Here is a 122,597-nt window from a genome sequence, read left to right on the forward strand (position 1 = left end):
GTAGTCATCATTGTCCTTTGGAACACCTGTTTTGTGTGTGCACATGTGTACAGGTACAAGTGAACACACACATGCACATGAAGGTCAGAGAGCAACCTTAAAGTATCATTTGTCGGGCATCATCCACTTTTTTGTTTGTTTTGTTTTCGAGGCAGGATCTCTCCCTAACCTAGAACCCACCAAGTAGGCTAGGTGTCTTAGCCAGGTTACTGTACTCTGATGAAACGCTGCGACCAAAGCAGCTGGAGGAGGAGAGAGCTCACACTTCTACATCACTGCCCACCACTGGAGGAAATCAGGACAGGAACCCAAATGGGGTGGGGACCTGGAGGCAGGAACTGATGCAGAGGAGGAGGCCTGGCTTGCTCCCCCTGGCTTGTTCAACCTGCTTTTCTATAGAACCCAGGACCACCAGCCCAGGGGTGGCCCCTTCCATAATGGGCTGGACCCTCCCCTGTCAACCACTAAGTAAGAAAATGACCTATAGTCTATCCTACAGTTCAGTCTTAAGGAGTTTTGTTTATTTTCTCTCAATGGAGATTCCCTCCTCTCTGATGACTCTAACTTGTGTCAAGAAAATTAGCCAGCATACTATGCTTATGGCCCGGGAGTGTCAAGAAGTCACCTAAATCAGTCCACCTGGTGCTGGGATTATAGTTGTGACAACACTATGGCCCAGATTTTTGTTGTTGTTTGTTTTGTTTCTTTTTGTTTGTTTGTTTGTTTGGTTGGTTGGTTGGTTGGTTGGCTTTTCGAGACAAGGTCTCTCTGTGCAACTGTCCTGGAATTAGCTCTTGTAGACCAGGCTGCTTCAGACTCACAGAGATCCGCCTGCCTCTGCTTCCCCAGGGCTGGGACTAAAGGCATGCACCACTACCGCCTGGTTGGTTTTGATGTTTTGAGACAGGGTTTCTCAGGGTAGCCCTGGCTACAGAGAACTTGGAAGAAGTTGCTCTGTAGACCATGCTGGCCGCAAACTCACAAAGATTTGCCCGCCTCTATCTCCTGAGTGCTAGGATTAAAGGTGTGTGCTACTACTGCCCAGGTTTTTCTTTTTAAAATAATTTATTTGTGTCAGATGGTGGTGGCACACGCCTTTAATCCCAGAACTCAGGAGGCAGAGGCAGGCGGATCTCTGTGAGTTTGAGGCCAGCCTGGTCTACAAGAGCTAGTTCTAGGACAGTCAGAACTGTTACACAGAGAAACCCTATCTCGGAAAAAAACAACAACAAATAATAACAATAATAATTTATTTGTATTTTATGTGCATTGGTAGTTTGCCTACATGTATGTCTATGCGAGGGTGTTGGATCCACTGGAAATGGAGTTACAGACAATTGTGTGTCACCAAGTGGGTGCTGGGAATTGAACCCAGGTCCTTTGGAAAAGCAGCCAGTGCTCTTAACTCATCGCTCCAGCCCTCTCCAGCTCTCCCCCCCCTTTTTTTTTAACAACTCCCTTGAGTACTGATCCCAAGAATCAAAGCTCATAGAGGCAGACTGCTGCACAGCAGCATCCGGCTGTATCAAACTAGCAAGACCAGAATCCAACCTAGCCAGAATCCTTGGTCAGATTTTCTCCATCTGCTGCTGGCTGGTTGGGCCAGGTAGTCAAGCTTCTTGTCTGGGTCTCCATTGGAAGTGCTTGCATAGGAAGTGGAGGAGGAGTTTCATGGGACAAGAGAAAGTCCTCTAAGAGCCATCTACCCCCCCCCCCCAAAAGGGGAAAGATGAACCGCACGGAGGTGGGGGAGAAAGGTGCTGAGCTATGCTCTGGAGTTGTAGGGAAGGGGTAACCTAGCAACCACTGGACTCTGCACAGTCACAATGCAACAGCTTTGTTCACAGTTCTGACAAACTTTACCCTTGATTAGTCTTGTCCGTCCTGGTCAGGCACCAGGGGCTGCTTGCTCATATGCTGTAGTGAACATCTTCCTGGTAAGTCCTCTGGAGGGCAGGAAATGAAATAGGCTCTCGCTCTAGGTGAGGACAAAGGAACGAGGCATAAGAGGGCACCCTGTGGTTAGCTTGGTGGTTATCTTCAGATCTCTTGTACCTGACTGTCAAGGAGCCCAGGGTCAGAGGCAGGGGAGAGCAGGGATGGGCTAGAGTGACCTCATCTGTTGCTCCTGTTAGGTCCCTACTGACCCCTCTAGTGTGGGTGGTGAGCTCACTGAAGCAGTTTAATGGGTCACGTCTAACATGCATAAAGCTAAAACACACATACGCACACACAAACCAAATAGACAAAAATCACAAGAAGCAAGTATCCACGTGCATCACATGTATAGCTACTGTTTTAGAGTTTCTCATGTCCATTGCACATGCACACACACACACACACACACACACACACACACACACATACATGTGAATTGAGACCCAAGGAAAACTGGATTTCATGGTGTTGTGAGGTCAAAAGCATTCGAAAGTTTCTATTCTAAACACACACACACACACACACACACACACATGTGAATTGAGACCCAAGGAAAACTGGATTTCATGGTGTTGTGAGGTCAAAAGCGTTCGAAAGTTTCTATTCTAAAGAGTACCTTTTCCTGTAGGCGGGTGGGTGAGGGACTTCCAAATGCCCTGTCTTCAAGTATGAAGCATCTAAGAACCCAGTCCCTGCCATTGCTGATACCTGCCTGAAGCTTCCTGAAGAGGGAGCCCCCGCTCACTGCTTTTAGACAAATGATCAGGAGCCTGTGAATCAGATGCTGGTCCTTGGCTGCGCAGCCTCAAATGAGGCAAGCCTCATTTACTGAATGGAGGTGGCACTGAGGCTTCTCAGAGGGCCTTGCAGTTCTGTGACCCTGAGAGCCATTCTCAGAACGCACTCAGTCCCGTCCCTCGCACTTGCATCGACTTAATCATAATTCTTAGTTTTTGACATCTGTCACCTTTCACCCATTTTTTTTTTTTAAATTGGTTTGCTTAATAGTGCGCTGAACTTTAGTCCGGTACAAGAACCATGGCATCACCATTATCACATCTCCTGTGTCCTCTTCTCCTCCTTGTCCTACTCAAAAATACCACTAGGGGAATTTCCTTAGTTGTTTTATTGTCTGCCCTCATGTTTGTGGTGATTCTGTTTGCCTGAGAAATTGCATGTATGTGTGTGCGCGCATACACATGCGTGTGCAGAGGCAGTTAACGCCTCTACTTGTAGGAGCTGGTTTTTCTCTTTGCATCATGTGGATTGTAGGGATTAAACTCAGGCGTGGTGACAGGTGCCTAAAACTGTTGAGCCATCTTGCTGGCCCTGTGAAATTTTGCTTTTAAAAAGTATTCCCAAGCTAGGCATGGTGGAGTCAGAGGCAGATGGAACCCCGAGTGTGAGGCCAAGGCTGGCCTGGTCTACATATCAAGTTCTAGGCTAACTAGGGCTATTTTAGTGAGCCCCTGTAGCAGTGGTTCTCAACCTTCCTAATGCTGCCAATGACCCTAACTATAAAATTTTGTTGCTAGTTCATAGCTAATTTTGCTACTGTTACAATCGTAATGTAAATATCTGATATGCAACCCCTGGGAACAACAGTCATTAGACCCCCAAAGGGGTCTTGACCCACAGGTTGAGAATCATTATGCTATATGGCTTTTCTAAATCATGCAAAGCACCGTGTGTAAGATTTATCCATGCTGTGGCCGTCACTATGGTTCGCTGCTTCTCACAACACTCTAAATGCTCCATGGTCTGAATGTAGCCCAGGCTTACTCATGCTTCCAGATATATGTGATGGCAGTGTTTTTGTTTCTTGTCTTTTTGTTTGTTTGTTTTTCCTGTTTGAACAGCACTCTTGCAGGCAAACCGTGTTGCACAGCTGTCGGGGTTTTTCTTACCGCTGGGAGGGTAACCGCTGTGTGATAGTAGTGTTTTACCATAGAGTGTTGTCCCCTTCTTCCCCTCAGACTGCCTGTTCCAGTTTGAACACCCACCACCAGTCCATCAGAGCTGCGCCATCCCTAAGAACACTGGCTTTAGGAGTCTAGTCTTTACATCTCTTGTTGCAAACCCTGTGATGACTACAGAGGTGAAAACCCAGTTGGCTGAGCAACCACTAGTGAGGTGAGGGCCTAAATGCACACAGGCCAGATAGGAGTGTGTGTGTGGGGGGTACACACAAAGGGAAGTTGAGGCAGGATAGAAGACAAAGGTAGCCTTGGAGGAACTTGGCAAACAGGGGTCCAAGTTCTAAGAAAGTTCCTCCGTCACCTTGGAATGCCATGCGCCAGGGCCTGGGTGCTGAGTTGGCGTGGGCCTCTGAACTACACGCTAGGAGACAGGCTGGAGTAGAGGAGTTTCCAGTGGCTTCCCCTTATTTGGGGGTAGAGGAGGCTACTAACTGCCACTTCAGAGAAGTTTTATTTCTTTAAGACTGCCTAGAGCTGAAAGGAAAATGGAACAGGAAACTCAGGGAACGGCCCAGCGACATCCTCCCAGGAATCAGGGAAGGCACCCCTGGCTTAGAATATTTCCAGCCCACCTCCACTTGACCAAGGGACCTCCCTCCAGCCAGGGCCAGCAGGAGAGGGAAGTACAGAAAGCCACCAGGCAGGTGGTACAGCAGGTCCTCCTGGGATACCTTTGGCTCTAGACTGACCTCCTCCTCATCCTCCTTCAGGGACAGAGGCTAAGCGTCCTCTGATCCTGAGGCTGGGGTGGGGTGCTGGGAACCTGAGACAGCTGGTCTCCAGCCTAGCCCAACAAGACAAGAGCTGGACGCTTCTCTGCCTCCCTGCTTCCCCTACCCTCCCTCGGTATCTTTGGTGTCAGCTCAGCGTCTTCTGGGAGGGACCTCATGGGGAAAGGACTCACTGGGGCTAGCCTGACCTTGGCTCTAGTCCTGACCCCTAGGTGCTGAGTCTAAGATAATAATGGCCCGGGGGAGGGTGACAGCCTGAAGCTGCTCCTTGGGATTGCCAAAATTCTGGTTTGGGGAGAGGCCTCTAATGAGGCCAGCCTCTGTTCCCAGAGAATATATAGAGAAGGGACTTTTTGGCGCATCCTGGGGTGTGGTGACTAGGTGGGTCTGAGGTTTCTCTTTCTGGTTTTAGATCTGGTCTCAGGAAGAAAGCAGGGATCCTGGGAGATTCCATCTGCTCTCTGACAGATGGGCCCCAGCTCCCTACCAAGGCATCTTAGGAAGACAGAGGCTCACTGGGACCGGATGGCATCACTGGGAAAGGATTCTGGGGGAACAGAGCTTTGGGGGTTATAGGGTGGGGGTGCCACGAAGGCAGATTTCAGCCTCTGGGACTTGGGTTTCATGACAGGCACTTGAGTACTGAGGCCCGGTGAGCCAGAGAAAACACCATTCGCCTCTCTTTAACCATCCTCCTTCAGTCCAAAGGCAGAGCCCGAGCCCAAGAAGAAACCAGAGTACTTTCCGAAGAGCCACGGGGATGTGGGATTCCAGAAAGAGCCCATGGTCCCAGGCATTGTGGATTTCGAGTTGATCCAAGAGGAGCTGAAGACCTCTAAGCCCCAAACACCAAGTGCCTATCGCTTCGGACGCCTCAGCCACCACTCCTTCTTCTCCCGGCACCACCCCCAGCCACAGCGTGTGACACACATACAAGGTAAGGCTAAGTGGGCAGAATCTTGCTACAGGGCTCGGCAGAAGTGGGAATCACTAATTGGCCACGAGATCTGGTATAGAGGCGCGCATTCTCACCCATTTCCAGGGGACACCTAGAAAGCATGGGGCCTGACGGGCATCCCACAGCTGCCCAGTGGCCAAGCCAGGACTGACCTGGGGGATTGGAGGAAAAGTGCAGGCTGCAAGGGCATATCAGAGGTCCCCCCCACTACAGAATTCCCCACCCTCTGAATCAGAGAAAGGGATGAAGGTCTCACCCCCAGAACGATGCTCTGACTTCCGACACTTGCTGCCTCATCCTTTAGGTCATCCACCCACTCACCCATCCGCAGCATTATGCAGAGTGTACACTACAGAATGACTCTTGTCTGGACTGCAAGGACATGACAATAGGCAGAACAGACGAGTGTCGCTGCTGTCCTGGAGCTTACATCCAGCTGGGAAGGATGGGACATAGACTAGCTGTCACTGTCAGGTTCCAGAGCGGGAGATGGCCACTTTCAAAAGGCTGTCAGAAGAGTCCTAGTCAGTGCCAAGACATTGAGAAAGATTAAAGGAAGCAAGGGTGGGAGCCCCAATCAATCAAGCACTAGAATGTCCTGCCGAGGGACACAATGGCCCTGGCTCTGATGGAGATACAGCAGGAGAGCCCCTTGGGTATCTGGAGTAGAGTCAGAAGTAGAAGGGAAGAGATGGTTTCAGAGAGACATTGGAGCTGGATCAAGTGGACCCTGCAAGCCAATGCTGCTGTCTTACGTCACCTCAGCTTGGCATGTGTGTACTTGTATAATGCTGGCATTTGGAATGCAGAGGCAGAAGGATCGCCGCCACAAGTTTAAGGCCACCCTGGTCTACATAACAGGTCCTGCCTAGCCTGAGCCACCTAGGGAGATTCTGTCTAAATCTTGTTGTAATAACAATCATTTCACTGAATCAAGTAGGGGCCATTGGGAGGGTAGCAGTACAGAAGCGACTGTGAGAGAGGTATTTACACAAGGTCCTGCGGGCCTGGATGAAAGCCGAACCATCAGGCTGTGGAAGATTCCACAGCTCTAGTTTAGAGGTACCCCTAGGATTCTGACCACTGAAGATGAAGCATAGGGCAAATAGGCAGCGACATCATTCCTTAATCAGAGTACACAAATACCAAGAAGCCATCAAGGGTCAGTGGAGTAGGGGATAGAGGTGAGGAGGAGCCACAGATGGAGGAAAACAGCCCCAACAGGCTGGGGAGATACACTGGAAGAGTCGTTTGCATTGTGAAGACACAGAGTTTTGGATTAAGAGGCTGAAAAGACTAGGAGACATTAGAGAAGAAGAGGAGAAGCTGAAGAGCCTGGAGAAGCCAGGAGAGTGAGGATCCTGGGACCAAAGCAGTCAAGGCCTAGCCAAGCTTGGTGGCCTAGGCTTGTAATCCGAGAGCTGGGGAGGTGGAGACAGGAGGCTCCCCAGTGCTCTTGGGCCAGCCATCCTAGCTAAATGGGTGAACCGTGGGTCAATGAGAGACTCTATCTCAAATAAAACAAGGTAGATGGCACCTGGGAAACAAGAGCCAAGGTGGTTGTCTGCACACACATGAACATGCACAGGTATGCCTGTGTACACACACAGACACATGTACATGCATGCACGCACGCACGTGCGCTGTTTGACTTTGTGTGTGTAGTGTGTGCGTGAATGTGTATGCACCTATGCCTAGGTATGCGTGTGGAGGTCAGAGGACAGTCTCAGGGGTCAATCCTTGCCTTCCATCTTGTTTAATACAGAGTGTCTTTGTTTTTCCACTATGTATGCCAGGCTAGCTGGCCAGCAAGCTTCCTGGATATTTTCCCTCTGCCCTCCCCCACCTTCCCAGATTACAGATGCTCACACTATGCATCTGGTTTTTATGTGGGTCCTGGGCATTCAGACTCAGATCCTCCCATTTGCATGGCAAGTGATTTTATTCACTAAGCCATCTTCCCAGTCCCTTTAAAACCAAAACAAAACAAAAACAAAAACAAAAACAAAAAAAAACCACGAGTCTAGGTATTGAACTCAAATCCTCTTGGTTTCAAGGCAAGCACTTGCCAACTGAACTGTCTCCCTGGCCCCCACAGTCTTCATTTTTAAGCCACCTACAATTCATTGACCTAACACAGGAAGCCAAAAGGACCTCAGGAGGTCCCATGAAGGCCTGACTGTCTTGCTTCTGCCCAGCTCACTGATGACTCTGAGCAGATCCTTCATGTTCTTGTACCCATGAGTATGGTGATTGCTGGTCTAGGGTTTTGCCGTTACAGGCAGAGGGGGACTTGAAGCGCTCTCTGGCCCTCATCACCTCTTTCCAGCCCCCTGGAGCTCCTGGGAGTCCACCAGTCCCCCTAACCCACAGGTCTCATCTCCTCTGCAGATCTCACTGGGAAGCCTGTGTGCGTGGTCAGGGACGAGTTCTCTTTGGCACCCTTGACTCAGTCGGCGCTCTTATCCAGTTGTCTGATGGGGATGCCCACCATCTCAGTCCCCATTGGGGACCCACAGTCCAACCGGAACCCCCAGCTTCCTCCTTCTGGTGAGTTCTTTGGCCACACCCTTCTATCTGAAGGTTCATACTTCTCCCAAAGTGTGTGGCTGGGCAGGGGCCTGAGACGGAGAATGGGCCTTCCTTTCTGTGTTGTTCCCCAGGCCCTAACCCCCCAAAAAGTGTACCTGCTTGGATTTGAGGGGTTTTGTTTTGTCTTGGTTTTGGTTTTTCAAGACAAGGTTTCTTTGTGTAGCTTTGGAGCCTGTCCTGGAACTCACCCTGTAGACCAGGCTAGCCTCGAACTCAGAGAGATCTGCCTGCCTCTGCCTCCGAGTACTGGGATTAAAGGCGTATGCCACCACTGCCCAGTTGAATTTGAGATATTTGAGTAGTAACAAAGAGCCAGGGTCAAACTGATTTTGGACACAGTCACAAGACTTGGAGCTAGAGATGAGAGTAACACTTGTAATATTTAGTGACTTGTGTGCTCAGGAGGCAGTTTTTCAGGGCCTCCGGCTGCTTTGTTGGAGGGACTTTGGAGGTCAAGCCCTACTTTTCTGCTGCTAAGGTATGGGAGGGTTAGGAGGGCAGGATTGTGGTAGAAATCCTGTCGAACAGGGTGACAGCTAGCGCAGGGCAGAGAAGTTGGAGGGCTGGCTGTGGGATACTATACCTGTCTAGAGAGCAGTTCAACGTCTTAACAACAGGAATGACATCTTTTCCGAATCTCAGTGTTGGCTCCAGGCATCTAAAAGGGAAGAGAAGCCAGATCAAACTGCTTGTGTTTAGACACAGTAGCCTAATGCCCTCCAGCATCCCCCAGAGGGGACTCAGAAAGACTGTCAACATTAGTGACCCTTATTCCACTGCTGTTTCTAAGGCTTCCCCCTCCGGGGCAGAAAGGCTTGTAAAGTGGAGGGGGCACTTCTGCCTAGAGTCTTTCCCCTCCGTCCCAGTCCTGATGACACGGGGAGGGCAAACAGGGTCCCCCAAGATCTTGCCCTGTCCTCTCAGACCTCTGGAAGAAAAATCTAAAGGACCTAGCGTCCCGAGTGGCTGTCTTTACTAAGGAAACCGAGTCAAGGATCATCGAGGCTGGTGCTGAACAAAAGAGCGAGCCTGGAAAGAAAGCCTTGGTGAGTCCCTCCAAAGCTCTGCCACTGGCATGAGAGGGGGTGCTCCTAAGGGGGGATGGTGACAGCTGGGGTCACAGAAGCACAAAATCCCACCTAGCAGAAGAAATCCAAGAAGGGTCCCCAGAAGCACCCTCTAGGGTCATCCATAGTCGCCTATGGGGAAGACTTCTGAGCAGAGACCCTTGGCCCACCTTTAGGGAACAGAGCCGGAGCACAGGGTAGAAGTGGGTAGTGATGGACAGCTGAGAGGAGAACTTTGGGTGTGGGAGGAAGAATTTCTTCCGAACTTCCCCACACAGGTTAGCATCCAAGCTCCTCCGGTGTGGAGAACAGTTGGAGGTTTTCAGACAGAATGGGGATGACTTCACAGGTGCCCTTCAGGGACAAAGTGGTAAAGGCAGGCGGTCTTGGGACAGACCTTTGTAATTGGGTGTGATTTGGGGTAGTCCACGTGTAGAGGGGGAGCATGGCTGCTTGTCCCTGCTTGCAACTGACACACTGAGGTGCTCAGGATAATGCAGCCAAGTGTGCAGGTCTGGTTTTCTTTAAAACGTGGAGAAAACAGCTGTGGAGATCACTTCTCTGATCTCAGCATTAGGGAGACAGAGGCATGACTGCACATTTATGGCGTGGCCTGTTCTGCACAGCAAGTTCCAGGCCTGTCGGGGCTGCTCACTAAGGGCTTGTCTCAAACCAAATAAAAGCAAAGAAAAACAATGGGGGAGGGGGTGTTTACATGCTTTAGCTGGAATTACACTGGCAGGAGGCTCTAAGCCTGCCCTGTATCCAGAATTTCCCAGGGCAGAGAAAGGATGTCAAGGGCTAGGAAGGCAGCTCATTCAGAAAGAACTTGCCAAAAAAAGAAAGAAAGAAAAGCACTTACCTTATGAGCATGGTGGAGCATGCAATCTATTCCTCCCAATCCCTCCGGAGGCAGAGGTTCTGGGATGGGGAGCTTTGTGAGTTTGAGACCAACCTGGTCTACACAGCGAGTTTTAACACAACCAGGTCTATGTAGAGAGACAATCGTTCAAAAACAAAAAGCACTTGCCTTCTAAGCCTGAAGACCTGAGTTCAATCCTCAAAACCCATGTTTAAAAAGCCTGAAGGTGGGGGCAGGGGGTTGGCTGGAGGAATGGCTCTCCAGCCAGTTAAGAGTGCTGTTTGCGGGCAGGCAGTGGTGGCGCACACCTTTAATCCCAGCACTTGGGAGGCAGAGGCAGGCAGGTCTCTGTGAGTTCGAGGCCAGCCTGGTCTACATGAGCGAGAGACTCCAAAGCTACAGAGAAACCCTGTCTCAAAAAAAAAAAAGAAAGAAAGAAAGAAAGAGAAAAAAAAAGAAAAAAAGAGTGCTATTTGCTATTATTGAGGATCAAGATTCAATCCCTAGAATCTATGGGGTAGCTCACAACCATTTGTAATTCCAGTTCCAAGGGATCAACAGAGGTCACTACACACATGCGGTGCATTCCAGACATGCAAACAAACACCCACACACATAAAATTAATCTTTTTTTTTTTAAAAAAAAAAAAACCTGGCATAGCAATGCATGCTTGTCATCTTTACTCTAGAGAGGCAGAGATAAGCGATTTCCAGGCCAGTGAAGGACCTTGTGTCAGGGCGGGGGAGGGGAGGGACGAGGAATGGCATTTGAGGTTGGCCTCTGACCTCTCTGCACACGCATACACACTTGAGCGAACATGTGTACCTGTATATACACGAAAATGTAAACACGCAGGTAGACAGACATGCACACAGGTAGACACACATGCACACAGGTAGACACACATGCACACAGGTAGACACACATGCACACAGGTAGACACACATGCACACGCATACACCGCAGGGAGGGAGGGGGCAGAGAATAAAGGGCATTAAGCTGTGAGTGTGAGGAACAGACCTCAGATATAGGAGCAGCTGAGCTAGGAATCAGGGTTGACACAGGGGTCTTGGTTTGGGATACTATTCCCACACCTCCGATGTTTGAAAGAGGACTGGCCTCTGGGGGAGAACAAAGACTCCTGGGGCTATCGTCATTCAACCCTGGGATGCTGGGTTAGGATGCAGAAGGAGCCAGGGAGGACCTGGGACAGGTTGGAGATGGCTTGATAGTATCCTAGGCCTGGCTTCTTCTTCATCCCCCCCCCGCCCCCGCCTTCTCCCACTTTCATGGGCTCCTAGAGTCTCTTGTCACTTTCTTTCTAGCCAAAGGAAGAGCCTCCTGTGAGGGAGCAGGGGGCAAAGTACTCAGCCAAGACTGGTAGGCTTATCCCGGCTTACAGCCAAGTTCTCAGCAGCCGCAACCGCCAGGGCCAGCGGGGCCAGCCTTCTGCCAGAGACAGAGGAGTCCAAACCTCCGTTCTGGAGGACCAGGAGCTGCTGGTAAGCCCCACTCTGGAGGCAGGGACTGCAGTGGTCTCAGCCTCCAGGATCCCAGGTCTTCCAACCAGCACCCTCCTGGCCTGCCTTAGGGTGGCTTCTCCAGAGAGAGTGCCCCCTAAGACTGTAAGACCAGAAAGACCATACCCCAGGAGTCAGCGTTCTGGGCTCTGAGCTCCTCTGCTTCTAGACAGCCTGTTGTCATCCTGACCCTCTCTGTGTAAGTCCTCTCTCGTGGGTCACTGGTCAAACTGGGCGCATGGCTATGTTAGCACTGCATTATCACGGAAGTGGCTCTCCAGGGCCAGCATCCACTGCTCTTGAGGAAGCGGCACAAGGACTGAGAACCTAGGAGGGAAGGGCCTGCCCAGAGCATTCTCAATCCACAGCCTGCAAGGCTAGCCTGGACTCGGCTTCCTGTGGTCTCTTCCTCATGGAGGCTGGAAAGGAGCCCCCCACTGTGTGGCAGTGGACAAGGGCATCGGTGATCCCTGGGAGCATACATGTATGTCCCCCAGAGCCAAAAGTGTCACCACCTCTCACTGAATGGTAGTGCTTTTAGGCTCAGCAACATGGATAAACCAGACAGATCTCAGGATCGCCATTCAACCCACAAAGAGGTTTAGGCTCTTTTGGGTGGTGATCTGTGGCCAGGTCTCCCGGTGGATGGCCAGCATAGCCAGGCTAGAATTGGTACTTTCTCCACCATAGGGCAGCCACACCGCACCTGGAGTTAGGTTCTCAGGTCCCATGGGGAGGGGGCCCAGGGCAGGTAAGGAGGATGGGAAGAATGGGGAAGGGCCAAAGGGCAGTTCAGGGTGGGTGCTGGGAGAATGGGTGGGGGAGGATAGGGTGGGCATCTAGCAGGTACAGGCCTGAGGGAGAAGCCCAACCCAGTTCCTACTCCACCAAGGATAAGGTGGGCCTGCCAGGGTCTGATAGATCCCTCCAGGTCCTTGGGAAGGCTCTCTGGAAAGGGCTAAGGGAACCCTACTTTCCTAGGACACCTCCCACGGCGGGTCCCCCACCTCCAGTCCTCTATAGATACAGCTGCCACCTGCAACTTGTCCTAGGAGGTCCCCAGAGCACATCCCGGACACAGCTGGACCATATACTGCCGCTACTTGCCTGGAGGAGACAGGGGAAGCCACTGGCTGAGGAGGCAGCTAGGAGTCGAGAGTCCCAGCTGCTTCACTGGATGGAGCCCCTCACTAGGCACCTGGCAGAAACAGCCCTCTCTGGCCAGCAGGCCGCCTACAGCGAGTCCCCCACCTCCCGGAAAACATATCCAGATTCTTGGCGTTCCCGGGTGGGGAGGCCCTTGGGGTGCCCCAAACCACCACCCAAAAGATCCAAGCATGCAAGACTCGGTGCGTCTCTGAGGAGGTGACTGGCCAGCACTGATTTTGCTGTCCCAGTGAGGGCCCATAGGTTCCAACCAGCCCAGTGGAGACAATGGGGCTGAGAGGTCTAACCTATCCCGTATCTGAGGCTTGATTCTGTTCTCAAGTCCCCGGTGACGCCTTCCTTTCTCAAGGCTTCACATTCTTGACCTGCCCAGCAGAGAGCTTAGGGACAATTCTGAGAAAAAGTCCCCTTCATCAAAGTGCTAGGTCTCATGGAGGAACCTTTAGGAGGAAGCACTTTAGCCAAGCATGTGGCCTGGGGACCCCATGTCATAGGGAGGAGGCTGCTGTTCCCTGAACCCATATTTGCCTGCACTTCTGGCTGGAGTGTGGCAGGGGCTCCCACTGACCACGGTCTGTCCTCTCTCACATAGATCTTGGAGCTTCTTTGTCAGATTCTCCAGACGGATTCTCTAAGTGCCATCCAGTTCTGGCTGCTCTACGCACCACCAAAGGGTGAGGACGCCATAGTGCGGCCCCCTCTCTATGTGGAGGGGGGCTGCCCAGACCTTGCCCTTGTTCCTGATCCTGCAGGACAGATGTCCCCTCTTTAGTACTGACCTCAGGCATAGGGGTCTGGGAGGGGAAAACAGCTAAAGATTGTTCCCAGCAGACCCAGCCCCTCATGGTCACTGTAGGAAACATACGCACACATGTGCAAATACCAGAACACACAGGCTTGTGCAGAGAGTCCACAGATACACATCTGCTTTGGAACAGTGAGGAGAAGGGGTGGGGTGAATCCCCAGGGAACGAGTTTATAAGCTCACTGGAGGAAGGGATGGGAAAAAGGAGGAGGTGGAGGGGCCGGGGAGGGGGATGTAAATCCCAGATTTCCAAATGTAATCCAGGAGTAGGGAGGAAAGGAGGTGGGAGGGGTGGAAGGGGCCAAGCCCAAAGTGCATATGGCTCTCACGGTAAGAGAGGGCGATGTAGGGCTGAGAGCTCAGCACACAGCTACAAGCACTGTGGGGTCCTTCCTTGGGGGTGGGGGGCCTATGAGGAGATGCAGGATGATTAGAGGAAGATGTCCTTCACCAGGGCTGGGACAAAGCTGGTTGAGATAGGAAAGGGGCTGAGGACACTGCCCTGTGCTGTTTATAGAAAAAGACTTGGTGCTGGGACTTCTGCAGACAGGGGTGGCTCAGCTCATCTCCCAGCCCCTCCCAGCCCTCCCAGCGGAGAAGCTCTTGAACCAACTCCAAGAGCTTCAAGAACCTCCTCAAGAGATACAACAAACAACCTACAGGTGGGCTCCGGGCTCCTCATCTGCCCTTCTGTTTTCAGAACCACACCCTGGCGGTCAGCATCCGCCTACCCTGGCTTTGTGACCCCACCTGTAATCCCAGCACCATAGCAAGGGGAAAGGAAGGCAGGATCCTTGAAGGAGGCTGGGATAGATATGTCAGTGTGCTTCGGATGCAGTAGAGAGATCCTGCCTCAAGGAGTAGAGAGGAGAGCATCCATGTGGTTACAGGACGTCTGGTCCGCACACGCTAGCACAGCAAGTGCCTTATGCGCTTAGTCATCTTCCCAGCCGGACACTGAGGACTGCAAAGTTGGGAGGCTGGAAAAAGATCATCTCAGGAGGTGGGAGGTGCCCAGGGCGTGGTGGTCAAGAATGAACAGACTGCAGGGACTAAATTTTGGGGTGCTGAGGCATGGTAAGAAAGTGACTTAGATTTGGAGGAGGCATATTTTGGTGGGTGGTTGTTTGATGGGTCAGGCTGGCCTCGAACCTGCTTTGTACCTGAAGATGACCTTGAACTCAACCCTCCTGCCTCTGCCTCCTGAGTGCTGGGATTACAGGTGTGTACCACCACATCCTGTTTAAACAGCGCTAGGCATGGAACCCAGAGCTTCCCACACGTTAAGCAAGCATTCTACCACCTGAGCTACAACCCCAGCCCTGGGGCAAAGGTTCTTGCTCAGGTCCTAGAGTTGGTTTTCTTTTTCTGCTTGAGAGAAGAAAGGATGCTCAGGGGCTGGGGGTCATCGGTAGACAGTTGTACAATCCCTGGGTTCAATTCCTACTACTGCAACACAGTAAACATGCCGGCGGAAGAAGAGGACGGCAGGGAAGGCCAACTCAGAGGAGAGACCCCAAATCGGCCTCTTCACCTCTCTCTCAAGCCTCCTACCAGAGGTGTGGGGGGAATGACGTGGCTGTGTGAAGGGTAACGATAGCTAACAGATCACACGAGGTAGAAGAACATTAATCACTTGTCCAGAACTAGCTTTACAGGCAAGAGGCTGGGGGATAGACCATAGCCCTGGCTATCCCAGACAAGAGGACCTTGGTTGCCCACGGCTACAGCAGACACACAATCACAGCTATCTGCTTCCTGCTTTGGAGGTACAAGAGGCTATGTGGGTCCAGCTGTGGGCAGTCCCGCACCAGCTCTTCAGGAGGGGTGTCTTGCCTCTTCTGCGAGCTGGTGGCTAACCACACCTCTGCCACCTCTTAACTCCTAACCAACCTACCGTCTGTAGACTCGGTGTCCTGAGCCTGTCATTTGTATTTGGTTATAGTCCATCCCTGAAGAAGACAAAGACACCACCTCTATCCAAGTCAGAGAAACCGGGTAAGAGCCCTCAAAGGGAGCTGTTGATTCTAGAGGCATACTGAGGTCAGCTCTGGCTGGATTCCTGCCCAAGGAAGTGGGGTTATTTCTTCAATGCAGCAAACATTTATTGCACGCTTACTGTGTGTCAGGTTCTGGCGAGTCAAGAGGAAAGAATTGGGACAAGTTCCTATGTGACTGGGGCTTACATCTTAGAGAGGAAGTATACAAAGGGCAGAACCCCCAGGAGGACAGCAGGTTAACTGGGGTGGGGGGGACTCCCTATCCTAAGCCACAGAAGTGTCCAGGGAGGGCCTTGGAGTAGAGCTCCCCCTGTCTGGAATACTGATGGATGAATAAGCTGGTCAGGGTATCCGGGCCTTCTGGGTGGGGGACAGCAGTATGAGGTAAGACAAGACCGGGCCAGTCTTCTGAAGAGTGTAGGACACTCTGGAGGGAGTAGGATGTAGTATGTCCCTGTGGTCACTGTGCAAGGCATGGATAGGGGTGGTGGTGGCAAGAAGGGACAAGGGAGCCCAGAGAGGAGGCCCTTGGAGAAGACATAGTATCTTAGACCAGACAGTGTGGGGGGAGCTGGAGGGGAGAGAATGCCTTTCCACAGTGGACATGATTCTCCTTTGTCAGTGTGTAGCATCCCAAGGGCCCAGAAGAGTGTCTGGCATGCAATAGGTGCTTAACTTGTGTTTGGTATCCAAATTTTAAAAAAGGACTGGAAAATGGTAGGGCTCACAGAAGTGAGCTAGCTTGTCCCAGGTCCCCCACTGAACTGAAGGCAAAGCTGGCTTTGACATTGGCCTACCTCCCTGTCAGCTCTCTCATCTCTTACCACCGCCTCTCCCCTCCTCCAGAGTTCATAGGCAAAGCCCAAGTCCTCCGCGTGCATCCCAGCGAGGACTCAGAGGAGAAAACGACCAAGTCAAAGGCCGAGAGCTGAGGAGCACAGCCCAGAGCACGGAGACTTCTGTCTAGCTCAAAGGCAGCTTCTAAGCTTGGGGATGGGGGCTCCCGTCACGCTATGTCAACACCAGCCCCCGGTCTCCAATCACACTCTACTAAATAAAATGCTGCCTTCCCTGGACGACGGCAGTTCTACCCTGCCACAAGAGTGTCTGTGTTTAGACGGCTTACTCTAGAAGAGTAGAGCTCCCTGCCACGGAGAAAGCCCGGGGTACCACTCACAGTTAGCGACGATCTTCCCATCAGTTAATGCAATCAAGTTAATCTCCCACAGGCAAGCTCAGAGGCCTGTCCTGTAGGTGATTCTAGATCAGAGATTCTCAACCTGTGGTTCACAACCCCTCTGGGGGGGGCACCTATCGGATATGTACATTATGATTCATGACAGTAGCAAAATTACAGTTATGAAATAGCAGCAAAAATAAAAATAATTATATGGTTGGGGGGGTTTACCACAACGTGAGGAAGGGTATTAAGGGGTCACTCACAGGCAGCAGGAAGGTTGAGAACCGCTGATCTGGAGCCTGTCAGACTGACGACTAACGTAAGCCTTCAGTCACCATGCCTGGCTCCAGCTGTCAGTATTAAAGGGCCCCACTTTTAAAGCCCTTGGTCATCCTGTTGGTTTATTTGTTTTCCCCCAGTGGCAGTATAAGAGGCAGCTGTGCCCATGGCTGCCTCTCTGGCTTTATCTGCGACGCGCATCCTGACCAGCAAGTAGAGCCCAGAGGCAGCTGTTTTTAAACGGTGGAGAGGCTTGAACGCTGTCCTGATTGGTTAATGCCATTCTGCTGGTCTGAGCATGTGCAAGCAAGGGTGCAGGCAAGGGTGCTCAGCCCCACGTGGCTAAGCCAGGTATGGACTAGTATACCTCCAAACTGCAGGACCACCTGTGCCTCCAGGTGGCTTCCTACATTTATCGTCATTCTGCCACCAGTTGCTTTCACATTTACCCCCATCCACATTTGGAAAACGTGCTCAAATATAACAGGCAGGTTAGTCTCCCAGGAGGTGTGGTGGTTTGAATAAGAATGGCCACCATAGGCTCATATATTTAGTTGCCCAGGGAGCAGCACTATTTGAAGGGATTAGTAGGTGTGGCCTTGTTGGAGGAAGTGTGGCACTGGGGGTGGGCTTTGAAGTTTCAAAAGCCGTGCCAGGTCCAGTCTCTCTCTCTCCCTCTCCCTCTCCTTCCCCCTCCCTCTCCCTCTCCCTCTCCCTCTTCCTCTCCGTCTCTCTCTCTCTCTTCCTCCCCCCACCCCCCGCCTGTGGATCCAGACGTCGAACTCTCAGCTACCTCTCCAGCACTATGTCTGTCTGCTGTGACAATGGACTAAACCTCTGAAACTGTAACCAGCCCAGTTAAATGCTTTCTTTTATAAGAGTTGCTGTGGTCATGGTGTCTCTTCACCGCAACAGAACACTGACAAAGACAGAAGGGCAGTGGTTCCTCCATTGTGGGACCATCATCCATCTTTGAGGCTGTTCCATCTTGCAGAAGTGAAACTCTGCACCTAAAGACTTTGTCTTGTCTGGTTGAACTAGTACTGCCAATATATCATGGATTAGGTAATTCATAGACTACTGAAGTCCATTTCAAGCTCTGGAGATTGAAAAGCCCAAGGTCAAGGCTTGGGTAGGTTTGGGGCCTGGTGAGGACCTGTCACTCCCAGACAGTACCTTCTGTATGCCATGTATGGCAGAATGGAAAGACAGACTCCCATGGGCCCTTTTATAAGGATCCCTATTCACTTCCTATTCATGGAGACAGAACCCTCACGAGCCAATGCTTTCCAAAGGCCTACATTTCAAATTGAGACAGGGGCTCACCAACATTTTCAAACAGAGGCAGGGGCTCACCATTTATCCCAGACAGGCTTTGAACTCCAAATCCTCTTGCTTCAGTCTCTCAAGTGCTGGGGCTACAAACTGTGAGTCACCATACCTGGTCAAGTACCAATTTCTTAATGCTACCAGCCACCTTGGGGATAGTACCTAATATTATCACCTTTCAACATATGAATTTGGGGGGGCAGTGGGGGGAGACAAACATTCAAACCATAGCGCTCACAAAACAGTAAGCCCCCACGCCCCTCTTCTTGACTATTGGAAACCACCCTGTAGTTTTGTGTCTGAGACTGGAATAGTTCCCAGGCCTCTGCTAGTACAATCCTCTTTGTCTTTCTGTGTCAGGTTTATTTTGCTTGGCATGACATCTTCAAGAGTCAAACAAGTTGTGACATGTGTCACAGTCACCTGCCACCTGTTTTTACTGGGGTAGCAGTCAAGCTCTGCCGCCCGGGACCACACAGCGTCTTCAAGGTCTGAGCCCCATGGAGGATCTGTTCATAGTGCAGGGACATAAATACCATCACCCGTCTTCACTAACAGGTGAACTAACCAAGTATCCACACAGTAAAAGAATCCCAGACGACACTTGCTTCAATAATAAATAACCCCAGTTGGCGTGAAAACCCTGACACTATGGTGGGCCTGTCTTTAATTTCTCAAGGTGTATTCCGGGGGGTGGGGAGAGCTGCCACTGTAGAGTCTCATGGTTTCAGTCCATGGTCAATGGCTACCCTGCTCTTGCTCATTGCAAGGCGGATGCTCATTGCAGCCAAGCAGCAGAGAGAACAGAATGGAGGCTGGGACAAGATGGAGCCTTCAAGGACATGCCCCCTCCATTAGGCGCCTCCCTCCAGCTAGTCCTCAACCCCAAAAGTTCCCATTGCCTCCCAACAACTGGAGTCCATCAATGGGTTAATCTTGAGGTAGGAGCCTCTTGCAATTCAATCACTTGGAGTTGAATGGGTTTAGCAATTTGCAGGTTCGGGGAAGGGCGACTACCTGGCATGTCCGCTCTCCTCTTCCAAGGTTTGCAGAAAGCCCAGCTCTGTCCAACTAGAGCCTAGTCCTTTGGCACAGGACTGATTAATGGGGGAAGATAAGGACTGGGCCAAGCACAAGCTACCTTGGGAAGATTTTGTGCTGAGCGTTGCAGGATGTGGTCTGTCATTGTCATCACCACTCCAGGGAGACAAGTGCTGGACACATCCCACTTTATGTCCCTGATTCTCTCACATTCGTTCCCAGACGGGAAGTGTTAAAATACCAAGTGTTGCTGGGTTGTTGTGGTGCACGCCTTTAATCCCAGCAGAGGTGAGTAGATCTCTGTGTTCAAGGCCAGCCTAACCTAACGGGGCAAATTCCAGGATGGCCATGGCTACCCGCAGAAATCCTGTCTTAAAAAACAAACAAAAACCAAAGACAAGTGCTAACAAGTGTTAACTTTTACGCTTACCCTCGTCACCATAAGAGCACAGCTCAGAAGCATCAAGAATGTTCTATCTGTTGTGGAATCTTCCTCATCCTCTCCCAGAGCAGCAAAACTGAACCTCTACAGCCATTAAACACGAACTCTCCTCCCTCCTCCAAGCCACTCCCAGCCCTGGAGTTTTCTTTCCGAAGTTTGTTTTCTTTCCGACTGATTGGCTGCATCTTTGGAGCACCGTTTCCTGACCGGCTTATTCCACCTAACAACGCTTTCAAGGTTCATCTATGCAGCATTTATGTCAGGATTTCCTACCTTTTGAAGGCTAAATAATATTCCACCACGTGGACAGATCACATATTTTGTTTGGGTCGGTGTTGGGGTGTGTGTGCGTGCGTGCGTTACACTTGCTAGGAAACTGCTCTACTGTTGTGGAATATTATTTTAACTAGGCAAAGATGTGTTACATTTGTTATGCTGCAGAGTATTTAACTGTGTAAAGGTGTGTTACATTTTTAATGCTGCACTTGTTTAATGATATAAAGATGTGTTGCATCTGGATCACACTGCCTGCCTGAGGCACCTGATTATTCTAATTAAAAGCTCAACGGCCATAGTTAGGCAGAAGAAGGATAGGCAAGGCTGGCTGGCAGAGAGAATAAATAGGAGGAGAAATTTGGGCTCGGGAGAAGAAGAAAATGAGGGAAAAGAAAGAGACATGCCTAGGGCTAGAAGTCAGGCAGCTGCCAGACAGACAGATAGGAGAAGCAGTGAAAGTAAGTTATACAGAAGGAAAGAAAAGCAAACCCAAGGCAAAAGGTAGATAAAGAGAAACAGGCTATTTTAAGTTAAAAGAGCTTTCCAGAAATGAGGCTAAGCTAGACTGATTATTCAAAACTAATAAGTCTCTGTGCCATGACTTGGGAGCTGGTTGGTGGCTCCAAAGAAAAAGCCTGGAACACTCTCCCACTAAGTTACATTCCCTGTCCTGCCCCTGGACCATATTGTTGATGTATTTATTCTTCTGATATGTTAGGCGGGTCCCACTTTTGCCTGCTGCATATACTAATTCTCTGGGGAGAAGCATCACAAGGATAGCAATAGAACTCAGAATTAACTTAAAGGTAAAATTAGAATATTTATCAGAGTCCTGCCCTCAGTTCCTGATGAACCCTTCATTCCTAAATATGAACCATGCCCACCTCCCCACCGTGAATTTTGCTACAACTGCTGATCTCCTGTTCTATTCCTATTATTTCTTTAAATGTTCCCATGCGCCCATTTTATTCCTAGATGTAATTCATTTCCAAGCAATAGTCTCTCCACAGCATGGTTTTGCTATATTGTTTATAAAAGTTTCTCCTGTACATGAAAATAAATTCCGGGGCTGCCAAGATAGCTCCGTGGGTAAGGGGACTTGATGCTAACTAATGACCTGAGTCATCAGATTTCCCAGGGCCTGTGTGGTAGAAGGAGAAACAGACTCCTTGCAAGTTCTCTGACTCCCACAACTGTGTCATAGCACGTGTCCCCAAATCTCTCTCTCTCTCTCTTCCCTCTCTCTCCTCTCTCTCTCCCTCTCTCTCTCTCTCTCTCTCTCTCTCACACACACACACACACACTGAATAAAATTAATAGAAGCTTTAAAAAATAAAATGAATTGGGTAGGGAGGGGGAGAGGATCTAGAGGGACTTAGGGGAGGGGAAGAATGAAATAGAAAAAAAGTAATGTAAATGAAAAGGCCCCACTTACTCTAAATAAAACAAATCGTTCCTCTGCATCACCCAGTTCATCTATTCGGCTACCAGAGCATTCTGGCATTCTGATCACACCTTGGAGCGTGCTGATGGGGAGAGATGGTGAAATAGTGCTACAGTGAAAACAGTTCTGTGGACACACACAGGGATGTTCCAGGACCAGGTTCTCCCACCCAGTCTGCTTGCTCAACAATCAGGCCCCTCCCCCGTTCCACTTCAATAGATGAGAAAGGGACAGAGAAACATTTTCATCAGTGACAGGGAAGTCTGCCGCCGCACAGTCTGGCTCCAAACGCAGCCCATACATGGAGCATGGCCTTGAACTCTTGATCTTTCTGTTTCCACTTCCGGCCTGCTGGGACTACAGGTATGCCTCACCAAGCCTGGTTTCATCTTCAATTCTTAAATATTTAATCTACGCAGAACTTTTAGGAGGCAGAGACTCCTGTTAAAATTAGATAAGGCGCTTAAAGAAACAATGTGTGGGCTTGGGAGACTGCTGAATGACCTGGGTTTGGATACTCAGAACCCACAGAAAAGTGAGGCACATCTGTGTACATCTGTATCCCCGGCACTTCTATGTCGAGATGGGCGAGAGAGACAGGACATTATTTGGAAACCCACAGGTCAGTTCTCCTGGTACACAACGCGATAGATAGCAAGGGACCCTGTCTCAAACAAGGCGAAAGGCTAGGACTGACACCTGAGGTTGTCTTATGACCCCCACACACGTGCATAATAATAGCAGTGATCTTCCCATGAGGACTCAAAGACATAATCTACAGAAAGTATTACACAGGATGCCGCTTTTAACAGGCATTAGTGGCCCATGCTTTTAATCAGCACATTGATCAATTACTTGTTTTGAACATATACCACCAGACCTGAGTCTGCTCTGAACGCTACAGGAGCACCCAGTTCTTGTTCTTGGCAAAAGCTCTCAGGCAGTACACCCTTGTTTTCATGGTTTGCCTGGAGTTCAAGAGCCCTACTCAGCCCTCCCACAGGCCCTGGCTGCCCGCTCTGGAGTACTCAGCCCTCTGACACCCCAAGCTCAATGATCCTGCGCCAGCAGCCTCCAGGCTGGGAGAAGTTCCCAGGTTCTTTCCATGTCTCTTGGCTGCACCATTGCCCAGTGAGTCTTTAGCTCAGTTGCCTCTTTTGTGGTAGCAAAGCCCTCTGGAAGGGGACGCTATGCCCATAGTCACACATTGAGTAGGAAGCTCAATGACACCCCTGTTAGGCCTTTATGCATGGGCCCACTTTTCAGCTATGCTGTTTTCAAGGCGGTCAAGATAAATAAGTGTGTTCCCCCCCTCATCTCCCCACCTCCCCACCCACTCCATCACTTTCTGATGTACGGTCTCATGCATCCCTGGCTGGTCTCGAACTATATAGCCCCACACTTTAAGATTTGAATCTTCCTGATTCCACTTGCCCAAGTGGTGGGATTACAGGCACACACTACCACATCTTGATGACGTAATGATGGAGAGGGAACACAGGACTTCCTGCAGGCAAGATGGATTAGTTGGCTTCTCTGTTGCTCTTATAAAACACTCACCAAAAGCAAACTTGGGGCTGAAAGGGTTTATTTGGCTTACATGCCCTGATCACGGTCATCTGAGGAAGTCAGAGGCAGGAACCATGAAGGAAAGTAATTTTTCTGGACTATTCAGCTGGCTTTCTTACACCATCCAGAACCACCTGGCCAGGAGTGGAACTGTCCACATTTGGCTGGGCCCTCTCTTATCATTAATCAAGAAATTGACCACACAGACATGCCCACAGGCCAATCTGTTGGAGACCGTTCCTCAACCCAGATTCCTTTTGCCCAGAGATGTCTAGGTTTGTGTCAAGTTGATAGAAACTTGCCAAAGCGCTAGGGAAGAGCATCCAAGCCATACCCCAGCCCATTCCCTGTTCATATGTGTAGACGGGCTGAGAGACCCCAGGAATGCTAGACCTGAGAACTCCTTAGCGAGGCCTCAAGTCCAGCCTGGACTCTGTGACCCCCAAGGATATGTGGCAGCCCCAGGTTCCTTGGGCTGATTTCTGGGCCCCTCTTCCTTGCTTGGGGCACTGAAACCTAAATGCCGATTGAGCCAAGGTTTCTCATGTTGTACAACATTTAGACAGACCCACTGGCCACTGCCCAGAGCAATTCAGGGTGAAAGTGCAGAGACGGCCTGGTAATGTTGGCTGTGAACACAAGCTGGGACACAGCAGGGTGTGCCCTACATGTTCTGACCTGTTCAACAAGCCACACCACCACCACCGTCAGTGCTGGGGCCTCTAGGGCCATCTCCCTAGGCCCGTCCCCAAGGTGTGCACTTCCAGGCCCACCTGGCTGTCTACAGAGAGGTAGCTCCCAGAAGCAGGCATCCTGTCAAGCAGCAGAGATGGAGCTTGGCTGTGAAGCCTGCACTGTCTGCCCAGGCATGGAAAACCTTCCGATTTGGAAGAAAAAAGGCAGGTGCTCTAGGTTGGGGGCGGCGGGTGTCTGTATAGTCTTGGCCAGGGTCCCACAAATGTCAGGGAAGAGCCAGTGTAGTGATACATTATTCATGTCTGACATAGACACAAAGCAAGACATGGATTGATTCTTCCATCTTCCCCTTTCCCTATTTTAATTAATTAAGTAAGTAAGTACACAGTGTTCTGCCTGCATGCCAGATCTCATTATAGATGGTTGTGAGCCACCATGTGGTTGCTGGGAATTGAACTCAGGACCTCTAGAATTGGAGTCAGTGCTCTTAATCTCTTGCACCATCTCTCCAGTCCCCGTCCCCCTCTCTTGGCAGTGTTGGGGTTTAAACCCAGGGTCTCAGGCATGCCAGGCAAGCATTCAACAGGAAGGAGGTGAGGCATAGACTGGTTCTTTCTCCCCTCCCTGCCCCCGCCTCTGCAGTGTTGGGGACTTAGGGACTCTTGCATGCCAGTCAAGCACTCTGGCAACTGAACTGTATCCAACCCAGTGGACCGGTACTTTAAAATCACACAGTGAGTTTCACATCAGCCCTTCTTGCCCAATAAGATGCCCCACAACCTTTCCTCCTGCTTGGCACCCAGCTTCTGCTTGGCTCCTTCCAGGGAAGAACTGTTTCATCGCCACCTTCCAAGGAAACCACCCTTTGCAAGGTTGCAAAGCTCTGATCATTCAAATGCTTTTCTTGCCGTGGGCCCCAAAGATAACTCCCAGCCATCTCCATCCTTTGTGTGGAGGCTTGCCCGAGGCCAGTCAGCTCCTTGATGGTCCTTCCCTTGTTTGTTCCCACCTGCAATCATCTTACCACTGCTGGGCCCAGCCCTCAGAGCACTGGCTTCATTGTCCCCATCCTCTAGAACAGAAAAGAAACACGCACGCGCGCACACGTATACACACAGAGCGCCACTTCTGAAGTCCAAAACAAAACACTGAGGTCAGTGTTAATAAATAGGTTATATTTCAAAAAATCAGACTCTCCATGCTGGGGACTGACTCAGAGTAGCTCCAGCCGCCTGCAAAGGGGACAGCAGTAATGGGGATAGCACACAGAGTCCCTAGCACCCCTGCTCCCCATTGCTTGCAGGCCAGGGGCCTAAGGCTTGCCTTCCTCCATCTGAGGAAGGTGGACGGATAAGCACCTCTGCCACTGACCCTGAAAGTGAGGATCTAGGCCATTTCCTGAGAACCAGAGGGCCGTGGAGGATGAGTTTGACTCCCTGCATCCTCTCTACCCTAATCCAGGAGCAGCAGCGGGCATCCTGCCCAGGCCATCCACAGGGGCCAGGTAAGTGGACTCTAGTCCTTGGCCTTGTAACCCCCACCTGCCTGACCTTCTGAGAATCACACACTCTGTCCCAGCCAGAACCAGAAGGGAAGACCCCCGCCCCCCAACTCCAGCAGGCTTTCAGCAGAGTGACGACTGAGGGGTACAGTCTGGGAAGTGACATCTCTCTAGTACCTAGTGGTCACCTTTCTGCTGGACCTCCTTCAGGCCTTAATGATGACTGAAGCTGTTCTTCCTGGTCAAACCAGGAGTCAAGCCCCAGCTTAGAAACTCCTGGATGTTGAAGTTATATATCCAGGCCTCCTTCTCTGGTGGCTTGGATGCAAAATTGGAAGGTCAGAGCCGGGCGGTGGTAGTGCACACCTTTAATCCCAGTACTCCGGAGGCAGAGGCAGGCGAATCTCTGTGAGTTCGAGGCCAGCCTGGTCTACAGGGCGAGTTCCAGGACAGCCAGGGCTACACAGAGAAACCCTGTCTCAAAAAATAATAATAATAAAAATAAAAAAACAAAAAAACAAAGCAGAACAAAATGTTGGGAGGTCAGTCTACAGCCTGGGGTCACCAGCGGTGACATCTACAAGGACAAAGTGAGCCACAAAAGTGACTCCACAGCCACAAAGGTGAACTGATGTCTGTCTGGGAGTTATTAGCGGCTCTCAGCTGAGAAGAGCCAGGCCTGAGAAGAACTCCTCTCCCCTGGCCGACCCTGTCTCAGGGAAACATCACTACTGCTTCCATGCCAGCCTTTCCCTAGTCTGCCTTTGAGTAGCCCCACCTCCTCCAGTCCCCTTCGGCCTTGGCCTTTGGGGAGAGTGGGACTGTGCGGGTCTCCTTGGTAGTCAGAAGTCATGGGCAAGCAAGCATCTCTGTCAGGCCTGCTTCCCCCTCCCATCCCTGCCCCCTCCCAGTGGCTGTGGGAAGGGGCTTTACTGAGCCTGGAGAAACAGATCTTAGGAGCCATTTGAAAGCGGAGCCCAAGTCCTGTTGGCTGAGGTATTTCTGGTTAGGGCAATCCCTGATCTCTCTCTTCCCCTAACCCTGTCAGGGGGTCAAGAGCGTCACAGCCCCAAACAGAACAAGACAACAAATAATTTAAAAAGGAGACCTGTGCTACTTCCTGTCCCCTGTGCTTGAGTCCTCTGAGTCAAGGTCACTGGACCACACGCAGAGTGTAAATGTGGCCAGAGGGACGGGTTCAAGTCACTGGGGAGGTAGCAGGAAGGCTGGTGCCTCCATGTCCTGGTTCCTCCCTGGATTGTCCTTGATCCTCAGAGGCTGTCACGGTGGTTTGGGTCCAGCCCGAAGGCGGTGGGGTGGCAGAAGAATTGCCCTCAAATGTTGCAGGACTTAGCATCTGGGGGGTGAAGGGGGGCTGAGTCCCTGAGGAGATCCTGTTCACCAGCCCTGGTAGCTGTGTGGGATGGCCTTGCTGATGGTCTTCCACTCTGGTTGGCCCCTTTGAAGACTCCACATCCTCCTGGGTGGCCTTGGGCTCTGGCAAGAGACTCCCAGGAGTGGAGAAGGCGGGTAGTGAGGTCACGTTGGCACTGGGGCCTGAGGTGCAAGACTCACAGCACAGCCGGTGGTAGCCAGGGATGGAGCAATAGCGGTCCAGTACTTTCATCCGGCAGAAGATGGACCTGTCTCCCACACAGGGCTCCACTGCACATACACCAAGGCAGAGAGATGCCCATCAGGAGGGGACACTATGACTTGCTTTACCAGCAATCCCTCCTCCTCCTTCTGCCCTGGCTGGAATCTCTACATAACTCATTCCAAAGGGGTCATAGTTCCACCCAAGAGGACAGAACGCTTCCAAAGGGAAGAGAAGCTAAAGTGTCCTCGACTCCAGCATCAGCAGCACTGGGGCCTTGACCTCTGGAGTAGGGCAGCACTGTTTTAACAAATCCTCCAGCCACTTGTTGGGGTACGGGTGGAGCATTAATCCCTTACCACTGAATCCCAACCAAGAACACTGAGGCTGAAGTGTTCTAAACTGCTGCTGTGATTGGTTCAGGCACAGCTCTTTAGAGAAAATGTGATGGAGGGCAAGTGCTCGGGTGTGTACTAATTGGTGCTCAGGACTGCTGGGATCAGGAGCCGGCTCTGAAGCAGAGACAGTGGAAGCCGGTGGCCTCTAGATGGCGCCAAAGCTCCAGAGCCAGAATCAGACCCCCAGCTTCTGCTTTGAGGGATTTGCCCAGCTTTTTGGGAGGTGGGGGAGAGCAGAGAAGTCAAAGGGTTGCACAAGGTCACACCCTTTAACTAGATTTGGGTTCTGCTCTTCCTACAACTCATCTTGCCAGACTCCAGGTGAAGGCCCTAGAGAGAGGACTCTGGTAACTTAGGAAGGGAGTGTAGCATCTCAGGGGCACGCCAAGTCTTTATTCACAGAGACATATCGGAAGGACCACAGGATGAGTTCATTGCTACCCCTGTGATGAGTTCACTGGAGTAGCAGAGGATGCTCACCCCATGTTTCATTCTCTCAGCTGCTCTGGAAAGGAAGTTCGTATCGAGGACAGCAGACCCCAGAAGTGTGGACGCAGACAGGATTCAGAATTCAGAACCCTGGGGCGTGCTTTACAGATATAAAACAGGACACCCTCACAACAGTGGGACAGTACTTTGTCACCAAGCATGGCAATGTCTCTGCAGCAGAAGCCTATGTGATTTCTTTTTAGCCCGGATCAGGTTTGGCCACCACAGGGATAACAGCAAACTTACAATTCAAGGTGAATGGGAATCACGGAAGAGGACAGAGAACAGAGCAGAACCTTCACGCTCTCTGAGGCCACCCAGACAAGCAAGGCATTAGGTTCCACTGTCACTAAACCCTGGGGTGCCTGAAAGGCTGGGGGAGGGGAGGGCCAGAGACGATGCTTACTTGTTGAAATCAGGTTCGTGGGAGTCAGGGGCTTGGATTGGGGTTCCTGGTGTCCCACTTTGGTCACAGGGTCCTGGATCTCGGCCTTCACTGTAGAGTTCTGGAGACCTCCTGTGAACAGAAATGGAGATGTACTACACACAACAGGTATGCATCCCTTGTCCAGAATGCTTGGGACCAGAAGCAGTCCAATTTTAACAATTTCTCCTGCAATATGGAATATTTGCCGAGTTAATAAGAACTCTTGGAGATGAGACCCAAATCTAAACATGAGTGCATCTGTTTCTTCTTTACTTCATTTCTTTATATTTTGTTGTGTGCATACAAGGGTGGGTATGTATCCCATAGCATGTGCAGAGGTCAGAGGACAATTTGGAGAAGTCAGTTCTCTGCTTGGGTCATCAGGTTTGGTAGCAAGTGCCTTTCTACACTGAGCCATCTTGCCTGCCCCATTTGCTTTTTACACATAAAGTGTGCAGGTAATTTTGTACGATGTTTTAAATGCTTCGGGGAATGGGGTGAGGTTTGTGTATCAAAGTGGAAGGGCCTGGGAAGGTCTATTTTTCCTCCTCAAACATGCTGGCTAACTGGGTATTATAGTTTGATCACAACGTATCCTATGTAGACAGGAAGGCAATCTTCCATCTTTGGCAGCATCCCAGGGCTCCAAAAGTCCTGGATCAAGAAGCGCTTTGGATTGGGATGCTTAACCTGTCTTTGGACTTTCAAAGGGCCAGGATACTTGCTGTTGCAGGGTCATGGCCAGAGGATCGGGCTGGGCCTCCCCATCCCATCTGCTCACCTCCACAGGCAGGCAGGCTGCAGACCTGCACAGTGTCCGGCTTGGCCCCCTCGCACTGCCCGAGGGCACTGGAGCTGTTCCGGCACACCACCTGCCGTTGCTGGATGCCTTCTCCGCAGGTGGCAGAGCACTATATAGGAGCAGGAAGGCCAAGAACCAGACAATGCCAGGTGCAGGGTAGATAGGAGAGAGAGAAGAGGGGTCAGTAAACTCAGCGACAGAAAGGACCAAGAAGGCTGCTATGCCTTCCTTCATTTTGAGCAGACGGGCATGCAAGATCTGTAGCCTCACCAGGACCCTGCCATTGTCGGGTTCTCTGGAGCCAGTATGAAGAATGCTACCCAAGCTTGGGACTCCTTAGATCTTTCCACAATTTGAACTGTGAATGCATCTCAGGAGAGGGCTTCTGGGACCCCATTCTATCAACTGTGATCTGTTTTCACAGTCTCTACTCAATGCCCCATTCTCAACTATCTTACGTTTCATCCTGGCAGGCTCCTCTGTTGACTTACCACACGACAGAACCTGGGCTTGTAGGAGCCTGGGTTGTGGCACCTGCTGCTACACTGGCTCTGTAAACCAGGAGAGCTGGTGGGGGGCAGACCTTCAATAATGTTGGGGCTTCTTTCACCCAACATTGATTCGCAAGGGGGTGTCCATGGGGTCTTCTTCCCAGGGGAAGCATTGTTCGAGGACAGAAGGCAAACTGACCTCTGTGTGCAAGGCTATCAATGGCACCCACACACCTTCCTTGCACCTGACACACTCCTGACTGATAAATGGACTTGGGGGTACTGTGGGGGCAGGGAAGGGTCCCCGGGAAAGCCCTATCACCCAACGTGATTGGGTCACTTCTAGGCACTGCATAGCCTCTCCTAGCGGGACGGGGAAGAACTTGTTCTGGGGCATGTAACTGTTGATCAAGACACAAGTGTCACAGAACCAAAAGGAACCAGGGAACACATGGCTCCTCCTCCCTTGTGCCTGTCACACCCCCTGTGACCCTTGCAAGTCCAGCTGTGTTGTATGTAGCATCTGCCACTGGTTTGTCTGTCTGTCTTGCTCCCTCACTGGTCTGAAAGCTCCATGAGGGTAGGAGGCCAGCCTGTCCAGTGACACTGGGCTTCCAGCCTTCCTTGAATAACATCTGGCATACAGCTGTTGCTCCATACATATTTCTCGAACATAAGAATGTGCCTTAATTTGGTCATCTATGACATGGGGGCATGAAGCTTAGAGGAGATGAAAATGGAGGCAGGAGCCTCCACGAAGAACCATCACACATGGCGTGCCTGAAGGTTGCTCTCCTTCCTTCTGAGAAATGTCAGATCAACTGTGAGCCCAGAAACCCCTGCCCACAGGTACACGGGGACTCAGATTCCTCCCCTACCCACACCCATTTCTGTGCCACATGCTTTCACCCACTCTGCAAGGATCACTCACCTGGGACCAGGCTCCTGTCCGCCACTGGGCTGGGCAGGGCACTCGGAGGCACGGCCTCTTGACCTCTGGCCGGTTACCTAGGCAAGCCTTGGCTGGCATGGCCTTGCGGGTGCCGTTGGAGAGGGGCAGTAGGCATTGCACCCCCCGGGTCTGCAGCCCCAGCTTCCCACAGCTCCGGCTGCAGGCACCCCATTCTTCTACCACCCACCTGGAGACAGACAGGACAAAGGTGGAGGGAGGTGGGACCATAAGGACACTTCCCCTTGGGGCTGCATCCCACCAGAGAAGGCCTGTGCTTAATCTTAACCAGGGATTTACCACACTGGGGGCTGGTCTCTCAGTGACCAAAGAGGGAAAAGGCAATAGACAGTATTCTTGCCCGAAGATAAGAGCCCCATGTTTCACCAACAGAAAGCCCAGGTATTATCAGTGAACAAACGCTAGTTGGGGCAAGGTGCTGCCATCCTCTTCCTGGCATTGGAGATTGGCAATGAAGAAACCCAACAGGGATGGTGGGCCATGGAGGGTGGTCACAGTGCCTGCTGTGGGCTGTTGTGTGTCCCCTACGAACCTGGCTGCAGGCGTTCTATTTGAGGAAGTGCTAGCGTAGCAACTGCGGGTACCTTCCATGTGGGCCAGGGTGGAGAGAGGCAGAGGCCAGACTTTGCTCCCCTGGAACACTCACGTGGGCTGGGGACATGGGTGCTGGTTACAACGCCGTCGAATAGGCTTGGGCCTTTTTTTGTGGTCACACAGGTGCCGCTGCACCATGTGGTGGTCCCGGCGGCGCCGACAGCCATATTTAGTGAACTGAATTCCTGTAAAGATCGGGCTGCTGTGGGCCAGCTCGAGGCCTTCTGCTCCAGGCCTCCTGCCCTGTTCTTGTCCTCAGATAATCTATTGATTGCCTTCTTGCCCCGGTACTAAGTCCGACGCAAGTAACTTTCTATAGGGCTCTTCTCTCTGTCAGCACTGGCCGAGAGAGCAGTGGCTTGGAACAGCTGAACAGACAACCTACCCTGCAGCCTGCTCCCACAAGCCCCAGCTCCACCCAATGCTCTGCTCAGAACGGCCTCTAGGCATGGGAGATCATCAGTGAGAAACCGAGTCAAGAGAAGTTGACCCATCAAATGGAGGCACAGCTTCCTGACCGCTCCCTAGAATCTCTGGTCTATTCTCCCCCACTCCCGCTGCTCCCCACAACAGCTGATACCTCCTCCACAGGTCTTGCTGCAAGGAGACCAGCTCTTGAGAGCCCACTCATAGGTGTCTGTCTCTTCCAGGAGCACGTTATTGCTCCCGATGAGGGGCAACAGGTCCTCGTGGATGACGTACTTGTAGGCCAGGCTACCTCGGGGTTTACCCTCCACTGGGGGGAGCACCTGAGGGGAGACAAGAAGGAGGCAGCAAGGCCAGAGACAGAAGCAGGGCCGATAGAGTCCAAGGGGGTCAGAAATCTGTTGGGGACTGGGCAGAGGGCCTGGGACATGCCACGGTGACACTGTAGCCCACAAACACTCCATGAGGGAGTCTGATCATAGATTGGCACGGGAGAACACACCCACCACCTGAAACAGAAGCAGTCACTGCCCACAGCCACTGAGTTCCATAGTGCTCTTGGGTTTGTAATTGAGACATAACCACACCATTAATCCACCCTATTAAAGTGTGCAACCCAGTGATTGTCAGTACCTGGCTGGGGCAGGCGGGACAGTCACAAACTCCCACTGCCCATAGCGCCTGCTATGTCCCAAACCCAAGAGCAGCCAGTACCAGGCCATGAGCTGTTTTCTCTTCCATAGACCTACATCCTAACGGGGTAAGACCCATGACCCAAGTCTTTGGCATCTAAACTGTCTGACTTAACGAGGCTGCCAGTGAGCAACCTTTTAAACCTTCCCTCTTTCCTCTTCCTCTTCTCCACAGTTCCCCCACCCCACTTCTTCTTAGGCCTCACATTGCCCACATTGGCCTTGAACTCATGTAGAATGGGATGACTTTCAACTTCTGATCACAGGGGTAAACCTCTAGGCCCGGTGCATAGGATGAAGCCTGGGGCTTCATGAACTCTAGGCAAGCATTCTACCAGCTGAGCCACCTCTCCCCCATCTTCCTCTCTCCCTTTTCACTTCCTTTTTTTTAAGACAAATACTCATGTTATCCACCTCCCAAGAGCTGGGATTATAGGCATGTGCTACCATGTCTGGTTATTTTTACTTCTTACATTTTCTTTTGAATTACATTTATTATTTGAGGACAGGACTGGGGAAGGGGTGGATGCCGTGAGTATGGAGGCCAGAGGACATATGAACTCGGAACACTGAGCTCAGGTCATGAGGCTTGGCATTGGCACCAAGTGCCCTGAAGCAGGAACCATCTTGATGGCTCCCCTTCTTACTTCTGGACAGTGTCCTTTAATGCATAAATGTCTCCAGGTTGGTGACGTCTAACGTGTTACATCTATTCCTTTTGTTGCTTGTCTCGTTACTGAAGAACAAAAGCTCGTGAAAACTTACCCATTTCCTTCTAAAGAGTTACAGGCTACCATTCGTACATTTAGGTCTTTCGTCTGTTTTGCATTACTCGTACATGGCATTAAGTAGAGGTCTGGCTTCAGCCTTTGACACATGAAAATGGTGATGTCTCAGCATCCTTTGTTGAGACTATTCACGCTCCCTTGACCGGCCTCGGTACCCTGAACAGACATCAGCTGGCTCCAGGCACACAGGTGGCCACACACAAGGTGAATGGGCAGGGTGTGTTAGATAGAATTCTTACACCAACAGCCTCAGAATTTGCCCTCCAGAGCACAACGTGACCACTGAGGGCAACACCAGGAACAAAGCCCATCCAAGGCCCGTGTTGTCAGCTCAGGCCGACGACATGGGGGCAAAGCTCTTGTTGACCAATCTGCTGAATTAAAAATTCCTGCCTAGGAACAGGAAAGGGACTCTAGGTACCAACGGACTGCAGTTAGGATAACGGCCCTGTTCATTTCTCAGAGGCTGTCGTTGCCATGGTCTCTTCAGGCCCCAAACCACCTTAAGCCTCACACATATTGCCATGCCACAACGCACGGGGACGCTGAGGGGTGCTGTGAGGACAGAGGCACTAGCCCTAACTTCACAGGGCTGCCCTTCCGGACCCCGTTTCTCATGCCATGGAATCGGGAGCATGTAACTGCTGCATTTGGCCTCCCACATACCTGGGAAAGCGGGCACAAAGGACAGAAAAGGCCATTGCAGGCAAGGAGGCTCACCAGGACGGCGATGGCTTCTGGCAGGGGCCCGCTGGTCTTAAGGCTGTCCTTGGTCTCCTCTGCAGCATGTTCCCACTCCAATCCCAGTGCAGTGAAGGTCCTGCTAGAGGCTTCCTTGCCCTTAGGGTTGAGGATGAAGCTTCCGGTCACATGGTTCTTCACCGCTGGCCAGGGAGAGGGGCAAGGTTTTCTATTGCCCTCTACAGAGGCCCTGACTGACATCCATGGCTTTTCCAGGAGGCCCCTCCTCAGGTTGCTTGTCTACTTATCTCTCTGAGCTCCCCCATCAGGGCCACCCAGGAGCCCTTCGCAAACCTGTCCCCCGTCTGGGTCCAGATATACACCACTGATCCTTCATCACCTGTTTGCACACTGACTAATGGCCACCCATAGTTATGACTCCACTTAACCCTTTTCAAAAAGTCCAGCTCTCAGAGATGTCCCTGTAGGATCTAAAGCAAAGCACAGAGCACAGGAGAGCAAGCTAGTTGGAGTGAGTTACTTTGTCCCCGTGCAGCCTCAGTTTTACCTTCTATATAAAGTGAAACTAGTGGCGCAAGCCTTTAATCCCAGCATTCGGGAGGTAGAGGTAGGCGGATCTCTGTGAGTTCGAGGCCAGCCTGGTCTACAAGAGCTAGTTCCAGGATAGGTACCAAAAGCTACAGAGAAACCCTGTCTTGAAAAACTAAAATAAATAAATAAATAAATAAACAAACAAATAAATAAATAAATGTGAAACTAATGGCCGCAGCCAGCAGACAAGGTTGCTTGTCCAGATAGACCTTAAAGACACACACTCACACACATACACACAACCCTCCCAGGCAGTGAAAGAAACTCATGTATGTAACAACCTCGACAACCTTTGATGTGCACCAGTTGCTGCCCCTGTGGTCACAGAACTGACAATGGCATGATGCTGGTGCTGGGAGACCAGGACCCAGGATAGTTCTGCCTTATCTATCCCCCAGGGGTGACTAAGAACCAGGAGAAGGCCCTGAATTGACCCCAGGCCTCAGTTTTTCTGTGGCTACTGTGTGGATGTAGTATGGCCTTTCAGGTGCGCTAGAGACACTGCCCCAGGAAGCTTGATGTTCCTCATGCTACCGATAATAATCTAAAATGATAATTGGAAACATTTTTGTGATAGCTGAGCTCGCCAAGAAACATCACATTTCACGTAAGTGTCTGTGATGCATAAATTGGAAGTGGCAGGACTTGGTAGCCTAACGGGCTGGAAAGGCCTCTGTGACATGCCACGGTGATATTGCAGCCTACATATCCTCCACAAGGGGGTCTGAGCACAGACTGACATTGGAAAACACAGCCATCCCCTGAAGCAGAAGCAGCCACTGTCCACAGTGGACAGGCTGGGTTCCAATCTGCCCTCTTGGGTTTACCATTGAGATGCAAGCCACACCGTGTAATTCGCCCTATTAAAGTGTGCAACCCAGTGATTGCTTGGCACATCCAATCATCATCACTGTGCAATCCCAGAATATTTTCACCACCACAAACGAACCCCAGCGCACATGCTCATTCATTGCACCCCCTCCCCCACACAGGCCCAACCGCCATGGATCTATGTGATGTCTTCTGAGAGGAATCTCTTTTGGACATGCTTTTTTTTTTTTTTTTTTTTTTTTTTTTTTTTTTTTTTTTTGACTGCCAATTGGGTTTCAGTAAAGACAAAACCAAACCAAACAATAAAAACATCTTTCATATCACATTAATGTCTTAACATGAACTTTTAAAATTGAAAAAAATTTTTATTTATTTTTATTGGTGAGGGGAGCATATGCCATGGCCTAAGTGTGGGACAACTTTGTGGGCTTAGTTTTCTTCTATCTTTGTGTGGTTCTCAGGGATCAAACTGTGGTCACTCAGTTTATGTGAAAAGAGCCTTTATGTGTGGACCCATCTGGATGACTCTTAACTTGAATGTCTATTTTATTTTATTTTGAAATAGAGTCTCGCTATGTACCCCTGGCTAGCCTGAATTTGCTATGTAAACCAGGCTAGCCTTGAACTCGCAGAGATCCTTCTGTTTATGTCTTCTGGGTATTGGGATAAAGGGTGTGCACCACTACCACCACTAAGTCTGGCCTTGACTTTTTAAGTTCAGTCTGTTTGGAGATTCTAATTTGTGTGTGTGTGTGTGTACGTACATGCGTACATGCACATGTTTTTTCATAGATGTACATGTTTGTATACGTGTATATATGCATGTATGTGTGTGGTTATAATGTGGAAGCCAGGGATCTTTGTCACAGTCTTCCTTAGTCACTACCTTATTTATCTATTTCCTCATTTTTGAGACCCTGCTACGGCAAATGGTCATGGAGTAGACATCCAGTAAATAGTTCCAGATTTGCTTGCTGGCGTTGGTCATGGCTCAGCCAACTGCCAACACCGTCTCCACACTTCCTAGACCAAGTAGCTCCCAACCGACCCACCAATTGCCACCGTTTGCCTGTTTGGGCTCAGGAAACAGGAGAAGAACCACCCAGCTCAGCCAGTCATGACCACGGTCACAGAACTGAGATCCCATAAGAACTGCTGCTTTTAACCCTTATATTCTGGGTGGTTTGCCAGGAAGCAAGAGCTGCCGAGTCCTTCTACAAACACGACTTTTCTTAGAAGTCATCTGAACAGTAGCTGCTCCCAGTGGGAAGAGACTGGCCCTGAGCAATGGGTGTATTTGCTAAACTCCCCTTTAGACCTTCAGGAATTTGAGTTACGGGACAGTTCATCCATTCAGCATAAATTTAGGAATTAGGAAGGGTTGTCTTTGTCTAAGTCTGTGAGGCCCCACCTGCTCTCTGGGACCCGTTCTATCCCCCCCCCTTACCCACCCCCAGCACTCACCAATGCGGTGGGGCATCTTCTCCAGCAACTCAATCTGAATGTGCCTGGCACCTGCCGGGATCTGCACCTGTTTGAGAGCCGCTGCCACCCAGGGGCATCCAGGAAAGAAAAGAGAGTCCTAAGAGGGTGGCTCCCTGCTCAGCACCCCACCCACCTCACCCCACACCACTAGGAACACTAGAACCTCTCAGACATAGAACCTTTCAGAACACGAAAACACCCTTGGATGGAAACCGGGGTTGGGACCTTTACAAGGAGGTCAGGGAGGCACATGAGATGCTGTGGCTCCAAGTGTCCTCTAAGGGTCTCTCCCACGTGCACTGATGTCCGCATGTGTAAGTTGTGTTTATTTCCCATTCTTGGCCTCCTTTTCTGATTTCTTTTCTGACTTTCACGCCCCCTCTTTCCTTCCTAAGCTACTGTGGGGATTTAGGCGAAATCAGCCATGAAGGTCCTACAGGGCTCTCTCAGGCTGATTCAAAGCTTGGACTCAAGTCTTTCATGGTCACCAACCTTCCCCTGTTTCAAAGGCTGAGGCAAAGCTGTACACTCCTCCAAGGGGACCAGACTCACTCCACACAGGAGTCTAAAGAAGTTACTAGTCCTCTTCCACAGCGAGTTTGGTAAGGATGGAGGTGGAAATGAAAGAACTCAGGTACCAGAAATTCAAAGCAGAAAATGTCCCGGACTTTGTTTTTAAAATGAGAATAGGAAATGAGCGATTCAGTCATGGCCAAGCCATTAATACGGTCTGACCCCCTCACTCCTACCAAAGGCCCAGGGTCAAAGAGATGGCTGGGCACATGTCCTCCCATGTTATCTACCCCTTTCCCCAAAAGAGCTTTTTGAGCTCCTGGGCTCTGGGTCTACGCTAGCATGCCAGAAGAGAAGGGACCAACCACGGGCAGTCTGAGACGGTCTGCATACAGGTTCCAGAACCCTCCCCTCCCCAGCACTGGTCAAGGAGAAGCACACCCCCCGACACCCCCACAGAGCCAGCTGTGCTTACCTGCCTGCTTGGAGGCCTTCCCCAGTGTCCCCTTCACAGTCCTGCAGTGAGAGTTGTCCCCACCACAGACACCACACTTGTCATCCGCCTTCATGGATCCCACTTCTTTGTCACAACCAAAGGGCTGGGGGTGGAGGTGAGGTCAGTGGAAGGAGGCTCCCCTGCCTCTACCTCTCAGGTCCCTTGGCTCCCTTCTGAGACTCCTGGCCCTGGCCAAAGGGGGAACCCTGGAACATGGGAACTCCCCAAAATTCACCCTGTGACCCAGGTGAAGAATTACCCAGTGTGGTACTTAATGAGTCTCAAATTGCCTTTCTTCCCTAACTGTGTAGGGCAGAAAGGGACCCCTCTGCGGCAGTCCTAGCTGTTCTTAAGTGTGGCAGGTGAGCAAAACCAACCCATCATCCAGGGAACCAAAAGGTGGCAGGGCATAGACAGCTTGCAGGGGTACCCACCACGCACTCGCCGCGTGCACAGACGCTGTAGGGGTCCCGATAGCTGCAGCGCGTTCCATCATGGACCACTTGATTCATAAATACCACATCTCCAGTGTCTGCAGACTGGCAAATAAGCTCACACTTCTGGGCATCTGTGAGGAGGGAGATACCGCTAAGCCCCACTGGGTCGACAGAAAGCGGGAGGGCTCAGGATGTTGCCAGCGTGTGACCTAGTCAAGAAGTCCGGGGCCAGCTCTGGGCAGTGATGGAAGCTCTGTCTGGGCCTTGTTGTAAAATTTATGGATTGGTCTTGTGACCTGAGGCAAATGTCTTGAGCCTTTTTGAGCCTCTGTTCCCTTATTTTCATGATTGCCGATCAGTAAAATGTATTATCAGTTTGTTGAGAAAAATCTATTGATAAACCACCAATCGTAAGCCAACATCTACAGCTAGAGAAACAGCTCAGCGGTTAAGAATACTCGCTGCTCTTCCAGTAGACCTGAGTTCAATTCTCAGTACCTAGGATGGGCCGCTAACAACCAACTGCAACTCCAGTTCCAGGGGATCGTCTGGTCTCTGTGGGCACCTGCACACACATTCACTCTCACGAGTGTGTGCACACACAATTAAAAATAAATCATATCAGATGCTCACTGGCTACCAGATCCTCCCAAAAGCCCTTTCACACTTTGAGAAACAGTAGTTTCTCACAATGACTTGATTCGTCTCATTTCAACATCCGAGTGAGGAAGGTTCTAGCGGGATAGGGCATACACTTATTTTTTTAGTGACCCAGTGAGTTTAATTAGGGTCACTTGCATGAACATTGGTGAGGGGTTACTTAGAGGAGCACGGCAACTTATAGTTGCCACAACCACCTTACCCCGCTAGAAGACAGAATTAGTATTTCCTCAGGAACCATCCACTTTGGGTTTGTAGGTATGTCTCTGTGTGTGTGTGTGTGTGTGTGTGTGTGTGTGTGTGTGTGTGCTGCTTGCACATGTATGAATGTATAAGCATGTGGAGGCCAGAGATGGACATCAGGCACCTTCCTCAATCACTTGCCATTAATATTTTGAGACAGAGTTTCTCATTGAACCCGAAGTTCACTGATTTGGCTGGGATCAGTCTCCCTAGTACTGGGGTTATACATAGGTGCCATGGTGCCCAGCCTTTGTGTGGGTCCTTGTTGTTGCTGTTATCTTTTATTTTAGGGGCCCATTCTAATCTTCTCTGTATTGTTCCAATTTTAGTATATGTGCTGCTGAAGCAAGCACCCTGTCTTGATTCTTTTGAGACAGGGTCTCTCATGGGATCTGGAGTGTGTCAATCAGTCTAAGATGGCTGGCTAGTAAACCCCAGGGACTCAACTTTTTCCCTAGTGTTGGAATTACAAAAATATGCCATCATGCTTATATTTATCTTTTTAAAAAAGATTTAAAGACTTATTTTTAATTTTTCATGTGTATGGGTATTTTGCCTGCACATATGTATGTGCGCCATGTGTGTGCAGTGCCCATGGAGGCCAGAAGAGGGCATCAGATCTCCCTAGAACTGGAGTTACAGATTGATGTTAGCCACCATGTGGTGCTGGAAATCAAACCCAGGTCCTCTGAAAGAGCAGTCGGTATTCTTAAACTCTGAGCCATCTCTCCAGTCCCAGACTTACCTTTTTAACATGGAGTCATTCAACTTCACACATTTGCAGAGCAAACACTTTACCAACTAAGCTATGTTCTCAGCTCCCCTCCCCAACCCCAAGGGGTACTGGGAATCAAACCTAGGGTCTCATGCATGCTAGGCAAGTGTTCTACCACTGAGCCTCCCCCCAGCCCAGGTTCTACCGCCACAGAGGAAACATGGGACCAGAGGCTAAGTCATTTGCTTAAGGCCACACATGGACTGGCTCAGCCAAGTTCCTAACTGCTAAGTCACTTGGGTCTTGCTTTGGCTCTGCAGCCTGGTTAGGCACATCAGTACGAGAACTGTATGTCCCAAAGTGAAAAATGTTCCCTTCTTTCTCCCAGCTGACAATGTCCTAAAAAGGAAGTTGCAGAGAACATATAAACACTGGCCGTGTTTCTTAGAAAAAGTGAGGTTGGGGGCTTAGCTCACTTCCTGGAATTGGTTTAAGTTCTGGGAAGGCCTGAGGTCCAGCTGTTCCTCGACCTTCTTGCCCTTCCTGCCCAGGCCTCTCTGCTTAGCTCCCTTCCCAGTGACCTGCAGCCCATCCTGAAACCTGAGTCCAGCCAGTGTCTGCTCCTCTCTCCAAGCTCCCAAGACACTGTCACTCCTGTCTCCCTCACATAGGACTCCAGTATGGAGTCACGACAGCTAAGACTACTCAGAGAATCTGCTTGGGAGTCAGATTCCCAATGAGGTCTGAGTCTCAGAGCTTTACCTCCAGGTGAGAAGTGGGCCCAGCAGGCAGGTGTTCTGGGCATCTGCTAGAGGCAAAGGAGTGGTGAGCTCCCCAGAGTGGGAGGCATCCAAGCAGAAGGAAGTCCCTGCCTGCTTCTGCAAGGGCAATGCTGAGAAGTCTGGGACTCTGAAGTCCCTTGCAACCTGAGGAATCTCCCATAAGCCTGAGTCCAGGAGCTCAGGGTAGTGATGCCAACTTGGGCTTGGGAAGCCACTGTTCTCACAAAAGCTGCCTAGGATCCAAGAGGTGGGAATCACGGCACCAGCAAAGCCCTTTCAGTCTCTGGCCTGAAGAGCCAGGCAACCTGGCCATTCCTGGTCTAAGGCTACAGCAGGAGCGCTCACTGGGCATACATGCAAAGACCGGGGGTTGGTCTCAGTGTGAGCCTAGCACCAGGCCTTCCAAATCCTAAGGCCTTTGTCTATTTCTCAGGTTCCCACCCTCTTGCTTTTCAAATGACCTTCAGTAACGGCTAAATGGATGCTTTACCCATAACACCTAGAAGCCTGGTCTGCAGTGATTGAAGCTCTTCTGGACACAGTACTACGTCCCTGGGGAGTGACGAGAGCCCAGGGGCCACACGTAGGTTTTCCCCAGGACTTTGAGACAAACTCCAGGAAGTAAACTAAGTCTTTGCTTTTCCTCTCTCTCTCTGTCTTTCTCTGTCTTTCTCTCTCTCTCTCTCTCTCTCTCTCTCTCTCTCTCTCCCTCCCAGCCTCATTTTTTGAGATAGTGTCTCACTATGTATCTTTGGCTGGTTTAGAATTCACTATGTAGACCAGGCGGCATTTAACTCACAGAGACCTGCCTGCCTCTGCTTCCCGAGCGCTAAGATTAAAGGTGTATGCCACCACATATCTGGCTAACTTTTTCTTCAATGTTCTCTGTAGTCTCTTTCCTAGGGCAGATACCTTTTTATACAGGTAATGAAAAATATCTGAAAGCCATCCAGCTCTGTGACCAGCTATCAGCATTCCTGGAGAGGAGGCCCCTTCCCCAAGCTGCTTGCCTTGAAACCAGGGATGGATGGCCTCAATGATAATGGTGGCTCCAGAAGTACAGGACACACAAGACACTCAGGTATACCCAAAAGACTTGGGTGCGTCTGCCCACCAGCTCCCTGTGCCACCCCCAGGTCCCTGTGCCCCGACAGGTGGGAGAACAGGAACGGGCACATGCTCCAGAGCTGGGCAGAGCGGGGCCACTCACCATCATCAGGCTCGTAAGGCAGCCAGCTGTGCCTGGCATTCTGGTGGATGTAGTAGGAGTTGCGCTTGGCACACTGCTGGGCCCGGAAGTCTTCGTAAGGCCCAGGACAGTCGTCACTGTTACAGATCTGGTACTCAAACATAGGTCCTGTGCATGGGCGGCCTCCATAGGCTGGACTGCAGTGGCAGAGAGACCAGGGGATCTGGCTGGCTGGGAAGGCTGAGAAGAAGGGAGCTTCCTACATGGCATTGCGACACTCAGTCCTATAGTAGCCGTGGGAGACCTCCACTGACTTAGCCACTCTGTGGTGACCAATGTTGGGTCTGCTGAACTCAGGGCCTTCTGAACCAACTTTCTCCTTTATTTCTTTCTTTTCTTTCTTTCTTTCTTTCTTTCTTTCTTTCTTTCTTTCTTTCTTTCTCTTTCTTTCTTTCTTTCTTTCTTGTTTTGTTTTTCGAGACAGGGGTTCTCTGTGGCTTTGGAGCCTGTCCTGTAACTAGCTCTTATAGTTCCAGGCTGGCCTCAAACTCACAGAGATCCTCCTGCCTCTGCCTCCCAAGTGCTGGGATTAAAGGCGTGCGCCGCCACCATCACCCAGCTTCCTTTCTTTTCTTTCTGAGACAGGGTCTCATATAACTCAGGCTGGCCTTGGACTCCATAGCTGAAACTGGCTTTGACCTTTGGATCTTCTAGCCTCCACCTGCAGAGTATTGGGAGGTATCTGCCATCATACTCGATTTATATGCTGGCAGGGGTTGAACCCAGGGCTGCACGCCAGGCAAGCACTCCACCAAGGGAGCTACCGCCCTAGCCTCTCCAGACCCTCTTTCTCCCGGACTATTTCACCTGCAAGAATAGAGCTAGCTCCTATCTCCCTGGGGAACGGGAGCAGAATGACAGACAGATACAGGGACTGGCTAGCCCCCCTCACCAGTCAGCCGTCACTCTTGCTTATTCTGCAAACCCCTCCAGTCCTTACTGCAGACTGGGTGTGGACTGCCGAGGACGAGGAGTTCTCCACATCCACTTTGTTTCATAATAATAAACTTAGGAACAGTCCAAGAGACTTGGAATTTGAGCCAAAAGAGCTGACATCCTAGTCCCAACCCTGCAGCCTTGGGTCAGTCACTTGGCCTTGCTATTCCTTGATTTCTCCCATGAAATGTGGGGCTATCCCAACTCACCTCCTGTTGTGACACACCATAGCAGGGCAGAGCAATCAGACACTCATCTCCATTAGGTCAAGAGCATTAGAAGAGACTGTCAATACTGGAGCTGGCAAGGCAGCTCAGTGGTTAAGACTACTGGCTACTCTTGCAAGTTCAGTTCCCAGCACCCACATGGCAGATCACTACTGTCTGTAACTCTAGTTCTCAGAGATCTGATGCCCTCTTCTAACCTCTTCAGGCACTGCAAACACACAGTGCGCATACATACATGCAGGCAAAACACATAAAATAAAAATAAATTTTATAAAAGACTAGTAAGTCAGGTGTGGTGGCACACACCTTTAATTACCAGCACTTGGGAGGCAGAGGCCAGTCTGGTTGACATATTGAGTTCTAGGCCAGCCAAAATTACCAGAGTGAGGTCCTATCTCAAACAAAACAAAACAAACAAAGAAAAACCTATCAGTATAAAGTATCCATTTATAGGATGTAACAGCTCCCTGCATGGAGACACTAGGAGAACTCTGGGCTTACCACTTGAGCACATAGCATCCTGCACACAGTGTTGAGAATGCTTCCAAACAGCAACAGCTGTTGCCTCTGGAGTACTTAACCCATGATCTGGTTATTCCATATTAATATTCTCATATTATTCCATTTAAGGTGCATATAACAAAAGCTGTTACTACAGGAAGCTTACTAAACGGTAGCTGTGATCAAGGGGATAAGTTGCTGGCACATGCAAGGTGGTTTATCAGAGCAGGCACCACTAGGCTTCCTGCCACCTTGGAAAATTACAAAGAAGTCCATGCTGACTGTCATTCGTGCAACATGGTTAGCAAAGACACTGGTTGCCCTGGAGGCAGTGAGCCGCCCATCCTCACAGGTAAACAGTGCGCCACCAGTAACCACTGTCTCTTTTTTCTCTTACCGCAAGTGCGTGTGTGGTGTGCATGTGTGTATGCGGGGTTACAAGTGTATGGATGTATACGTGTGTGCATGTGTGCGGTGGCCCAAAGTTGACACTGGGTGTCTTCTGCACTTTTTACTTTATTCACTTACCTTGCTGGTTCTGGCTAGTCTTCCCAGCCACTTTGGGAACCCGGGGAACCCTGCATCCTCATCTCCCAAGCGCTAGGATTATGAGCAGCCATCGTCATGCTTGGCCAACTTTTATGTAGGTTCTAGGGAATCCGAACTCCAGTCTAGCTTGCATGACAAGGACTTTAGTCACCGAGCCCCAAATGACTACTATGTCTAAGGGCTCTGGATCCACTGTAGCCCTGTGACCTGTTATTATGAATGTTTATTATGTTACTTGGTACAAGGAGGGCCTCAGCCAGGCCCTGTGGAAGTCTCCAGACCAGTGGACTCATGGCGGCTTCATCCAGTTTACCCATTCCTCATTAGGTGTCCTAAGCAAGCAGTTTCATTCTGGGAGATGAGGACTGTGGGGGAACCGGGGCTTGGACATTCCACAGCTGTGACATAGGGGAGGGAATCTTACCAAGATGACAAAAAGGGACAGACAAGTGGTGGGGAATGGAGATGGAGGAACAGGTGTTAGACAGAAGTAGTTAAAAAAAAATAGGAAAGCCAGGTGGTGGTGGTGCAGGCCCTTCATCTCAGTACTTGGGAGGCAGGGTTAGGCGGATCCCTGTGAATTCGAGGCCAGCCTGGTCTACAAGAGCTAGTTCCAGAACAGCTAGGATTATTACACAAAGAAACCCTGTCTCAAAACAAAACAAAACAAAAAAGGAAAAGTAAGTTTGTGTATGTGGCAGAAAGCAAACCTGATGATGTGTAATGCATTGAAACTTGGGTTTACTCAGAGTTTGGCCGAAAGATTGGGTGGGTGGTGGGAGGTCTTGAGTACCTGGCAGAGTCCTGGGCCCACCCACTCTCTCTGGGGACTCCTCTGGATATGACAATTTGAAATGCAACTTCAGGCACATTTCTGGAAGGCAGCCCCATGACTCACTAGCAAATGCAGGTAGGAGAGACCTACCTTGCTCCAACATTCTGGGTTCTTATCCAGGGATCCCTTGACTGTAGGGGTTGCTCCCCTGTACTCTGCCCACTACCTTCCCCCTTTGAGTGTCTCTCATCTGGTATCTTTGGCCCTGCCCACCTCCGTCCACTGCACTCACGGAGGGTTGTCGCAGCTCCGGCTTCGGGATCGCACTCCACCTCCGCACGACCGAGAACATGAACCAAACTTGGTCCAGGAACTCCAGCCTCCATCCTGGCCGTAAGTTTGCTCCGGTGACTTCCAGATACAGTGACCCTTGAAGCACCACTGGGGTAGAACAGAGGGCCTACGGTCACCTTGGGCCACTGCAGTGGAGCCTACAACAAGGGTGTCCCTTGGGGCACACAGCACAGCTGATAGATACCACGGCAAGGCCAGCAAGAGAGAGCCATTAAGAGATTAGCCTGGCGAATGAACTGGACAGGATCCCAGTCCTACTGGAATACAGGTAGCGGAGCCCCCTCAAACAAAAGGCTTGCTGTCCTGGGTGTCGCCATCTTTCTCCAGTGCAATGCTGGTAACAGCACACACAGCCCTCCAGAAACAGTAAACATTCATTATCCAATGATAATGGGCTACTATTTCCAGCATCACCCTGTCGGGTGTGGGCAGGGCTGAAGGGGGAAGGAAAGACAATCGTCTCTCCCTGTCTGAAGCTGACCTGTTCCCTGAAATGCCCCGCTAGAGACCATAAACGTGTATGAGCCAAGTCTGTGGCCTGAAGCCAAGGGATAGACACACAGAATCTGAACAGCCTGGGTTTGAATCCCAGCTCAGCTGTTACGAGATGTGTGCGGCCTCTTCACTTTAGTGGAGCTCAGTTTACTCTTTGGTTAAACTGCCCACAGAACTGAAGGTTCAGGGCTGGATACTCAAACGAGGCCTAAGGTGAATAAGCTCTTCCATTTTATCACAGGGAATTGAGAAAAATACAGCATTTTCTGGATGTTTCTCAAGAGATGAACTGTTCATCTTGGAGTCCCCTAGATACCTGCGCTTCCCCAGATACCTGCGCTTCACCCAAACAGTTGAGCCAATCTTTTAGGATCCTGAGATGTTCCCAGTGAAGGGTTATTTATTTACAGATCACAGCGGCCTCTCATTCTGAGTGTACAACTCAATATCTCCATAATCCAAAGTGCATATCCTGTCCGCACCACAGTCGAACTTCAGAATATTTTCACCACCACCCCCAAAACTCCTCTGTACCCTTCAGCGGCCACCTTCTACTCCAGTAGGGGGATTTATAAAGTCCCTCAAATGATGTGTAGCCAAGGTGGAGACCCATTGGCTAACTGCATGCAGGGCTGTGACTGGGAGGGTACGTGACTTTAAAGGGGCTCCTTAGGGCTCTTGGACCGGACAGGGATTTCCCTGCACTATACAAGCCCAAGGAAGCAAACATCTCTATGTGGGGTGGGGAAGAGGTGCCAGGGAGCAGGGGAGTAGGTGGGATAGGTGGAGTCCCCCCTTTATCCCTCTCTGTTAGTCACTCGCCCTGTGGCCTGACCTTAGCCCATTTGGGGTTCAGTCATCTCATCTATGCAGTGTGAGGAATTGAGCCTGCTGTAGCTCAAATGACCGTGCTAACCCAGGCTGACCATAGAGACCAAACGACTGTGCTAACCCAGGCTGACCATAGAGGTTAAACGACCGTGCTAACCCAGGCTGACCATAGAGGCCAAACGACCGTGTTAACCCAGGCTGACCATAGAGGTCAAATGACCATGCTAACCCAGGCTGACCATAGAGGCCAAATGACCATGCTAACCCAGGCTAACCATAGAGGCCAAACGACCGTCCTAACCCAGGCTGACCATAGAGGCCAAAGGAAAAAGAGCAATGTGGAAGCAAGGGGATCATAAAAGGACTCTAGGCATGTGTGTTATCCATGGCACATAGAGGCAGGGTCCTGGCACCTATATTCATGAAAGGCACGGATGGTCTATACCCTAGGAGGGCCACGTCCTCCACAGCCCCACAGGTACCTTGCCCGGTGCGCACTCTGTCCCATCCAGCGGGGGCCCCTTCTTGGTCTTGCAGAAGTATGGGTTGTCAGGATGGCTGCACCACAGCTGCTTGCAGGGCTCAAAGGTCCTGAACTGTGAGGCGGGGTGGGGGGGGGGGTGTGAGGTAGATAATGACAGAGAAGGAAGGCATGTGAACCCTACAAGGTAACCAGAACCTCATGTACTGTCAACTCCACTCGACCCTAAATGCCAATGCCAATGACTCCCGGACCTCTTCTGTGCCCTCCTACAGCCCGAGAAGGAGCCCTTCCCAGTGCACACACCCTGCCCTCTCCCCATCCTTTACAGAAGCTGTCTGGAGGCTCCACAGAGGTCTGGGCCCAGGATGCCGTTCATCCGTGGGCATGTGGGGGATCCTGAGGGGAAGGGAAACCGCATGAAGTTCAGACTACCTCCTCTCCTTCTAATATGGACAACCAGTGAGGTCAGAGGTCAGTCGCCTTGTGATGGGGAAGCTCAGTCAATCACATTTGGCTAGGGTGTGGCCGCCTGGGGCCAAGGAAGAACGACCTGGGAATCCAGGTGCCCGTCCCTAGCCAAATGTGATTGGCTGAGCTTCCCCATCAACCTTGTGATCCAGACTGGAAGGGTACCCCCAATTTCCTTACTACTTTCTTAGCCTCTCCCCTAAGATAAACAGGACCCCCACAAATACAGCGCTTGGGTACTGAAGTCCACACCCTGTTCTTCAGCCCCAGTGCAGTATTGTGTCAGGTCATACGTCCCGGCGTAGCCTGGGGGGGGGGGGTGGAAATAACCTCACAAGGGTTCCATGCTACCAAACAGAGCATCCTATCCTGCAGAGGGGAGGGGAGGGAGGCTTCATTCTCTGGGTGTAGATATAAAGTCCTAATGCCTCAGAAGCCTGTTCTTTAAATGCCCCGCCTCACAATCTCCTCTTGTGTGAGTCTCTTCAGGGTCAACCCTAAGGGTCAACCATCGACCCGTCCTGAGGACTAGGAACACAGTTATTATGCTCTTTGGTATCCACGGCCTCCCGCAGGAAGATGAAGACACGGGCAGACTCCATGGAGAGGTAACTTTCAGATACAGGGCTAAGGAGACAGAACACCATGCCCACTACAGTGTCCAGAGGTGGGAACTCTTCTGACCCAGTCCCAGCCCCTGGCCTGACACCTGGCTGGACTACCTCATAGGTAAACTCCCCAAGGGACCAGACCAGTCAGGGCTCTCAATGGCTGTTTGCCCTCCTTGCCTCTGTGCCCAGGCCTCTCGATCTACACGGCTTGAAGTGCAGACTGGATGGAGTCTTCACCCTGTCCCCCACCTCCTCCTGTCTCTTCCCAGTGCGCTGGAACCAAGCTGGCAAGCCCGTCCCTATGCCCACTGCTGGCAGGATTGACAGTATTCTACAAACCAACAGCCTGGGTCGTACTCGCCTGGCACCCAGTCTACTCACAGCCAAGCAGGTGTGGTATCCAGTGCCGAAGTCGAAACGGCACTGCTCGTCCATGGAGTAGTCGATCCCGGGCAGTTCAGGGGGCTGGGGCCAGGTGCGCTCAAAGGGATCATCAAGGAGGCAGTCGTAGGAACTGCAGTGAAGACAGGGGAGGTAAGCCAGCCTGAGGGTTAGAAATCCCAAGCCTTGCCTTCCCAGGCGGGGGCTTTTAATTAGCAAGGAAGGCCAACCCAGGTTGGGGCTTTTAACTAGCAAGGAAGACGTACAGGAACTTGTACCCAGCTGTCTCTTCCAAGGGGGATGGCCTGTCACAGCATCCCTCTCCCTCTATGACAGTCTAGCATGAGGATTCCAGGGGCAGGGGTACCAAATCCTGGCCAAAGAACTCAGGGTGGATTGAGCTAACCTCCAGATTCAAGGGTCATTCCTTGCCCTGTCCTTCAGGGTAGTGGCGGGGTTATGTTCCCTGGGGACTATGGCCTCATAGATAGAGTCGATAGAGGGCTTTGGGTATCGGTTTGCACACATAAAAGTGTGCACTCTGGATAAGATTAGGAGTGGACTTGTGGACAATTTGAGGGAACACCGTCTGAGTCAAAGTGTACCCACCATACAGAAGACATGCTGGAAGGGGAGTGCCAGCCAGCTGCAATGGAAGGTCAGTGACCGGTGTCCCTGTCTCTGCTTGGAACACCTGTCCTACACCTCCTCAGGCTCTCCCCACATCCCTGTCTCTAGAGTCCTGGGGAACTGAAGCGACTCTTGCTCCCCCTGCAGCATGGAGTCATCTGCCCACTTAATGAACACAGATTCCCGAGCCCAACCCACAGAGAACTCTAGTTAGCACCTGGGTAGAGTAGGGAACCCCGGTTTTTAATAGTTCTCCCACGCTTTGGGTCCCTTGGTCACACTGAGGTGGGCTTGCCACTCAATCCCATCCCATCCCTGGGGTGGAGGGAACCTACGGGAGGTAGCGGCTGAGCTCCAGCTTGCTGCAGCGGGACCAATGGAACCGGTGGAAGGCAGCCTGCACCAGGGGTGCCATGACGCTGCCCAGGCTGGTCTCATCATCACAGCCATTGCCTTGGCCATCGTGCTCCATGCCAAGCCTAGAGGGCAAGGGAAAGTCGTAATGTGGATCCTGCCCTGTGAATTTGGACCCCAAACAGCAGATACTGCCTTGACTGGGCCTACAAGCCTCAGCTCCCTGACCATGCCTCTGCTACTCTACTCCCCTCCTGGAGACCGACCCTTCCCTCAGACCCTAAACATATCCTCCCAGCTCTTGAGTATGACCAAGCTGGGACACCAATGGCCACTCACTCTTCCCATCATTTCCGTGACCCAGGAGTACCCAGGTCTCTGGAAACACACAGCCCACGGATACAACTGAGGAGGGTGTGCATTCTCTTCCTCCTGCACCAGGGAGGGGCCTTGACTTAGGAAAGAGTGGGGATCGCCTGCCCTTTACAGCAAGTCAAACCCCCCAGCACCTAATAGGTGCTCAAGAAATAGTGAACGAAGCCAACTGAGGAGCCGCAGAATCACAATCCCAGAATGCGGGTGGATTCTGAAGCAGGAGAATCCAGAGTTCAAGGACACCCTCAGCTAGTCTGAGACTAGTCTGGGCTATACAAGACCCTGTCTCAAAAACACAAACACACAAACAAATGAATAAAGCAAATACTGGCGAGGGAGAGAATACATGTGTTCTAAACAGCATCCGAGTCCACAGAACTGTCTGCCAACCCCAACTGGCTTACTGCCTGGGCTCAAAGTGTGCCTGTTTATGGCGGGCTTGGGCCAGCGCCTCAGAGGGCACAAGCCAGGGTGAGCTGGAACTGGTCTCTAAAGGACACTGGGGTAAAGACAAAGTGGAGAAACAGTAGGGATAGAGGCCACCCAGACAGCAGGCCCTGCCTAGGACAGGCATTCTACCACCAGCCTGACAAAAGCCAAGGCACAAGTGGTCCCCACAGCCATGGCGCTCCGTCCTGCTCTGGGCAGCTGGTAGATACCGTCTGGCCTTGTTCTTTTACGCTCAGGCCCCCTCTGAGCTCAATACTCGGCCCATGGCCACAGAGCCACTCACCCACCCTCCCGATGCTACTTACACGTGACCAGTCTCATGAGCCACCACAAAAGCTGAAGAGAAGCCGTCCTCGTGGTTGAGAGCACAGCTTCTTAGGGGGTGGCACATACCAGTGACAGGTGCATACCCTGCCAGGGAAAAGGAGAGAGGTCACCACAGGCCGGTGAGGTGGGGTGTGCTGACCTGTGTGCCCAGCCTGAACCATGCAGAGACTTCCCAACCTGGTGGGTGCCAGAGGTTCCTGGAGAAGAGGGGTTCTCAAAAATCTCTCCCCAAAGAACAAGCAAAGGCTGGTTGCTACCATGTCCCTGTTTTAGGACCTGTTCTTAGGCTATAGTTTTCCACGCTCTGAACAAGTGGAACTTCCGGGTGAGACCCAAGCCTGCCCATACTGCATGTATATAGATGCTTACGATTGTCAGCACATCCCTCTATCCAGTGAGCAACTGGCAGATGGAAGACGGTGAACATTATATTTTCATTTCCCCCCAGTTGCAACTTGGAAGAATCCAGAAGCTGAAGAGCTCCTGGATCCATGAGGTGCCATGGGGCATGGCCTGCCTTTCCTACAGCCACACAGTCTCCCCAAGTGCTCATAGTCTGGAGTACGCAGAATCATGCCTAAGGCCTCTGAGGTCTTCAAGCAACTGGGGGCTTCAAATAGCAGCTCCAGGTAGGACTGAGGCAGTGGCCACCAAAGTGGGCTATATTCCTTGGCCACAGACCTTAAGTTCCAAGGCCATCTAGGTCCATCTAGGTCCTGTCCCCTCTTCTTCCCTGGAGTGAGCCCCACAGACAGAACATTGCTCTCCAGGTCCAACCGTGAATCTCCACCCCTGCCCTGCAGGCTGCTCACGCCTGACCATGGTAAGCACAGTCCCTTACATACCTGAGGGACCGAAGTTCTGGCGGGTGAGGAAGATGACGTGGTCATGGTGCTCAGTGTGGCTAGGGTCTTGGCGCTGCTGGGAGTGTGCCCAGCGACACACCTGCTCCAGGCTGCGTGCCGGGTTCCCTCGCTCAATCAGGCTCAAGGACTGCAGGGTGCCGACAGTGGAAAGGTTAAAGACCTCAGACATCATAGGAGCGCTCCAGAGGAGAACACGGAGGTTCCCGGGGACTGCGGCGCCTCCCCTAGAGATCACTAGCTATTGCCATCTGGCTGCCCCTGGCACAGTCCTCCATCCACTGGTGCTTGCCAAGCACTGTTCCGTACCCATGCCCACTAGAGACTCAAGGCATACGATTTCCACCCTCTTCAACCTGCAAGGCAGTCCACTGGGCTGAGCACTTCCCCAGACTGAACACTTACGCCCTCATCCAGTCTCTATGGTAGCTTGTGGGGAAAGTGTGACTTCACCCCCATTAGGGAGAACAAGAGCCTGGTTTATGGCTGCTCAACAATGATGGGACTTGTCTCGATCACTGCACCACCTCCATGCCTCCCTTTCCCTGCAGCCTCCTCAAGGAGAGGGATTTGGTGGTCTCCTGCTTGTCATCCACCCTGCCCCACTCCAGGCAGCAGGGGCTCACCTGTCGGTAACCCACTATGATCAAGCGGACAAGAGCGATGTTCACGTGGGCCCCCAGCGATTCATCGTGGTAAATCTCATCCACCTACAAGGAGAGCAGTATAAAGGTAGCAAATTTCCCTGAGAACGCCTACTGCATGCTACTCGTCAGACCAGGCTCTAACCTACAGCACCGTTTCACCCCTCCATGACCTTATCCAGCAGGACTTTTCCTTCCTACTTTACCAAGTAAGGAAACTGAGGCCAAGAGAGGTGATGTCGTGCCCAAGGACACGTGGCTGGGATTCAAACCCTAGACACTGAATCCCAACTCTGAGCTCTTTGCACAGAGTCCACATCTATGGGAAGAGCTTCAAGCTTAGTGACTGGCCAACACGCTCCTCAAGACGCTCATAGGTCCCCCTCTGAAGATCTGTCCCCCTCTGAAGAGTCTTTCCAGAGAAGTCACCCAACTCAAGGGTCCCTGCTGAAGCTCCCTGTCATAACATCTCTAAGCATTTTCCAGTTTTCGCTGGGATGGCATTACTTGGTGGTACCCACACAGTGGAGCCTAAGCCATGGACCCTTCCCAAGGGAAATCCCAGAATAGGACAATGCTCAAGGGCCTTTGAATGGACAGTGGTAGCATCATCCAGAAACATCTTAGAAACAGTATTCACACCCACGTCTCCCCAGGCAGATCTGCGTTTGAACAAGGTGCCCTGGACGTTCTTAGACTCCATCAAGGGCAGGAGTTCAGCTCTGAACAATCCTTTTGTCTCACAGGTCCAAGATCTGTGAGTCCCCCACAGGCTGTATCCAGAAACACAGTCCTAGGTACTCCCCTGTCAGGAAATCTGGATAGAGAGGAATTGAGCCTGTTTGTCTACTCCCAAGGATGGGCTGTTTTTGCTTTTGTTTTCCCAAGACGGGGTTTCTCTGTGTAACAGCTCTAGCTGTCCTGGAACTAGCTTGGCAGACCAGGCTGGCCTCGAACTCACAGAGATCTGCCTGCCTCTGCCTCCCGAGGGCTGGGATTAAAGGCATATGCCACCACCGCCTGGCGTCAAGGATGGGTTATTCACCCTCTCCTGAGGATGTCTCTCTCCTGAATTAATCCAGGACACTGAGTTAGACACTCTAGCTTTCTTTGTTCTTTGTTTAAAATAGTTTTTATCTGTTTGTTTGTTTGTTTGTTTTAGGAGCTGGGGACCTGAGTAAAATCAGGATGAAACAGCCTTGGTAACCCCAGTGTTCCTATAGTGAGATTGGAGATGGAGACAGAAGAATCTCCACAAGCTTGCGGTCCAGCCAGCCTGGTGTTTGCAGCAGTGAAAGATGAAAAAGACCCTGATTCAAGCAAGATAGAAATGATCCAAATTGCTGTCTGGTCTCCACAGTCACTGTGCCATGCACACACCACACATCTGTGCTGGAGCCCACAGATGTAGATTCCTTCCAGCTTGACCAAAGGTCAGAGAATTCAGGCCTATTCTTGCTCCTTCAAGGTTGTGACAGGAGATTTGACCCAGGGTGTGGCTGCCTATGAATGTCTGGCCTCAAGTGTGGTCCCTGCATGTCCTGCCTAAACAACAGAATACTTATCTCAGGGTATAGTTGTTTGATGTTTCGGGTATTGAAGAGGTAATTACTCTGTTCCCCTGCTTTGGGATTGGGGTATATAAAGCAAATGGAAATAAATGTGGGCGAATTCAGTATTCATTGGGTTGTCCTCCCGACTCTGTTCTGTATCTCTGTCTTTTTCTTTTGTATCTCTGATTTTTTTTAGCCTAACATTTCTAATCCACACGCCCCTACCCTGGAACGTACCAACCTGTCAAGGCTGGACCGTGACATATCTGCACACTTGCACACACGCGCACGCCCATGCACGCGCACGTGCACACACACACACACACACACACACACACACAGAAAATTAAATCACTAGCAACCAACAAAAAAACTGACCACAGTTAACAAACTTCCCGTCACATGTGCATGCCCATGTGCTAGTTGATGCTGAACATACTGTTCGTGTTTTGCTGGCTCCAGGGGAAATGTTCTGTATCTTTTAACTGTGATTTCTGGTGTCTGCATAGAATATGCCATCACCGATGTGACTAACATCCCAGATAGCAGGTGGGAGTCTTAGGAAGAAATAACTTCCTCAGCTAGTCAATGTAGGCAAAAATAAATCAGCTCCTTGGAGTCCTGGGTTCAAATCCCAGCTCTGGTTTCTTTTTTTAATTTTTAATTTTATGTAATGCGTGTTTTACCTGCCACGTATGTTATATCTGTGTACCAAAGGCATGCGGTTCCCACAGAAGCCAGAAGAGGGCGTGGGATCCCCTGGGACTGGGGAGACAGATGAGAGAGACCTGAACTGGGAGTCGAACCCTGGCCCTCTGGAAAGACAGCACTTTTAACTGCTGAGTCATCGCTCCAGCCCCCTCAGCTCTGTTTTCTTGTTTTGTTTTGTTTTTGTTTTTTTTTTTTTAATCACTTAGCTGTCTTGGGGCACAACAAAGAGATCCTTTTCCTTTTTCTGCACAATGGAAATACCAATGGCTGTTTGAGGGCCGCCCCATATACATGTATGGAACCCACAAATGAGACACAAGCCCAGAGGCACTGTCAGTGACACACAGCAGTGACCTCTGACTCCTGCCATATGGCTTCCTGGGAGCTGGACGATTTCACCGCTACCTTTGTCTCACCATTTCTGTCCCCTGTGCCCTTTAGCATCAACTCTTTTTCACGCACACAGAAAGTAACCAACCTATAGGCTGTGGAGGGGGTGGTTGCCCACTAAACAGAGAGAACACATCCTCCTAACTCGACACATGAGTCCTGCAAGGAGGAAAACCCAGACTGGAGACCTGATGGGCCAGCACAGGATGAAACCAGGCTGTGGGTCCAGAGCCATGAATTAGAAGCTGCCTACACCACAGAGTCCTGCCAGCAGCCCATCCTCCCAGTACCCAGAGCTGGCAGTGGCCCCTGTATATGAATGTGCAGACCTCAGAGCAGCCAGCATTGGGCTTCTGCCATCGGCTTTCCTGGCGCCTGTGTCTGAATCCAACTGAGTACTGAGACCAAAGTCTAGCACTAGATCCAACTGAGTGCTAAGACCAAAGACCATTGCCTGCTGTGGACAGACACTGCCAGTCCCCACCGCAAGACATGATGGAGAGGCCCGGGGCAAAGGGTTTCCTCCCATCTTCCCCAGCAAAGACTTCATAGAAAGAAAGTGCTTCATTGTGTAATGACAGCAGCTTCCTCTGCCCACATGCCTGAGACTTATCCTAGGAAGATTGCAGCCTCTATCAGCCACACCCCACACCCACAGAATGCCAACCTCACGATATTTTACTGATGCCTGCAGGGAAGTGACCTCTTTTACATGTATGAGGCTGCATGCATGTTGGCACACCAAGTGCATACCTGTTGCACACGGAAGGCAAAAGAGAGCCTGTATCCTCTGGGACTGGGATCACAGACAGCTCTGAGCTGTCATGTGGGCGCTGGGAATCAAAGCAAGGTTCTCTGGAAGAACAACCAGTACTCTTAATTGATGAGCCACCTCTGCAGCCCTATGAGAAGTAACTCCTGATTTTTCGGCCTCTCCAGCACCAGAACACAGCCTTTCTTCTACACAGGGCTGGGGCAGTACAGTATGTGGGTTCTCAGATGGCCCAAGGAAGACAGGAGAGGCACACACCATTCAACCATATCAGTGACACCCACTCCACAGCCTGTCCCAGGACAAAGAGAAGACAGCCACAACTGGGACATTTAAGTAAGGATAAATACTGGGTTCTGGACATCTGGAGGGACTCCTGAGTTATTGTTGTCTTCCATGTGTCCTCGAGTCTATGGGTTGTTGAAAATGCTGTCTGGATCCTGCATATGGCAGCCAGCCCTCTCTGTTGGAAGGCTTTGCACCTGCAGGCCTAACCAACTGCTCACTGGAAATCTGAGGAAAAACTGTTTATATGAAACACGTGTTTTTGTTTTGGTTTTGGTTTTTTCCTTTTTACTCTTAATCAATACAGTCTAGCAGCTATGTGCACAGTGCTTACATTGCATCCATTTTTTTCAAAGTTATCTAGAGAGCTGGCGAGATGACTCCGTGGCTAAGAGTACTGGCTGCTCATCCAGAGAACCTGGGTTCAATTCCCAGCATCCACATAGCAGCTCAAACTTATTACTCCAGGTCCAGGAGCTCTGACTCCCTCTTGTGGTCTCCATTGGTACTGCATTTCGTGGTTCACAGACATGCAAGCAAACACCCATGCACATGACAGAATAGATACTCAATCAAAGTCATCCTGAGAGGCTGTAAATCACAAAAGCTGAGGGTTCTGCATCTCTGCAGCTCAGGGGTGGAATGCTTGCCTAGCACATGGAGGGCCCTGGTTCAATCCCGCTTAGTTTTTCAAACAAACAAAAAACAAGCAAAAAGCAACTTGGGAGGAGAGGATTTAATTGAGATTACAAACCCAGTCATAGGTCATCATGAAAGGAAGTCACGACAGGAACTCAAGTAAAAGCCCTGGAGGAACACTGCTTACAGGCTCGTTCCTCATGATTCCCTCAGCATGCGTTCTTGGAGCAACAGGACCACCTGCCCAGGGGTGGTACCACCCACAGTGAGCTGGGCCCCCTCACATCAGTAGTTAATGAAGAAAATGCTCTACATACTTGCTTACAGTCAATCTGATAGGGGCATTTTCTCAGTTGAGGTTGCACTTCCCAAATAACTCAAGGTTACATCAAGTTGAGGAAAATTTAACTAGGACAAAAATCCAGTACTGGAAGGAGGGGAGGGGGATGGGGGAGAGGAAGGGGGTGGGGAAGGGAATCAGGACTGGAGGGAGGGTGGCAATCAGAAACTTGTATAGGTTACAAAGGAGATTTGAGTATCTACAGATTTGGGGCCTCAGGGTGGGGTCTTAGAAACGATCCCATTAGGACAGAGGGACAACCATACTCATTTTGGTCATTTGCTCAACAGACCACATCTACTCATTAAGGACTTTATAACATAATTCACTTAACTTTATTTTATGTGCATTGGTATGAAGGTGTTAGATCCCCTGGAACCAGAGTCACAGACGGTTGGGAGCTGTCATGTAGGTTCTGGGAATTGAACTCAGGTCCTCTGGAAGAGCAGCCAGTGCTCTTAACTGCTGAACCATCTCTCCAGCCCCTCATCAAGGCTTTCAATGACCCTTGTTCCAATTGCCACCCAGCCTAGGATACTGGCAGGCAGGATAGGCCCTGCCCTCCCAAGCCCCTGCTCCAGTTCTTTGGGCCCTGGCATGTTCATCTCGAATACCCCTGCCAGTCCTGGCCCTGGAGTCAGGAGCTCAGAGTCGATCTGGCTGGAACTACGTCCATGTTTTACATGGGCCAGAAAAGTGACTGGATAGGGCCATCATATTAGCAGAAACTGCCCCTACACATGGTGCCACAGCCAGGGGGAGGTGTGGCTACCTGGCAGGCCCAGAAACCTATCGATCCTAGGACATATTCACAGGGACAAGCTCCAAACTGGCTGCACACCCAGGACCTGGCCCAACACCCTTGGTCTCCATGGCTGTGGGGAGAGTGGGTCAGGGAACAGTCAGCCATTCTGTGTCCAGTCTATGATTGGACACAGAATGACCACAAGACACACACCCACAGGGCAGAAAGAACAGTGCACCTGGTTTCCTTGCTTCTCACCTCTAAGCCAAGTTCAAGGCCACCTTTGCCAGGACTCCTAGGTTAGGGTTTGACGTCACCTATTGGCCTGAGATAGTCACTGGTGTATATACCAGAAAAACAAGCAAAGGTCAGGATGCTGGCCGAGGGGAGACAAAACAGCAGATGGGAGGGGACAGGTGGAGAGTACTGGGGCTGGAGGGGTGCGTTGCTGCTCCCAGAATAACTACTGTGTGCCAGGCACCAGGCCAGGCTTTCTTTACCACTTTAGAGAAAAGAACTATTCCAGTTTTATAAGCGAGGAAACAATATTCTCTTTCATTCATTCTTTATTTCTTTCCTTCTCTCTCTCTCTCTCTCTCTCTCTCTCTCTCTCTCTGTGTGTGTGTGTGTGTGTGCGCGCGCGTGTACAAGTGTGTGTGTGGAAGGGTGTGTGCCCCATGGGCAAGTGTACATGCTCATTCCAGAAGAGGACACTGGGTGTCCAGCTCTGTCCCTCTCCACCTTATTCCCTTGAGACAGGGTCTCTCACTGATCCGGAACCTAGGCCAGCAGCCAGTAAGGCCCAGCCATCCTCCTGTCTCTGATTCCCATAGTGCTGAGGTTAAAGGCCATGCCCAGCTTTCTTTGTGAGTCCCAGGAATTTGAACTCAGGTCCAAGATTCCGTGAGGCTAAGTAACTGCCCAAGGCTCCCCGATCTGGGAAGTGGACAACTGGGATTTAAACAGATCTCCGTGGCCCTTATTTACACTCAGGGCTGTTCAGACAGTTTCAGGGTGACAGCGAGCGGGCTTCCCACAGCCCAGTACAAAAGAAGAGAGCTCAGAGGACAAAGTCAGCCCTGGTCGGCACCGAAGCCCTGAGCTAGCGGAGAGCGGCACCAGGAGGAAGCAGACAGAGGCTGAACTCGTTCTGGCCAGGGCTGTAGGTGCGCCAGCAGCACTCTGCACCTCGAGCTGTGTCTCCTCAGATCTCCTTTCAGAAATATGGCTCCTGGGAGGGTAAGTTCGTGGAGATACCCTACTGCCCGATGACTGCCGGTCCCACTGACATGAGCTGCAATTTGGGGAAATGTGATTGGGAAGCCGCAGGAGCGCCACGCACCCGAGCCCTGAACACTTCAGAGGGACAGACGTGGAGAGAAAGCATCCTCTGTGGCAGAGTGAAATGGAGGACAGCAGCGGAAGGGGACCCTGAGCCAGGACCCTACACCTCGGAGCTTTCTGGAACCTTCTCCCAAATAACCCGTTTCCCCAAATACACAGTCTGACTTCCAGATCACAGAAGACTTCCCAGGTTGCAGAAGAGGGTTTCCCAGCCCAATGAAGAGCAAGACAGCATTCGCAAAGATGCCCTCCCCTTCACCCTGTAACCCTGGGGGTGTCAGGCCCCCACCGCCCTGCGGTATGAGAGCTATACTTTTTTTAGACTCTGAGCCTGAGGTGGGAGAGCCCCAGCTTCAGTCTGCGGCTAGAGGGGTAAACCAGGCCCCCAGGAGAACATGAGAAGGCTGTGGGCAGTCTTCCCCCAGTTCCACATCAAGACCAGTCAGTCTCTCCTTGGCAGAGCTAGGGCAGAGAGCTCCAGGGAGCACAGAGTCTGCAGTCTGCACTCCCTCTCTCCTGAGTGACGATGCTCGGAGGAGCCGCAGGATAGGCTGGCCACCTCTGTCAGAGGGCTCAGGCAGGTTTCAGGCCAGGAGACAGAGTAGGGACAGCACCAAGAGGCAAGACCCTGGAGTCTAAGGCCTCCTGTGCTCATGCAGAGGCAAAGGCACCGACTGCCACTAGGTGCTGACCCAGCCTACGAGGGTCTCACCTCCCTGCCTCACCTCCCTCCCTGAATCCCAGCAATCTTTCCAGACAGAAGAGGAAGCCCTGCCTGACGGTTTTTTTTAAGTAGTTCAAGCATCTATATAAGGAAATATGACCATATCTATTTCCCATGTTCCTCCTTTAACTCTCTTCATGACCTCAAAAACATATTCCTCTCCCAATGTCATTGTCACACACACACACACACACACACACACACACACACACACACACACACACATCACTGGGCGTGAAGCCATCTGCTGGAGCATGAGAAATCTGCTAGTGGACACGTCTTCAATAGAGAACAATTCTCCATTCCCCTGTGACTGCCACTATCCTCAGTATAGAGTGGGGCCTGAAGATCATTCCCCCGCCCCTAGCTAGGTAGGGAGCCTGACTGGCTTGTTCTTGTACGGATCTTGTGCAAGTGACCACACCTGCAGTGGTTCATGTCCAGAAGACAGCATTCCACGGCACTCCTCCCCGCCCTCCATCTTACATCTTTCCCCGCCTCCTCTTCTGCGACGTTGGTGGCGGGGTTGATAAGAACGTCCTGAGCACTCGGTGGCATATCATCAGCACTGTGACCCAGTGAGCATGTGAGCATCTCCCCCACTGACCGCTGCACACGGCAGAAGGAGCTTCTCTGTCCAGGGTTGAGAGCATCCCAGGTCTGTCACCGCCAAAAGCTGTGTAAGTGTTATCAGCCCTTAATGAATTACAGGTTGAATATCCTAAATCTGGAAATGGGCTCTAATTTCTGGAGTTTGTTTGTTTATTTGTTTACTTATTTATTTTGACTGCCAGAGTAACACTGTAGGTGGAAAATTCCACACCTGGGTGGGTTGATGGGTTGCTGTCAAAAAATCAGGTGCACTAAAAATAACATGTGAAATTACCTTCTGGCTATGTATCTAAGGTGAACATGAAACACATGTGAACTTCATGTTTCGACTTGAATCCTCTCCCCAAGACTGCTGCTGCTGGCATGCAACACTCCAAACCCCAAACACTCTGGTCCCAAGCATTCCAGAGAAGAGATATGCAACTCCTAAGGAACCTCTCCCTACAGAGAAGCTTTAGGCTTGCAGAGAATTTGCCAGGCTAGTAGGGACACCCCAGACACCGTGTACCCATCTGTTCCCACTACCAGCATCTTGCATCAGTATGGTTCAAGTTGTCAGGATGAGCCAACCTACACCGGTAGGGAATTACTAACTCAAGTCTGTGTATCTATCACTCTGGTCCTCCAGTGTCCCCCTAACATCCTATTTTGCTGGGAGGTGGGGTGGAGGGGACCTCATCCAGGATACAATAATGCACCAGGTCACACATCTGCTACCATTTCTTAGCCCTTCCTGGCTTTTGGTGGCTTTAATGATTCTGGGGAGAACTAACCTGGGACTTTAGAAACCGTCTATCCATTTGTACCAGATTTTTTTCCCTTTTCTTTCATTTTTGAATGAGGAGGGAAGGGACAGATTTAAACACAGGGTTCCCCAGCATTGGTCTGTCTTCCTGGTGTTTGGCCTGACCCCTACAGTTGCTAGGCCTGGCGCCAAAACCTTGTCCCCTTGGAGCACAAGGTACCACCCTTCCCCATGTGCCACATCAACAAGTCCTGCCTCGAGTCACCAGCTTGGAGGTGAAAGGAGGAGGCTGAGTCTCCTAACTTGTCCCCTGGACCAAGCCAATAACCATGACCTTATATTTCAAAGGGCTGGTGTGGACTCCCAGTGAGCGGTGTCTCCTGCCTGCCAATCAGTACACATTAAGGGAGGTGGTGTCTCCAAGGCTCCCCAGCGCCTAAGGGCTGGCCTGCATAGCTCCCCTGGGATGGGGCTGTCTGGCCCACCTCAGATCCAGGTTGTTTGTGCAGGGTGGCTCGGAGAGCACAGGGACAGACCCACCCAGCCCAACAGAGACCTTTTCATCAGTCTACAACGTTCAGCATTTATTCCCCCACAACCTACTTAGGAAACACAGCGGCCTTGATGTCCCAGGCAGGCCCGCCTGCATGCGTATAAACAGAGGCACGAGGAGGCCTGGCAAGCCCGAAGTGCAACATTTCTTGCCTCCTGAACTCAGTTTTGGGAGCCACTGTCCATCTCTATGGAGAACGAAGAGGGACAAATGTCCAATTCGGGAGCCTGGATTTAATCAATGGCATCTGTTAGATTAAAATGAACTTCTATTTTGGGAGCCACTGCCCTGGAAATAGGATGTCTGGAGTCTCCTTTGGATAAAGTGGAATGTCATGTGTGAATGTGCTCAGGAGGCACCGCTCTGCTCTTTGCTAACGTGATTCTCTTGCTGGGTGCAGGCAGCATCTGTGCTGTGCCTTCTATTGGGGTGAGAGCTGTTTCCTCTCAGGCTTAGAAAGCATCCATACCTGTATGTAGCAGTGGGGGCAAATACCTTAGAGCAGGGGCTTTACCTGCCACTGTGGACAACTTGATACTGGCTGGGGAACTGCCCCATGCACTGTAGGATACTCAGGGGACTCCCTGGTCTCCACTCATGAGATGCCAACCGCATCCCACCTCCTTCAGTTCTGATAACGAAGAAATACAGCCTGAAGCTGCCTGTGCCTTCTCTTTGGTCCCATGCCTTTATCGCTCTCCCAAAGTCCACTACTTTTTTGTTTGTTTGTTTGGTTTTGGTTTTGGAGTGGTGGTTTTTTTTTGTTTTTTTTGTTTTTTTGTTTTTTTTTTTTTTTGCTAAAAGTTAAAAGCAACCCATTTCAAGGCAGTGGTTCATGTGGTGTGTGTGTGTGTGTTGTGTGGTGTGTGTGTGTGTGTGTGTGTGTATTACTGGGGATGGAACTCAGCCCCCACCCACACCCCCTGCACATTAGGCTGGGAGCCCAGGATCTTCCTCCTCCCTTCTCCACAACTGCCTGTCAAGTTCTGCAACAGCAGAAGTGATAGGAAGGAAACAAACTTTGGAATCACAGATCTTGGTTTAAAGCCTGGCTCTGCCACCTAGTTGCTGTATAGATTCCAAGCTGGCTGCTTAACCCCTCCAAGAAGGTAATGGATATCACCTCCCAAGGAGGGGTAGGGAGTTAACAAGCCAATAGATGTGACCTCCTAGGGCTATGAGTAGGGGGCCAACAAGCCAGCTGTAAAATGCTCAGGCTGTTGCCTGCATGGGACAGGTGGTCCTGCCTCTTGGGCCTCTGCCACCTCTAAGTCCTTCTGCACTGTCTTCAATTAATCTGATTATCCCAGAGGCCTGAGGCTTTTCTGTGCAGCCCGACTGAAGCTTTGAGAATGTCAGGCTCCCAGCAGGTGAACGCTACATCCTGAAAATAACTACTCATTAGTTTCAGGGGCTCAAAGGGCTCCCCTAGCACTGAGACTTGATGACGCCCTAAGGAAAGGGACCTAAGGTACAGAGAAAGACCAGGCATCCAAAGCCTACTGTCAGGTGAGAGAGGAATGGAGGAGTCCCTGCCTACCATCTGTAGCTGTGGATCTTTCTAAAATAACCCCAGTGAGTGCAGAATTAACCCCGAAGCAGGCCAGGCTTGGCATGAAAGGTCTGCTACTCTCTGCAGCCTTGACTGCTCTGGGGACAGGATCTCCTTGGATGATGCTAACTGCCCCACTCTCTGAATATGCTCCAACTCCTCCCCATCTCACCCCTCACCCCAGTCCCCACGTACTAGCACAATAAAAGCATCTGTACTGGCAACCAGATAAACTCCGTGATCCCACCAGGCTAACCTTGGCAGAGACAAGGCTGCTCAGGTAGGCAGAGCTTCAAGGCAAAGGTAAAGTGACACCCATGTACCTGGACCCATGAAGTCTCCCCAGGGCTGTCTGTGCTTCCAGCATCCCAACCAAATAAAAGTATCACACAATGAAGAGGATGGGCTGCGGGTCCCATGGGAGGGCAAGGATGTCTGCTGCCCATCTGCCCCCCTCCAGGGGCAGGAAGTCTGGCTGGCCATCCTCTGTTCAACAAAGTCACAGCCCCACACAACCGCTTGCCTGATGGCAGTGGCAGGTGTGTATGGCAATCCCATAAGTCATAGCCTGTGTGTGTACTGTGAACACCCATGTCCTGGAAGCTGGGTTCCATGGCAAGCATTGGCCTCAGCTGTGCCATCCCAGGCCCTGTGATTCCTATCCATATGGCAAGGCAGCAGTGAGCAAGCAGCCAAGCCTATGGCACTGAATCTGAGTTGGACATAGTGTAATCCTATTCCTGTAATCCCAGCACTTGGGAAGGGGTGGCAGGAAGACCAAGTGTTCAAGGCCAGCCTGGACCACATACTAAGTTCAAGAACAGTCTAGGATACACAGAAAGATACCAACTTAAAAATAAGTAAGCAAAAAGACAGGAGGGGGGATGAAAGGAAGAAGCAGAGAAGGAAGAAATGAGAGAGAAGGGGGAGAAGAAAGAATAAACCCAGGCTATCCACACAGCAGTCACCAAAGAATTCCTTCAGAGCATTGTCTGTAGGGGAAGCTGACAATGATTCTTGGCCATCATTAGCTAGGTTAGGGGTCAAGGGTCAAAATTCAGGACATAGAAATTGGATGTTCCAAGACAGCCAGGGTGGGCCACAGGTCTACTTTGTCCAACAGTAAAATATGGGGAAGTGCAGGGGGCCTGGGAAAGGATGGTAGCTGGATACTGACCCCCACAGACCTAACCGCCAGAAAGAACTTCTCATTCCTTCCCCACCACGCCAATGGCATTCTCTTATAGCTCCTGAGCTGAGAAGGTTTACCAGATCCTTCTGAACCAGAAGGATCCTTCGGAAACCTTCCAAGGGGTTTACCATATCACGCCTCCCTGAGCTAGTTTCAAAAGTGCTCTGGCCTTAGAAAGGAACAGTCTCTTCATGATCCATCCAAAGGACTCTTCCTAGCCTTGAATGAGCTGTGGTGGCTCAGGCTGTAATCTCAGCACTCAAGAGTGAGCTCAGGGCTAGCCGGGGCAACTTAGCAAGAGGCTGTCTCGAGATAAAGAGCAAGACAAAAGGAGCTGGGTCAGAGTTCTCTCAAAACTCAAGGATCAATTCTCCAGGACAACAAAAAGGGAAAGAAAGAAAAGAAATGGCAGCTTGAGTTATTTAGCAAGGATCTGCTCTCAAAACAGTAGGGGCTAAGCTGGGCATGCACCCTGGTCTACAGAGCAAGTTCCAGGACAGCCAGGGCTGTTACACAAAGAAACCCTATCTCAAAAAGCAAAACAAACAAACAAATAAAACCAACAGCACGGGTTAGAGGGATGGCTCAGAGTTCTGTTCCCAGCACCTACTGAGTTGGCAGCTCACAACCATTCATAATTCCAGTTCCAGAGGATCCAACACCTCTTCTGAACTTCTAGGGCATGAGACACACATGTGGTGAACAGACATCCATGCAGGCAAAATGCCCAGACACATAAAAGAAAATAAATAAATTTAAAACAACAATAATAACAAAAATGCATGGCCCCTTCCCGTTTCCAAGGGAAGCCCCATATCTGGCTGGTGCCAACTTCCTGCCTTTCTCTCATTCTCCATCATCCATCAGCCCTAAAACCTTGAAGTCTCCATCCCCTGGTCACTTGAGGTCACCTTCCACAGCCCAGAACCCACACACAAGGGTATGACCCTAAGCGTCGACTCAGTGACTCAACAGAGGGTAAAGCCCCCCCCCCGGGACATCCATGCTTGTCCTGGGGCAGAGTGGTTAGAATACTGCAAGATGAAAATATTCTTAGTTGAGCAGACACAGAAAGAAACCTCTGGAACTTCCCTTACTGAAAGAGCAGCGGTCTTTAGAGAAATGGAGCCACAGAAAATCCCTTCACACCATGAAGACAGACCTCTGGGGCCTGACTGAGCAACAACCACCAACTTCCTCATCTCCGTTTGCTCTCCTTCCTTTAAGAACCCACCTGAGGGTCTGAGAGGTGGTTCAGCAGGCAAAGGCACTTGCTGTCAAGCACAAGGATCTAAGTTCAATCCCTGAGACCAGCATGGTAGAGGGAGAAAAACCAATTCCCCCAGATTGCCCTCTGGCCCTTACTAACTCTCTGCAGTACAATCAATCAATCAAAACACACTCTCTCTCTCTCTCTCTCTCTCTCTCTCTCTCTCTCTCTCTCTGTCTCTCTAATTTTATAATTTTGGTTGTGAGCCTAGCCTTTAACAGTTGAGCCATCCCTCCAGGCCACACTATAATTTTAAAAGAACCTATCTGACCTGAGCAAAATTTCTAGTTTTGGCCACTTCTTTGAGTAACTCACTTATCTGAGACACTCAAGGTAACTCCCCTGACTCAGACCTGAGGGTTTGATAAACTACTTCCTCCTGCTCATTTGTCTCACGCTATATGGGACATAAGAAGGAAGAGAAAAAAAATCTTCTCCTCCCCCGCCACACACACACCTGGGTCACTGGTCATGGAATACCACCTGGCATAAGGCCACCGTTAGAGGCCAGGCTTTGAGTGGACACAGTAGCACTTAGATGCCACCTCACAAGAGACCAGCAAGTTACAGCTGGTTCTGCCACCTCCCGCCAAACACTACTACACCCTGCCATGTGGTCCTAGCTGGACCTGCAATTTCTACTCTTGGGTTGATTAGTCAATACTCCTAGAAGGTAGGTGTGTCCACATCCGTGGCTGTCCTCACTTCCTCCTCCTGGAATTATTTTATGGGTCCCACGCCACCTACTAGGCTAGAAGAAGCCACATGGAGGTGGCCAACCAGGCCTGCAGCATTCAGATGTCCCTACACTAAACTGCAAGCTGTCACTCCTCCACACACTCTCTGAGGAGCTCCAGGCCTGAGACACCCACCCACCCACGCCACCCAGTGCCCAGGGACACTCACGATGTTCATGAGCGTGAGGACGTAGTTCTGCGTGTGCTCCTTGCCATGGAAGCGAACCACCGAGTCATCCACTGCCAGCAGCACCTCGATGCTGTAACTGCCGGGCCTGGCATGCCGCCGCTTCCGGTCTGTGTCACCCAGCTGGTCCCCAACCAGATCCAGCACGTTGGGCAGGTCACCAAGGCCAAAAGCTAGAACCAGGTAGAAAGAGTGGGAGGCTGTAACACATGTTGAATCCATCTTTCTTTCTCTCTCTTTCATTCTTCTTCTCTTTTTCTTTCTGCTTTGTTTGAGACAGGGTTTCTCGAAACCTGAAGCTCTGGCCATCCTGGAACTCACTCCGTCAACCAGGCTGGCTTCAAACTCAGAGATTTTTCTGCCTCTGAGTGCGGGGATTAAAGGTGCGCACCTCTACCACCTGACCCTTTCTCTCTTTCTTTTTCAGGCAGGGTCTCCTGTAGGCCAGTCTGGTCTTGAGCTTATGTAGCTGAAGATGACCTGGAACTTCTGATCCTCATGCCTCTACTTCCTGAGTTCTGAGACGACAGGGCACGCGCCACCACATCATTCCATGGGGTGCAGCTGGGTGAACCCACTAACGGAGCCATATCCCCAGCCCCTCAGACTGTTCCTCAAAACACTCAGGAATCCACTTATCTAAAATCCCATTAGAGTGGGCCTGAGCTGGGGGTATGAAGACCCCACAACCGCACTCCTAGCGGCTGGCAGATGGGTAGACAAAGGGCAGTTGGATGATAAATGGGGAGGGGGCTGCATTGGAGTCTACAGTTTAGGTCACATGACAGAAATGGAATTGTGCCAACATACAGTTTAAGGGCTTCTTATCCATTTCAGATCACCATTTTTGGACTTTGTGGAATGCATACACCAGGACAGCTGAGCATCCTTGATCCAAAAATCCCAAATTGGAAATGCTCCAAAAATCCAAAACAGTGAAGATTCCCGGCAGTCCAGCGTCTAAGCCCAATGGTGATTCCAGCATCTCAGAGGAAGGAGGGGGGAATCCTGGCCCGGTGGGGTGGGGTGGGGGCAGGTGCAAGTACTCTCCATGAGAGGAGAGGGAGCAATGGTCACCTTAGTATGTGAGCAGCACTCAGATACTCAACAGCCCTGGAGCCCTTCCCTCTACATTTACTGAAGGGAGGCTCAGAAAGGTCACCTAACTCATTCTAGGTCACACAGCAAATTAACGGCAGGGGCCCTAACTGTAAACCTGAGTCTCCCTCCACACCCAGGCTGGGACTACCCAAATTTCCCTCTCCGCAAATGAGAAAAGGGGAGTCATGTATCAACTGGGGGGGGGGGGGTCATAGGTACCTCAGAAACACTCTCTTCTCCGTGACCCTCCAGGCACAGCGAGCCAGAGCTGAGAGCCATGAGGGAGCCCACCCAAGAAGCCTCAAGTGAATGGAAAATGTACAGCTGCCCAAAACCATCAGCAATCTCCAAGCCCTGAAACCTAGAGGGACCCACGGATTCCATTCCCAGACCACACCCAAAGCCAGCTGTATTCACTGAAAACGGCACGCAGACACGTGTTCAGACCAGCACCCCGTCACAGCGGCCCCAAAGGTGTGCGGACAGAGAGAAGAGTGCAGGCGTGAGGAGGAAAGCGACAGCGCTGTGCACACGAGTGGCATGCTGAGACCACTGTAACGTGAAGCCTTGAACGCTAAAGGGAAGACGTCAAACAGGCCTCAAACTGTATTCCTGTGTTCAGAGGGATCCACCCTCATCGTGGGGAGGACAGAAGATTTTAAAGAGAGTGACAAGCACGTTTTGGAATTAAACAAAGGTCTTGGTTGCACGCATTGTGAAGGCGGCGTAAAGCCACACAGCTATGCATTTTAAAAGGGTGAGTTTGAGAGCTGAGGAGACGGCTCTGCCGGTAAAGGAGTTCTACATGAGCGTGTGGCCCGGAGTTGGATCTTTGACCCCTAGATAAATGCTGGGGACGTGTGGCTGCCAGTTTGTAGTCTTAACAGGTGGGAGGCAGGGTCAGACTCCTCAGAGCAGGCTAGGGAGCTAGACGACAAATCCTTGAGCTTCAGATCCAAGTGCAAGAGCCTGCCTCAGTATACAAAGTAAAGAACGATTGAGGAAGACAGACACATGAACACACATGACCCCACAAGTACCCACTCACGGACACATAAGCAAAGCATGTACATGAACACACATGGACATACACCTCACACACATATGTTTATGGCCGAGGCCCAAAGCTCAGCCATAGGAGTCTATGATGGTTCACATCCAGTTGCCTCTCATGAAGGATGTGGGAGGAAGGAACAAGGCACAGGGCAGGCCAGGGCTGAAGAAGACGGTGGTGTTAGGAGATAGACAGAGAGCTGGGGAAATTGAGGTGCAGTCAGAACATAGAGGGATACCCCAACAGCCTGGCCGAGCAGTTCAGACTTCTGAGTGCTAAGGGACGGAGGATTCCATTTTCTTTTTAATTAAGCAATGTTAGACTTTGATCATATCCTTAGCTACAAGTCATGTTTTTTTTTTGACTGGCTCTTCATCAATAATCTTGTGAATTACACATCATCAATTGTTTCCACTGTTCTGAGAAATGACTGACCAGAAGATGTTTTGTGGTGCCAACTGTCTGACCATAAACCCACACATGTACCCTTCCTGTGATCTTAAAGATAACTGAAATTTTTTACTTTTAATTACCGGTTGCTTGGTATAAGGGGACTCTTACCTTTAACCTGGGTTATTTATTTTCATTCTCCTACTATGGAAGACTGAAAATATGGCCCAGGCATCATTAAATTTTTCCTTTCCCACATCTCAGTGTTAGCTCCTGGTTTTTGACACCGTAACACTGAAATTGGGCCATCGCATGCTTGACCACGCCCTGGAAGCGATTCTTTGGGGGCCCAAGTCTCAAGGGCCAGTGAGCAAAAGTGTGAGGGTCTGGGCATTGTACGCACACGTGTGGGTGTATGATTTGAGAGTGGGGGAGGTGTTCACAAGGTCAAGCATGAATAAGCGAGGGCTCATGAGGGGAGATGTTACTGTAGCGGGTATTTCACTGTGTGAGACTGTGTGAGTGTACAGACGGGAACGTGGGACTGTGTGGGTGCAGGAGTTTGTGTGTATACAGTAACAGGAATGCTGCACACATACCCTCTGCAACTGCAAGAAGCTGCAGCCAAGGCCACACCCCGGGGCCCTGGAGGACTAGTCCCCTCCACCCTAAGTTCATGGGTGAACGCTGTAACCCTGAACAAAGAAGCTTGAAGGCAGTCTGCCATTCCAGAAGTAGCTTGAGTAACAGGTCCACCTGATAAAGCCCCTCAGGACACCACCAACACTCACAGAAAGACAAGAGTCCACGTTGGGGGAGTCACACAAAGGTGATGAAGCCTTGGGGTCTGTCCCTCAGGAACCTCCCCACCAGCGTCTGAAGGAGATGGAACAACAGGAAGCAGTGCTGACTCAGAGGGACAAGGAGAGAGACACTCACACAGGATAGGGACGGGCAGATATGGGGTGGCTCAAGCTGGGGCGCCCTCTGCCAGCCTTAGAAATGATTCTCCACAGGCCGGGCAGAGAGCAGGCCTAAGAGAAACCTTCGGCTGGTGAAGACACAAGGAGACAAGCCCACCCGGGATCTTCTCACAAGAAGTATCCCTACCAATGCCTCTCAGAGTCACAGGTGCCCAACAAAGTGCTCTACCATCCCTTGTCACTCAGACGAAAGACCCTGGGTGGCCAGGCCCTGACCATTGGCTGGTACTCAGGGGTTTCACCCACGTAGCTTGAGGTACAGAACACTGGACACAGTTTCCAGGGCTGATACCTCAACTCCGAAAGCTTGGCCTTGGGGCCTCCATCTGTGTGGCTACTAAGGGGTCAGGGTCTGGGGTCAGGCTAATGGAGAGAAGCTCGCCTTCTCCAAGCCTCTCTTCAAAGATAGATCCATGGCTTTTGGTTCAGAATTGGAAAAAAAAATCCCAATATTCTCCTTAGAAAGGAGGAACTGTGCCCATCCCAGCCTGACTCACACTGGTCAAGAGCGTTCATCCAGCCCCTCGTGCCCACCTGTCAGCCTGCAGTCTCCCAATTCTTACAAGCGACACTCGGAGAGCAGCTGAAGCTTCACAGAGCTGGCTTCTGGGCATTCCTTCACACAGGGCCCTACCCCACGGGACCCTGGCGTGAGGGTGTGGCCACTCAAGACCAGATTCCAACCAGCCAGTATCATTGCTTCTCAAAGGAACTCCACAGCAAAGCTACAACTAACTCACTGTGAAGTTGGCCGCAGGGCTCGGAACAGCACCTGTCACATTCCCGACATCCCTTCTCTCAGCAAGGGTCCCCAAGTACTAGGAGAGAATTGCTCCTGCTTTTAAGGGGTTCCTACCTACTCCAAGTGACTGCAGTGAGACCCGCCGTTCATCAAGGGTCAGCTGTTTGCCTGGCTTTGTGTAGACTTTAGTGTGTACTCCACCACACATGCAACAGCCTTAGCAGGTAGCTTCGATGGATTTCACCTCACTCATTTGGAAGCTCTGAGATGTTAAAGTACCCGCCTAGGATCAGCAAAGTACCGCTTTGGATCAGCAAGAATCCAAAAAGGTGCACTGGTCACCAAGTTGTCCCTGCTGCTCCAACACCAGGAACTGATTAGCAAGGACCTTAAGGATCTGCTTGTGGCTCCCACACAGTGGGGTTGGGTTTTAGCGGGAAAGAACCAATAGCCATTCAACCTTCTGCTTCAGCTTAGCCACGGTACATCCTCAGAGACGTTGGAATCCTGAGGATCCCTGTTCAAGACCCAAGTGGCTCTCTCTAGCCCCGGGATTTTGGCCAGTTCTAGCTGCCCGTTTAATCCACTGGGGCTTCTCTCCTGCTTTGGCTGCCCCTTAGGGCCCAGGCCTATTTCATAAATGAGAAAACTGAGGACAAGTACTGAGAGCTTAAACCAGAAGTTTAAGGTTGGGCCCCCTGCCCATAGCCTACCTTCATTGTGAAGATCCCCGTGAGGCTCTGCCCGTTCCTGCTGGACGGCTTCCCGGCGGTATACCACGTGCGTCCTCCCTCCAGCCTCCTTCTCCTGCTGCCCTCGCTCCAGAGGCTCAATGAAGAAGTCTGAGCTGTCTGTGCGGATGAGGCCAGCCTGCGGGTCAGGGAGAGGGGGAGCAAGGCGAGAGACAGAAGAGGTGAGAATGGGGGACACAAAACAGACACGTGTAGGGGCTCTCCCTGCAGAGCCTGGGAAGCCCTGGGACTCCCGTAAGTCCTATGATGGGGAAGCGCAGAGAAGTTAGGAAGGCTGATCGTGGTGGGGGAGAACCCCATTTTAAGCGCAGCAGGACCTGCCTTGCTTGTTCTAGTCATCTGAGGCTTCATGTGAACAAACAGGTCTGTCATTACTTTTCAAGGTAAGTGGGGCACACACAGCTAGGCACAGTATTCTGACAGTATCCTACTCCCCCTAAAGGCAAAAGGGAAAACCCCAGAACAAAATGGAAATCAGCCCGTGGATAGGTGTGGACCCTGCTCCAGTACAAAGGGTTATTGTTTCAGCCCCAAAGCACACGTGTATGGTACAGCAGGGGGCTATGGGCCCCACGGGAACCTAGCCAGGATGGGGCACCAAGGACACAGGCTCCACTTTCAATCTCACATTCTGTCCACATCAAAATATTCCCTTAAAAAGATCAAATCAAGGGCTGGCCAAAAATCTAACCTTGGCCAAAACCAGAAAATGTGTTATTAGCCACCAACCAAGACCATAATGAAAGAGGCCAAAAAAGTGTATAAAGAGATGTGTGTTAATATACATATGCCTGCACATGTGCATAGACACACACGCATGCACGTCACCTCCATAAAGCAGGCCAGCCCACCTACCACGGTGTGTGGAAAACAGCAGATACTGTTTAATAAATAAATGTTTGTTGAATTCATTCACTTGTTCTAACAAAGACCCACTGAATGCCTTCAGTATCCCGTACACCGGGAGCCCAGCTGCAAACACAGAGCCGAGCTCCAAGGCACATTTTATAAGCTGACGAGCCTTCTCCATTTGAACCACAACCCCCCCTTTCTTGAAGCAGCCACTGCACACCGTTCAATTCCACCCACCTCCCCAGCTCAGCCTGCTTGGGAGCTGAGCCTCAGAGACGTCCTTCCAAGGCCCCAGTGCACCTGCCCCGACAGCATCGGGCCCTTTTCATTTGCTACTGAAGCAGAAAACCAAGCTGGTCAAGACCGAGACGGTCACCGTCACACCTCATTACAGACCCATGGGGGAGGCCAAGAAATACTCCAGGGAAAAATGGTGGCATTGTGACAGTGTGTAGCCTACCCTGGCTCCATTTCATCAGGTAATGGGATGGTCTGAGAAACTCCTGGTGTTTTTGTTAAAATGCCAGGGACAGGACTCTTGGGCTGGGAAGACTGAGTATAAAGTACTTGCTGTATAAGCCTGACAGCCTGCACTCAGATTCTCAGAACCCACATAAAAGCTAGACACAGTAGCCGAGGCTACCCCCATAGTCTCAGCATGCCTGGGTGGGGGACTGGAGACTCGGACATAAGCACCATGAACAAGAGATCCTGTTTAAATCAAGGTAGCAGATGACCGGACCCACGCTTATTGTTCTCTGATTGCATGCATGCTGTGTCTCGTGAATGATTGCATGCACACGCTTGCACCACACCCCTACAAGCACACGCATGCACACACACACACACAGCACATGCAATGTCAGCATTATCATTCCTTCAAAAGACTCAGCACCTACCACTTGCTCTGGGAAACAGGCAAATAAGGCTCAGCCTCTGGCTCTGGGAAGGAGCCAAGGACGAGGAACGTCCAACCCTGCCCAGCACTAGGACAGGTGTGGTCCCAAGGGATGGGTGTGCACCCACTACCTAGTTACAAGAGCTAAAAACACAAACTGACACCCCTGCCCAAAGGGGTCTGTGTTGGCCCCACGGAAATCCTAGCCAGAATAAGGACTAGAAGCAAGGGGTTCGAACGCTCTAGGCTTCCTGGCACGAGCTTCATTCTCTCCCATATTGACAGCACACCTCCACTCTGCCGCCAGACAGTGTAGTCTGAGGAAGAGCAGTGGTGATCCCAGCTGTCAAACAGGCACCTGGAGATTAGCAGCCTGGGCTAGACCCTACAGCTTGACGAAGGGAAATGAATGCATGAGAGGAAGGAAGAAAGTGGTAGGGTGGTCAAAGAAAGCCACCCGAGATGGAAAGGGCATGTCAGGTGGACGGGGGCCTTGGGCAGCATAGGGAAGCAGGGACTGTGCCATGGATCAGAGAGGCCTTGGGGGTCACAAGCAGAAGCTGAGCAAGGACAACAAGCAATGGCTGTGGTGGTTTGAAAGAGAATGGCCCCCAGAAGGAATGACGCTAATGGGAGGTTGTGGCCTTGCTGTAGGAAGTGCTTCACTGTTGGGGTGGGCTTTGAGATCTCCTATGCTCAAGTTACAGTCTAGTACCTCTTAGATCACTTCCTGTGGCCTGGAGTCAAGATGTAAGAACTCTTAGCTCCAGCACCATGCCTGCCTGCATGCTAGCATGTCCCACCATGATGATAATGGACTAAACCTCTGAAACTGTAAGCCACTCCATTAAGTATTTTTCTTTATAAGAGTTGCTGTGGTCATGGTATCTCTTCACAGCAAGAGAAACCCTAAGACAATGGCCAAACTCAAGAGCCTCTACTACTATAGAACTACACGATCCCAGGGCACATGAAAGATTCAGGGTTAAAGCACAGGACATTCCCCAAAGCTATTCCAGCTGGGCAGTCTTGACAGGGCTGGTGAGGAAGCTCAGCCCAGCCCACCATCACTTTCCATACTCCTTCTTACGTCCCATCTGCTAGAGAGGGGCTGTGCCTGGCCCCTGGGACAAGCAAAGAAACCATCCCTTTGCAGGTCTATCCAGGCCAAGATCCACACAACCAGGCTTGCCCCGGGAGGTGGTCTGTGCCATCTCAGCCCTCATGCTTCTTGAAGCACACTAGCAGAACAGAATTCCCTAGACAGTCAATCAGAAGACTCCACCCACCTGTCTCATGCCCTGGTTCTCCTTACCCAGACACTCTCTAGTCTGGAACTTGCTTAACCAACTGCACAAAGCAGAGCTTTCAAGCGTTGATACCTCCTGTCTCGTGGGTCAGTGATCCCCTGTGGTTCAGAGCAGAGATGCAGGTTCCAGAATGACCCGGATGCTATCATTGCTGCCCAGCCCACAATCACTGACCACACTTTTAAGCTCGAGATTGAGATTTTCTAACTTAATGACAAAACCAGCTAGGGGACCTCTAACTTATGCTTCAGTGTCCCCAGTGACAGAAACCCTCCTGTCTTGTGATGTAAGAAAATCTCTACAGAGGTGCTCCCAATGTATCAACTTGCCACAGCCTGGAGTCACCAAGAAGGGTGTCTCAGTTCTTTATCATAAGCATGGTCTAAATGCATGCTTACGAGACATCGTCTTGATTGCTAATTGTCATAGGAGGACCCAGCTCCCTGTGGGTAGCACCCTTCCCTAGGCTGGGGGTCCTGGGCTGTAGAAGAAAGATAGCTAAGCATGAACTTGAGCAAGTCAGCAACCAATATTCCTCTATGGTCTCTACCTTCAAGATCTCACCCTGATTTCCTTCAGTGATGGACTGTGACCTCAAAGTGTAATCCAAATAAACCCCTTTCCCCCTAAGTTGCTTTTGATTAGAGTGTTTTATCACAGCAACAGACGGAAAACTAGAATATGTCCCTCTGTTCTACCCTTTGTAAACTGCTTTATTATCTATTATTATTAAAAAAGTAGTTCTTAAAAGCTGGTGTGATAGTTTGAATATAATAAATTCATAGGGAGCGACACTATCAGGAGGTGTGGTTTTGTTGGAGTAGGTATGGCTTTGTTGGAGGAAGTGTGCCACTGTGGAGGTGAGCTTTGAGGTTTCCTCGAGATACTGTCCCATGTCTCAGTGTCTCAGTCAACTTCCTGTTGCCTTCTGATCAAGTTGTAGCCAGTTCTATGTCTGCCTGCACACTGCCATGCTCCCCATTATAATGATGATGGACTGAACATCTGAAATTTTACGCGAGCCACCCCAATGAAATGTTTTCCTTATAAGACTTGCCGTGGTCATGGTGTCTCTTCACAGTAACAGGAGCCCTAACTAAGACAGCTGGACTTGGAGACGTATGTCTTTAATCTCAGCACTCGGGAGGCAGAGGCAAGTGGATCTCTGAGTTCAAGGGCAGCCTCATCTACAAAGCAAGTTCCAGGATAGCTAGGGCTGCTACACAGTGGAAACCTCTTCTCAAAAAACAGGGGGAAAAAAGTACCCACATCATGTGTTTCTCATACCACTTGACCTTCACAGCCCTGTGATAAAGGCACTAATACTAGACCCATTTCATAAATAAGTTTTAGAGGGTCAGAAAGTCAAACAACTTGCCCAAGCCATGCAACGACCCAGGTCTCTATGCTCCATAACTGATGAACCATATAACCTTGGCTCATCTGGACTAGAATCCGCCCTGGGGGTCCTTTCCTAGTCCCACCTGAAGTTCTCTTGGCTTCTGTTGGAATCTAGCCTTTTAGAACAAGAATGCTCAGTCTCACCTCTGGCCAGCTGTTCCCTTGGACACCTCCCACCATGAGGAGAACCAAAGGACAGGGCTCATAAAGGGATCAGCGCCCTCCCACTCCCCAGGTGACTTCCCATCTCTCAACCAGAAAGGACACTCAGCCCACACTAACCTGCCTACCACACCCCCCTCAGCTCTCCGACACCTCAGACTCCTGGTCCTGTCTACTTAGTCTCCTGACGTCAGGCCTTGCCCCAGGGCAGAGCCAGAGAATGTACCCCCCCCAAACCAATTTAATAACTATGGCAAAAGAGCTAGACCCAGCAACTAGGGGCACATTTTATGACTATGCATCTCATTGGTCCCCAGAAATCAAGAGCAGAGAACAATCCAAAGATTGTTCTTATCCCATTTGGGGCATGATGCATAGGCCTGGGCCAGATCTGGGCTCTTTCTAGGCCTCAGAGACCCTGATCTTAGAGAGAGGATGAAGAGGCCAGCCTGGCCCTGGCCCCTAGCTCCAGCTATCTCTCACCTTCATGGAGACCTCTAGGGTTTGACCCACCTGGGCAGCACAAACCCTGACCCTTCCCCACCAGCTTTGCTCTCCTCCCTGACACACAGAGAGGCTTGGCACAAGTTCCCTTGAATCCCTGCCCTGGCCAGGAAGCCAGGCACCGCGCAAGGCCGACGGCCTGGCAAGCAGGGCCTTCTGGCTCCCTGCCTCCTCACTAAACCACCCCGTCTCTCAATTTATGCGACGTTTATATTTCTGAAAAGTGGTAGCTAATTTTAAAGCCCTAAAATCAAATCAAATTTCTGGATAAAACATCAAGGAAAAGGGGGAAAAAGGATTTGCGGAAGGGCTGGGAAATGAATGCTGGTCCTAGCTATTTCCACCCCACTGGTTCTTCTCTCAGAAACAGTACATAAGTAGGAAATACACACCACAAACGCTCCTCACACAACAAAAGCAAAACAAAGAATGAATCCTTGGTTACGTCTTAGAGAGCCAGATACCAGGTGGGCCCTCGGCCAGTCGCTCAGGATGGAAACCCTCAAGGGAAGGCCTGGCCACCCTAGCCTTGCACTGAACTCCCTTGAATGTGGCTGTTTCTGACGTGTCCTTCCTGAGAGGTGTACGGCTAGTGGGGGCAGAGGTTCTCGCTGGATTTTTCCAGTGCACTGTGTGGTGACATACATCACTTCAATAGCAAAGCCAACAGCTTTCTCTCTGTCTACATCCAGAGGCCTCCAGGCCATACTGAGGTTCTCCCCGGTTGCCCAGGGCAGGGAAGTACTCACAATTTCAGTGAAATCCCAGAGCGCCTAAAGAAGTGGTCACATGACAACTGAGGCGGGGGGGGGGGGGTGTTTAGAAATCACCCTGTGTAAAGCCAGGCAGTGGTGGTGCACACCTTTAATCCCAGCACTCAGGGGAGGCGGAGGCAGGGGGATCTCTTTGTGTTCGAGGCCAGCCTAGTCTACATAATGAGTTCCAGGACAGCCAGAGCTGTTACACAGAGAAACCCTGTCTTAGAAAGAAAAAAAAAAGGAAGGAAGGAAGAAGGAAGGAAGGAAGGAGAGAGAGAGAGAGAGAGAGAGAGAGAGAGAGAGAGAGAGAGAGAGAGAGAAAGAAAGAAAGAAAGAAAGAAAGAAAGAAAGAAAGAAAGAAAGAAAGAAAGAAAGAAAATGAAAACACTTTGTGACCTGTTATGGACCTAACTGAGCAAGTTCAGTTCATGACCAGCAGTCATCTACCATCAGGATTAAGTCCCAGATATTTCAGTAGATAACGGAGGCCAAATTATTTTGAAATTTGTTCATAAGTGTGACTTTGCATGTATAAGCATGTTTGCTCTACAGCTGCATGTATGTGCATGGAGATCTAGAGATAAGGGGGCATTGAGACAGCAAACAAACCTCCAGGGTGACCACAGGAAGGCCTGGACTGTGTGTTCTTAAACGGAATGGAAATCCAAGCTTAGAAATAGGCCAGGCTCGACTCCTGCGAGCATGGCTGTCTCTTCAGCAACACCACACGCTCCTCTGCTAGACTCTCAACACTCAAGCCCGTCCAGAGATCTCCCCTCCCTACCCAGCTGCGGCTCCAGGCTCACGGGAAAGAGCCAGCTACACTCGTTGCCCCGTGTCTCACCATCTCCCTGTCTCTCTCTCCCCACTGCAAACGGGCTTGTGGAGCCACCACTCCCTGAAAGGTGCTCACCGATGACTACACTGTGGCTAAAGTTGGCTAGCGCTTCTTTGTCCTGGCCTGGTCTCCTCTAATCATATGCTCTCCCTAAGCTTATCCCCGATCCTGGCTTAAAAGACCCCATGCAGGCATCTAATTCCTGATCATACCAGCCACCCCACCCTTCTTGGAACTCCATATTTATATATATAATATATATATATATTATATATATATGGGGTATGTGTGTGTGTTTACCTTTCATGTTACCCTTTCATGTTTACCCACAACCCCCTGAACAGAGAGCGAGCCAGATTTCCACCAGCCAGGCAAACTTCAGAGAACTCTAGGCTTATGCCCAGACCTACTCTCCCTCCTTTCTTTTAACCATCTATGGGGAAAAAAACCAAAGTAGGCTAAGACTCAAGACCTGCAACTCCTGGTACCCTAACCCTGCAGTCAGTTCAGTTGTATGCAGCACCCCCAGGGTCCTCCAGGGCCCTGATACTGAAAGGCCATGCTGGACTATGGTCTCTGAGATATGGCATGAAGGAAGCTCCATTCATCTGTCACCCTAGCATGGGGTTCCCGTCAGGGCTTCTCTATGCCCGGGCATGATGGGGACCAGTCAAGTAAAAAAAACAAAAAAGACAAGCCTCTACTAGTAATGAACTAGTATCTGGATGATAGAACTTGAACAACTTGATAATTAAAGCAAACAACCCAATTTAAAAATAGGCAAAGGATCTGAGTAGCCATTTCTCCAAGGAATATATTTAAATGGCCAATGAAAAGGTGCCCAGTGTCATTAGTCAGCGGGGGAACTCAAATCCAAACCACAATGAAATGCTGCTTCACACCCGCTAGAATCAAAGTAAGATAATAACAAGTGTTGGCAAGAATGAGGAGAAACTGGAGCCGTTACACACTGCTGGTGGGAATGTAAAATGTACAGTCACTTGAAAGCAGTCTGGCAGCTCCTTACACAATTAAACAGCTTTAATACAACTTCCAGAAAATCCCCTCCTAAGTAGAGACCCAAGACAAACAAAAATACGTCCACACAAAAAATCTTGCCCATGGACTGTTGACATTTATTGTCAGCTTGGGTGGATTCAGAGCCACCTAGGAGACACACTTCTTGACTGGTTTGGGAAGGCATTTCCAGAAAGGTTTAACAGAGGGAGATCCACCCTAAATGTGGGCAGCAGCATCCCACAGCCCCAATAAAAAGGAAAAATGGAGACAGCAAACTGAGTGGCGGATTTCACCTCTCTCTGCTGCCTGAACAAAGGTGCAGTGTGGCCAGCCGCCTCACACTCCCGCCGCCTCGTCTCCCCATCACGACAGACTGTACCGCTTCTTAAACCCTGCCAGGCATTTTGTCATAGCAACCAGAAGAGCACCGAACACCAGCACTTACGGAAGCACTGTTCATAGCCATCACAAAGGGCAAGTTGTCCAGATGCCTACCGTCAACATGACATATCTGTGTAATAGAACTAGCCATAAAAGTGAATGAAGTCCCGATGCATGCCATCGGGATGAGCCTGAAAACACCGGGCCGAGTGAAAGACGACAGATATGAAAGGTGATGAATTCTAGAAGCGCCTTTACAAGAAAGAAAATAGGCAAATGTGTGGAGAGAACACGTGAGTGGCTGCAGGGAGGAGGGATCTGACCGGGGCAAGAGGTAAGGGGCACCTCCTTCTCTATGAGCCGGCGAAAACTTTGTGTTAGCTATGGGGATAGTTGCACATCCCTGTCTAAAGAAAACCCACTAAAAGCCTGGTGTGGTGGTGCACATAAACCCAGCACTCAGGAAGCAGAGGCAAGCTAATCTCTTAAGTTTGAGGCCAGCCTGGTCTACAGAATGAGTTCCAGGGCAGCTAGGGCTACACAGAAAAACCCTGTCTTAAAAAGAAAGAAAAGAAAGAAGGAGGAGGAGGAGAGGAGGAGGAGGAGGAGGAGGAGGAGGAGGAGGAGGAGGAGGAAGGAGAAGGAGAAGGAGAAGGAGAAGGAGAAGGAGAAGGAGAAGGAGAAGGAGAAGGAGAAGGAGAAGGAGAAGGAGAAGGAGAAGAAGAAGAAGAAGAAGAAGAAGAAGAAGAAGAAGAAGAAGAAGAAGAAGAAGAAGAAGAAAGAAGATCAAATTCACTGAATTGTGTGCTCTGAACGGGTAAACTGCATGGTGCATGAGTCACATCTCAGTAAGGCAGCTGCGGACTCCGGGAGACTAGAACATAAGAGGAGACACACACACGGCACCCAAGTTGCCTGCTTCCTCAGAAGTGTGAGTCAGCATGGCTCAGACGAAAGCCCAGGGATGCTGCAAACTCAAACCTGATGTGAGGCCCCGACTGCGGGCGATCTGCTAGAGGCAAGGGCAGCCAAGGCCTCGGCGTGAGCCCAGGAAAGTCTGCAGGCTGATTCAGACTGAATTGCAGCCTTGACAACAGGCAGAAGCATGGAGCCCTTACAGGATGGGGCTGGAAAAGCCAGACTTGTCCTCAATGGGTATGCTCTGCCGTCCCCCCAGCCAGTAACATGAGGACTCCCAGGACAGGACAAGGGCTGGTAGAAACATCAGAAATCCAGAGTCTCCACCAGCTGGGGCTATTGCCTGGGATGGGATGGCCACTGAGTCTGTTTCCTGGGTTGTGACCTCTGCAGGCTCTGGGAGGGGCTAAACTAGCTCATCTGTAGCAATATCGTGGGCAATATGGGGAAATGCAGAGACCCTAAGTTCAATAACTTGTCATTCAAATCTTGGCTCTGCTGTTCATTCAGGCGATCTTGAGCAAGGTGACATTCTGTGCATGTATCTGGTAAAGAGGTAATTACATATGCCAGGCAACATTTCTGCCTTCCAGTGACAGATGTGGAGAATCTACATTTCCTGTTGTGGTTGTCCTTAACATCACTCAAAACTATGTTTTAGAGCAATGGTTCTCAACCTGCTAATGCTGTGACCCTTTAATATAGTCCCACATATCATAATGGCCCCCAAACATAAAAATATTTTCATTACTATTTCATAACTGTAATCTGCTACTGTTATGAACTGCAATGTAAATATCAGTGTTTTCTGATGGTCATAAATGATCCCTGTAAAAGGGTCATTTGACCCCCAAAGAGCCACAAGCCACAGGTTGAGAACTAATGTTTTAGAGATTAGGGGCTCAGAAAGGGGATGGTGGGTCCAAAGATGCAAGCCCAATTCTTGAACCCCACAAAGATTTTTCTCTAACTCCTGGCTCTGCCACTTTTACCCGCTCAGATCCTCTGCCTGGAAATGGGAAGACAGTCCCAAGAACTGGGAGAGGGGGGCACATCCCACAGGTAGGAAAAGTCCCTAACAAGAATAGGGGGCTGGCAGAGGGTAACTTTAACCGGGTGTGATTTCTTTCTATTTAAAATGCTGTGCTGTCTGACTGGTTTATGGCTTCCTTCTCTCAGAAGGCAACGGAATTCTACAACTCCCCTCCCCTAAAGCAGTTTCAAAAAGGAGACTGTGGTCATCAGCTTTTTGTGGCTGTGACAAAATGTCTGAGAAAATCAAGTTTAAAAAAAGGAAAAGTACCTGTGGCTCACAGTTCCAATCCAGGGTGGTTCGGAGTCTGTGGTGCCACCGGGCAGCACGGCAGAGGATGTCAGGTACAGCCAAGCTGCTTATCATCTCACGGTGCCAGGAAGTAGCTGGGGTCTCCATATGTCTGTTCAAGAGTTCGCCTTCAATGGCCTAACTTCCATTAGTCTCTACCTCCCAGCAGCAGCACAAGTTGGTGACCAGACCTTAACACTAGAGCGTCTGGTGGAACATTCTAAATTCTGACCACAGCACCACTATAGACGGACTCCTCCTTCTCTCCTGCCAAGTGGCTGTGAGGCTCCATGGGGAAATGACACGTCTGAGACCCTATTCATGCTAAGTGGCACGGGTCTTCTCCAAGCCTCGATTTCTGTGTCTGAAACCAAAGGGTTGGGGGTAGAGGATAAAATGAGGGAGGGACAGGAGAATGCCTCCCGAAGTCTGACGCCAGCAGGGTGAGGTTTTCTATTTTCTTTCCTGATCCCCCATGATCTGACCCTCGCTTCTCTGTCAAACACATGGCTATGACAACTGTCCTCCCGCCTGGACGCTCAATTTCAATCATCCGAGGAATTTGCAGATCTATTGTCACCCAGGCCATGCCCTTGGACTCGCGACATCGTAGCTCAGTTGGAGGGGCCTGGGCATTGGTATGCCCTCAGAGTTACCCAGGTGGATCTCCACACACAGTCAGGACCAAGAACCACACACCAGAACTGAAAGCTTCCAGTCCATGAAACAGTTCTCAAAGCAGATGACTAAGGGCTTCCAGGTCTTCTTCACCAGATGGGCGGGTCAGCATGGGGGTAGTCAGAAGAAATGCAGAAAGCGAACGGGAAATAGAAACCCCAGTGAACCATCTGTGCATGCCCTGAGTGGGGTTAAGCCAAGTCAGGGTGGTTCTGCATGCCTCTGGCATTGGGAGCATCCCCACCCTTAGAGGGAGCGACCAAGGATTCTCTCCATCTCAGGACCTCACTCCCTCCTCCCCACAAAGCCAACACCTCTGAGAGAAAAGTAACTGCCCAAGCAGGGCAGTGGTGGCACACGCCCTTAATCCTGTCACTGGGGAGGCAGAGGCAGGTGGATCTCTGTGAGTCTGAGGCCAGCCTGGTCTATAGAGTGAGTTCTAGGACGAGTTCAAGGACAGCCAAGGCTACACAGAGAAACCCTGTCTTGAAAAACCAAAAAGGGGGAAAAGAAAACTATCGAAGACTGTCCTCAAAGACAATGAGGGTCTTGAGGTCCAGGAAATGGTTGAAAGGTTATGGCCTGCAGATAGCCAACAGTAAGTCAGACAAGTCAGTGGCTACCCAAGGTGAGGAAGTTCACAGTGCAAATGTGTTCATGCCCCTCTGTGGTTTTGATGGTGATGACGATAGTGATGACAGTGACATAGGTGGTGACAATGAACTGTCCTCTATTGCCAGCCAGAACTCAGTTGGCTAGAAACATTAACAGCTTGGTAAATACACTTCAAGGAGGGGTGGCTGTTTTATTTCCATCCATGCCACCTCCAGAGGGAGGGGTCCTGATGTAAGTGGCAGGGTAGGGTTAACACCTACAGGTGTCCTGAGCCTCCCCTTCCTCTGCAAACCATGTCCTGAAGGCCATCCAGAGTCAGAGTATTTCTCCCTGGGGGCCGAAGCCACCCATGATTCCATTTCCCTATGCCCAGAAGCCACACGGCTCCAAGGCTCCCCCATCCCACTCCATCATTGCCACAGCCCACCATGATCGGGCTGGGAGCTCTGCCTGGCCCCTTGCTTGGCTCCCAGTCCTGGCAGCAACTGTGGCTTCAGGACGAGGAGACAGGAAGCAGGCCTTCAGTGCCAGAAGGCAACGTGGCTGCCAAGCCTTGAACTGAGGAACAGCTCCCTGCACGGAGGCCCTGCTGTCTGCTCCCTGTGGCTCAGATGCCAACCAGAACACTTGGGGCAGCTCCAGCAAAAGGGTACAGACAGCCTCCTCGGCAGGGGAGAGCCAGCCAAGGAAGAGCCTAGAAGTCCTGCCGTGGCTCTAAGCTCTATCTCTCCCACATTAGATAGCACGTATAAACGTCTATCTCAGACTCTGACACAGGGTCAGTCTGTGGCAAGTGACGGATGAGCCCTGTAGCAGCCTAGGAGAAGGGTCTTGTGCAAGGCAGGGAAGCACAGGAAAGCAGGGAGTGGGGGTATACCAGACACCCAAGTCCCATGTCAACAGGCTTCATCCCCCAGTGGCCTTGACAACACACTGACCCTCTACCGAGGTGCAAGAGCAGACAAAATACAAATAAATTCTCCTTGGGGACTGCACCGCTAGAATGTTTCATATCGCCAGGATTCTGACACCTCCCCTGTGTGACTCTCAGTTACCAGCAGCACAAATGTTCATATTGCAGCTGTAAGGCCGCTTCACCTGCAGCATCACCCATACATTCATTCATTCACTTATCTATCCATCCATTCATTAGTTCACTGGTTAACCATTCATCAGGGTGGGGCATTCAAAATACTCTCAATACAATAAAAAAAAATGTGTCCCTATGACCCGGGGAAACAGCCCAGTGGGTGAGTGCACTCACACACATGAGGACTTAGCATCAGATCCCCAGGATGCATGTAAAGAGCTAAGGGCGGTGTGCTAGGGAGGCAGAGACAGGGGGATTGCTGGGATTGCTGGCCATCCAGTCAGCCTGGCTGAAAACAATAAGCTATGGCCAGATTCAGTGAGAAGTTGTATCTCAAACAAATGATTGACAGAGGAAGGCATCTGACATTTTCCTCCCATTTCTCTTTCTCTCTCTCTCTCTCTCTCTCTCTCTCTCTCTCTCTCTCTCATACACACACACACACACACACACACACACACACACACACACACACCCCTCAACTTCACATTGAACTACCACTGGAGACAGACAACAAACACATCTATAGAACTATAGCATCCCAAAGAGGACCGTGGTAGATGATATAAAGCAATTACAAAGGCCCCTGGAGACTAGGATTGTATTTGTGGCATGGCAAATTGAAGCTGGGGCCTTGCGGATGCTAGCATGCAGTCACCGAGCTACATCCCTAGCCCTTTTATGATTTGTTTAAATTTTGGGACAGGATCTCACTAAGTAACCCGGGCCAACCTTGAACTCGGGCAGGCTTTTGTTTCTTTCTAAATAAGATAGAGCCTCGTGCTGTAGCTCACGTAGCCTGAAACGCTCTATATAACCCAGACTGGCACCAAACCTGTAGCGGTAGCTGGTTACAGGCATATGCCACCAAACCCAAGGAGGTTGAACTGTGGTCATTACTTTTGACACTAGAGAGATGACTCTGGTTGCGAGCTCTTGTGGAGGAGCCGGGTTCAGTTCCTAGCCCCCATATGGTTGTCCACAAGCAGCTGTAACTCCGATTACTAGGAATCAGAGACCCTCTTCTGGTTCCTCGGGCACATATATGGGACCCAGACATACATGGAGACAGAACAGTCGTACACATAAAATTAAATAATAATAACCATCTACTTTCCCACAACAATGGCCATGGTTAAGGGGCCAGCAAGAACTGTGGGGACAGTAACCCCACATCTCCAGGCCAGGAGCCTTCTGGAAGCAGTCTATGTCCTGACGGATGCTCTCACCTACAGACCTCCCTCTCAAGCCAGCCTATCTAAGTGCCTGCCGCCACGTCACTGCAAGCTGAGCAGACCACAAGGCTTGCCGTGTTCTATGACATGCAGTGAGTTATTTCATAGCAGCCCACGCTGAGATCTGAAAATGGATAGATGATGAACCATGGCGATTTGAGGCTGGGAAACCAGAAAGTTTCATTGGATCTAAAGCCCACACACAACAAGGGCCATTGATGTTTCATTTTTCTTAGTTGAACGTCAAGTTCTAAGGAAGCTAATGCTATATAGAAGGCGGGCAAGTTAGCTCTTGGATCAGGAGTCTTAAAAACACCTCATTTAGCACCCTGCCGAGCCCAGGAGTCTCCGGAACAGCCCTGTGGCTTTCAGTATCCAGGGTCCTGAAGCTGTTGCTATGACTACCATCTCACTAGCCATCACTGGCCTTGAGTCACCACTCCTGTGGACTCTATCCTTTTCCATTGAGTCAGGAGAGGCTGAGGGATAGTGGGAGGTGCCTTGGCAATCCCACCCACCCTGAGAGGGCATTCACTTGCTTGTATGTACCCCAGGTCTCTTCCCATCACTGGGGTTTGGCTTTCTTAGTTGGGAAATAAAGAATGAGAATGAGGCCCAAGAGCCTCTTCCAGACATAGTTTCTTCAAGGACAGGTTGAAAGAACGGGCTGTTTTGAGCTGAGACCAACTACAGAAATTTTTGTGACAGGGCCACCTTCAGACACATGGGGAGCTGTCACAGCCAATCCTGACCTGCCAGGGATGAGATGTCATGTGGACAATGGTGACGGGTTCAGGTTTTTGAAGGCAGGGAAAGGCCTATGTGCTGTTTCTAACAGCGTGCCAGGGACCTGGCAGGACCTTCAAAACTTTCCATTGCAGAGCTGGGAGAGCTCCTGCAGGTGCTCACCGAGAGCCCACCCAGGTCTCTCCCATGGAGACCAGGAGGTCCACCAGCCCCAGCCACCCTCCCTTCAGCCACAGCCTAGAGACATAGCTAAGGAAGAAAAATCAACATTTTTGCCCAGTAAGTCCCTAACCAAAGACTAAGCCAGCTCTCAGACCCACTGCAGCCCCGTTTTAAGGCAAAAGGACTCTAGTTTAGAGGTGGCTGGAACCTAGGGGTGGGAGAAAAGGGAGGACTGGATCCTGCCTTCAGGGCCCCTCCACAACCCCACCCCATGCCACTAAAAATGCAGCATCTGCAGACTGGGAAAACAGAACCAGATGTGACAAATCTTACACGTGTGGCCACTTCCGCACCAGACCTTGACTCTGAGAGACACTGAAGACAGACGAGGAGCACTGGGTAGACCCATTGAGGAGATATCCCTGACCAAGAAGAAGAGACCCCATTCTGAACCCTGGAGCCTCTCCAGCACCCACAAAGAACTGGCCTCTACCAGAATCCCATGTTCCTCCAGATGCAGAGCATCAGTCGCCATGATGAGCAACCCTTTGGGTCACTTGCAGTCTCCTGGGGGCATTCCCAATCTTGATCCTTGGGCCTGAAAGTGTCCCAGCCTATCAGCTCCTGAGGGAACCCTTCCCAGGAGGCAAACTGGGCCTTCGACAACCCTTGTTTGCTACCTAAACACTCTCAGGCCTTCCTGAGTCCGACCTTCACTCTGCCGTCAAGAACCCAACACATGCATCCCTGTTGATGATGTCTGGGCAGTTCTAAGGCAGTGGCACCTCCTCCCTTAAGCCTGTCTAAGCAGGGGCTCCATCCTCATTTAACCTGTGACCTGCACCCGAGGCAGTGACCCTCATCGCCCACTCTACCATCCAGCCCAGTGAGCATCTGGAATAGAACATATCGAACACTGCACTTAATCCATGCATATCACTGGGGATGAACCCAGTGAATAAATAAAGGCAATGAAAAAAATTTTAAGTGTAGATTCTAGAGACGGGAAACAACTTACCCAAGGTGGCATACCTAAGGGGGGCATTTACACAGAGGCCACGGCAATCAGCAACACCATCCTAGGCATGTTCAGCTCCAGGCTCACCCATCCACCAGCCCTGACCACCAAGTACAAGTGTTGTCAAGTGCACTGCACTATGTGGCCCTGTATGGTACACCCCACGAGCAGTCAGAGTCACATGGCCCTGGTCCCTGCGGCATCTAGCAGTCAGCCACTTGTCAGCAGACCAGTGAACTGGTTCAATGACAGGGACAGTTCCTGAGGAAGTCTGAACAGTGTTGCTCACCCCCTTCATACCTTAGTTTAGGCCCAAGATACACAGACGAAGCATCTCCCCATGCCTCGATCCAGGTGTGCATGCAGACAGACTCAGGGAAAGAAGCATAGAAAGGTTAGCTCGTCCACATCTGCATAGCTTCTGAGCACAGCCACCAGCACACCCGACAACAGTGGTTCTCAACCTTCCTACTGCTGGAACCCTTTAATATAGTTCTGAACATTGTGGTGGCCTCTCCATTCATAAAATTATCTTCATCACTACTTCATAACTGTGATTTTGCTACTGTTATGAATCATAATGTAAATATCTGATATGCAGAAGAGTCTTAGGTGACCCCTGTAAAAGGGCCATTTTATTCCCCCCCCCAAACGTGTCCTGACCCACAGGTTGAGAACCACTGACTTAGGCTATGACGTCCTCAGCCCTGTTTCAGTCTGGGTCCAGAGGTCCCAGGAAGTAGCTTATTGGTGGTTTCCTGTAGAATAAAAGCACTGAAAGGGTACTATCCCACTATGGCTACCTCACACCTGGCAGAGCATGGCAGCCAGGAAGGGCATGGTGGTGGCACTGTGTACCATGTCCTTGGGAATCAAGAACCTGGGGGGGGGGGGACTGTGAAAGGAACTCGATGCTCAGTAGGAGGGAAAGTCTTGTCCCTTACCAATCCATCACAGTTGCTGATGGCAACGGCTGCCCCAGGCATTCCGGTGACACCTCCAGTGTACACACACTCCTGCCGCAAGGGTTGTCGGGAGAGCTCCCGGAAGTCTTCGTGCCGCTCCACCGGGGCGCCTGGTGCCACCAACCTCCGGTTGGGCTGCAGGCGCAAGTGAAGCAGCTTCCCAAAGACAGTCACGTTGAAGTAGAGGAAGTGGTGCCTTGGACCACCAGGCCTCAGAGTCTCTCTTTCCAGTCTCGGGGGGCTGCGAGCCACCCGGAGGTGGCCATGTGAAGCGGCTGCTGTGGGGGCGGAAACCACATGGGACAAGAAGCGTCCCCGAAAATCCGTGCTACAGGGCACAGTCACGACGTAGTCACGGAGTTTCCCAGAGAGGTGCTGGTCTGTTGGAGGTAAACACAGAGTCACTTCACGGTACGCTGTACAAAGGTAAGAGGGATCTGGGAATCCCCTTTGGGGAGGAGAGAGACGGACAGGCAGCGCTGAGCATCACCTATCACAGAGCCCTTAGCCCAAGTTCATTCCTTTTCTCCCCACTACTTCCTGAGCCTGCACAGTCCCCCTGCACTTGGCTGAATGACACTCAGGTAGACATAAATTTGTGAACGTACATTCTTTCTGTAGCTGTCCGGTCTTTTTTATATATATTTAGCAGAAGTAAACAAATGATGTCAAACAAAGTCCCGTCACCATGGCAACAAGCCTTCCAACTTTGAGCACTGCTTAGAAAGGACTAAAATTCCAGACCTGCCTCGACTCCCCCAGCGTACTGAAGTCATCAGCCTGGGGTAGGGACCTCGCCACGCTCCCAAGAATGCCGCTGCCAAAACAAACACACCTAGAAACCCAGGGGATCCGGGCCCTTAACACAGATAAAGGAGGGGCTGGAGAAGGGAGTGAGGGAATGCGCCGTTATATATTTTTCCGAGGTTAGAAAGGAAACTTTTTTAAAAGCAGCGAAGTGGTTGTGAGGCTTCTGCACTGCCCAGCCCCAAGCAGGATAAATATAGAACTTCAAAAATAAAAAGAGACACCGGGGGGTGACCTGCCCACTTGGGCTGACTGAAGTGTGAGGTCATGGCCCTGCGCCGTAGGCGGTTTGCCAGGCAGTGGGCCCCATTCTCATGCAGTCCTCTCTGTGCACAGCCAGGCAGGAATGACAGCTCACTGGCTCCCAGGCCTGGTGATTCATGGACACAAGTTGGAAGGAATTTCCACTTCTCCATAGTCCTATCCCTCGCCTCCCCAGCTAACAGCGCTGATAAAACACACACAGAAGGATGCTCCTTTAAGATCCCCCGGGGGCCATTGCAAATGGGGGGATGATGTCCCTTTATCTTTTCGCTGTGACAGGCAAAGGAACACAAGACTGTGTAAAAGGGGTCCCACTTTTGCACATGAACCTTCCCTAGAAATCACAGAGCCTTTCTGTATGCCCCCAAAGCACCCAAAGGGTACCGATGCTGTAAGATGTATGTGGTATGTCTCTGGTCTATGCCTGGGAGACAACCTAATAGTATCTGAGGATGCTATGTGATGGGCTTGGAGGGGAATAGGGGAAGAACCTTTTTTTTTCTGGTCAGAAGCAACGGTGCCCTTAGTTTTCTGCTGTGGGAAGCAGTCACCTGCTAGCCTGATTCCGTGTGGGACAACCAGACATGCACACTCAGACACGCACGTGCACACAATTCCACAGTGCCACCCAAGTTAGAGACAAGGCATTAAAAGATCAAGAGAAGTGGGGGAAGAGAGGGGGAGGGGGAGCTCACTGTGACTTTTTCTCACGGGCAGAGATGCGTGTTCCCCAATCCCTCCTGCAGGTCACTTCGCCAGTGACAGAATGGGGCAGAAATGGCTAAAAGCAGCCTAAACGAAGCAACTCAGCCGGAACCAGGTACACACCACCTTCCACCCGCCTCGAACCCTGCTAGGCTGGCTCCTGCATCCTGGGGCCACTCCGACCCCTAGCACCCCGGAGACCCCATGTCCCCGCGCGACCCGCACGCACGCACCTGGGGTCTGACTGCCCGCGGCCGCGCAGAGCGTGCAGTACCAGGGCAGCAGGCAGGGCAGCAGCGCGCAGAGCCGAGCCATGTGGCCGCGCGGGGACAGGAACGGGCAGGCGCCCGAGTCCCCGGACTGCCAGATCGCAGAGCAGCCGGCAGCCTCCGCCTCCTGCCGGCCCGTTCCCGGCCCCCACGGCAGGGCGCCCGCACTGGTGGCTCCAGCTGCAGCCGCTCTATCCGCCCGCGCTGTCCCAAGCCGCCCGGACTCGGCGAGACCGGCTAGGGGCGCGGGGCGGGTACACTGGCAGGGCGGGCCGTGCGGCTCGGGCGGGGGGCGCGGGCGCTGGGGGCGGGGGCGGGCCTGGCGAGCCTCGGCGTGCGGCCCGAATCGGAAGTGCCACGCGGAGCCCGCGCGCGGGGGCTCCTGGCGCACGGGGTGATCGTCCCTTCAGACGCCAGAGCTTTCCGGAGCGACCGCCTGAACAGCTTCCCAGGACCGCTCCGCCCCCTTTGCCGGCTCTGTGACTACACCAGAGCCATTGCTCTTAGGGGTGTCCCACAGCATTTTGAGGATGAGGATGGGGAACTTCCCCCCACCTCCCGGGTTGCCCTACTAGTTCCTGACCCCTTGGATCTTCCCACTTTGCAGATGACAACGCCATGAACCCTAGGGTACTTCTGCTGTCCTGTGTTCTAATCAAGAGCAGGGCACAGGAAGGTGAAGAGAGGGGCCCTGTAGGGTCACACAGCCCAACTGCCCAGATGGAAATCCCAACTCTGAGACTGTTTCTTCATCTGTGGCATAGCTGTTAACCACAGGACACAAAAGACACACAATAAACGATGAACGCCCAGTATATCCACCCCGCAGTCTGTAGCCTGTAGTGTGAAGAACAGGCACAGCAGATGCTGGCTTGACGACTTGTCGAGACCAGTTCCACAGTCAGGGCCCACAGCCCATCAGAAAACCCCGTGTTCTTGTTCCACTTTACAAGTATGTTCTTAATAATTTGAAATTAGACTATACTTCAGACTACTTCCAGGCGGAGACTTAGAGGAAGGAGGATCTGGTTGGCTTCGCTATTTTTATTGTTTTCTTGTTTACGTTTAACTGTGCCTATGGCTTTGAAATGACACTGAGGTCTGGGGAGGCCAGCTCAAAGAGCAGTGACCTCGAAGCACTCAGTTATAAATGGCATCAACCACCTGTGAGGTCAAAACAGGGCAGAAGGGGCTATGTGTGAAGTTGATGTGGGCAGGAAGTGGGCCAGGGTTGAAGGAGGGTCAAGGAGATGAGCAGGCTATGGGCTGCAAAGATTCAGCTCCAGAACGCTGTAAATCTACTTAATGATTCTAAGATATCGGCTTGCTTTCCCTGGGGCCTCAGTCTTCCAGGCAGTAAAGTGGGAACAGATGTGACAAAGTGATATAAGGATAGCTCCCTTCGGGAAAAGCCATCCCAGAGAAGATTCCTCTAGAAAGCTCAAGCACCCTGGCCCCACTCCTCCTTCTCCTCCTTCTCCTCCTTCCCGCCCCCAGCAGAGCAAGTCAAGAGGCACAGACTGCAGCTACAGCTCCAGAGTCTGAGTCATGAGCTGTGGGCTGGGGCCTTCCCTGGAGCCAGCCTTGGCAAAGGGAAATCAAAACCTCATCCTATTTCTCTGCCCCCACCCCCTTTCCCTAAGGCTACAATGGTTGCTTGTGTTGGCCAAGGATTATGTGTCCAGGCCCTTTTCCACTGAGAAAGGCTTTGTTAGGGAGAGGGCGATGGGGACAAAAGGTGAGGAAGTGGCTGGGTAGCCCTGCTTCTGGACGTGAACAGGGCCGTGTGAAGAAACCCACTCTTGTAGCCTGGAGGACTCTCCAAGGAAGGCAAGTTCTGGGTTTCCCAAGCTGATGCCTTGGGAGAGTGGCTTGGTGGGGCGAGTGGGTGGCACTCCATGGGCAATGGCCTTCCCACACTTATCCAATGTTCAGTGCAAGGTTCCAGGGAGGAAGATGCTAGAAGGTGTCGTTTGTCACCAGGGGCCAGTCAGAAGAGATGGCTCATGTTCCAAACAAGCTTTGCGCCAGGTGAGAGAAGGCTGGAGAAACGCCAGTGGCTAGAGGAGCAGGGTGGCTAGTAGGGACAAGGGCACATATGGGAGGAGAAGGAGCCTGGGGAAGACAGGGAAGCCAGATGAGCAAAGGATGTGTCCCGGCTGGGAGGGGGCCATGCACAGAGAAAGTAAACCAGCCTGCCTGACTGAGTGTCCCTGTCCCTCACAGAGGAAAGGCAGCATTAGCTAGACGTGCCCAACCTCCAGCCTGAGCTCTCGGAACTGTCAAAATCCCAGAGGACAGGGTCTACAAGGGCCAGTCTTCAGCTCAGTAGTTCCCCTTTATTTTACCACTGAACAACTGAGGTCACACAACTGATTCAGCTGGGGGGCCAGACCCCCGACTGAGGTCCCTGCTGCCTCCGTAGTGGAAAAAGAGCCTCTACACTTCCTTCCCTCCTGCTTGTGGTCCAGGGTGAAGATTAGCTGGCTCAAGGTTGATGCACATATGTCTTTACATTGGGGAGTTCCCGATGGCCCCTAAGGGTGTGAGTTTGAGACAAGGGGCAGTGTTGTCACAGAATGTATCCAGCAGGTGGCTGTGGTTTGTTGAGTCTCAGCTGCTATTGCAGACAAGTCTGACTACTACCCGGAGGAGGTGAAAACCCCAAAACACAGAAAGGGGGCTCTCATCTTAGAATCCTGATGCAATTAGTGGCTCTGAAATTCTCAAGAGAGGAAGAGAATCCCACCAGAGCTCAGTGCAAAGTCACCACTGTTCACCTAGACAATCAGGACACCAGGCAGCCTGGGGCTCCCGAGTCACTTCCAAGTTCATGGAGCAGACTTGAAAGATCTTCCAAATGCAGCATCCTCTTTCTAAGACGCACTTGTACCCACAACACCCAAAACATAGCAAGTTTTTCCTGAACAGCACACGCTGTGTTTCTAACCGATCTCCCCTCTGGCCCCTGGGACCTTCTCTAGTTATAGCCAGAAGAGACAGCCCCTCACATCGTGTGGCTCTCTCTGCTTTCAAATCTCCAAAGCCTTCGTCAGGCTCAGGACAGAGGCCAGACCCTTTGTTGCCCATCCTCCTGCCTCCACAGCCCTCCAGCCTAGCTCCTTGCAGGCACTAGGCTCACCCGGCTTCAGGACCTTGGCAGGACTCTTCTCTCTCCTCCAAGGGCTCTACCTTCTTTCTTCTAACCAGTTCTTGCTGCGTTCTGATGTCATCCTGTGTGATTTCAAGATCAGCATCTGCTTGCCCCCATCTTCCATAGGGAGCAGGGACCTGGGAGGGCTTTTTAAACTCCAGGGTCCTCAATCCCTATGCTGCATACATAGTAGGCGCTCACAAATGCTAAATAATCAAATGAATCAGAGTCAGAGAAGGATTCATCCCTGGAGAATCTGAGGGCTCAGGTGATTCCCAGAACAACCCATCACTCCAGGGGAAAACTCAAGACATGCATGGGAACTCAGAGTCTACGTAAAGGTCTCCAGGTCCACACTGGGGCAGGGCTGGGGGAGAGGAGAGATCGTCCTGGTTTCCTAATCTTAAAAGGTGTGGAAAACAGAAGCAGTCATCACAGCTAACACTTGGCATGCCTACCTTGACCTTCTCAACAGCCCTGCCAGGTCAGGCAGCTCAGACCAGAACCCACAGCTGGCAAACATCCATGTCTAGGTAGTGTCCCACAACCAGTGTGCTTGTATGCACACTGGCCGCTGGGAGATGTTGCCTCTCTGTGTTCCTTTTTAGTTTTCAAAACGTCTTCGTGATGGCAACAATAGTTGTGCTGACTAGACTAATGTCAAATTGACACAAACTAGAGGCATTGGAGAGGAGGAAACCTTGATTTTAAAAACGCCTCCAGGGGGCTGGAGAGATGGCTCAGTGGTTAAGAGAATTGCCTGTTCTTCCAAAGGTCCTGAGTTCAATTCCCGGCAACCACATGGTGGCTCACAACGATCTGTAATGAGGTCTGGTGCCATCTTCTGGCCTGCAGACATACACACAGACAGAATATTGTATACATAATAAATAAATAAATAAATAAATAAATATTTTTTAAAAAGCCTCCATAAGGCAGCCCTGTAGAGTCTTTTCTTTTTTAATTTTTTTATTGCTATTTATTGAGCTCTACATTTTTCTCTGCTCCCCTCCCTGCTTCTCCCCTCCCCCTTCAACCCTCCCCCATGGTTCCCATGCTCCCAATTTACTCAGGAGTTCTTGTCTTGTAGAGCCTTTTCTTAATTAGTGATTAATGGGGGAGGGCCTGGCCCATGGTGGGTGGGACCACCCCTGGGCTGGTGGTCCTGGATTCTATAAGAAAGTAGGTCAGTAAGCAGCACCCCTCCATGGCCTCTACATCCGCTTCTGCCTCCAGGTTCCTGCCTTGCTTGAGTTCCTGTCTTGGCTTCCTTCAGTAATAGAGCCAAATAACTGACCCCCCCCCATAGCTTTGGGCACATTGTTTCATTGCAGCAGCAACAGCCCTAATGAAGACAATAATACATACAGAAATGTGTTAATTGCTTATTTTACAGGGGCACAAATTGAGGATAGATAACTTTTCAAGACCACACAGTGAGGTCATTCAGAGCATCTAATCCTCTAAGGCTCTGAGCTCCCTGTCCTCCTGCCCAGATGGGGTGAGACTGTAGCTCGGGGATAGAACACTTGCTTAGCATTCATGAGACCCTAGTTCCGTGCCCAGTACTACAGAAAAATCTAAGCACAACCAACATAACGTAAGTCTTCCGCTCCTACCCAGGACCACTTTGAGCCACTTATGGTTGATTCAGTCAAAGTGAAAAGGATAAAGGGTTTGGAATTCCTCCTCCCTCTGCCTGAGAGTCGGGGTCTGCAGGGGTAAAAGCCAGTGATTGTCAAATATGGAACCTTACTGCAGAATGGGCTTAACTCCTGTGCTTGGTTAGAATGCAGGTTCTCAGGCTCTACCCCAGACCTGCTGGATCAGAAACTGAGAGAGTGAGCCCAGCTGCTAGCACGCTATGGGAGATTCTGATATTTGCTCAAATTTAAGGGTTACAGCTCTACTAAACAAGGTCTTAAAAATTGGGGCCAATTAGGACTGAGAATAAACACAGTTTTGTGATCTGCCACTCATCCTGGCTACCAGATCTCAGTTATCCCAATCTCCGATGCCTGGCCTGGAGCACAGCTGAGCCCCAGTGGCCCCAGGCAGAACTCTGTGAGCATCCAGAGGACAGGGAGAGATTCGTGCCTTGTGGCCTTTTTCCACATCCTCATTCTTCCCCAGCGTTTCCTCCACACATTTTTGGCAACTGTCTAATGTCCGTATCTAGGAGACCCGGCTGGGTTCAGCTAACCACAGTGAATGGTCTTGCATTACAGAACGGAGGCCATCCCTTGAGAGCAGCTGGGCCGTGAGGTCAGCTAGAAACAGCGCTGTTTGCACCCTATGTGTAATCGTTGTGTGGCGCGGTTGCTTGGTGTTGGGGGGCTCAGAGAAAGGAAGTCTCCTTATCCCTGTGGGCTGGAGGCCAGAAAGGACAGCTGTCCTTCCCAGCTCGGGTTCTGTGATTTCCGCCCCAGAAACTATAAGGTCTGTGATTGGGATGTGGACATCCTCTTCCCCAGAGGCCAGTGGGGAAGCTGGTGCTTCCTGGAGCCCTGAGAGAGTCCGTCTGTTTCCTACATGCTTTTCTTCCCGCCTTGGTGTCTTTTCAGATGCCATGGTGGCAGCCCTCATCGAAGAAGGGTCAGGCCTCTATATTGCTCCTTTTTCTAGAACAATTAAGAGTATCTGTAGCCAAATAATTGCTTTTTAACGTTAAATAGCATCTCATGAAAAAGAATTCCAGGCTAGTAAAATGACTAGCCAGGTGAAGGGACTTGCCCCCAATCCTGACAACCTAAGTTCAGTTCCCAGAATCCTCACGGCAGAGGGTGGGACATTGTCCCCGAGTGTGCCCAATATGCACCTCCTCCCACACACACACACACACACACACAAAACACATAAACAAATCAACAACTAAAAAAGAAATCTAAAAGTAAACCAGTTCTTGAGCTGGTGAATCTACCACCTCAAAACGATTCCACTCATTGTGAAATTAGCCTACGTGTCCATCAGCAGATTAATAAAAAAAAAAAATGTGGTTCATATACACCACAGAAATTCATTCAGTCACGAAGAAGAAAGTACTTACGTCATTTGCAGGAAAACTGAACGAACTGGAGATCACCATAAGAAGGGAAATAAGCCAGACTCAGAAGGACTCATGTCAAGCAAGCATCCCCTCAATTATCGAGCCTAGATATCATATCGATGCACAAAACCACTTACATATTCTATTTTTAAGCTCTCCTTCCATGTTGCCTTATTAGATGCTTAGTCTCATCTTCAGGCTTGTCCCCTCTTCGTCACAAAATGACTGCACTGCCCCAGCTGCAGTAGTGACCAGGCTCAGTGGGAGAGGGGATGCTTACTTATTGACCTTTTGTCTTTATTACTCAGAAATGTACACTTATGTAAATGAAGGTAGAATAGTACGAAGACCCCCTTATTTTCTCATTACCCAGCTCTAATCATTATAATCACACGGCCGGTATTACCTCAGTTCTAGCCTCCACACCCAAGTTATTTAAAGCAAACCCCACACATCATCTCTTAGTCAGCATCCATAGCTGACAGACAGTGCCTCTGACTCCTTTAAAAAACAAAATCAGGGCCAGGGAATGGCAAACCTGAGTTTGATCACCAGCACCCATGTAAACTTTGTACTTCTGAGGATGAAGACGCAGAGATCGGAAGTTCCCCCGAAGAGCCAAGCTAGCCAAATCAGCAAGCCCCCGGTACCAGTGAGAGAGACTAACTTGAAAAGTTGAATGGTTCTTCATGGATGACACCAGAGGTTGACTTCTGGTCTCCACATGGCCACACAGGAACACATCCACACACAAATGAAAATTTCAAAGCACAATGGCAAAGCAAAACACAAAACACCATGAGTTTGGTGAACCCAAAAATCCCTAAAAGTCATTTCTCGCAATTTCCCAGTTAGCACAAAAAATCCACTTGCTTTAATTTTGCAGTGTAGAGGTTGAGCCCAGAGCCTCATGAATGCGAGGCAGGCGTTCATACCAGAAGCCATACCTTCAGGCCTTGACCTACAGTATCGTCTTCTTTTGTTTTATTTGAGGTTGGGTCTCACGTAGCCCAGGCTAGCTTTGAACTCATTATTTGGGCAAGAATGACTTTGAACTTCTGATCCTCTTGCCTCCACCTCCCAAATATTGGGATTATAAGAGGGTGCCACCATGGCCATTTTATGGGGTGCTTGACATGGAACACAGAGCTTTGTGGAGATGAGACTAGACATGTCACTTGCTGTCGAGAAAGGACAGAAGATAGGCATGGTGACATACGCATTTAATATCAGTGCTCGGGAGGAGAGGCAGGCTAGTCTCTGTGAGTTCAAGGCCAGGAACTTTCTATACAGAGTAGGCAAACAAATAAATAAATTTTTAAAAGAAGAAAAGAGAGAGAGAGAGCACGGCGGGGAGAGGGGGGAGAACGGAGTCCCACCAGTCATTAGTCCAGTTCTGTGAGAACCAGGGAGCAGGAGCCATCAGATGGAATGACAATGGGTCTCGATTTCCTCTTTAGTCTTAGAAACTGAAAGCCCTGAATGACTGAGAAGCCCTCCTTGTGACAACCACTCAGAGGTAGTCTGGCTGGAGGTGACATTGGGTCATTTCCAGGATGAGTACCCTGTCAAGCCAAGTGATGTAGATACCTGGAAATCTTTGCTTTCAATTTGGTCAGAGTTTTCGCAAGCCTCATCTCAAATATCAGCGGTCCCAAGGTGTCACCTACGTATTCTTTAAGAGGCAAGCACTTACCGCTAATCAGCATCCCGCCATTTTAGAGGACAGGGATGTTCATTGAGCGCCTGCTATGTGTCTAGCACCTTGTAAAGTATTGTGGGATCCCCATTAGACTTCGGTCCTCCCCATTCTGTTCCCCGATTACATAGTAGGAAGGCGGTTCTAAGAACTCGGGAAGGCAGACTTGAATGTGCACCTGCTTGGGACCTAGCCGGAGACAGATAACCTTATTTTTGTATATGATACCTAACATTTTCCCTACAAGGGAAAGTCCTGCTGAGCATGAGGCCATGTTCCAGTCAAAGCTGCTTCTGAGCAGTTAGGTAGTGAAGGGATGGCTCCATAGTGATGGTGCGGCTGGGCAGCGAGGGGGCGGCTGGGCAGCGAGGGGGCGGCTGGGCAGCGAGGGGGCGGCTGGGCAGCGAGGGGGCGGCTGGGCAGCGAGGGGGCGGCTGGGCAGCGAGGGGGGCGGCCGGGCAGCGAGGGGGCTGCTAGTTAGTGTTGGGCTGTCCCTCCAGCCTCTACATCCCAGCTTCACTGGGGACACTAGTGGGTGAGTAAGGTCCCCTCTACAATACCCCCCCCTTAATTCTGAGTCATGATGCAGTCCCCAGACCTTCCTGCAGTCTGGGACATCCTTTCCCATGGCTAGGTCCTCTTTCATAGGCTTCATTTCCTAGAAGTCCTCCCTGGAACAGACCACCCCCACGCCCCCCACAGCTCGTCATTCCATGCTCCTTCAAAGTTTCTAGCTTGGGCTACTTGTATCAAACCATTATTTTTTTTTCTTTTTATCTTATGTGTATGGGTGGTTTGCCTGCTTGTGTATCTGTATACCACAGGTTTGCAATGCCTGCTGAGGGTAGAAGAGGGCATTGGATCTGCTGGGACTAGAATTACAGACCTTTGTAAGCCACCATGTGGGTGCTAGGACTCAAACCCAGGTCCTCTGGAAGAGCAACTAGTGCTCTCAACACCTGAGCCATCACTCCAGCCCCTCTTTGTAATTCATCAGCTTAATACATGCAAACCAGCGGCCTCACTTCCGCTCTGTATCCTATCACTGAGGCTGAACCCAGGCAGAGACTTTCCAAATGTTTGTTGTGTCCGGAGGATTGCTACATTATTTCTAGGAGGTTCCTATTATGATCTAGAGAGACATACACTTCTTGTTGAAGCTTTTTTTGGTTTGTCTGTTTTGGAGACTGAGTCTCCCTGTGTAGCAGAGGCTGACCTTGAGTTTAAGATCTAACTCAGCCCGGGATTACAGACTTGCAGAATTCTCCTAGTTTAAAGAACTATGCTTTGCTTCCCTCTTCTTTTCTTTTCTAGGCAGGCTTGTAGACTTGAGACAGGCGATCCTCCGGCCTCAGCTTCCCGGGAAGCTGGAAATACACGGAGGGCAGCACCACACCTGTCTCCCTCACACATTTCTGTTTTGTTGCTGCAGTTTCGCGGGTATGCGCTTCTTTATTACATTTGTTTTACCTTTAGCCTTGCAGAAAGAACCCAGAGCTTTGCTCCCACTAAGGCAAGCGCTGTGCCATCTGCAGGCCCCTCCCTCTCTTGCACGTTATTTTTAAGTTGTCATTATTATTTTAGTTCTTTTTTTAATCAATTTATTTATTATGTATACACATGCCAGAAAAGGGCGCCAGATCTTATTATAGATGGTTGTGAGCCACCATGTGGTTGCTGGGAATGGAACTCAGGACTTCTGGAAGAACAGTCAGTGCTCTTGCCCTCTGAGCCATCTCTCCAGCCCTATTTTACAGTTCTTGATGTGTGTGTGTGGTGGGGGGTTATCACAACAAATATGTAAAGGAAAACTTGCTGAAGTCAGTTCTCTCCTTTCACAACATGGGTCCTGGAGATTGAACTCAGATTTTTGATCTCTGCAACAAGTTCCTTTGCCCATCGAGCCATCGCACCGCCCCATCTCCTACACATTTCTTAAGGCAAAGCCTGTTTTTTTGCTCACATTTAGTATCATCAGGCCTTGGCATACAAGAGGTTCTCAATCAATGTGTATCACATAAGACAATACTGAGGTCTTCCTCTGCTGACCTCTTCACTGGGAAAGCAAGCTCTCCTGGGGGATAGGGAATTCCCAGTGAGTTGGAACTCATTGCATCATGGGTGTGGAAATGAATTAGATGAGGACAGAAACTGCTCCGTGTGCACTAGGGTAGCGCCCTGAAAGCCAGGCCTGTGGCAGGGCTACCCAAAAGGATGTACAGGAAAGCCACCCTCGTCTTTGCTGGTGGCCCCAGACTTGAGAGAAAAGGTCTCCAGGAGAGGAGTGTGCTATGACTTAAACATAAAATGTCCTCTGCAGGCCCACGTGTTTGAACATTTGGTCCCCAGCTGGTGATGTTGTTTTGGGAAGTTATAGAACCTTTAAGGAGTTAAGAAAGAGGATCTCTAGGGGGCTGACTATGAGGTCTACAACCCTGCTCACTGCCTGTCTTGTTGCTGTTTCTTGGTCCCCAGATATGTGAGCAAGGAACCTTGTCTTCTTCCTGTTACCTCAGCCTGAAGTTCCATACCTTCCCCGATAGTGATAAACACGGTCCTCAAACTGTGAGCCAATAAAGCCTTCCTCCTGGGCGCTCCCTCTTCACAGGCATTTGTCTCAGCAACAAGAGCACTAATCCACAGCATTATACCAATGACAATGTTTATTGGGAGTAAAGGCTGCTGTCGCTGAGATCAGCAGGGCCTGTGCCTGTGATCCCAGCACTTGGGAGGCAGAGGCGGGAGGATTGAGAGTTCAAGGCTATACTGGGCTTCTAACAAAAGCCTATCTGAAAAAAAAAAAGTAAATGTATTATTTGCTTTTTGTTTGTTTGTTTGGTTGGTTGCTTTTTATTTTGTTTTGTTCTTTTGGTTTTTGGTGTTTCAAGACAGGGTTTCTATGTGTGTGGCTGTCCTGGAACTTGTTCTGTAGACTGGGCTGGCCTTGAAGTCACAGAAATCCACCTGCCTCTCCCTCCCGAGTACTGGGACTAACAGTGTTTGCCACCACCACTGCGTGGCCCTTGATTCGGTCACCATCTGGTTACTTTCAGGCCAGCAGAGCTGAGCTTCTTCCTTTGGTGGAGCTCAGCACAGAGCCATAGAAAGATGAGGTCTCCAGAGAGCAATGTGCACAGAGAATTAAACTACAATGCAAAGACCCGAAAGAGCCCATTCTACACAGACCAGCACCTAGCAGGTAGGACATGCTGTGTGTGAGTCAGCCAAGAATAACGTGTTCCAATGTTGGGTTAAAAATGATGTTGTTGACTTTTCCATGGCACCCTGGTGGCAAAGATAGTGTCCTCATTTCAGAAACAGGCGACCTGAGATCCGGAGAAGCTTACATACACAATGTAAGGGCACACAGCTAGTTGGGACTTGGAGGCAGCACTTGAGACGTCAAAGAACACAGTTCTCATTCTCTAGTCAGATTTGCAAGCATTCAACCTGCCCTTCCTCATCAAACTGTGAGCTTCTCCACCCCGCAGGGAGAGAGGTCTAGCCTTAGAGTGCATGCCCTACCACCACACCTGAACTTGGCCACACTGCAGGTAGATGGCAGGGAACACCGCGGAGCACTGGAAAAGTCAGAAGCGGGTCCTGCAGTCAGTTTGAAAAGTGAGTGAGGCTATCAGCCTCCAGGGAGGAGTCTTGAGAACTCGGGGTAAGTGATCCATCATCTTCTGTGACAACTGACGTGACACCTGGAGCCGCCACTATTAGTCACCCTCCGGCCATGGTGCTGTTGTTCCGTTTTAAGTCCTAGCAGCTGAACCCAGCTGGGCCCTCCAGCAGCCCCAGAGTTTGGCTCCCAGGCCTCAGGGCTGTTTTTGGCAAGATCTCCAGCTCAATTAGCCTAGTCAGCATGGGGAAGCTGGGAGGTGGTAGGGTGGGAACCGGGTCAGAAGTTCCTCCCAGGGCCCCTGATTCGGTCAGCAGCTGGCTACTTTCGGGCCAGTAGAGCTGAGCTTCTGCCTTAGGTGGAGTTCAGCACAGAGCCACAGAAAGATGAGGTCTCCAGAGGGTGAAGCGCACGGAGGGCTAAAGTACAGTGCAAAGACCCAAATCTGGATGGAGCTAAAAATGACCTCGAGATTGTATGGTACAAGATGCAAAACCAGCACCCCTGAGCCATGCAGTCCTGCAGCCCACGGCAACTGGCCAAGAGCAGCTTCCTCTGGCTCAGAGGAGCTGACCTCAACTGAGTCTTCCAAAATAAATGGGTAAGACGCCCAGCCCCACTGTCCAGAGAGCAGCTAGAGATGTGTCCTCCCTGTAGGCCATGCGCCCTATGACCTCACCCTGCATACTGACCAGGCAAGGAAGGAAGTACTCACCCATTCCATTCCCGGAGGTTTCTGTAGTAAAAGGCGCATGTTATCAGTGTTCAAAAACCCGAACCTAAGATCCAGTTGGGGTTTAGGGACTCAGGAAGAAATGTCAGTAATTGAGGTCTAGTGGCCAATCTGTGCGAGGGCTATCAACCCTGCTTTGGGTTTCAGCAGCCCTCTGACCACCTGGGCTCAGTTTCAACTGTCCTGAACTCTGCATCAGCGCTGGTGATCGCTGCTAAGTTAGGCAAACTCCTGCCCTGGCTTGAGGGGAGAACCTGCTGCTCTTTAAATGGCGGTGAACTTATTTCCAAAGTCGTCGTTTTTGTTTCAGGGAAAAGCTCTTTGGAAAAACTTACAAGGAATGTCTAAGGTCACTACGTCACTCTGACTCATTCTTTTTAGGCAACCTGAAATAAACTTGGCTCGTTATAATACTGAACTGAGCATGCCCGGTAGCATTCATATCTGCCATATTTCCTTTCTGAGCACATGGTCTAGGACTTGCAAACGAGCGTGCTCAGGAATGTGTCAGCCATCTTTCCTGTTGGAAAGTGACTTTGTAGGAACTTTAAACTGAGCATGCTCAAAAGTATGCCTTGACTTTCTTATATGGATATGCATAGAATTTCTGGTGTTTTCTTTGTTTCCCCCCGGAGAGCAAATAACTCAGGGCACACATTACTTGCTGCAAGTGATAAACCTCTCATTCTTTTAGCTCCTGAGTGAGCCGTTCAGTTTTGCACTCACTAACACACAAGCCTGCTGCGTTCACTTCCAGGGCCCTAAGGTGGTTCTGTGTAGTGGGTTGTGTCACCTCTTTAATCCCAGCACTCAGGAGACTGAGGCAGGTGGACCTCTGGAAATTCCAAGCTAGCCAGAGCTACATAGTGAGACCCTGTCTTTTAAAAGGGAGTGGGGGAGGGTGACATTTGAGCAGGTGGTTTCCATCTCAGCTCCTGCTGACAGCTTCATTAGCTCGGAGGGACCCTTATTCCTGACTTCTCACTACTGGCCAACTGTGCTTCCTTTTTCCATCATCCCCCGCCCCTGCCAAGGAGACTTTAATTGTCTGGGTCTTGCTTCTCCGCACTCCTAGTCCCTTAAAGCAGACGGGAATCGTGAGCAGTGACTGAACAGGGGTGGGTTGTCTGAGCACAGAGGGACTGTCTGACAGGCTGATACAGACGTAGGAGGGTCCCTCAGGACACAGACTGAAGATCCAGGAGCGGTGTATTAAGGGAGAAAGGGTTTCTTTAGGCTCGTAGTTTTCAGGGTTACCATCCACATGGGCCAGGAAGGCATGACGGGGTGGCTACACAGCAGCAGGTGTGTGGGTAGAGCACCTCATGTCGTGATGGGCAGAATGAAGCTATATCCTAACAGGCTAGCTGTGCCCCAACAATCCTACGTCTGCCAGCTAGGGCTTATGTCCAGTAGTCTCAGCAGCCTCTGGCAATAAAAGGGTTCGAATACATGAGCTTATGAAAGTTTTTCATTTAACCCATGACATTTTGTCCGTGGTCTCCGTATGCTTTCTCTTACCCTGGCTCTACCAAGTACCTGCAGCTTTCCTTGGCAGATGTACCACATCCTACAATATCCTGGTGTGGTGGTTTGAAAGAAATAGCCCCCAAAGGGAGTGGCACTATTAGGAGGTGTAACCTTGTGGGAGGAGGTGTGGTCTTGTTGGAGGAAGTGTGTCACTGTGGAGGTGGGATTTGAGGTCTCATATAAGCTCAAGACACTACTCAGGGTCTCAGACCACTTCCTGGTGCCTGCAAGATGTAGGACTCTGAGCTGCTTCTCCAGGACCATGTCTGCCTGCATGCCACCATGTCCCACCATGATGATAATGGACTAAACCTCTGAAACTGTAAGCGAGCCACCCTAATTAAGTGTTATCCTTTATAAGCGTTGCCATGGTCATGGTGTCTCTTCACAGCAATGGAAACCGTGACTAAGACACCTGGAATCTCAGTCGCAGCTCCAACTTCCTGGCCACAGTTTGACACACAGCCTACTTGTGAGAGCCACGTGAGAAATCTGCGCATGTGACACGTTGCCCAGCCACACTGGCTTTCTAGAATCCTGGTGCAAACCTCCATGGCCCTGTAACTCTGCATTCTGCATGCCTAAAAAGCAGGGACTCTTTGAAAGATAGCATGCTCTGTTACCAGTCAAGATGTAGCCTAGTGACCTCCGGGTGCCCTTACAGCCAAACCAGGAAAATGCTGCCCTCATACTATGGGATCTTATGCTTGCCCTCAAGGTACTATTTCTATTGTCTTAGTTCAGAGTTTAAACTTGGCTCAGAGACTGGTTGCTTCACCCTCAGAATCTCATAAAAATGTCTTAATTTTCTTAAGTTCCAATTTATCCACTTTCCCTTTATATGAAGATCTTTTTAAAAATTTAAAATTTAAAAATTCTGTTTAGGGGGCTGGAGAGTTGGCTCAGCACTAGCACTTAAGGGTGCTTTCTGCTCTTGCAGAGGACTGGAGGTTGGCTCCCAACCCATGTCAGGCAGTTCATAACTCCCTATGACGTCAAGTCCAGTAACTCTGATACCCTCTTCTGGCCTCCACAGACACACGCACGCACACACACACATCTACATACACACATGCACACACATATACATACACACACACAAATCAAAATAAAATAAGTATTTTTTAAATCTTTAAAATTCTGCTTAATTAGTCTTTAATTTACTAACATTGTAAAGAGAATGTGTTGTGCTATCTTCTAGAAATTTGGTTGTTGCTGCTTTCAGTGGAATTTTCAATATGGTGAATTTAAGATCCATGTCTTTCCTTTATGGGGTATTCCAGTTCCGTTTGCCATAATGTCTAAGCAATGCACTTGACAGAGTTCTAGACAGGTCCGTTTTTCTCTCCTGATGTTGACACCCGAATTGCTGCAGCTCTGTAGTAAAGTCTTCATGTTTAGCGGTATAAGTTTCTCCACTCCATTCTTGTTCCTACATAATCCTTTTAAATTATGTTTCGGGTGTTGTGCACGTGTGTGCATGCATGTGTGTGCATGTGTGTAAGAGAGACAGAGACAGAGGGAGACATCAAGGCCATAATGAAAAGAGCACATGCAAAACCTCACGAGATGCAGTTGTGAAGAAATATGGTAGCAGAGCTTGAGCGATGATGAGTCGGCAGCTAAGCACACAAGCTGCTTTTCCAGGGCACCTGGGTTCAGTCCCGGTAACCAAAACTTACCAGCACCCAGCAGCTCATAGCTGTCTGTAACGCTTGTTCCAGGGAACCTGATGCCCTCTTCTGGTCTCCGTGGGCACCAGATGCGTATGTGGTGCACATATATACATGCAGGCAAACCACCCATACAATTAAAAGTTAAATAATTGATTAAAAATACGTAAGGAAATGGCAAAATATATGTAAGAAAACGCCTCAACACTTCCTAAAAGAAGACCGAAAATTAGTGAGTGTAACTGAAGAACTTAGGAAAAAGGTCAACAGAAGACTAAATAATATAGAAAAGGAGAAGAAAATAGATAAGGAAAACTATTAACAAAGTAGAAAAATGCCTCCCTACAGGGGTGATTAATAAAACAAGAACAGGGTCTTAAAAAAACATTATACAGCATCTAAAAATCTTCAGAAAAAAAATCCTTTAAAAAACACGATCAAGTCAGGTACAGTGGCACAGTCCAGAGTCTCAGCACTCAGGATGCAGAGGCAGTTGGATCTATGTGAGTTTGAGAAGCCTGCCCTGCATACTAAGTTCCAGGCCAGCCAGGACTACACAATGAGACTCCTTCTAAAAATAAAATAGAATACCATACTACCAACTCAGAAAGCTATGTTTTAAAGATAGAAGTACTGTACTATAAATAACAAGCCCACGGGCCTGAAATTTTCCATTAGAAATGTCATTTGCCAAAAGTGATACTAGAAAACAAGAAGAAAAGCAAAAGACAAGAGAGGAAAGTTAGCCAAAAGCTGGACAGTGGTGGTGCACGCCTTTAATCCCAGCACTCAGGAGGCAGAGGCAGGTGAATCTCTGTGAGTTCAAGGCCAGCCTGGTCTACAAAGGGAGTTCCAGGACAGTCAGGGCTACACAGAGAAACCCTGTTTTGGGAAAAGAAAAGGAAAGAAAGGAAGGAGGGAGGGACGGAAGGACAGAGGAACAGAGGGACGGAGGGATGGAGGGAGGAAGAAAGTTGTCCTAAGGGTGTAGACCCATAATCCCAGCTACTCATGAATCTTCAGCAGGACAGGCCAAGGCTTGCCTGAGTTCAGAGCCAGCTTAGGAGTTGGGGAGACGGCTCAGTGATTAAGAGCACTGGCCTCTCTCCCAGAGGACCTGGGTTCCATTCCCACCACCCACATGGCAGCTCTCGACTGTCTGTAACTCCAGTTAAAGGGGCTCTGACACCACAGCCATTGTATGTGAATATGCAAAGACACGTGCAGGCAAAACACCCATACACATAAAATTTAAAAGGTAAATAAATCCCCCCTGATTTTTTTTATACTCACATTCTTTTTCTGTTTTATACGTCTGGATGTTTTGCCTGCCTGTGTGTCAGTGCACTGTGGGCATATGGTGCCTGCAGCCCCCAAGTTCGTTTAAAAGAAAGGAAGATCAAAGGGAAGGCTGAGGATAGAGTTAGTGGAAGAGCCCTTACCCAGCATGAGAAGCCCTGGTTTAACTCCTAATACAGCGAAAAGGAAAGTGGGGAGGAAGAGAGGGAAAGAAAGGAAAGAAGACCATGAAAAAAAAAAAAAAGACTCAGAAATGAAATATTTGCAAACCATGTGTTGGGAGCCAGGCTGCCTCAGGCTGTCTCAGAGCATCTGATGAAGAGACAAAGGGAACTCTGCTTCTGTGTCCTTGCAGGCTGCTGACTTGGCAAGGTCCAGCCTGAGGCTGGGCAGAGCCTCAGAGGAGTTAAGATTTCAGTTCCTGGCAACCTGGCTTTTCCTCCTTGAAGAGGCTAGGTCATCTGTCCCCAGGTCACTATGTGCACTTGCGATAGCCTGTGTTCCCTTTGTGCAACATTGCTTGGTTACCTTCCTGCTGACTTTACCCCACTGTAGGACAACTTTACACTAACTCTGCCTCATATTCCCCTACAAGGCAAATACAAGACGCTGCACTTCTTAATAAACTTGCTTGGCGTGACACAAACCTTGGACAAGACCTCCTGATCCCAAACTCTGCTATCTTCTTTATTTTCTGATCCCCTGGTCCTTCTTCTCAGAAACCTGTCACTGAAGAATGACCTGCTGGTCCTGGTCAATGGTATATCTCTGAAGGATCTAGGATCCAAATATATAAAGAGTTATCATAACTCAGTAATAAAAAATTCAGTTCAAAACTAGGCAAAGGATTTGAAAAGCAGTTTTCCAAAGAATATAAACAAATGACCCATGACCACATGCAAAGCACACATCTCTTAAATGAATAGAAAAAAAAAGAAATAAGAAAGGAAAGACCATGACTGCTCCTAGGTGTGGTGGAAGAGAAGGTTTATTATAGATATTAGGGAGAGCATAGCCAGAGTCAGGGGCATCTGAGGGGGTCCAGGGTGGGCATGACCAGACTGAGCTGGGCCATGTGTGGAGTGGGGGGGGGATGGGAAAGAGGGGAACCAGGCACAGTAGCCAGGAGAGCCAAAAGAGGGTAGACAAAAGGACCAGGTAACCTAGACGGTTGGATTATATAGGGAAGCCCAGCTGTGGGAAGGGCAGCCCAGCCCATAGGCTGAAGATGGTTAGGCTAGGGAGTGACATATCCCAACCAAGAGGGCCCTGTAACAGTAAAGGCTAAGGGATGCAGAGAGAGCCTGGCAGCCAGCATCTGCTTAACTGAGATGTTAACTAGGCATCTCAGCCATTCACCCCAGGTTTGAGGTCTAACACTAGCAACCACCGTTAGGGAAATCAAAATCGAAAGCGCAGTGAGCGATCTCTTCAAACCTGCTAGGGTAGCACAGCCAGACAATCATAAGGGTAGGAAATATGGTGGGGAAGCCGGAGCCCTCACACAGCGCGGGTGAGAATGGAAAATGCTTTAGCCCCTTGGGAAAACAGTTCCCACGAGGTTAAAATGGGAGCTACCACATAACTGTGCAATTCCACTCCTAGGCATACACTGAAGGCAATGAAGACACGTGTTCAAACCAAGAAATCTGTACCAAAATACTCAGAGCAGCCGTGTTCATAATAGTGAGTAAGTGGGAAAATATGACCATCCCCTGATGTACAGCTGAGCAAATGTGGTGTGCCCATACGATCATATATTATTCCGCCGTGGAAAGGCTGACACATGCTCCCACACTCGTGAAGCTTGAAGCTATTGAGCAAAATGAGCCAGACAGCAACAGTCATATTGCACGATTATTCCATTTATGTGAAAATCAATGTCCTAGTTAGGTTTCTGTTGCTGTGATAAAAATCATGGCCAAACGTAGCGTAGAAAGGAATGGGCCTATTTAACTTACATATCCAGAGTCACAGTTGGCTGAGGGAAGCCAAGGCAAGAACTCAAGGCAGGGACCTGGAGGCAGGAGCTGAAGCAGAGACCATGAGGAGAGCTGTTGACTGGCTTGCTCCTCATGGTTTGCTCTGCTTTTTTAATACAACTCAAGACCACCAGCCCAAGGATGACACCACCCACAGTGGGCTGGGCCCTCCCCCTTCCACATTGATCGTTAATTGAGAAAAAGCACTTCAGACTTGTCTACAGGCAATCTGATGGGGACCCTTCCTCCACTGAGGTCCCCTTCCCAGATGACACTAGTCTGTATCAAGCTGACAAAGAAAAAACAGCCAAAACAGTAAGAAAACAGGAAAATCCAGAGATACAGACTAGGTCAGTGTTAAGGGAAAACAAGATGCTCTCTGGTGAGGGAGCTCAGATTTTTTTTTTTTTTGAAAGTGGTGAGAATATTCTAAAGTCTGCTGTGGTGGTAGATGGACAGCCCTCTGAGCATAGCAAAAAAAAATCATCATGGGGTCAGATATGTTCAATGGGTGCGTGTAGGGCAGGAGAATTACATCTCAATACAGTCAAAACCTGTATCTCTGAGGAAAAGCTGTGTGCTGCAGCATATTGTAACAGACAAGACAACTCTCACCAAGTCTGCCGGTCCAGACCTGTCAGAAACATTGGTGTCACCATGGCTCTCTAAAGGACACCCCCAAGGGGAACCTTTGACACACACATCATGTCATGTGCCAGGATTATTTTATTTAAATACACACACATACATGCGCACGCGCGTGCACACACACACACACAAACACACATACACATAATTTATTTTTGTTTTGTGTTCATTGGTGTTTTGCCTGCATGTTTGTCTGTGTGAGGGTGTCAGAAACCCTGGGGCTGGAGTTACATACTTGAGTTGCCATGAGAGTGCTGGGGATTGAATCTGGGTCCTCTGTAAGAGCAACCAGTGCTTGTCATCCCTGAGCCATCTCTCCAGTCCCGGCTAAAAGGATTCTTAAAAAGACAAAGGTTTCCTAATGATTATGGTGGTGGTAATGTGATGGTGGTGATGGTGATAATGGTGATGATGATGGTGGTGATGGTGGTGATGGTGGTGGTGATGGTGATGATAGTGCTGATGATGATGGTGGTGGTGATGGTGATTATGGTGATGGTGGTGATGGTGGTGGTGATGGTGATGATGGTGCTGATGATGATGATGGTGGTGGTGATGGTGATGATAGTGCTGATGATGATGGTGATGATGGTGGTGGTGATGGTGATTATGGTGATGGTGGTGATGGTGGTGGTGATGGTGATGATGCTGCTGCTGCTGATGGTGATGATGGTAGTGATGGTGATTATGGTGATGATGGTGGTGGTGATGATGATGATGGTGATGGTGGTGGTGGTGATGGTGGTGATGGTGGTGATGATGGTGATGATAGTGCTGCTGATGATGGTGGTGGTGATGGTGATTATGGTGATGGTGGTGATGGTGATGATGGTGCTGATGATGATGGTGATGATGGTGGTGGTGATGGTGATGATAGTGCTGATGATGATGGTGATGATGGTGGTGGTGATGGTGATTATGGTGATGGTGGTGATGGTGGTGGTGATGATGGTGATGATGGTGGTGGTGATGGTGGTGATGGTGCTGGTGATGATGGTGATGATGGTGGTGGTGATGGTGATGGTGGTGATGATGATGATGGTGATGGTGGCGATGGTATATTTGATGGGTTGGTGATGCAGTGATATGATGATAGTGAAGATGATACTGCTCATTTGATGAAGATGGTGGTGATGCGATCATGATTATGGTGATACAATAGTGATGATAGTGGTGATCATGATGATAATAATAGGGATAATGACTACAGTACTGAAGGTAAGACAAGGGGCCTTTTGCATGCCCAGCACCCTCCCTTCGATTTCATAGATGAGCAGAGTGGGTTTCCAGTGTAACTGAGCTAGAGAGAGCCTGTTTCGAGTCCAGACTTTCCCTGTAGGCTTTTTACAGGTATCTATGCCTTTCCCACTGTCCTTCCAGCATGGTTGGGGACCAAATACCTCCAACCTTTGGCCTCCTGGTCAGGCCACTTGGGAAGAATCCCAGCATGGGGCAAGGTTAGGTGCCATTTCTAGAAGAGTAACAGAAGAGGAGGCCAGGCTGAGAAGACGGTATAAGCCAGGGCGAGATGTGACCATGTGGCTTGGGGTCTGTGGCTACTTGTTCCCAGCACGTACGCACTTGAAGGTGCTGAGAACTAGCCCCCCTCGCCCACTTTTACCCACCTCATAACCCGTATGATTTTGTTTTTGCCCCCAGAAGGTGCCTGTGAGTCACCCCACCCATGGAAACCACCCCACTCTAACCTCAGGCAAAGCAGAGTGGGCAACAGTCTCTCATTCCTTCCTAGCTCTCAACAGTACTAGCTTGCTCAAACCTGGTGCAGGGCTGGGATGTAGGTATGGACAGGAAGTGGGCACCAGCTGTGAACATCTCTCCCCACCACCCAGGGAGGAGGGGACAGTCACAAGTACTAAGAATGAGTGATGAGCAAGGCCTGATTCTGAACACTGCCCCTCATCTGCATGTCCCTTCTCCCAGGACGTGGTGACTTTCCACAGGTTTGGATGAGAAGCTGAGACAGGAAGAGGCCACTCAAGCCCAGGCCACACTCACTGACTGACAGCTCCTTGCTTATACACTCAGAGCAGAAGCAGAGAATGGTCAGCCTGCTGGTCCACACCAGAGTCCCACACCCCTACACCTCTGCCTGGCAGATGAAGCCCTGGCCTTCACAGCTGACTTCCTGAAGGCTGTCACAGGCCGGATGAAGAGGTGACAACAGGGTGGGTGCTGGTGGGGACCTGTGACCACAGTCTGGGGGCAGGGCAGGAAGCAGTAGTGATGTGACGGTGACTAGGGTGGGCCGGCCTAGGGACCGCAGCACCATTTCAAAGGCGTCCATTGAGAGCGCAGGTGTCCCCTGAACTGCAGCATCTCTGTGGGACTTCAGGTACGGGAGAGGAAGGGTGGGAAGCAGGGAGGCTGGGATACTCTGGGAAAGAGAATTGGGAGGCAGGGCCCGAAGGAGTCAGAAGTGTTAGGACCATAAAATATGAGCCCCGGGTCTCTGAAAGCCTTCAGGTTGGTCACTAACTCCTTCATGGGTCTTGTGCCCACTCTAGAGCTCGTGTGTAAATGAAGACTATCCACTGTCTCAATGGCTATTTCAAGTCCTGGCAGTTAGAGTCTTTTTTTTTTAAGATCTATTTATTTATTATGTATACAGTATTCTGCCTGTATGTATGTCTGCATACCAGAAGAAGGCACCAGATTTGATGACAGATGGTTATGAGCCACCATGTGATGGTTGGGAATTGAACTCAGGACCTCTGGAAGAGCAGCCAGTGCTCTTAACCGCTGAGCCATCTCTCCAGCCCCCAGTTAGAGTCTTTATAAGATGGAAATGGGCCTCCTGGTGTGGGGTACACCTATGATTCCACCATCAGGAAGGCAGTGAGATCCTGATGCAAAAGATGCAAGAAAGGGGAAGGAAGGAGATGGGAAGAAATGGGGAAGGGAAGGGAAGGGAAAGGAAGGGAAGGGAAAAGGGAAGGGAAGGGAAGGAGGGAAGTGAAAAGGGAAGTGAAAAGGGAAGGGAAGGGAAGGGAAGGGAAGGGAAGGGAAGGGAAGGGAAGGGAAGGGAAGGGAAGGGAAGGGAAGGGAAGGGAAGGGAAGGGAAGGGAAGGGAGAAGCAAAATCCTGTAGACAGATTACCTAACAATACAATGAGTTCCAGAAGGGAACTGATGTTCATGGATCAGTGTCAGGAGCGTTCTGGTCACCTAAGCAGGATGACCAGAAAGCTTGACAAGATTCCCTCTTGCCTTTCTGTCTCTCAGCCCCACACCTGAACTCCGCCTCCAAGTCACTGCTTTCGGTAGGTCATGACAGCCTGCAGCTAGGTGTGAGAGACACTTCAGTGCCCACTCCCTCGCCTAACACCCTGCTGCATACGGCAGACAGCAGAGGAGAAAGATCTCTGAGGGTCCTGGAAGGAGATAGAGCAGCAAGTCTATCGCTGTGACTTCATAACTGTAATTTTGCTCCTGAGCAGTGTCTCAGAACCTAAGACCGTCAGAAACACGGTTTCCAATGGTCACGACCCACGGGCTGAGAACCAGTGAAGTGGAACGGAGCTAGACCGGGACTCAAAAACAGGCCCCTAACCCATCTCAAAGCAAGGAAGAACCTTCTAGTTGATTGTTGATCAACAATCCAGGTTATTGTTGCCCAGCAGTTGGCAACAAATAGGTGCCTGTCCCTCCCATTAGTCCAAGTACAAAGAACTTGGTGGGGAATGTCAAGACAGGAAACCTGAGCAGGGGAAGGCACACTTCAAAGCCCCTCACACGAGAGCCAAGGACACAGACACAGGGCAGCCATTGTTCACTGTGGCACTGCAGCTGGTACCCTTCCAGGGCGCTCAGAGCAGACAAATGGGAAGTGTAAAGAGGGGAAGGAAGCTCACTTCAGGGAGAGACAGAAGTGAGTGCTGCAATTAGAAACACAGAGAGAAAGGATTAGCTAGGAGCCCTGCCTGGGACCACAGGCTTAGGATCCTAGCTCCTCTAGAGCATCAGACCTTCAAGGCGAGTCTGGGCTACAGAGGGACTTCAAAGTCGCCCTGAGTAACAAAGGATACTTTGTCTCAAAATAAATAAATAAAGAGGTAAAGTGTGGCTCAGAGGCAGAGCACTTGCCTACCTTGCATGAGACTTTAGGGTCCATCCCCGGAATCGGGTAGGAAAAGGTACCCTGTTGTGGGTAGAAAATGGCACTTCTCTAAAGCCTAAACCTATTATAGGTGCTTTGTCCCTTCTTACAGTGAGAGCCATCTCCCCACACCCCATCCATTGCCCGGAGTCAGAGTCATCAATCTTGATTCCCACTAGGTCTGAGATAGTAAAATCTCAGCCTGGGGCTCCTCCTGGCTGTGTGACTCTAGGCTATACGTTTAACCTTTCTGGGCCTCTCTGCACAATGGACGAGGCCAACTCTGGCATGCAATAACTAAAGAGTTATTTCAGTCTCTCTCCCTGACTATCCCGAGTGGTGTGTGATGTCAGCATCCTTCATCCCTGTCTCCACAGCTTTCCAGAGCTCACGGCAGCTGTACCCACAGCTCCAAGGCCATGCACTTGTTCCTCCTGGGCCTTTTCCTGCTGCTGCCACCACCTATTCCCGCTCCCTGCTACACAGCCCCTTGGTCGGAATGCAAGAAGAAGCGCGAGTTCGTCGTGCCAGGTGCAGATTTGGCTGGGGAAGGTGTGGACGTGACCACCCTCCGCCGCTCCGGCTCCTTCCCAGTGAACACACAGAATTTCCTGAGGCCTGACCGCACTTGCACCCTCTGTAAAAATGCCCTGCAAAAAGATGCTATACAACTCCTGCCTCTGGCCATTGCCCACTGGCGGCCACACAGCTCAGGCTGCCAGCGTAAAGTGGCCGCGGCCAAAGTCAGCTCGACGGAGGGTGTGGCCCGGGATGCAGCTGCTAACATCAATAATGACTGGCGTGTGGGGCTGGATGTGAACCCCAAGCCCGAGGCAAGCATGCGTGTGTCCATGGCTGGCTCCCACTCCAAGGTAGCCAACTTTGCAGCCGAGAAGACCCATCAGGACCAGTACAGCTTTAATTCTGACACAGTGGAGTGTCACCTGTACAGGTAAGAGCTGGGGCAGCGTGCAGCGGGAGAGAGGAGCCGGAAGAGTAGTGGGATCCTTCAGGGGTCCAGGAGCTCTGAAACAGAGGCATAGTCTACAGACGGCTTCACAGAAGGACACCAAATCCTGACTGCTCTAGACCAGTGGCTCTCAACCTTCCTGATGCTGTGACCCTTTAACGCGGTTCCTTATGTTGTGCTGACCCCAGCCATAAAATTATTTAGTTGCTACTTCATAACCGTAATTTGCTATTGTTATGAATCGTGCTGTAAATATCTGCTATATGACACACCCCCCTCTGGGGTCGTGACCCCCCCCAAGTTTAGAACCACTGCTCCAGATTCATTTCTGTTGCTGTGATAAAATGTCCTGACCAAGGAGCGCTAAGAAGAGAGGGCTTGTTTTAGCCCCACTTACAGGTGACGGTCCATTATCACATGATGTCAAGGCGGCAGGAACTTGGAGCAGCTGGTCCCGTCGCACCCACAGTCAAGAGCAGAGAGAAATGCATGCATTCATGCTTAGTACTCAGCTACCTTCCTCTATTCGTATACAGTCCAGAGCCCCAAAATAGGAACCAGCACTGCCCATTTTCAAGCTGAGTCTTCTTCCCACATCAGTTGAGCCGTCCAGACAATCCCCCACAGGCATGTCCACAGGCCAGCCTGATCTAGAGAGTCCCTCACTGGGACTCAAGTGATTCTATGTTGTGTCAAGTCAACAAAACTAACCATGGCACTGGTCCTTAGATTACAGATCCTACAGCCCTGCCTGTCTGCCTATCTATCTATGTGTCTATCTATGTATCTATCTATGTATCTATGTATCTATCTATCATATATGTATCTATGTACCTATCGATCATCTATGTATCTATCTATCATCTATGTATCTATGTATCTATCTATCATTTATGTATCTATCTATGTATCTATGATCTATGTATCTATGATCTATGTATCTATGTATCTAAATATGTATCTATCTATCATCTATGTATCTATATATTTATCTATCATCTATGTATCTATGTATCTATCATCTATGTATCTATGTATATATCTATCTATCATCTATGTATCTATGTATGTTTGTATGTATGTATCCATCTATCATCTATGTATCTATGTATCCATCCATCCATCCATCCATCCATCCATCCATGAAAAGCCTCCTCTATTTATGAGCACCCACATCTAGAGAAAAACAGGATGGAAGAAGACTGTTCCTGAACTCGAGCTTGGTGACATTTAGGTACAAGCAGGGAGCATCTAACCCCCCTCTCCCAGGCACTGTCAACCTCCCACGGGGTCCTTCCTAGGTAGGGAGAGAGAACAGAGGAAATCTGATTGTGTCCTTCTTCCTCACTGCATGGATACACAGTGACTCCACGTCTTCTGCACTGGTTTCTCGGGCTTTTAAAAACTATTTCTATTTCATTTATTTTTTTATGTACTTATTTAGTTTGTGCATCTGTGTGTCACAGCAAGTGTGTGGAGATCAGGAAACAGCCTGTGAGAGTGTCTTTTCTCTGTTTCTACTGTGTGGGTTCTGGGGACCAAACTCAGGTCCCCACATTACCCCTTACCCCACTGTGGTGATATTTTGTTTATGATCTAACACATAAAGCTTGCCTGAAGATTAGAATGCAGAGCTAAGCCACTAGCTAGCCATAGAGGTCAGGGAGTGGTGGCACACACTTTAAATCCCAGCACTCAGGAGGTAGAGGCAGAGGCAGACAGATCTCTGTGAGTTCAAGTCCACACTGGGGTACACAAGATTGAAGCAGTCTGAAAAAGAAACAAAACTAAATGGTGATGGCTCACACCTTTAATCCCAGTACTTGGGAGTCACATGCCTTTAATCCCAACACTGGGGAGGTGGAGATAGGAAGGGATACAGCTGGGCAGAGAGAGGAATCTAAGGCGGAAGAGACAAGAGCTCATAGCATTCAGTCTGAGGATTCCTGGAGACAGGATCTGCCCACTTTGATCTGAGGATTCGGTAGAGGTAAAAGGTCTCTCTAGTGACTGACTCCTTTACTTCTCTGATCTTTCAGCATTTACCTCAATATCTGACGAATTACAGTTCGCACAACATCCCACATATACACTCTTTATAATTTTAGACAGCATATATTAATTTTCAATAACAATGGGTTTCACTACATGTATATATTTTAATCACATTCTTATCCCAGTTCCTGCTAACCCCTCCCTTTTCCCAACTAGCCCCATGTAGCCCCATTCTACTTTCCTATCTGTGTATATGTATGGGGGAGGGACCTTGAAGGTTGAACTGAGTCAGGGAAATGCCACCCACTAGACTCCTTTAACGCTCTGCTCTCCACCACAGTTTTCGCCTGGTCCAAAAACCCCCACTGCACCCCGATTTCAGAAGGGCACTCAGGAGGCTGCCCCCCAACTTCAACACCTCCACGAAGGATGCTTATGACAGGCTCATCTCGTCCTATGGCACCCACTTTATTACGGCTATGAACCTAGGTGGCCGTGTGTCGGTTCTCACAGCCCTGCGCACATGTCAGCTGACCCTGGAGGGGCTCACCGCTGACGAGGTAGGAGACTGCCTGAACGTGGAGGCCCAGGTCAGCATCGGTGCCCACGCCAGCACCTCCAATGAGTACAAAGCCTGCGAGGAGAAGAAGAAACAGCACAAGATGTCCACCTCTTTCCACCAGACTTACCGAGAGCGTCAATTCGACGTAGTCGGCGGCCACCTCGATTCCATGCGTGACCTGCTCTTCGGGAACCAGGCTACCCCTGAGCAGTTCTCAACCTGGCTAACCTCGCTGGTCAGCAGCCCTGGGCTGGTGGATTACAGCCTGGAGTCCCTGCACATGCTGGTGGAAGATATAGACCCGAGGCGGGAGGCACTGAGACAGGCTATCAGCCATTATGTGGTAAGCAGGGCTCGTTGGCAGAACTGTAGCCGACCCTGTAGGGCAGGCCGGCATAAGAACACACGGGACTCATGCCAATGCGTATGCCACAATTCGAAGGCCACCAACCAGGACTGCTGTCCACGCCAGAGGGGCTTGGCCCACCTGCTGGTGACCAATTTCCGGGCAAAGCATCTGTGGGGAGACTACTTCACATCCTCTGATGCCTATGTGAAGGTCTTCTTTGGGGGCCAGGAGCTGAGGACCAGCACAGTGTGGAACAATGACAACCCCAAGTGGACAGACAAGCTGGACTTTGGGGATGTGCTCCTGTCCACAGGCGGACCTCTGAGGGTGCAGGTCTGGGATGCTGACAATGGCTGGAATGATGAACTTCTCGGTTCTTGTGACAGGTCTCCCACGGCTGGGACCCATGAGACAACCTGTAACCTGAACCATGGCAGTATTACATTCCTCTACCATGTCAAGTGTTTGCCCCACCTGACTGGAGGGACCTGCCTGGAGTATGCCCCCGTGAGCTACCTAGGAGATCCTCCAGGAAACCGCAGTGGGGCTGTGTGGTAAAAAACAAACAAACAAACAACAACAACAAAAAACCCAGCATGCCTTGTGAGCCAGGCATAGTGGTGCATGCCTTTAATCCCAGCACTTGGGAGGCAAAGATAGGTGGATATCTGTGAGTTCAAGGCCACCCTGTTTCAAAAAAAAAAAAATAGCAAAATAGCACACCCTAAAGTGCTCAACTGAATTCACCCAGGGGGATTCACCATGGCATAATATGCAGTAGAGACTGAGACTTGAACTAGAGCTTCCCTGACCCTCCCTGTCCACACTGCCTCAGTCCTCCGATGTCACCAAGCCTGACAGCTACTGCTGGTGCACAACACAAACATTGGCCAGGAAACCAGCAGGCGGCCAGCAGGCTGTCTCCGCTGAATTTTAAGGACCTCCCTCCTTGACACAACAAGATCATCTGTTTGAGACAACCTCTGTGTGCCCCGATTCCTGTGTGCCTTTTGTCCCTCATTCTGCTCCTGACAAATCAAGTATATAGCTTGACAGAGGGCCAATAAATATGATCTGATGGTAAGCATGCTGGTGGCATGATGGCAGAGCAGTCAGTGCTCCTAACCACTGAGTTATCTCTCCAGTTCCCTCTTCTCACTTTCTAAAGTTACCAGGAGCCCCAGCCTGGCAGACTATAAGACTATAAGTGTTTGTGTGTGTGTGTGTGTGTGTGTGTGTGTGTGTGTGTATGCATGCGTGCGTGTATGTGCGTGTGCGTGCACAGGCTGTCACCAGCCCAGGGCTGCTCATCAGAAACCTCAGCTTCCATGAGAATCCATCTGCACAGGTCTGTAAGTTCCCCCCTCCTTCACACCATGGGGGAAGGAGTGGTTCTTAACAGGGTGGTCCGAGAGTCTCCTAAGTTCAACCTGCTCAGCTGGCACGTCAGGATCTGATATCAAGTGATGCCCTCTTTGTTTCATGTGCTTGGGACACAAGCCATGGAGTGCAGGCAAGTTTTGTGGCCGCATGGGCGCTGTGGCAGGATTTGGCGATGCATGGTTGTTTGTAATCTGAGGGGCTTGGACAAACCACACAGACCCTGAGTGGGTTTGAAACCCCCAACAAAATTAACTATGAGGTACGTGTGAGACCCAGAGACTCAAACCCCAATCTTTGACATTGCAGTGACCCAAAATCCCCAGCAAGCAGGGGGAATCAGAAGGGTCTAAAAGCCATGGAAACCACTGTTCTTACATGTTTCCGGTCTCAGCCACACACGAACGAGACCACAGCTTGACAGCTTGATACATGACACCCACTACCTGCAGCCCTGGGTGAAAATAAAGGGTGGTTGTAGCCAATTCCACTGAGAAAATAGATCTGCAGGACTGAGGAGGGAAGGGATTCACTCGGCAGGTCCTTTAGCCTGTCTCAGCTTCTCTCAGAGGATACTCTGTGCTTTTCTCTTTCCTCGGGACTGCTTGAAGGGGGTTAGCAGCTTCTGGAGGATCAGAGAAGGGATCCCGAGAGAGAGAGGTCATGAACTCTGGAAGGTCATCTGCTAGCCCTCCTGGTCTCACATATAGAGAAGCTGAGGTCAGAGGGAAAAGAGGGCTGTTATTTGAACAGAGTTTTGGGAGGATTTTTTATTTCCTCCTTGTTTTGTTGTCCAGCAAAGAATTTAACTGTGGTCAAAGAAGTTAACGGGAGCAATAAGACAGCCAGGTGTCTGGGCCTGGCACTCCACCATGGACACCGTATTGGGAGGCCAAGGGCACAGGAGAGAGTTTATTTGTACCTTCTAAGGATTTATTACTTTTATATTATGTCTATAAACGTTTTGCCTTCAGATATCTATAGAGGCCAGAAGAGAATGCCAGATCCCCTAGAACTGGAGTTAAGGACAGTCGTGAGCCACCATGTGGGTGCTGGGAACTGCGCCCGGGTCCTCTGCAAGAGTATTAAGTGCTCTTAGTGAGTCATCTCTCTAGTGCACCATTTACATTTTGAGATAGGGTCTCCTGTAGTCCAGTCTGGCTTCAGATTTGACCTGTAGCCAAAGATGACCTTGAACACATTGACCACGTCATTGTGGTACTTAAAACCCTTCCTTCAGGTTGGGAAAGATACATCTATTGGTAAAGTGCTTTCCTGGAGAGGATGAAGCCCTGAGCTCAGGTCCCAGAAGCCATACAAAAATGCTACCCTTATCATTAAACCCAGTGCTGGTGAGGCAGAGACAGGGGAATTCTCGAGTCTTGCTGGCCAGCCATTTCAGCCCAATGGTGAACTTTAGGCCAGTAAGAAACTGTTTCAAGGAAGTGGAGCTTGTTTCTGAGAATGACACCAAAGCTCAGGCCTCTACACATTCATACACATACATACACACACATACACATAGAGAAATAGCCTCTATACAGGCCCCCCCCCCACAGAGATGGCCTCTACACATGCACACACACACACACAAGCATACCACACATACATACACAAGCACACATGTATGCATACATGTGCATATATATGTACACATACACACATAATACATCTGCGCATGCACATATGCATGCATATATACCATACACATGCATACACACATATACAGCTATACACACAGACACACATATACATGCACATGCATATATGCACACACAGAGGCATACACACACACAGACATAAGCACATATGCATGCATACACACACATGCACTCATACATACATATACCCACACATGCACAAACACACAAATACATACAAACACACACGTTCCCTTTTTTTTTTTTTTTTTTTTTTTTGGTTTTTCGAGACAGGGTTTCTCTCTAGCTTTGGAGCCTGTCCTGGAACTAGCTCTTGTAGACCAGGCTGGTCTCAAACTCACAGAGATCCGCCTGCCTCTGCCTCCTGAGTGCTGGGATTAAAGGCGTGTGCCACCACCGCCCGGCGTGTATGAGTGTCTTGCCTACATGTAAGGTATGCACCACATGCATACCTGATGCCCACAGAGGCCAGAAAAGAGTGTTAGATCCTCTGAACTGGAGTTAGAGACTGTTATGAACCACCAGGAGAGCACACCAAACTGAGGTGCACCTGACCCAGAGGGGGTGAAGCTATCTCCAGTTTGTTATTGGGCCCCCTTCAGTCCCCAAGCTGCCTAGTAAGTTCCTTCGGGGATTGACTTCCACTTACAGCTGTCCAGAGACAGGACAGTCCTGGCACCAAGTAGGTGCCAGTGATGGGCTGTGTCCGAGCTGCTGGGGGCCAAAGTCATGCATGGTGAGAGTCTCATGAGAGGTTAGGATTTGGGCTATTTGCACAGAGACAAGCCTCAACCACAGGAAGGACCTTAGAAAACAATCAAGGAGTGACTCGCACAAATAAAAAGGGTCTCCACTCTCCCCTCAGGGACCAGCTGCTGAGACCCAGCCCTATAGACTCTCTTAAACAAACTGAAAACCACGTGAGACTGCTCCTCCAACCCCAGGTGTCCCCAGCTGTGACCAATGAGGCTAAACCAAAGATTTCTGCAGTAGCTTTGGGGCTCAAAGGATCTCCGCTGTGATTCCACAGCTGTCTCAACCTGACGGTCCTCAGTGTCACGGTATCAGTCTGCACGGTGGGAATCCTGAGGCACCACCATCCTGGGCCTGGAAGACACCAGAATCCTTCCGCATCTCTCTCCCCAGAGGCTAGTAGTCCTCGACTCCAGCTAGCCCAGACCGAAACAGCTGCTGTCCTGCAGGCAATAACCAGGCTTTGTTATTCACTGTGGGGACTCAGTGGCACATCTGGACTCACTGTTAGTCTCCCCAACATCTGGTTCTTGGTTTTTGTCTTAAAAGAACAGTGATGTCAGCTTTCTGGCTGTACCTTGGGCTTTTCTATGGGACCCCCAGCCGCCCTGTGACCATGAAATAAGGAGGACAGCCTATTCTCGCTGTACCTCACTGCTCTCAGGACTCAGTCCCGCTGGGTTCCAGGAAGTTTTCTCAGTGTCCTGCACAGGGCAGAAGGCAGTAATCGAGCAAGCATGGCCATCGTCACCACCCGTGTCTATCCCTCGCCAGGGTGGGTTCTAGGACACCATATGAATGCATTTTGTAAAATGTTTTTCTAAGTCAGAGAGTGAGGAGAGGGCCCTCGCTCCCTTCCCTGCCCTCTTCCTTCCCCTTCCCTCCCACGTGGCCTCCCCTGAGGTCTGTGGAGCTTTAGGCACAGGGTGGGTTTCAACATCTCAGACCTTCTCAGCAGCCTAGTGAGGTAGATACTCGTCTCCCCATCACAGAAAAGGGGTCACCCATAAAGTCATGGCTTTCCCCCTCACTTTTACAGACACCATGAGACCTCAGAAGTTCACTTACAGTAATTTTCTGTGGTTTTGTTTTTGTTTTCTTGAGATAGGGTTTCTCTA

General features: G+C 50.4%; 3 protein-coding genes and 1 pseudogene across 12 annotated transcripts; 2 read left to right on the forward strand and 2 right to left on the reverse strand.

The window, feature by feature from the left end:
* Positions 1-1,812: 1,812 nt before the first annotated feature.
* On the forward strand, positions 1,813-16,721 carry Tbata (thymus, brain and testes associated). Of its 3 annotated transcripts, XM_087898143.1 has the most exons (10): positions 1,813-1,937; positions 3,915-4,071; positions 5,350-5,585; positions 7,998-8,156; positions 9,123-9,244; positions 11,454-11,630; positions 13,408-13,489; positions 14,138-14,282; positions 15,566-15,618; positions 16,467-16,696. In XM_087898143.1, exons 2-10 carry the CDS (start codon positions 4,025-4,027, stop codon positions 16,550-16,552), a joined length of 1,107 nt encoding a protein of 368 aa, XP_087754269.1. In that variant the 5' UTR covers positions 1,813-1,937; positions 3,915-4,024; the 3' UTR covers positions 16,553-16,696. The 3 variants fall into 3 exon arrangements, with proteins under 3 accessions (XP_087754269.1, XP_087754270.1, XP_085535806.2); XM_087898144.1 differs by lacking the exon at positions 3,915-4,071 and having other exon boundaries at positions 1,853-1,937; XM_085679680.2 differs by lacking the exons at positions 1,813-1,937; positions 3,915-4,071; positions 5,350-5,585; ... (1 more) ...; positions 9,123-9,244; positions 11,454-11,630 and adding an exon at positions 11,641-12,997 and having other exon boundaries at positions 16,467-16,721.
* An 8,309-nt stretch (positions 16,722-25,030) lies between these two features.
* Adamts14 (ADAM metallopeptidase with thrombospondin type 1 motif 14) lies at positions 25,031-90,818 on the reverse strand. The gene is made up of 22 exons (XM_087898145.1): positions 90,269-90,818; positions 88,239-88,639; positions 71,345-71,501; positions 66,344-66,534; positions 51,993-52,076; positions 51,349-51,496; positions 50,482-50,587; positions 49,333-49,476; positions 48,368-48,500; positions 46,906-47,019; positions 45,036-45,184; positions 41,717-41,892; positions 38,104-38,237; positions 37,649-37,772; positions 36,640-36,720; positions 33,772-33,935; positions 31,726-31,894; positions 31,198-31,330; positions 30,513-30,720; positions 29,070-29,199; positions 28,268-28,378; positions 25,031-27,042 (listed from the first exon to the last, which is right to left on the reverse strand). Exons 1-22 carry the CDS (start codon positions 90,348-90,350, stop codon positions 26,576-26,578), a joined length of 3,606 nt encoding a protein of 1,201 aa, XP_087754271.1. The 5' UTR covers positions 90,351-90,818; the 3' UTR covers positions 25,031-26,575.
* On the reverse strand, positions 39,300-39,362 carry LOC125411595 (U6 spliceosomal RNA; annotated as a pseudogene).
* On the forward strand, positions 88,546-118,769 carry Prf1 (perforin 1). 8 transcript variants are annotated; one of them, XM_087898147.1, is made up of 8 exons: positions 88,546-88,685; positions 90,077-90,150; positions 99,518-99,643; positions 101,257-101,402; positions 108,669-108,749; positions 111,635-111,879; positions 114,187-114,761; positions 117,115-118,769. In XM_087898147.1, exons 7-8 carry the CDS (start codon positions 114,229-114,231, stop codon positions 118,241-118,243), a joined length of 1,662 nt encoding a protein of 553 aa, XP_087754273.1. In that variant the 5' UTR covers positions 88,546-88,685; positions 90,077-90,150; positions 99,518-99,643; positions 101,257-101,402; positions 108,669-108,749; positions 111,635-111,879; positions 114,187-114,228; the 3' UTR covers positions 118,244-118,769. The 8 variants fall into 8 exon arrangements, with proteins under 8 accessions (XP_087754273.1, XP_087754277.1, XP_087754276.1 ...); XM_087898151.1 differs by having other exon boundaries at positions 111,635-111,868; XM_087898150.1 differs by having other exon boundaries at positions 111,655-111,879.
* The last annotated feature ends 3,828 nt before the right edge of the window (positions 118,770-122,597 follow it).

This window comes from Myodes glareolus, chromosome 18 (genome assembly GCF_982192425.1).
Source record: "Myodes glareolus chromosome 18, mMyoGla1.1, whole genome shotgun sequence".
Lineage (NCBI taxonomy): Eukaryota > Metazoa > Chordata > Mammalia > Rodentia > Cricetidae > Myodes > Myodes glareolus.

Excerpts from the sequence above, each read along its gene's own strand:
- Tbata (XM_087898143.1), top strand. The coding sequence starts at position 4,025 with ATGACTACAGAGGTGAAAACCCAGTTGGCTGAGCAACCACTAGTGAG. Across the intron at positions 11,631-13,407 it reads TGGAGGACCAGGAGCTGCTG|ATCTTGGAGCTTCTTTGTCA; the intron begins GTAAGCCCCACT and ends TCTCTCACATAG. Across the intron at positions 15,619-16,466 it reads ATCCAAGTCAGAGAAACCGG|AGTTCATAGGCAAAGCCCAA; the intron begins GTAAGAGCCCTC and ends CCCCTCCTCCAG.
- Adamts14 (XM_087898145.1), bottom strand. The coding sequence starts at position 90,350 with ATGGCTCGGCTCTGCGCGCTGCTGCCCTGCCTGCTGCCCTGGTACTGC. Across the intron at positions 47,020-48,367 it reads GATACCACACCTGCTTGGCT|TTCAGGACCTTTGAGCCCTG; the intron begins GTGAGTAGACTG and ends CCCGCCTCACAG. Across the intron at positions 31,331-31,725 it reads CAGCAAGACCTGTGGAGGAG|GAATTCAGTTCACTAAATAT; the intron begins GTATCAGCTGTT and ends CGATCTTTACAG.
- Prf1 (XM_087898147.1), top strand. The coding sequence starts at position 114,229 with ATGCACTTGTTCCTCCTGGGCCTTTTCCTGCTGCTGCCACCACCTATT. Across the intron at positions 114,762-117,114 it reads GTGGAGTGTCACCTGTACAG|TTTTCGCCTGGTCCAAAAAC; the intron begins GTAAGAGCTGGG and ends TCTCCACCACAG.